Source organism: Zootoca vivipara, chromosome 1, assembly GCF_963506605.1.
Source record: "Zootoca vivipara chromosome 1, rZooViv1.1, whole genome shotgun sequence".
NCBI classification, from domain to species: Eukaryota; Metazoa; Chordata; class Lepidosauria; order Squamata; family Lacertidae; genus Zootoca; species Zootoca vivipara.
In genome coordinates this window covers 124,144,278-124,288,456 of record NC_083276.1, presented here as the reverse complement: position 1 = coordinate 124,288,456, position 144,179 = coordinate 124,144,278, and the positions used below count along the sequence as shown (strand labels likewise).

Sequence of the window (144,179 nt, the reverse complement as noted above, 5' to 3'; positions counted from 1 at the left end):
AACCCTCCTGACTTCAGAGATGAACTACAGTAATGTGATTGCAACATGCACTAAGCAGATACTGGGGATTCAGATGTAAAATAGTCCTCTGCTCAATCCAGCAATCCTACAGATAGAAAGGTTTCATTGTGCTGCACAAAGCTTCCCAGCCTGCCAGGGATTATGCATTTGCTTCAAAGGATTAGTAGTAGTAGTAGTATTTATACATACATGCAGTACATAGGACCCAGGTGGCGCTGTGGGTTAAACCACTGAGCCTAGGGCTTGCTGATCAGAAGGTCGGCGGTTCGAATCCCTGCAATGGGGTGAGCTCCCGTTGCTCGGTCCCAGCTCCTGCCCACCTAGCAGTTCGAAAGCACGTCAAAGTGCAAGTAGATAAATAGGTACCGCTCCAGTGGGAAGGTAAACGGCGTTTCTGTGTGCTGCTCTGGTTCGCCAGAAGCGGCTTTGTCATGCTGGCCACATGACCTGGAAGCTATACGCCGGCTCCCTCGGCCAATAATGCGAGATGAGCGCGCAACCCCAGAGTCGGTCACGACTGGACCTAATGGTCAGGGGTCCCTTTACCTTTTACATACATACCGTACATACATACATACCCCGCCCATCTGGCTGGGTTTCCCCAGCCACTCTGGGTGGCTCCCAACAGAACATTAAAAACACAATAAAACATCAAACATTAAAAACTTCCCTAAATAGGGCTGCCTTCAGATGTCTTCTAAAAGACAGATACGGTAGTTGGTTATTTCTTTGACATCTGATGGGAGGGTGTTCCACAGGGTGGGTGCCACTACCGAGAAGGCCCTCTGCCTGGTTCCCTGCAACCTCACTTCTTGCAGTGAGGGAACTGCCCAAAGGCCATAGGCACTGGGCCTCAGTGTTCAGGCTGAACAATGGGGGTGGAGACGCTCCTTCGCGTATACTGGGCCAAGGCCATTTAGGGCTTTAAAGGTCAGCACCAACCCTTTGAACTGTGCTCAAAAACGTACTGGGAGCCAATGTAGGTCTTCTCATCTGAGGGCATCAAGCTAGCTTAGCAGACACAGAGCAAGCCTAGCACATACTATACTTCCAACATCTTGCCACTGTTTATACCACTGTTTATTACCACCCCTATATCTGCTGCTTGAGGCAGCTACCTCACTTTTATTAAAAAGCTCTGCACATCTGGGGTAAAGGTTCTCACCCAGTATGTCAGCTGCAGGAAATTTTGTAGACAAAAGAGGATTCAAACCATGAAGCCCCACACTCACACACTCGCCCGGGGCTGCACAGAAGGTGGGGAGGGAAACCGGTGGTGTACAAAGCACATTCAACTCCCTAACAGTGTTCGTGTCACCCAGGAGATCACAGCTGTAGAGATAAGAAAAGAAGAGCCATTCCGTTCCCTGGAAAGGTCACTTCCTGGTTTGCAAGGAGAAGCTGTTTTCAACGGAAGTGCACAGCTATATTGAGGGAGCACTGGGTGTTAAAATGATGCGTATCCTAACAATTTTGAACCCAGGGCAACTGCCCTGTGGGCCTGCTTCCACGCTACACCACTGCTCTTAAGTGTAGCTGCTATGAACTTTGTAGGTTGACCGTTGTGGTTGCTTTTTTAAAATATCTGGTAATGAATCATAGAATTGCAGAGTTGGAAAGGACCCCATGGGTCATCTAGTCCAACCACCTGCAATGCAGGAAACTCAGCTAAGAGTTGGCGTAATGATATAACACCAATGTTATATGGACAGAGTGTGTGTGCCTATGTCTTTGGCATCCATGCCTGGTATTTAGGCCAGGCACCCCCAACCTGCGGCCCTTCATATGTTTGGGACTACAACTCCCATGATCCCTAGCTAACAGGACCAGTGGTCAGGGATGATGGGAATTGTAGTCCAAAACATCTGGAGGGCCGAAGGTTGGGGTGCCTGATTTAGGCCCATTTCATGATTTAAAACAGGCATGGTGAGACTGCAACCCTCCAGAAGTTGTTGGACTCCAAATCCCATCAGCCTCAGCTGGCATAGCCAACTATCAAGGATGATGGAAGTTGAAGTCCAACAACATCTAGAGCCACAATGGGGCTCTAGGCATCCCCATTAGGCCCAAACCATGCCCAACTGCCCACTGCCCGTGTCATGTGACTTCAGGTGAAGGTAAACCAGAAGAGGCCTGGAAAGGAAGGTTCTGCAGTACACTCTTAAGGGTACTGCTAGTTCTTCCTTTCCAGCACTTTTTTATTCCCCCCCCCCCATCGCCCTGCGGTGATGGAAAAGGGCACCGGATTCAAAAAGCACCAGATTAAAGTGGGAAAGGAAGAATGAGGAGAGCACTTTGCAAGCCACAAGTTCACGGATGTCATGGGATGCCAAGTGAGTGGCAGGTGGACAACACTGCCCACTTATCAAAGGGTGTGGTTCTGGATCTGCACATCCCTGATGGTGAGTTAAAACGGGTAGATAGTGTATTGCAAACAGGTTTCTTTCACTGATCAAAGGAAACTAACACCGGACAGAAGTCACCCACTCAGAAAGATGGGGGGGGGGTCTTCCCCGACCCCCACCAGTTTAAGGAACCTGATTTCATTAAAAATCGGTAGCAGCATGTTTGGGGACCAAAATTTGGGGCAATAAGCTGTATGCTCAGAAGCCACCTGGGAGCTCAAGATCAGACTGGCCTTCGCAGCATCTGTGCCAAAGGAGCCGATTGGAGACTTCTTTTGCCGTCCCTTGATATTGCAGGTGCCTTGTTGTTTAGAGAATCTGATGCACGAAAGCCAGCGAGGCGGACGCTGCGAGTCCCAGCCCGTCCCGATCCACGGAAGGGGGGAGATAGAGAGCGGGGGTAAGAGAGAGGGGGAGAGAGAAGCGCCTTTAAGCCGCTCTAAGAGCCCGCGCGTCTCTTTGACGCGACCGTCTGAAGCCGCCCCGGCGAACGGGTGTCCAAAAATTTGGCTCGCCCAAGTGAGGCCGGATCCAAACCACGGCCCTCCTCCTGCGTAGCGTAGCGATTTCAAGCCCAGCTGAGCGAGCCACTGAGATCTGGGGCTTGCAGAAAGCTGCAGCCTTGCCAAGAAGGCTCAGTCCTCCTGCCCATGTGAACTTTCCTCCCGGGTCGCAACACTGTGTGCCAAACTCGGTTAAAATGCGGGAATGGAAGTTTCCCTTCCCTTCTAAAGGGACTTGTTTGGATGACGTGGAGGGGGACTCCCGGCACACCCACCGCTCCAAGATTTGATTTCCAGGTATTTGTGCTTAAGGACCGAAGCTTAAAGCGTGACTCCGAGGCCGGTGACAGTTCGACCATTCCCAAGCCAAAAGGCGCACGCACTCTGCGCTCCTGCGCTCTACGGGGCTGCAAATCAGAATCCCGCAAACTTTTGCGCTTGAGAATGGACTGGTTTCCCCGCCTCCGAGTCCCACGAAGAAATCCGGCGGCTAAAATGGCAGCACTGAAGAGAGAATCCTGTCGCTGATGGAAAGGCCGGCAAGGAGACTCGACCGAACCGCCCGAAAACAATATGCGAAGCCTCGACGATCGTGACGAGGGATCTGCTGAACTGAGACGAAGTCTGCCAAACGGGGTTAGTAGAAGAGGTCGTGAAAATGGTCGGGTCCGTTACTGGCAGTCGCTACAATTGCGATCGAAATCGAGTTTGGAAGGGAAAGAGGGACGGACGGGACTCCCTGATCTAGCCTTGCTGGTGTTGAAAGCAGGAGACACTGAGCAGCTCACAAACCGGCGGTCACTTCTTGATCGTTTTATCCAAGTTAAGAGCCCGGTTGGCCGTACCAGGCAGTCCTCCCTCCCGCCCTCTCTCACACACGTGTCTCTTCCTTTCTCGGTTTGGAAGGAGCCACGCAGCCACAAGCAAGCAAGCAATTCATCCAGGAAGAGGCGGCGATGCAGTTTAAAGGACCTGGCTAGGGCATCTTTAGAGAAACCAACCGAGGACTCTGGGCTTGCAGATTTTGTTCACATCTGATCCAAAACAGGGAGGTAGCCCCAACGAGCCCTGTGCAACCTACTTCTAGGAAAAGCCGTGCTTCGCCAGGGAGCCTTTTTCAGGGATGCTTCCAAGCAAGTCCAAATAGCTCTGCTTATTAGCATCTTCTGCCCAGACTTTCAAACTGTTTCTCTGTGATGCACACACCGCACAGTCCATTAAAAGCACTTAGACCTGGAGAAGTCCAGCTAACTACCAAGGAAGGGCCCGATCCAGCCCAAGGGCCAAGCAGGCGATTCCATGCCCCCTTCGCTTCGAGGCTCAACCCACTGGCGTTTACTTTGGAATAGCGGCTTCTGCGATATTATGGGTAGTAAATCAGGATCAGTCCTCTTGAGCTCAGTGGGGACTTCTAAGTAAGCGTGGACAGGATCTGTACGTAGGCCCCATCCGGATCCTGACCATGCGGGGAGAATGGCAGCGGGTGCTGGATTATTCTAAGTGAATCTACGGGGAGTCAGGCTGCAATCCCATAAGCACATGCCTCGTTGAACTCCATGCGACTAATTTCCGAGTCTGCGCTGTGAAAGTGCTTCATATTGGCTGGATTGTGCCCACTCAGGCAGATTGAGCGCCCTTCTCCTTTCAGATAAGGACTCCTGAGTTTCTCTTCCTATTTCCCACAGGGCATCGACCCTTTAAATTTTGTCCATCTTTTCCTCAGAAAGCCCTATTAGTAGATGGCAGACATGGGCAGCAGCTGACCCTCCCTAAATAAATAAAAAAAACTTAACTAAAAGCATAAACAATCAGAATATTAGAAATCGAAGTGACAGATTTTTCTGACCACTTGGTGTCAAAAGAAAGCAAATTAAATCAAGTGTTGTTGAGACGTTTCATTCCGAATCTGCTAGGCGGAGCCAGACAGAAGATGATGACAGGTGGGTGTCCTGCCCCCCCCCGCCGCCCCCCCAACATAAATCCTGGCAATGCCCATGATGACAGACCCGAAGTCCTAAGACTTAAGAGAAGTTTACCCATCTTTCTTGCTCGCTGAAGTTGGCTACGTTCCCAAACTAAAACGAAAACAAGTGCGCTGCGCCCAGGACCCAGGAGAAGGCGCGCGCGCGCAGAACTAACGCGCGCGGCCCAAAGCAGAGCACTTGCAACTCGTTGGAGATGTCAGGTTTCCCCGCGTGCTGACGAAGCGCAGATGCCTCTCTAGCCGAGAGGAAAGAGGCGCGAGGCTGTGTGGGCCGCCTGCAGGGGGGGCACAGCCTGGGCAAATGGTGGGGAAGGAGGTGGCATCTCTGACACGCAGCCCTTTGGGAACCCTCAGCGAGGGCGGGGAGAGAGGGATTTCTGAGCAAGGGTTTCCTGGAATCGGAGCAAGTCACGCCGCCCTCCACCCTCTTAATTCAGGGTCTGGGAGGTCTCCCAATTCGGTGTGATCGCTGGGAGGAGGAGCTGGAGCAGACGAAAGGTAGGCCTACCGGTGGCTGGAAACCGCAGGTGGTGAGAGTTGCTCTTGCGCTCTTGGCCCTGCTCGCGGGCTTCCCACAGGTTGGCCACGGTGAGAACCGATGCTCGACTAGATGGCCCATTGGCCTGAATCTGATCTAGGGCTCTTCTTCTGGGCTTCTTCACACGCTTGCAGAATATGATGGTGGCCCCTGGATGTGGGTGACCTTTAGCAATTTTTAATTTTATTTTAAATAATTCCTAGAAAAATTGGTCTCTAGCTCAAGGGCCCATGGGTCAGAACAATTTGAAAGAACCTCCTTGGACAGGGGCAGCGTACCCCCTGAAAACCACATGGCGGGGAAGGCTGTGCTGGGTCGGAGACCCCCCACCTGATCCTGGAGGGCAATGCTTAAGAAGGGAGTAAACTGCTGATACGGAGGTGAACTCAGCAGCCCACACCAAGCATGTTCTGGAGAGAGAACGATCCTCCTGCTCATTAAGTGGCTGTCTCGGGAGAAAACACGCTGACCTGTTAAATCTCAGCGCCCCGCTAGGCAAATTAACGTGGCTCGTCCTGCTGGTCTCCTAATTTATTCTCCGTCGCTTCCGTGGGTCCCTATGAACATGATTCCACTCAATCCAAACAGACTTTCCCCCTCCAAGTCACACCCCGACCCCATTTTCTCCGCTTGACGGGATTTCACTTATTCAAAAAACAAATGAAAGCGCCGAAGCCCAGTGGCAAAATGACCTGACCCCATAATGTTAGTGATGGGTTGTAATACAAACGTGTAGATATTCGCCACACTGACATACTGTTGCGTTAGGGCTTCGGCTTATTCCCGTGAAACCTATGGATTGCGCGCCGGCGGGATCTTGCAGCTGGATCGGCAACGTTTACAGGCGCCGGATCCTATTCAGCCAAAAGCAAGCGTTTCGTCGACCCTGTTGGTTTCAATGGGAGAACGTTGGAGCCTCTCCTTGAATTTAATGTGATTTTTAAAAGTGCTTTAACTTCCTTTGACTGAATCGTGCTCGAGGGACTAGCTGTTTCAAAATTAAAGTTTCCTGGGTGTTAAAAAGCGGGTGGGCGGGGAGTGGACAAGAGAGAAAGGCTTGCGCGGCTTCTGCACCGCGCCCGCGCGCAAAGAGCAAGCAAGCGCTTGGTGCCCAGTAAGGGCAAGCGGCTCTCTGCCGTCTCAGCAGTGAGCGCCACACTCCCTGCTAAGCAGGCAGCCAATCTGAGGCCAGCAGAGGCGCCTCTCGCGTCCGACCTGGTCTTTGCAGCCGGTAGAGAAGCGTGCGGCGACGCGACCGCTGGCAGATCAAAGTCACCTCTCCGCTCTGTCGCGTCTCCGGGGAGCAAGCAAGCGCGAACATGCATGGCACTTGGCTCGGCTCCGCGCAGCCGCTGCCCACCCTCCAGTCGCAGCTCTCGTCAGAGGGACGCAGGCTGCAGCGCGATGGGATCCAGCTGTTGGTGGCTGACTGGTTGCTTGCCTTCCCAGAAAGGACCCGAGGGAGGTCGTACACCAGAGAGAGGGCGCAGAAAGCGGGCAGGGTGCCCGGGGCGCGGTGGCAAAGCTGTCCTAGGAATGCCATGGCTAGACACCGTCCCGGCTGGCTTCACCCAGTCAGCTTCACAATCTCTCTCTCTCTCTCTCTCTCTCTCTCTCTCTCTCTCTCTCTCTCTCTCTCTCTCTCTCTCTCTCTCTCTCTCTCTCTCTGCCTTCTCGATTCCCCGCTTCAGTCCGCAGTATGGGCACAATCAAAGGCGCACGCCTTGCCCGCTCTAAAGGGGGAATAAGGCACGTGGAAGAGGCGTGCACGGTGCCGGCTCTTTGGACACTCGATGGAAGAGGTGTGCTGTGCAGGCGCAGCTCGATCCTCCGTCTGCTGGTGCCTAAGTCAAATCAAGTCCCCTTGCGTTCCGCAGGACCTGCGTGCGGATAACTACTGGGGCCTTAAGCACCTGCAATCCTTACAGTGGCGTAAATCCCTCGAAACCCGAATGGGGCTTAACAGCTGAGCAATTTCGGCTTTGAGGTTTTGTGACGATCGAGCGGTGTAAGAACGTGAGATGAAATCAAGCGTCTCGCGGGGAGCCTCCTGCTCTGGTGCTCCCGCCGAAAGCAATGGGTCGGCCCAACGTTGTTTAGAGGCTTCATGGAAATTATTCAAACTCCTAGCGACTTTTAACGAAGCTAACGGATGCTTTTCACCCTTCTGTCTCAGAGGTGTGGCATAGTATTAATTTATATCAACGCTAATTAATATTATAGCACGAATGCTGATAACAGTACAGTAATGGTACAAATAATGCCAGGGTACTGATACTGATCGCGACCTTCCCTCAGCCACTAAGCCCTCTGCTCACCTTGAGCCAATCACAACCTCTTACCCTACCTCGCAGGGTTGTTGGGATAAAAGGAGACTTGCTACGTAACCACTTAAGCCGCCTTGAGCTCCTTTGGAGGAAATGGGGGATATGAATAAAGAAGTACAATTTAAAAATCCAATACCGTGAATAATTGTAATAAGCATTTATATAGCGCTTTCATGCTTCAGGCGCAGGTATCAAGTTCCAACGAAGACCTTGTGACTTGATGTGACTGATAGATAAATATACAGGGAAACTGAGGCAAGGAGAGAAAGAGAAGCTTTTCTCCAGCCACACGGCGATTTAATGGTAGAAATAGGAGGATCGAGTCCCTTGTAGTTAACAGTCCTATTATTCTGTGCATGTTGCCGCAGCGCTTTACTCTCAGAATTGCAGCTACCACACCAAATCTTGCTACTACACACCTATCAAGTCCCGCCCCGGGCCCTTCCTTTCTCCTGCTGTCGCCTTTTCCCGTTGCTTAGCGCGGCGCGGCGCCTCCATTTCCCCAAGTCGCATCTCTGTTTGCACCCGAACCCACAAAACGCCCAGCGAAGCCGATAGAAACCCGGGTCGAACTACCCAGCAAGGGACACAGCCTGGGAAACAGCAAACAAATTGTGCATCCGTTTTCTTTTTTTCTTCACCATAATATTGACTTTTTAATATACGGCTATAGTTTTCCATTATTGTAAGCCGCCTTGGACGGGCTTCTCCAGGAAAAGCGGCATACACATATTTATTTATTTATTTAAAAAAATCCACGTCATTTACTTCAATGAATTTAAAGACCTTTGGCGGCAATCGTGCACCCACTTAATCTGAGGGTGAACTCAACGGAGCTTCTTTTCTAGTAGACATACATAGGCTTGCAGTGCTGGAAGTAAATCCTATAGCAGGTGGAGCGCTGGTACTGTCTCGCGTGGGATACTAGGTTCACACGTGCATGTTCATTACTTTATGACTTCGACATCCATTCAACATGACACGTGTTTGCGTTTCACTTTAGGACGGTCTTTGCGCCTGCACCAAAAGCGTAAGCAACCATCAAATGCACACACCCTCTTCTGCTTTTAACTAATTCCCAGAGTGGGGTAGCCGTTTAAAATAAATCCTGGCACTCCGGATTAACTGGTTATGTTTAATGCAACCCCTTGACCCTCAGCCCACCTACTGAGGAAAAAAAGACGCCTCCGTGGTCATTTCAGCAGGCAAGGGCTGCGCTCGGCCTTTCCATGAATCCAGAGTAGTTCCTCCGGTTTACTCCCCTTTCTCAGCCAGATTGCTGTCCCCAGCACCGTTTTCTATCTATTTCAATAATACAATTCCATTTCTTCTTGCGATCCTACCTGAACTCAATAGGACCGACTTCGGAGCAGTCTCCTACAGTACAGTATAGGATTGCTTGGTGAGGCGACGCGCGGCCTTGGAGGTTAAAAAGCCCCACAGGAACTTGGGTCCCAGTAATGTGATGATAGATGATAGATAGATAGATGATAGATAGATAGATAGATAGATAGATAGATAGATAGATAGATAGATAGATAGATTAGGATCGGGCTTGTCAATAGACGTTCCCTCTTCTTTCCCGTCCCCTTCTCTCCAGCCGCCGTCACGTGGCCCTGATGGCAAAGCGGGTGGGAAATACCTGCTCGTCGCCTAAGCAAGCCTGCGCTGCCCGTCCGATAGATCCCTGGAAAAAGTGGGAGCAGCGAAAAGGTAAGAGAGAAGAGAAATTTGCCGAACTTGGCTTCCTTGCTCAAAGGCGTCGCTTCTGGATCAGGATCCAAAGCAGGTGGCTTTGCCCGGAACGGACCAGAAGCAGGTTTTCTTGGGAGTAAAAGGCCACGCAGGTCAATGGAGCTTACTCCCAAGAAAGGCCACCTTGAAGCAAGTCTCACTAGCAAGATAGGAAGGCGACTTCCTAGCAAAGGTGTCGGAGATGGCAGGCGCAGCTTTATCCCAGGTGTGTGGGGAGGTGTGATGACCCGTTTTGTTGCACATTTCACACGTGCTGGGTCCGGAGCATAGCTGCCAAGTTATCCCTTTTTTTTAGGGATTTTTCCTTATGCTGAATAGGCTTCCTCGCGAGAAAAGGGAAAACATGGCAGCTATGGTCCGGAGCCTCTTAAGAGACAGGCTTACGAACTCGGCAATGTCTTTCCCGGAGCCCAGTTGATTTAAACGGGACTCCCGGCCTTCATTCCGGCGCTCTGCCTCCATGGGGGTCTACCGACTTGAACGGGTAAGACTTTGCCAGGATATGAGCAAACCCCGCGCACGCCCAACCACCACAGACCCCCTTGGCCCCGCGACCACAACACAAGCACGTTTACTTGGTGATAAGCGTCCTTGGCTTCAACGAGACCCTGCTGGGGTGTTTCTGGGGTGTAAACTCCGCCAGGCTGGGTTCTCGGCAAATTCCTGCCGAAGGATCGGGACGGTCTTTTGCGCAGGAGACGCAGCGAAAGCATTGGCAGAGCAATCCTGACTCTGCTTTCTCAGAAGTAGGTCCCACTGAGTTCAAATCCGGGTAGAATTTTGCAACTTCTCAGAGCAAGCCTAACCATGTCTACTCGGGAGTAAGCCCTGTGGAGTTCAATGGAGAGTTTGCTCCCTTCGATTGCAACCGAACTTTCTTCCAGGTATGGGAGGGGTGTGTGCGTGTGTCGGAGTTGGGGGTGCCGCTACCCTAAACCGACTTCCCTCCGAAACGTTCCGGCTTAAACCAGGCCGCCTCTCTCACCTGTCTATCAGGTCTCTTTCTTCAATCAGAGGCAATAAAGGTGTCGCTGGGGGAGGGTGGGGGCTGGTCTCTTTAGCGGTGTGGCATTAAAAGGCAGAATAATTGCCGACGAAGGAAAGACAGCCAAGGAAAAAGAAGGAAGGAGGGAAAAGGTGGTGGGGGAGAGAGGGAGAGGTTGAGGGAAGAAAGCCGAGGAGCAGGAGAAGAAAAGCAGCAGACGAGCCCCGCCGCGAGATGGGGACACCGGAGTAGCTCTCTCGCCTCGCTGCTTCCCGGGAGAGAAGCGAAGGGGGAAGGAGGCGGGCGCTTCGTGGACTAGCGGCGGGCGGCCGTGGCCTGACCTGGTCCCGCGTGGGTTCCTGGAGAGCGCGCCCGCCCGCGAGGAGGAGGCCCTGCAACCGGTGAGCCCCCAAAGGCGAGTGGGTGGGTGGAAGGCGCCGTCCGGGGGAGGCTCCGTCGCCTCCCTCTGCTAGCCAAGTGCACAGAGGGCGCTGGGGGGGGGGGGGTTCCTCGGGAGGAGGCGCCCGAGCTCCTCGGCTTTTCGCCACCATTGGGAGCCCCTCGGGGCAGGGAGCCGGAGAAAGAAGATTCAGAAAGTAGGCTCGAGAGCAGGGAATCCGCGCGCGCACTCTTCTCGACACGCAAGGGCTTTCCTGAAGACTCCCGCATAACAGGGTCCGGCATTTGTGTGTGTGTGTGGGGGGGGTGTTTCCGGAGTCCGGAATCCGGACCCCCTCCCCCGCTTGGCAAAACCCGGCCCTGTCATTCTCCCTGGTCACTGCCCCCTCCCCACCCTGGTCGCTGCCCCGTCAGCCCCTCCTCACCCTTGGAGATACTCGCGTGTCTTCCAGTGGGGAGGGGGGGAGGTGGATTGAGGAAGGCTGAAATGGAGGTGGGGGGAGTGAGGATCTAAGCAGACTTTGCACCGCACCTGTGGACCTTTGAACTTCATTCTTGGAACTGCTCGGTTTCCTTTAACATCCAGGGTTAAGAGAGAGTGTTAAAAGGTCTTTTTCGCACTCTCTCTTAGCGGGTGGGGGTCAATTTGCCTGGCACCACCCCATATATTTGGGCCGTAAAAAAATTCAGGAGGGATGCTCGCAGAGGTCCCAAACTTTGCCCAGCCGCCTCTCCAAACTCTTCCCTGTAAAGTCCCTTGAGATTAGGTGTAAGCTTTGAGGCGATCCGATAGCTCGACTTTTGCTTTTCGCGTTTCCTTTGAGATGTTTTCGCCCACCGTCGCACAGATTTATTTGTTTTTAAGCCTAACGTTATCTTTGTGAAGTGCCTGGGAGAAAATGAAGCACGTGCGGCGGGGGCGGGAGGTTGAATCAAGATGTTGCTGTTTTTGTTGTTTTACTGTTCATCATGCTGTTTCTGAAACTTATTTGATTGATTTGCGTATGTGGCAAGGGGCATTAATGAGCGATCGGAGATAATTATTGGTGCAAATCGAATTAAGAAAATAACATATTTGCAAGGTCATATGTTGAGTTCCGTCATCGGGCTGGCGAAGGGGACCCCCCCCTCCCAGTTCAGGGAATCCGCTATGTGGGTTCAGATAAGGAATCAACACGTGTTTGGGTGTATAGCGTCCTGTATAAAACGAGGGTGCGTTCAACATCCCCCGCCCCTAATGTAAATCCATGTAGTGGTCGTTTCGACCTGTTAATTTTCCTTTAAAAAATAAGAAGCGAGGGTGGCTGAGACGCGATTTTGAAATGAAATAGAGGCGCAAAACAAAACAAAACCCCTTTCCCTCTCTGCTTTCTTTCACCCCTGCAGATAATTAAGAGTGTGATACTTTACTGAAAATCTATAATTAAAATGAACCATGGGGTTAAAAAAATTCGCGGCCAGAAATCCCTGGGAGCAAACGGAGCCAAAGGACTTTTTAAAGGTTTGCGCGCGACCTACTAATAATGTCCATAATATTTCCAGCCCTGAAATCCCCCTTGGTGTAAATGCGCGGACGGCGTGAAAACAAATTCAGGATCTCGCCTTTTTGTCTCCTGGCGATGCAATTGCGGCGTGAATTTCTTAGCTTCCCGTGTTGTGCTTCCAGGGTCATTTGAGGGAGAGCAGAGTCTGTGCGTCATCAAGGCTCGGCTACGACCTCAAGGTCTGAGAGCCAACTGTTGAATTGGAGTTTAATTTGAATGGAACTAGGGTCGACATACTTTTTAAAATCGAAGGCGTCTGCTTTATCGGTCACGAGGGCGTCTATTAAACAGTGAGAGTTGGAACAAACGAAATGACACCCCCCCCCCAATTTTTTTAAAAAATAAAAAACCATTTAGATCTCTAGCGCCACACCCTTGTTGAGACATTAATTGTGTGCAGTCACGGAGAGGATGCAGTGATGTGTTTATAACATTTGTATCCCATCTTTCACATTTAAAAGCATAATCGCTTACCTGCATCATAGCAATGTTTAAAAATATTTGTGGGACTTACAACACCAGTTAGGGCAAACTGAATGATCTTCAAAACTGGTCGACAGGGAACAATTAATTTAAAACCAATTGGCGTGTAAATAAAACAATACGAGCTGCCAAATTGTTAACATCCAAGTCTGAATTAAATAGATTGGTTTCATTATAAAGCGTAAAAATAAAAACCTTGATATTCCCCGGCCTAGACACACTTGTTTATCTGCGCGTGAACCACCATAGATATGTGGTTCACGCGCAGATAAACAAGTGTGATTAGGCCGGGGATATCAAGTTTTTATTTTTACGCTTTATAATGAAACCAGTGGAAATTACTTAACAAGCTAATGGATGGACACGCAGGATTTCGGGGCAAGTGTTATTAAACAGCTGGGTGGTGATAATTAACATTAACAACAACTTTTCCCAGGCTCAGGTTAATTATGTGATGGGTTTGGGGATCTTCCTCGCTATTCAGATCGGATTACGCGACTTCCCTTTCCAAAATTCCCTAGCGCTGGAATGTTTTGATAGATCGAGTCTGGGTGCGGGATGCGTGTGTATTTCAAATTCTCCGAAACGCCGAAATCGCACACGCAGTTGCCGCGTGACTGATAAACAGCCCGATCCTGTGCTTACCTGGAAGTAATCCATAGAACACAAAGGGATTAACTGATCTGCAAGTGGGATTTCATCCCACGGTGTAGCAGAGGTATTCCTTTAAGAATGATCTAAAAGCAGAATTTAATAAAATTCTGATAATGAAAACAGGCTCCTGCAGAATCCCCCGGTTAATGTTTACCATTCTTTTCTCCTCCTCCTCTCTATTCTGTTATAGTTAAGGCCTCGCGATCCATAACACACTAGGATGGAAACAGTTTTGATTTTTATGGGCTGTTTGTTGAAACGATGTAAGCCGCCTTGGGCGTCTCTTCGGAGACAAAGAGGTGTGTAAAATACGCCAAATACCGGTAAATAAATAAAAGTATTTGAGAATCTCTGCCCAAATTTGTGATTAATAAGAGATTGCCCATTCGTACTCAGTTAAATCAGAATCTTCCTTCCTTATCACCTCCGCTAATCCCCTTTTAAACGACCTCCTTTGCAGATCAGAGGCAGGCAGTACTTGGCACACTTCTCTAGAAGCTCGTTCCATACCTTTTTTTTTATCTTGTAGGAGGGGGGTCAATAGGCTTCCCTTCTTCCTTTAATAGGGTTCTAGCACATCTTAACAAACGCGATTCAGTTCGGGATGTAAGCGAAGGCAGTTCAGGGGGAGGCTGCAACTCAGATTATACAGTACAGTACTAACAAGAGCAGAAGAGGGCAGGCCAGCAGGAGAATTTGTCTCCAGGCTTGCTGTTCTCCTTGCTCTGCTCTTAGAAGTTTCTCAAGAGGTTGCGCGCGACTCCCCTAACCCTTTTAGTCTTCTCCAGCAAGGAGTGCTCCCTTTTGCCTCCCTGAATGGGTGTTATGCGTGCGTGTGAGTGAGGCCAAGCTGTGTTAATTGTGTTCATGCCTTGAAATTCGCGTTTAACGCACAACTCAGCTCAATGCTGGCATTTGGCATTGTGTAATCTCACTGTATACAAGTTGCACAAGTGACAAAGTATTTCAATTTCAATTTCAATTTGGCCTTTAAAGTGGAGGCGTCCACGGCCTCTTTTATACGCCAGCTGCCACAAGCCATTCTTCGTGCCCTCTTGCAGAAATGTTAAGGATGCGGCGGGGAGAGGACTAATAATCCTACACTCCTTTAAGTTCCGGGGGGCTCGGTGGGATTGTAATAGTTTTTTTATTGGGAGATCAGTGCAATGCATTTCAGCTGAGTTTTATTTCGAAATAATAGAGACAGATAAAATCCCAAACGAATCCCGAGTCTCTTTATTATCTATTATACCTATTATATTTCAAGGGGTGGGGTGGCGGCTTCTGCGTCACACCCGTTTCCTAAGCACATCCAGGAGGCGAAAGCCGTCTTGAGAACTTTAGCAATAAGAGGGAGACGCGATGAAAGATGGGCATTTTCGCTTGCTGTGTGCAGACTGACTGCGTTAGGCGCGTGAGACTTCTACCTTGCCGAAGCTAAGCCCGTCTGGTCAGTGCCTGGGAACCCACATGTAAGCCGCCTTGCGTTCCCTGGTAGAAAAAGAAAGGCGGGCTACAAATGTAAGAAAATGAAATTAAACGCAATTTTAATATTTGGGATTAGCTCCCATTAGGGACTAATGGAAAACGCGCCCAATGTAGGGTGTGAATCAAAGTGTTCCCAGTAATCCGATTTGACAGCATGAGACTGGAGATTTGCTCCTTCTGGAATGTAACTATGGGCGGAGCAAACCGGGTTCCTTTCCACTAAGGGCGAACCCAACCTTTCGGCCTGTTTCGACCATTGAAAGGTTATACAGCTTGGTGGGCTCAACTTCCGAGAGAAAGCGCAGAACAGGATGACATTCCAAATCCGACGAATGAGACTTATATAGCGCTTGCATCTGCCCAAAGCGCTTCGCGTCCATACTACTACTACTGCTTAATCGCCGCCTTTAACACGGGCTGGTATTTATAACTGTGTTGCTTGAAGCAAGTTAGTGATGGAATAGCAGGGGGGGAATATTTGAGCCCGGGGTTTGTTGACAGGGAAAGGGCCCCAGCTCAGCGGTGGAGCCCGCTGCTTTGCATGCAGGCGGTCCACTCGGTACAAGACCGATGTTCCGATAATTCCCAGCTCAGGATGTGCACTCCTCCCCACCCACCCAGCACTTTAGTCTCCTAACCTTAAACAAGTACCTTTTAAGCAGACAGGGATTCTGAATATGTACAGGTCCCATTGGGCTGATGTAAGGAAGAAGTATAACGCCCCGCGCTGCTTCATCTGAGCTCGAGGAAGACGAGGAATTCATCTGCACATCTTTCGTACAGAGATGGGGAAGCTGTGAGCCTGCGGCCCTCCAAATGTTGTCGGACTACTACAGCTCCCCTCACCTCTGACCACTGGTTACCTTCAGCTTTAAATGCAGCCCCCATCCCTCCCTGCAACAGAGCACGTGAGAATTTGCAGGTTTTACACAACCGCCTCCCGGTGAGTGAGAATGCGGTCGCGGCGAGGCAGGTGAGCGTGCTCGGTAAGCAGCACCAGGGAAACTTTATCCTTCGGGCTCTGGAGCTGAGCGCAGATAGGCGAGAAGGAGGTTACTACTACAGCGGGCAACCCTAGCGACGCTCCCTAGTCCTTCGGCGCGCGTTACCCGGCCTGAACGCGCGGGGGCGCTGCTCGAAGGCGAAGCCTTTGGAAAGCCGCGCAAGAGCCTGGTCGCCTTCTCCGACTTGCAGCGCCGAGTCTTTCCCTCCGGATTATTGCTTTGTTCAAAGGCAGGTTCGGGACCAGGACGACCAAGCCCCGTTTGCTCTGAACGGGAAAGCGCGGGGATCCAGTCCAGTTAAGCTGGGGACAGCGCGGGGAAAGGAAGCCCCGTTTGCGCCGCTATGACGCCGCGATCCAAAGGAACCTCGTGTGCAAAGAACAAGCCTCCTTTTCCCGCTGTCCTTGCCAGCCCGCTGCGCATCCCCGCGGAGGAGCAACAATTGTTGGCTGGGTTCAAGGGCGGAAAAGGGCCGAGCCAACAAGAGTTCACACGGTGTGTGTGTGTTGACTTGATCCTTGTTTCCAGTTCAGGAGGGGCGCCTCCCGCTTGGCCACAGGGAGGTAGAGAAGGAGGAGGAAGGCCTGCAAAAACTCACAGCCTTCCTCTCTGGAAGCAAGAGCGGGACTGGCCCGCGTTATCTCCTCCTCGTCTCCTATGCTTCAGTCCAGCAGGCATTTATTTCCCACAGCCCTCTCTGGCCCATTTAAAAGCAGGGTCTTTTTAAGGGCGCACTCTTACAGACACTTCCTTGGGAGTTAAGTCCCATGGAATTTAGAGGGAGTGGCATTTCCGAGACAGTGAAAATGCAAATTAAATGTGCATAGGATCTATGTTTAGGATCGGCGGGTCCATCTCTCTCCGGAGGCGTTCCTCCGCTTCTCACCTTCGGGAAAGTTCATTCAGTAGGCTTTGTTGGCAACTGGGAAGTGTTTCCCCCCCCTCTATCTCAAGAGGTGACGTTCGGGCCCTTTCTCACGTTACACCGAGCCAAATTTAGTGTATGCCCGTAACGGGGAGTTGCGGCCAGTCTCAGGTGCCTGAGGCGCACGCGTCTCTATGATGCGGGCACTTTCCACATTCGAAACGGACATTTTTGTACACACACACACACACACACGGTGTACATATATATATATAATGTGTATATTATAAAAGGTGTATATTTCAAGCATCTTAAGTGAAACGTGTGAATTGGGTAAAACACAGACACACTGCCTTTCTCGCACGCAGCCCTTCACTTTTAAATATGTCCTCCAATCACATGAGCACATAGCCTCCCTCTTCCATAGACTGTCCATCCCCCCCCTGCACTTTCCCTGTATGACTTTGACACATACACACGCAAATTCTAATGAAAACCTAAGGTCTTTCCCAGGAATGCATTCAGATACACCCACACTCACGCCCCAGCTCCCCGCAGACCCTTCTTTGCTAAATGCATCCCCAGGTTGCGATTCACAGCCTATTTACTCCCAGAAAGTTATGTAGCCACAGCTTCTAACCCTCAGCCAGTGTCGCTGCCCTGCCAGTGTCGTCACTGCGGGACTTCTTCGAGAGGTCTCCCGGTGCAATGATAGCCATCCTGACTCGGAAGCAAGCCCCACTTGGGTCAGTGGGCCTTTCTCCCAGGCATGGGTTGCAGCTGAAGGCGCAGGGCCCGGCCAGCTACATATATTCTCTTGCTCTCCATAGAAGTCAAATGGCCTCTCCTCTCCCACTGTGCGGGGTTCCCGGGGGTTTTTCCTCGGAGGCCGCTGCGGCTGCCTGGACGGTATTATTCTTGGGCCCATTCCGCAGAGCCGGTGGCTTGAGGCTGCGGGTCTCCGCCCGTTCATTGGAACGATGTTAATTCACTTCCATCGTGGTTTTCTTCGCCTCCCCTAAGAAAGACACTGGAATTCCCTCTCGCAAAGAGGGGCTTTCCCCGACGCCTCTGCTGATTTTTTTAAAAAAATATATGTATAAATAGACTGTAAGCCCTTTGGGCGAACTATTATCCTCTCCCCGGGCAGATAAAGAGACTATTTTAGCCAGACAGAGGCGCCTCAAGGCGCAATTTGTCAGCCAGGGCGCTGGAAGCCGAAGCCAGCGAATAATTTGGAGGGTTTGCGTGACCTTGGCTCGAGAGCTTGTTGCTTCTGCAGACCTCCGAAGTATGAGCGCTTGGCTCTCGAAAGGAGATGGAGAGAAAGACGGACTCTGTAAGACAAGAGTTCGGATGTCAAAAGAAAGCATCAGAGAGGCTCTCCTTTGGGTTATTAAACCCATATCGGAAAGGGGGTGCAGAAAAAGGGACCCCCGCGATTCTTACGGAAGGAACGATGCTGCAAAAGTACTTTCAAGAATGGCAAATGCTGTGAGTGGTTTGACTGCCAAGGGAGACCCCCGACAACCAAAAAGGGTCCTAGTTGGTTCAAATCAAGCTACAAGACGTTTTGACCCGAAATGTATTTAGAACTCTTTTAAAAGACAATCTCAACTTTCTGCCACTGGATTTGCCCTGCATTAAAGAATCCTCTGTCTTGGTTTTCCTTTTCAACTACTCAGATATTCCAAAGAATGAATGCCTCCTCGAGTTGGATTTTATTTTTTAAAAATGCTGAAAAAGTAACGTTGTTAGACAATGCAAATTGATTTTATATTTAGCAGGAGAGGGGGAAAGTTTCCCCTCCTGTTCAAATAAAGACAATATGTGAAAACGATCAACTAAGAAACCATACATAATTTGAAACAGAAAACGCCTTTATTGAGCGGGGAGGATTTGTAAATTTATTAAAAACTCTTGTGCCCATCCATTTATTCCACCCTATGCAAATGTGCTTATTTCCGCAACGGAAGCATACGATATTATTATTATTATTATTATTATTATTATTATTATTATTATATTAAAAACACTTCGTAAGAGCCACTTGGTAGACGTTAAAAGGCAGTAAATTCAGTTTCATGCCGTTTTACAGTAATCCGAGTTTAGGAATAACAACGCTTAAAACCTTTTGGCGCTCGGACAGTCACAAGGGTTTACTTTGCATAAGGGGTTTCGGGCGGGGGGGGAGTTTAAATACGTCAAAAGAAATCCAAACTGAACGAGGAAGGAAATGGCGAAAGAATAGAAGCTAGATTCGAAAACCGTTGCGACCAATTTTATGCACGTATTTAATTGTATGCATTATTCAAAATGATCCCAGGAGCAGCTGAATAATTTAAAATCAATAGTTTCCCTAAAATCTTTATAAAATATTAACACTTTATAAAATATGAATAAGTTAACAATCCGGTTGTATTCGCTGCAAGGAGGTTGAACTTGACCGTCCTGTGATCAGGCTGTTCACACAGAGCAGCGGCGTGAAACGCGATCAGGGACCAAATGGCAGTCAGGTTCTTCAGCTCGTGGGCTACATGAAATCGCTCATTTAAGGAGCTTGGGCTGACTCTCTCCAGCCATCGGTGAGAAGAAGAGTGACGAACCAACCGGGGAAAGGGGAAGATCCTGCCTTTAAACCTAATCCTACCATTAGAACGACTCCAGCCCTAAAAACCGCGCGTTCTTCCAACTTTGGCCACCAGTCCGGATGCTAAAGGTAAGAGGACCATTGCCATTCTTCTGCTACCCTCTGGCTTGTCAGATAACGCCTCCTGGCAAATTAAAATCCTACTAGAAAATATCCTACTAGATTTAACTTCTTTTTTTAAGTTCTCACACATTAAGATCTTTTCCAAATCCGCACAATTTACTTCCGCTAGTTTGGGCATGGTTTTGCCAATGCTTCAACTTCCAGTTGTTTGCAAAGAACACTACAGACACCAAACAACATGTCCAGGACCAGGGCAAGAAGATAGAGACATCCCCTCACCATCAGTCGTCGGAAGCTTACACCCGTGCCCCCAAAGTTCAACTGCGCACGCGACCTTCGCCCCTGCCTACCCCCCCCCTTCTTGCTGCCAAAGCAAGATGAAGACGTCTGGACGAAGGTCTTCAAGAAAAGATCTCTTAAGATCAAGAAAGAAAGAAAGAAAGAAAGAAAGAAAGAAAGAAAGAAAGAAAGAAAGAAAGAAAGAAAGAAAGAAAGAGAAAGTTCATCCTCAACCGCTGCCTTTCCCGGGATGGTGGGTGGGGCCCTCTTGCTACCTACTCCGATTTCAAGTGGAAACGATCTGGAGTTAATCTCTTACCCGGATCAGGGGCTTCTCCGTGGTTCCCAGACTGTCAGCCAGCAGCACTTCCTAGTGCGGGCCGAAGCCCGGAAGAGAGAGGAAAAGAGAGTCGCGAGCCCTCCGCAGTCTATAATGATTACCATCCTTTGGAGACGCGAGAAGCGAGAGAGCAACAGCCGCCGCCGCTCCGCTTGCAGCGCCAGGCTCCAAGCTCCAGCAGAGCCCAAACCCCAAGAAACAACAAGCGCCCTTGACCGAAGCCCAGGCATCGGCGGGCGGCTGTTACTATGTTTCTTTTTCTTTACGGTTGTGCGCGCCGGCGCGTGGCAGCGGGGAGCTGCTCTAGCTTTGTTTCCAAGCCGGTGAAGGCAGGCAGGCCTCGGCCCAGATTGTCACGGCTCTTCTCGACTCTCTCCAGGGCGAAGCTCGCGGGTCAACTTGACCTTCGGAGCAGCACGCACCTAAGCGCAAAGGAAAACATCAAACAAAACAAAACCCACCCACACCGCTTTGCTTTTGCTGCAGAGATGGAAGGAGTCGACGCCTGCTCTGGGTTCCGATTGCCCCAAGTGTCAGTGGAGGTCTTGCGGGACAAAAGCCGGGCGCGTCGGCTTCTCTCAACTTTCTGAACTTCGGATATAGGAGGGCCAAGTTAGGCTCTGCGAATGCAGCGCCTAGCTCTGCATAGGGTCCCTGCGTACTTATTTCGGAGCGACTGAACTATAGGGAAAGACTGAAGTTTACAAAACTTCTCTCCCCCCCGCCTTCCTCTGCGAGGATGTTCTGGAGACTGTTCCACAACAATCGATTTTTATCATTTTTTACTTTTGTATAATAAACTGATAGTGCAACCCCAACAGAGTGGCTGGGGCAACCCAATCAGATGGGCGGGGTACAAATATAATAACATAATAATAAAACAATAACAATAACAAAATCAAGCAAGCAAGCCCCTGGGTTGTAATCTAAACTGTCTCGTATGAGCTGCAGGATCCCGAATCGGAGGTTCCGTCACTATTACTGCCATGCCCCGCTCCCCCCCCCCCCAGCGCCACCATTTATAACAAATATAAATTAAAAGTTGTAGTGCAAAAGGTCGGACTAAACCGCTCCCTTCGCAAGATTGAAACGCGTCCTTCTTTGGCCGCAACCCCTCCCCCCAACCCCACGCATGCTTCCGAAGAGGGTGGGTGGGTTTATTTTGACCCTCTAGCGCCACCGTAAAACAAACAAGCCGGGCTCTCTTAAGGTGGGCGCGCCAAGTTCCAGAGTTGCGGTGCTTCCCCGGCAAAAGCAGAGCTTTTTGGGTTTTGTGTAGCCGCGGTGCAGGGGGACGACTGGAGGATGTGGGGAGAGGAGGAGGGGCCGGGGTGAGCGGCGACCCGCCAACACAAGAAGGTGCGGGAAGAGAAGAGGAAGTTTTAAAAAAAGGGGGAGGGATCCCTTCCGCGCCACCTTAAATGCTGCGCGGGTGCCGCTTCAATTCTGAGCCAGAAGCAGGTCCCCGTGGCCTGGCCCGGGTGGGGCGGAAGAGGCGAAGGGAGCGGCGCCCCCCCCCCCCAGGAAAAGGAGGGTGTAGAGCGGCTTCTTTTCCCCCTTCAGTCTATTAAATACCCCCCAAAGGGGCTGGGGTGGGGGCAACGGCTCCCGCGCCCCTTCACGGGGCACCGCAGCCGCTTCCGTCCCTCAAGGATGACAGTTTCGAGCGGGAGAAGCGTCGTCTCAGCTCTCTAACCACCGAGCGACACCACCATAATCTCTCCTCACGGCCGCCCCTGCTCGTTCCCGAAACAACAACAACAAAAGACCAACCCTCCCCCCCCCAACAAAGCGGCTCCCCAACCCCGGAGGTTTTCGGCCGCCTCACGAGCCGAGCCTCCCTCCCCCCACCCCACGCGACCCCTCACTCCACCCGCCGGACTCCTGGAACGCGCGCGCCGAAAAGAGGCACGCGGCGGCACGCGCGAACGCCGCTGCAGCCGCGAGATAGACCGTTATCAGGCTAAGGAGAAGGGGGGGGGGTGGTTGGTGGGAAGAACAGAAGGAGCGGGCGGCAGCGAATGTTTGTGTGTGTGTGGTTATTCCCTCGCGCGCTTTCTCCTCAGAACTGAGGCGGCGGTTGAGGCGGCTCCCGCAGCCCGCTCTCTCTCTCCCCCACCCCCTCATATACTCGGGGCGGTGGGGGGGGGCACACGCGGCTCCCTCTCCCTCTCGTGTGAGGGGTGGGGGCGCTTGTTTTGAGGCCTCGGGTCGCTGCGGGCCGGGGAAGGAGGCGCCCGGAATGGATCCTCCCGCCGGCCTCGTTTCCCTTCCGCCTCCTCGGGTGTCCCGGGCGCCCTCCCGCTCGGCGGTGGCGGCGGCTGCTGCTGCTGCTCTTCTCTCCTCGCTCGCTCGCTCCCTTCTGCCGACCCACCAGCCAACCTCTCTCTCCCGCCCCCCCCCGCCCCACCATTTCACACGCCTCTCCCTCCAACCCGGCCCCCTTCGCGTTACTTCTCTCGCTCCTTCTTTTCTCCTCCCCACCATTCCCGCCTCTCCCCGCCCGTCACTCCCCGCCCGGCGCCTTAAGTTTGCTGCTCTTCTGCCTCGCCCGCCTGTGTGCTTGCGTGAACCGCCGCGTGTCTTAAATTTATTATATATTTATTGGGCTTTAATTTCCTGCCAGGCGAGCGCCTCTCTCTCTCTCTCTCTCCCCTCTGCCTGCCTGCCTGCATGCAAACGGCAGTGCTGGCCGGAGCAGCAGCAACCGCAATTTGCGACCCCCCCCTTTTTTTGCAAAGAGGAAGGGCTCTATCCTGCCCCTAAGCTAACGTAGGGAGACTATTTTAAGGGAAGAGAGGAGGAGGAAGAAGAGGAGGAGGGGAAAAAAAGAAAAGAAAAGTAGGAGGGGAAGCAGAAGAAGAAGAAGAAGAAGAAGAAGGGAGGAAGCTGAGCTGTTATTTTGGATTCCAAGAGGAGGGAAGGAGGAAGCGAGCGAGGGAGGGGAAGGCATCACCACCAGAACCACACCAACCCTAAAGCGGGGTGGGGGGTGGGGAGGAAAACAAAAAACAAACAAACCCCAAAGCGAGGAAGGACAACCCCAGAAAAGGACTCACTTTGCTTGATGACTCAACGCAACTAATAATCATTTGTCTCCTCTCTGGCGAATCCCTCGTGTTGCTGCTTCTGCTGCTGCTGCTCTCACTGCCTGGCTGAGGGAGAGATTGAAAGTGACACATCGGGCGCTGCTTGCTTGCTCGGCGGCCACCAGAGCACCGGCTCCTGCTGCCTCTTCTCCTCGTTCGGGATAGCTTCTCTCTCTCCCCTCTTTAGAGGCAGCCTCTCCACCCCCTTCCCCCCTCCCCTCTTTGATTTCTCTCCCCCCACCACCTTTTTTTTTTGCTGAAGGTGAGAGAAATTAGTGTTTCCCTCCCTCTCTTCCTCGTCGATCCCACGGCTCTCTCGCGTCTTCTTTCGCATTCACTTCAACCTCGGGTGCCCTTTCGGGAAGAGCTCTTTCCTCAAAGCACCCAAGCCGACTCTGGCGCAAGACGGCGAGGCATCCTGACCTGGGAGCGCAAGCCTCTCCCCAAAAACCGTCGGGACTTGAGGTGGCGGTGGGTTGGGGGAGGCGAAATAGACGAGAAGAGAATAATAACGTGCAGAGAGGAACCAAGAAAACTTTCCACCCTGGATTCTCTACTTTTGATCCATGGACAGAGCCCAACTCAGCCAAGTTACGGACAGACTATAAGCAGTAAGTACTCCAGGAAAGCTCTCCGATATTCGCGGTGGTTGTCCTGAAAGATTTCTCTTAAGCAGCTAGGTCAAAGCAAACAAAATAATTTACGGATGTCTCTCGCTGTGACTGAGGTGCTTTTGGCTGAAATGTTGCTATTCTACATTACACTCCCATTTGTTTGTTTCTGTGTGACTCCGCAAACTGTTCCAGCCGTGGCTTTTCTCTTTTTTGGTTTTTGCTGCGCTACGTTGTGTAATCAAGCTTGAAAACTCAATCTGCTTGAGATAGCAGTTCGGCACAAAATATCGAACCGACCTGCCAATGCACATTCTAGCAAAGGGGAAATCCCGGAGGATGCAGGGATTTGCTCCTTGCCGAGCAAATTTGTACTTTCATGTTCCTTTGCCTAAGAATAAACAAAACAAAGCGGGAAAGAAGCAGCAAATAATAGACTTAAGGCATCGATTTCTAAGTGTGTTTAAAAGCAGAGAGGAAGATGCCTGGCACAACGCAGTATTTTTTTTAAAAAAAATGCTTTTTAAAAATTAAGTTTGGAAGTGGGGTTACATTTTTAAGTGTCCTTAGGTGTCAAAATAGGTCTGCCTGCTATTCCTTCCTAGTTCTCCCGGTACAGGACCCATTTTTAAATGTATTATTAGGTACCTAATTGAACCTCTTTACTGGTTCACACACCATCTGAAATGCATTAGTCTATTGAATACAGTACTGCGTACTCGCTTCTAAATAGATTTGTTTGCCCAAGCCCCTTGCTTTTCTAAATTGCACTCAACCCCAAAGACCGTAGCCTGTAAATAGCTTCGGTACTAGCAATAGCTTGGTTTATAAAGCTGAAGTTGAATGAATGATCAACTTCCGTGACCCTTACTTGTTAGCTGCCGGCTTGCAAGCAGCAGCATCGGAAGCGTGTTCACAAGTCAGGTGCAAAAGCGAAGCCTTCTGGCTAAGGTCCTCCATGCTTATGCAGATCGTTTTAATTCTGGCTTGAAGTACTCTTCCTTTTTTAATGTATATGTGATTAATTGATACATTCAGTTTGCATACTTATGAAGTAGTACTGCTCATTTCTTTTCTCCCTCTTCTTCTCTCTTTCTAGGTCCTTGCTCATTTTATTGTGATCTGCCTGTGGGAACATTGTCTCCAACTCAAAGTAGTATGGACCGGAGAAGTGAGAGTCCCTGTCTAAGGGACAGCCCAGACAGAGGGAGCGGCAGCCCTGATGTCAAAGGTCCTCCCCCTGTGAAGGTGGCCAGACTTGAACAGAATGGCAGCCCTATGGGAGCCCGAGGGAGGCCCAATGGCTCTGTCACCAAATCAGTGGGAGGTAACAAACCTAGTAGAACTAATGTATACATAACAGGCTGACGGCTGTGTTACAATGGCACAGGGTGTCAGGGTTCAGGTTGGTGAAGCTTGAGTGTCTCTTGGTGTAGGGTTACAGGAAGAAAGTCAGTGGCAGACTGCTAATGTCCCTCTTGCTTCTTTCATCAGTAACCAACAGCCTCATTATGGTTAAACAGGAAAGTGGTTTATACAGAAGGTGGCATATTTTGGGCATGTTGCCACTGTGTATGAGGTGTTAGCTGGTTATGTCACTGTTAGAGTTCTTAGCTTTTCCTGGAAAGCTTAAAGGTGTTCCGTTCTCAGCCCCTGTGTTAGAAGGACATATAAAATGTTTTGGGGTTTTTGTTTTTTGTTTTGCTTTTGTTCTGGGTTGCTTTCTAAATACTGTAGTGGCTTTTTTGCATTGTTACTGTATTTGGATCATGGGACAAAGATATTAGTTCTTTAACTCAATTAAAAAGGATCTTAATTATATCCCCAGTATTTTACAGTATAACTGGAAGCTAATTTATAATATTTTATAGAAGTTTTGGAATTGTAAAGTTAAACTTATCTTAGTTGTATCTCAGAAAGCGGTTTTTTTTTTAGTCTTGTAACGGGGAAAATCTAGTCATTTTCGTAGCTAAGAATGCATGGAGAAAAAGAATTCGTTCTTCAATAGTTTATGAATGGCGCGTTTCCAAATAGGAGTAAATTGCTGTACTATACACCTTATGAGTCTAGTTTATTTGCCGTACTGTTACAGTACCTATTACTAGTCTAGCTTATTTGAGGTTTATGGAATCTAGCTGAGTAGCTTAATGATGTTCTAGGGTTGTGATCCCAACATGCTTACTTGGAAGAAAACTTTACATAGCAATCAGTAAAATATAATACCAAGTAAATGTACAAGATAATAACTTTAAAGAATACTCTCCGAAACAAAATGATATATTTTTTTCCTTTTATGGACGGTTGCTAGAGTGATTTTTTAAATGCACTGATAGAATTGTTGGACAGTGTATATATCATTTTTTTCTAGATACTCTTTCTTCCTTTTTCTGTGGTGTGATTTCAGTGTCTCAAGTAGATGACTTAAAATCCCAAACATGCAGCTGCTTAAAGATCTTTAGTTCTAAATGTCATGATTTCTCACTTCTTTTACCTTATCTTTGGACCCAGATATAAGTGCAGGATCTAATATTTCTGCACAGTTTCTAAAGAAGAAGAAATGCATATAAAACAGGTTGTTCTGCAAAATATGTTAACATATTATAATGCTTATGGTCAAAAATCTTATTGCATAGGAAGAAATGCAAGAAAACAGAGCATAATACCATCACACTGCTTTTAACTAAACATTTCTTGCCCAGTGGGATTAGTAATCGCCAAAGATTGTTAAGAAGCTGTAGCTTGAGGTTATCTTCTTCCCCTAAGTTAGTTATCTGTACATTCTAAGATAATCTTGAGTAAAGACAGCTAATAGTGGATACAAAAGTTTAGACAATGCTTAGAGAGTTGGTGAATGAATCTTTTTCTCACTGTTGCTCTTATCAATTTGTGTTTAATTAAATATTATGTTAGAAAGAAAGTTTAAAAAGTAATAATGGAGTACTTGTGGATTTACTGCTGACTAAATCTTTCTGTAAATCTTTCGAGATATGCCCTGCAATAGCAGGGGGCTATTTGAAGCATTATTGCTTTTTAAGAAATGGTTTGCGGGTTTGCGTTAATGTCTTTTGGGCTTCTAATTTACCCTGAGGTGTGTGGGGGAGGCTTATTTTTAAATTTTGGCCTATGTATGTTTCCAAATTGTTTCAGTGCTTTGCCACAAGAAGGTTACAACAGTTTGTGATATCAAACTGTTCAAACTGTAGACGTTCAGTCTTGTGATGTTGGATAGGGGATTTTATTCAGTTTTACATGAAGACTTTCATTACTCAAGGCCAGCTCCTAAGGGGTTATCTTTTTATGAACTGCTGATACATTTTTTCTGTTAACTTCTTATTTCATAAAGTTTCTTGTAGTCCTTGTTGGCTAGTGTTCCATTTTTATGTAAGAATGAATTTTTTTTTATTTCTCAACTCAGCAATACATATTTTTTAAAGTAATTTTAAGTCCTACATCTTGGTAGGGCAATGTTTGTTTTATATTGATCATCATTTTATATTAAACTCTTCTAGGATAACTAGCTTAACTGTCTCATGAAAGGCTTTTTGCTACAGCCCTTTATAAAACTATTTTAGAAAAAAGTGACCACACTTTTCAGTACAAATCACAACATGGCTTTAAAAGATGTATTGCAATGGTATGAAAGTTGTACCTTTACTGTAACTGTAACACTCAAATATGATTTTTATAGAGGTGAAAATAGTTATACCAAAAAGGAAAACTAAGGCCATATGTAAAAATCTCTGGCCTATGAAAGTTAGTTAACAAGATAATATCTAGTTATGTTAATATTCAACATGTAGTATAGTTAAAAGACTTTCCAAGATTTTTCATCTATGGTGGGTTTGATATTTAATGAAAAGCTGAGGAAAGTTCCCGAATTTCACATTAAAAATAGCATGACTATAGAATCTTAGTTCTCTTGTGTCTCTTTGGGGGGAAAGTAGATAACACATGGATTATCACTATGTTCTATTTGATTAATGAGTTAAATGATCTGAAGACACAGCCAAGTGATGAACTTATATTGCTAGACTTATTATTTTTAGAATTCCTTATTCTTTATAATGATATCTCTAAGCAAAGGCAAAAACTGGTAAGGATATGCAATTGTACTTCACTGTTTTTTTGGGAGGGGAAGGCATGGTAAATGAGATTTTACGGGAAGTTGTTCTGAAACTAGTGGCATAATAGCTGTTCTAGAGTGAAACATTTTTTGACATTGGGAAGAGAGATAAAAGTCTTGAAAAATCCTAAACAAATGTTAAGCAGGGTGTGGTAGAAGTAAGTTTTCCTGGGGGCTTAAAAACCTTTTACTATTTACAGTGTTAATTTTAGTTGAAGTAGTCAGGGTTAACTTTTTTTGCCTTAGGTATTCTAGCACGTCCCGCAGTTACCTAAGTAGTATGTTTTAAACATCTATGTAATAAAACAGAAGTGCTGTGATACTCATGATTGGCAGTTTTTATAGTGAGACTGTGGGAGAAAAAGGCGAATATCTCTTTAAAACACATATGACGCCTGGGAGAGAGGTTAAAGCAAGCAAGAGCTCTGTGGTGTTGACAGCTTTATATCCCTGCTGGGTAACATTCACTTACTAGAATTGGCGTCCCCTCTCAGTTAGTAATTCGCTCCATAAGGATTTTGAAAAAGGATGATTAATGGCCAGGAAACTCAGATTTGTAAAAATCCTGATTAAAATGTATCTGTGTTCACGATTCTTCAATTCTCATGTGTATTTACATTTTATTAGTCTTTAAGAGATGGAAAATCAGTCTGAAGAACTGAAGTAAAAACTGTGCTTAATAATTAAGGCTATGATCCTAACTTTACTGATTTAGAAGTGAGTTCTGTTAAAATCAGTGGGGGTTACTTAAGACAAATCTTCTATTTTGTCCTTTGGTGAAATAAACTGAAATATAGAATCCACTAGCGCCAAATGCTGATAGTATATAGTATATAATAGTAGGATATTTCACCTGTATCAATTGATTCCTATAGTGGTGGTAGAAGCTTGAAGTGCATCTTTTTTACAATGTTAATACTGATTAAAAAACTATTAGAAATTTACCTAAATAGAAGTCGAGGGGCGGTGGTGGCGTGTTTAACAAAGTTATATTTTAATATTTTATTGGAAGACCAACCTTTTGTGATTTCTCAGTGGGCTATATAAAATAAATGATATCCTTTACAGTTTAAATGCTAAGAGAAATACTGTACACCTATTTTGATACAGCTGTTTTGATTCAGTTCCTGTCTTTTGGAAGTTAAATATAGGTACACTTCTTAATCTGGTTCAGTGTTTATCAGATAATTATGTTTTAAAAAGCTAGCAGAATAATTCATAGCTAGGCCTTATTGGTGTTAACTCAGAATAAAAGTCCCAGTGCATTCAGTGGGAGTTACTTCAAGAGAAGGTTGAACATGGTTGCAGTGTTAGATACCAAACATGAAGCCCAGTCTTATGAATATTTCCTTAAGTGTCATTGAAGCCAGTGTTTCTTACATCCAAGTAGAATTACATCCTTTGTTTTCAGGCCTAGCATACTACTGTTGACAGCAGTAACATATAAGTAATTACTACTACTAGTAGAACCAGGTGTAGGGGTAGGTTGTGACCCTTTATTACTGTTGACAAATATAATGATGGGGAAATCAAGGTTAATGTTTGAAGCATTCATATAGAACACATTGATCAGAGCATTGATATAACTTGTGTGACAACTGTTAATGTGATTTACTGGTAGAGAATAATACTTTGTATTTCATTACTGTTCCTTCTATTCATTGTAACTGTGTGAGAGGTATATTGCATTTCCTTATATTTCTAAAGGTTGAATATACCTTGATAATGAAAGCTAGTTCAAATGACAAAGACAGATTTACTCTTGCAGAAATCTGGATTACATGAATTTTATATAACGTGTTGGGTAATACACATTTTTTTAAAAAATAGTGCATGTTAACATTTTAAAAAGTATTGATTCACACACACACACACACACACACACACACACACACACACACACACACATATATGTTACAAAACTAAACCCTCTAAAGGGTATTGCTCTTTGGATAGTATAATGTGTTCTATACTTTTTTACATCCGTCTTTCTTTTAAACATGAACATTGCATACACTTGGAGTCACCTAGTATGCCATCTTCTTTCTCCCAGTGAGAGAATAGTTTTCTGTGATTTCTGTACTAATAGCAAATCTGTAGTTGATTTGGTTTCAAAATATTTGCAGCTCAACATCCACAAAAATATAAAATATCATCCAATGAGGAGTCATCTAGGATCATTTTGGAACATTTTACTTGCAATGTTCTTCATAAAGTTGTAACCATAAGAGATTTGAAACATTAGTATGTTTGCTTATACTTTGGGAAAATTGGATCAGATACTTACTTGGAAGTAAATCCCAGTGATTTCAATAGAATGTATGACTGTTAATGTTTTGAGAAACACAGTCATGTTTTGGATTTAGGTGCAGAGTAAATTGTCTAGTCAGGCTTTACATTGCTTGTCTATCTGCATGTGCATTAAATTCACGTGATTAGAAGTGTAGCTGAGTTGACTGGGAGAAGCATGCTTAGGATCAAGACCAATATAATATTTTTCCAAACTTCTCTGTTAATCAGAGCCCATTAACTCCTTTATTTCCCTAGAAAGTGAGCAGATCTGTAGGGTTTTTTTGTATGGATAGCTGTAGGAAGAGGAGTAAGGAGTCCAAGTCTACTGTACATGCATTCTGGTGCTAACATCTATTTTAAGTTTAAATGATTTCTTAGTACATAGCACTGGGGCTCTAGTGTCAGCAGAAGTACATGGAGTAGACTAACTCTGTGCCTTCCACTCTTGCACTAAAAAATTAAATCTATTAGTAGCTTATCTGCTGAAAAGTGGTCAATGTAGCCTATCTGTGTATACAATAAAGTATACAAAGGGTAACATTTTCTCCAATGCACATTAACGTGATAGTGGAATGCATTGTATCACCTGTGCAAGAAATGTATTTTAATAATGCTTTATAAATCTTGATGTTAATTTTTTACGCTGAAACTGTGCACTTAGAAGTTGGAGAAAAAAAGTGGTGCTTTGTAAAAGGTATACTGTATAATATTTTGACAGACCTATATTCTGTAGGACTTCAGAGCTGGGCAAAGTGCGACAGTAATGGCAATATAATGTAGAATGTATGCTGTTATAATTCTGAGCTAATTTATTGTTACCAAAGCAAGCCACAGAAAAAACCCCTTACGGTAGTATAGTAATCATGAAAGTGCAACAATGAAACAATGCATCATCATTATTGTTAATGAAATTCATTTTCTCTTTGGGAATAACTGAAAATTATGTGGAATAAGTGAAAATTATTAGGAAAGCATTAGGCCATTATAACCGAAGACATTAAGTAGACTAATCTAGTTCCATATCATATGACGTTGGGTTACTCCTACGGATTATTTACCGGGTGCTTTTCAGTAACGGTCAACAGCATTTTAAGATTAAAATACCATCTTTTAGGGTACTAGGGCTCAGCTCTTGCCTGTCTAATGGTGCTTTACAATCCAAGATAGTGCTCAGCTGACACAACGTGTGTACAGTATGTGACAGCACCCTCTGAAAGAGAAAGTGCTCATTTGGCAACACAGAATATTAACTTTGAACTATAGTGTGTGCTTAGCTGCCCCCCCCCGATAAATGATGAATCAATCCTATGTTAATTGATTCCTACTGTATAAACTCCTCAGAAACAGATGCACTTTCATATGAAGACATTCTATAAGTGAAACTGTTTTAAGAGTTAAAGCCGCAGCTGACAAACATTTGAGAAACTAAAGATTTCAGAGAAATGTACTTAATTATCTCTCCCGTGCTGCATTTTCCCACCATATTTAAGTTGAGCATTCATCAGGGAGTATTAAGCATTGATCTTGTGTTTGTGAAGAATAAGTTTCAGTTAATTTGGAATGCAGAAAAAGAGGATCCGCATTGTGCAAGGCTTCCTCTATTATCATATCTTTTTAAAGATTAGCACTAATATTTTCTTTTAGGGCCTTCATTATGTCAAATGTATTAACAGTATCAATTATAAAATTAGTATATTTATGTCAATTTTGCAACAGTATTGGGGAAATAAGTTCAGTAGGCTTTCTATTCTCTAAACTTACTTTGATTGCTTTGAACGTATTGTCTCTGCTTGTTCATAGCAATGCATGAGTTGTCCAACAAATTGATTCCCCAAGTGATATAATATTTACTTTGTACCAAATAATTCCCCCCCCTCTATAACTTTTAATTTTTACAAGTGTTTGATGCAAAAATATTTAAGATTAAAAATTAATTTTGCTAATGAGACAAGTAGAGGATATTTTTAGAGGTGTTCTGCTCTTTAGGGATTTAACACAACTGTCTTACAGTAATGTCAATAATTTAATGAAAATCTGTGCAATCTTAGACACAAAAGCCGTAGAATATAAGTTACAGGTAGGTAGCCGTGTTGGTCTGGCGTAGTCGAAACAAAATAAAAAAATTCCTTCCAGTAGCACCTTAGAGACCAACTAAGTTCGTCATTGGTATGAGCTTTCGTGTGTCTGAAGAAGTGTGCATGCACATGAAAGCTCATCATACCAATGACAAACTTAGTTGGTCTCTAAGGTGCTACAGGAAGGAATTTTTTTTTATTTTGTTTACAATATAAGGACTGTTTTACATGTAATGGGTTAGGGAAATGAATGAGTTTACCACATGTTTTAGTGAGTAAAAAGTAAAGTGCAAGGCAGCTGTGTGTGTATACACATGTGCATGTTCTGTGCAGAGCTACAGTTAGCATTGTGTGTTAGTGGTAGTGAAACTAATGTAGGCATTTTTCAAGTTATGGCATTCACTGGAAAAATGCAGTAAACTGGTTTGTGTACTGCTTTGAGATACAAACCATTTATTGGTGGATGTTTGATGCAGTTAGAATTGTTTACATGTCTCAATAAAAAATGAATTGGACCGTTTCCCCAGGTTTTAGGTTGTTAAAGATTGCTGTGCTGTTAGAAATTGATAATTCTATGTGTGTTCAGTAGGACTAGAAATATACTTGCTATCATATGACTTGCTTCTTTGCAGTTTATGAGCAGTCATTCATGCCTTTCAGTAGTTATTACTGAAACTGTGGTCAAATGTTCCTATGTTGTATCTAGAGATAGCAGGATTATGCATAATATAATATAATATTTACAACTGCACAAAATAGAATTTCAGTTAAAGATGAAACATACAAAAGGAGTCTTAGGGTGGTATCCAATAATGCACTTCCATTAGTACAATATTTCCCACTCATGCAGCACAACTTCCCCTCCCTCTCCACTACCCATGCACCCTTCCTAAATTTGGTACAAATTTAGGGAGTGCATAGAGCGGGGGAGTTTTGTTGAATAGACGAAAATCTATTTGCTAACAGAAGCACATTGATGCATTCTACTCCTTAAACAATAGCTGGTTGACATAATACATCACCCCCAATGATTCCAGATGTGAATCAGGTAGATATGGATATGGAAGACATTTGTTTTCCAGCAGTTTTTCTAACTGGTTTACTGCCCTGTTCCCATATTAGCCTGGTTTGCGTATAATGCTAAACCATGGTTTAGAGCAGGCATCCCCAAACTTCGGCACTCCAGATGTTTTGGACTACAATTCCCATCATCCCTGACCACTGGTCCTGTTAGCTAGGGATCATGGGAGTTGTAGGCCCAAACATCTGGAGGGCCGCAATTTGGGGATGCCTGGTTTAGAGTTATATATGCATAAGCAGGAAGGAACCTTGCTCTTGCATAGTTCCTCACTTCCTGCCTCCTGTGCAACTGCAAGAAGGACTTAACAGGTATTTAGTTTCAATTTTCAATTTATCCTGACTTGTGTCATATGTACCAGAGATAGTGGTTTAAAACAAACTCTACTTAGTTAAACAAGCCAGCTTCAAAACCCATAGTTCCAAGTTGGTTTGTTTTGATGCTGACCAGAATTTGTTTTAAACCATGAACGTTGGTTCCTCTGATATGACAAGCTAGGATTAGTGGAAAGTGAAACTAAACTCTGTTAAAGTCTTCTCCCAAGCTCAAGGGAGAAAGAAGGAAGAAAGCATTTGAGCCTGAGACTTTCCTTAGGTTCCTTCCTGATTGTGCAAGTGGTGCCAAGCTGTGGTCATTATGTTGATCCATGCAAATGTGCACCCATGGGCAGTCTGTGTACATGGAGAACAAATGTATTGTGTGAGCTAACTCTTAGTATCCACACCCATATTTTATATAATCATTCTGCATAGTAAAATTGGAGATGTATGGAGACTTCGATGAAAAGAAACTTGAGTCCTAGGAAATATGTTTAAGATCATAACCTACAACCGTATAGCTGGAAGTTAGTTACATTTAAAACAATGGAAATAGGTTCCCACATCACATTTTTAAAGATACAAGGTGTCATTGTTATCTGGCTAATATTTACTTGATACATGACACTGTTTCTTTGGTAAACAAATAAACTTGTTTTCAATAACTTGATTTGCAGTTTTTCATAACATGTAAGTGTTGGGCCTAGAAGCTACTTAGTTTAGCTCTAAGATATGTGGTTTAGGCTGCAAACCTATTCACATTTACGTAGGTGTAAGACACATTGAAATTAGTGTGGCATTAGTTCTGAGTTTATGTGGGCAGGATTGCACTGTTAGTTGGACTAATATTAGACAATATAATAAAAGTATTGTGAGAAAATTTTCTTTGTTGTTTAGCATATTTATTTGTCAATAGGTTTCTGGGTTTTTATTTCATTCCATGTAAAGGTATTTAGGATTATGTTTAGGATCTTCCTTTTAAAAGATAAATATTGCTGATGCAGTCATACTACAAATGAAGCATGCCCTTTGAATAACCTATATTTTAAAAAGGAAAATAAAATCATATTTTTATGTGATGTGCCTTTCCATTATTTATATGTTTCAACTGAATATGCATCTCTCTTAGATTTGCTATTTTGTATTTTATTGGCTATTAAGGAATAAAATTCTCACTTATGAGTTATGCATTACTTTGCAGTAAAAGGTGCCTTTCATAATGTCTTTTCCCAACTTACAAATAACTTTTTTGCCATAATACTCACATGCTAGCAGAGCAACATGATAGATGTCTCCTTAAGTGTCGTAGTAAAAGAAAATGACTTGAATTTTGAGGCTGTGGATAGTTTATGTTGTTTTGGACCAATTTCCCAAGCAGTGATCGAAAACAGATTACAATAACAATTATACAGTCAGAAGATGCAATATCCATTTCTGTTTTAATTGGGTGAAAGAATAATAAAAACATCATTAAGAAAAATGAGATGGACCTGTCACATAGTCTACCAATTTTTAGACTTTGAGAAAATACAGAGTAACTGAACTGATGTTTAGTTTACTTCATCTTGTTAGCTAAAATCTGTATTTATGGTAGAAAATATGTGACGTGCTCACAGACATGGACAAGTTTTTAGTAACTGCTGTTATTAAGATTTTAAAGTAGAGGTGAAATAATTGGGCTTATGCCTTTCACATTCAGTGAGAGGAAGCACTTCCTGTTGCCAGTTTAATTCCCCCTCCCCTTTGTTCATTACAACTTGATCCATTTGTTATCTGCCAGCTTTATGAAATGGAAGGAATATCTGAGTGGTGGAGACAGTGAAGTTTTCTTCCCAAAATGTTTGGATCCTAACTTTTGTTCCATGAATAGAAAATAATTCAAATTCATGGGACAGGGCTATTCTGCCTTACCCATCCCTCTGCAGACTCCAGGTCCCTGAAAATATGCTCCTGGTTGTTGGATGGTGCAGGATTTGGTGCAGCAAGCTACAGATGGATGGAGAGTTCATAAAAACGTATCCTTATTACACAAACAGAGGAGCAACTAGGATGTAAACTATTGTACACTATTCTTAGCTCTTTGTACTAATTCATGCAGGTACTTTTTGTGCTCCATCTCTCCACCCCACCACTGCAACCTTTCTCTCCACAAATGTACAGTGTGAAAGCTGTTGTCTGAGTGGACTCAGTTCCCAGTTTAGTGGGCTCAGTTCCCAGTTTAGTATGGTATTGCAAACTGTTGAAGTACTGAAGCTGCGCCTGCCTGTGGTGTAGCATTCAGCTGACCTCTTGACCAGTGACTACCTGCATTTTTCCTCTGTGGGGATAGAAGAAAAGCTCTCAAAGTGGTGGCTATAAACAAGTCCTGCATCTAGATCAACTGAATTAATAATAATTAGGCATAAAGTAAGTTCCCTGGCAAACTGTAAGCTTTGTTATGATGAAGTTATTTGCAAACTTCCCAGTAAAGTGGGTGTGCTTGCTTATTTCAGAGATTTCCAAACTTTTTATGTTGGTGAAACATTTTTAGACATGCATCATTTCATGACACAGTAATTCAGTTTTACTAGCAAATCGGAGGTTAAACTTACCCTTTTCCAGCCCCAGGAGGAGCATGGGGAGCATTCGCGCGACACACCTACACACTGCAGCCGACAGACAAACGTGTCTCGACAGACTGTTTGGAAAGCTTTGGCTTATTTGTTGGTTGAACTCTGTAAGCCCTTAAAACTGACATGATCCTCCCCAATCTCTTAAAAATAGTATTTGCCAAACTGTACACCAGAAAATTGTAATACGTGCAATATTCAGTTATGATGCAATAATTTACCAGTATCATACAGCATAACAAAAGTGTTGTGCTGGAAATAAAGGGTGATTATTTCTCATAAAATAGGGAAAATGAAAGATATTAAAGCTATCTTATTACTAACAGATTCTATTAATACCACATAAGGATGTAGTACATCTTGTACTTTATTGTACTTCATTATTCTAATACAAAATAAAAAGGCTCAGTTTCTCTATAAAGGTACAACTTGCTGCCTGCTTTCTCTGACTTTTGCTGTGTTTTAGTTTGGACATGCACACTGTATCCCAAATTCTTATAAACTATTAATCAATATCAGATCAATAGGGTTTGCTTTTCTCCTAACTAAGAGATTGCCATACATGTTGCTTTTGAGAGATGAGTCTTTTATATACCAATTCTATCCCTTTTGAGATTACAAGAGGATCATTTGGAATGTTATATCTAGTAGTATTTTGGATTTCTGTTATTTCCAAATTTCGATGTATTAGTCTAGGAGTATGTCCAAAAATGTAAAACATTGCCCTCAAAGCCCTAGAGTGTCAACATTTATCACTGACATTTGGGAATATTGTACTTAATTGTGTTGGTGTAAATACTAACTAAATAACAATGTGTAGAAATTCCCCTTAAAGTTTATAAGCATTTTCCCAAATCCATTTTCAGATTTCCTGTTGCATTTCTTTTGCAAGATCCCTTTTGTTTGATCTGAATTTATAGTTGGTTCCAAATTAGCTTGAATTTTATCCATACAACCTAATGCATTGTTTGATTGCCCAGAATTATTATTTCAAGTTCCGTGCAGTATCACAATAAACCCATATATTACTAATGATTGTATAATTATGTATTTGACTTGATATTGAAAGGTGAGGTATGTGTTGATTTCTTCCTGAATTGACTTTTAAGTGTTCCTGCCACTTAGAAAAATGGTGCCATGAGAGGGCAAGATTAGGAAGAAAGGAGCCTTCCCATTGGGGTGTTTAGACTGCAGAATATATGGTGGCTCAGAATATGATTTAGTGTAGCGTTCCTTGGTTCCTAGGCTGGCAAAGTATAGAACCATATTTTACTTGTGATCTAAAATGAGGCCTTTCAGAATACCAATTTCCTTGTACAGTAATCCAAGATCTTTATAGCACAGTTCAGGTGGAGACTAGGCAGAGATAAAAGCAGGTTGTATAGTATGAAGGTGATCTCATGGAACATTTATCCTTACATTTCAGGCTAGGAGCTTTTGGAGTCTAGAAACAGAATTGTTTAGTGTATTGTGCAGATGATTCAGATCATAATGGCAGTACTTTGTGAGCAAACTCGTCACAGTTAATTTGAGGATATTTCTACAAGCAACAGCATTATGCACATACCAGCAAACTGATTTTCTGAATGTTCATATACATATCGTAGTTCAGAATATGTATGTTGCTGTTCATTCAGCTTGCATAGAACTGAACGATAATAATACTTTGAATCCTTTGATGAAAAGTTAACTAATAAACTTTTGTTTGCAAATTCAAGGACACTCACAAGTTAAATGAACAAGGTGTGAAATGAATGTTATTAACATCTGTTGCTGCAAGACCATTACCTATAGGGAAAATAGGGTAATAGTCTTCGAAATTGATTATAGTAGCTGCCATATAATGTCTGGCTTTTTTATTTTTCATTTTGGGGAAGTAGACATAGAACATAGTGACTGATAGGCAAATACATGTATGTTTGGAGTAAAAAAACTTTTAAAATATAAATTCTTCAGGATCATGCTTGGCACCATAAATATGCAGAGCTAAGACTCACCTTGGTAAAGTATACAAGAGTGCCCCTGAGGATTTATTTTTTATATGCATTGGACTCAATAAACCTCTGTGCACCTGGAGGCTTTCTCCCTTCTTTTCCTGTTCTTGATATCTTCCCATGTTTTCCTTTTTCTCTGTTAGGTAAATATAACCTAGTTTACATATGTATAACTGAATTGTGCCAAGGCAGCCATAAGCTTGGGAGCAATGGTGAGAGGAGAGTAGGAAGAGATAAAGAATTACTGCCCAACCTAGGGCCAGACCCTGGTAACCATGCAGTTCAGATGGCTTAGAAGCAACTCAAGGGACAAAGCAAAATAATTAGTATTTGGAATATATTAATTGGGTTGGTTTATATGTAATGACAAAAGCACTTTGAGATTTTTTTCTTTAAAATATGAAGCGGTACTGTATAGAAATGAAATGGGGGGGGATTGTAGTATGGCATTAAGTGATCAAGCTCTATGCTTATGTGCTTCTTTCTTCCCTTGGATAGGTTGCCCAACTTTGGATGTAATGACAGACTCTGGTTTGACACTAAATTGGAAGGGAGGAGGGAGGGAGAGGGAGAAAATTGGAGTATGTGAAGAGAGAAGGGGACACATGTGCTAAGGCCAACGATGTGGGTTTTCTTGAAATTTTTGGATAGAAAAAAATGCCAGAAAACCTTTCTTTTCAAATTAACATAATTAATGTAATTTGCACCATAAGTTTTTTAGTTTGCATCAGAAATTTTTCTGATGCCCTAGAGCATGAACTAATTTAGCATGTTTATTTTACTTGTATTCAGTAAACAAAGCTAAAAACTTTGAAACTCGTTAAAGTTAAGAACATTGCTACTAACAATATACCACAGTTTCTATAGCCTACATATAGTAGGGGTATTTAAAATGAGAGCCATCATAGCAATCCACAGTTAAATGTAGAAGTTTGTAAATATGTCCTCTTTTTTCAAAGTATAGCAACCCTAACACTGGAAAATCTTCCACTCCACATTGCTGACTATAGCCTAATGATAAAGCTCTGTAGCCATCATGCTATGACTGTACCAACATGCTCCAAATCATGCTTTATTGTTGCATTTAAAATGGCCCACAGTGCTCTAAATTAATAGTGCTTCCCTTCATCACTTCACTTACCGGTACATTTCCTTCTCATGAGCCATATGCCTTCATTAGGTTCTATTTTACTGCTGGGTGCTATGTAGTCATTGGTCAAATACAATCAGGTATTTAAAGCAGGAGTGTTTTTAGAAGTCCTTAATTGTTTTTAAATATGTTTTTATTTTATTGTTACTTGTACTGTTTTACCACCATGTTTTGCCGTTGTGTGCTCTTTTGGAAAGAAAGACAGGATAGAAGTTTAATAAAAATAAAATAAAATACCCTTGGTTTTGGAGCCTGAACAAGCCCCCTCAGCTAAATTTTCTGCCTCCCACCCCAATTTTTGTGATAGTGGGAAAAGTTATATTTAAAAGTAGACATATTGGTAGGGTGTGCTAATCTCAGGGCCCCAATGCAGTTGTAAATCTCTCTTTCCCTCAGATTGATTGAGTAGAAAGGGGGCAATAGCCCCCTCAGCTGATTTGCACAGGATTGTGTCTCTGTGTGTATGTTTACCTGTGTATGTGTTTGTGTGTGACCATACCCACCCCTGGCATGTGGCACCCAGAGGGTTGGTCAAAGACTAATGTTGTTCTTAGACTAAAAAGGGTTAGCCACCACTGAGTTAAATCACCATTTAAAAATAATTATGACAAAGGATATGAGTTGCAAAACCAAATGAAGTTGATTGTTTTGGAACAATGAAATCAAATTTCTGTACTTTTGTAATCAACCATTATTTACATTTTTTGTAGCAAATAGAGCTTGGTTTTTATTAGAATGGTAGGAGATACTTAAACAGCTGCAATTTTATTTCAACTGAAATTCAGCTAACAAAGCACACAACATCCATAAAAGGCTTCAGTTTTTAAATGTGATGGTGTCTTAAGGCATAGAGCAGAGGGTGCCTGCTCCTAAACAAAGTGTGTATACATGTATACATACCCAGATTCCTGCAGGTATGGAAAGCAAGGGACCCTTAATCTTGCCTTTGTTGAGGTCATATCATGTTAAAAATAAATAATTAGACACCAATGATATGAGAGCATTATGACTAAGATAAAATACCACCAAACTACAGTACATCATGAGCAACACAATGCTCTTGGACTTGGGGTAGCAGGCCCACATGGAAGACAAGGATGAAAAGAATGTGTGGGGGGTGTTGTGTGTGAATTATGGGTTGGTGAAGAGGGGGATTTCCATTTCAATTGCTTTGGAAGGAGGAGCAGGGATGCTGGCTCTCCCTCTGACCTTGCTGCGGAGTTGAGAGGGCTTTGATCAGTGGAGTGGGGAAGCTGTTGCAGTCCTGTTGCCTGGAACCAGGTGCCACGTTTGCAGATGGGAGCAGACCCACCCACCCACTTGAAAACTCGACATTCCCACAAGGCAAGAGAGCCTCATGAGTGAACGTGTCATACCTTGTCTTTAAAAGCTTGGCAGGAGGGATGGGGAAACTTGGTGGGCCATCTTTGTCATTTCCCTTCAGTTTGGAACTTTCTGCCCTGCTCCTGAGTGCACTGTGTCTGCTGCTGAGCTTGTGCCATCACTTGCCTGAATAAAGATCTATTTGTTTTGCTCTTTCAGGTAAAACACCTGTGTCTGGATTTGTTGGGTGGGAGCCAGGACCTAGTATTTGTCTGGGGAGTTTGGTAGTTCAGTCCCCCAGATTCTCTACTTGTTGTTGGACTACAGCTCCTATCCTCCCTGACCATTGGCCATGCAGGCTGGAGATGTTGGGAATTTTAGTCCAACAATACATGGAGTGCCAAAGGTTTTTTTCCCAACCCTGCAATATAATATATTGTATAGTAGAAAAATCTGCTAATAATAATAATTCACTAAACTTGCTTTTTAAAATCAACAGGGTATTCTAGTCTCTTAAGATGTGGATAGTTTCTTCACTTTTCTTTCTTTCGGAAAAAGCTTTTACTGTAAACTTACATATGATGACATCCTAATATTTCAGTACAAGGTCTATTTGTAGTTGCACTTTTAAGACATTGTAACATGACCATTAAAATTAATTGTGGGTAGAATCTGGCATAGAAATTGGCATTTAAAAATTATAGCTGTGCAGGGAATTCTCTTTAATTCTCTCACCCTGAACCATTTTTTTAAATGCCATGGGCATCAAAAGCACTAGTATATATTAAATAGGAGGTTTTATAAAAACATCTAAGGTACGGTACTAGTTCTAAAATGGCGTCACTCTTTTGAAGTGAAATATTAGTATATTTTCCATTAGTTCATGTTATTATATATAGTAGTGTGGGATATTTGTAAAACAACAAATGAAATGGCTAAGTTGTATTAAGAAATAACTAATGTTATGTTATGTTATGTTATGTTATGTTATGTTATGTTATGTTTTTAACATGCATTTTTTCAGGGCCATAGCCTGCCTTTGCATGTGGAGACCCTCTATCCCAGGCCTAGAAATAAATTCAGACATGACTCGTATTTTTGGTTTGGTTTTTGGCAGAATTTAGGCCACAACTTTATTGATTACAAATCAAATGAGTGGTTGCATAGGCTCTGGTTCGACTAGCTACCTAGGGTAGCACTGACTCAGGGCACACCTGGAGTCAGCAGCCAGGTACACACCTGGGGCGGGGTTAACCAATTGGCGTGCGCCAGCCGGACCCTGATTCCCCCACGTGTGCCCAGAACACTGGATTAGGGCACCCCTGCTTGGGGGGATACCAACCATCGGTCCATGGATTCCCTTAAGAGGAATACCTGAATATATAATTATAGGATGGTAAGGGATCATACCGCCCTATCAGCATGAACCAGAGCCTATCTGCCAACCTTACAAGTTGTGACAATTTGCTATGCGGCAGGTGAAACCCAAATGGCAACAGCCAATCAGCCAAGTGGGGAAAATTCTTGTCGTGCCCCTGCAGCAATGGCAGACGACACACGACGGCATAGCAAGGTCAAGCGAAAGCCCTAAAATTAGGGAGCGGTGGTCGGGTGTTCTCAACCGGAGAAGGAGGGTCTCTACGGTGAGCTCAGCATTTAAGTACTGGTCCATCTGACTCTTTGATTGGCAAGCCCTCAGCCCAATTGCACCCTGTCAGATGGACCACCAATAGGGTGTTGTGGCTGCTCCAATTGTCCCGCCCCAACACCTAGACCTGGGACCCACCGCAACACGTGCCCTCTCTTGCAGGGAGGACCTGATTTAACATAAATGGAGAAGTTGGGTTTGACAGGGTTTTTTTTTTCCTGGTAAGGAATTACATTTTCAGAGGAAAATAAAGATAGTAGCAATATGTATGCTATTTTTTCTTTAAAATGATGTTTTTTATCCAAAGTTGTAGCACAGTTGATTGTAAGGCTTCTGTTAGCAGAATGGGGTGGCATGCAATTTTTAGCAATTTCCTCTGTCCCCAGATTCTGTTTTACAGCATCTTGCAACCCTCTGGAGTTGGTGAGGGAAGTGTGGAGGGCTGCAGGTGGGAGACATATTGCTGAATATTGCTTCCATCTCTGTTCCGCTGATGGAAGTCATAATATCAATTGAGTGGAAACATTGGATATACAGTATTTTCCTGTGTGTGTGTGTGTGTGTGAGAGAGAGAGAGAGAGAGAGAGAGAGAGGGAGAATGAATGGGTGAGGGGAAGGAAGAGAGTGAGCTAGTAAGATTTTTTGCACTAGTCATATGGAAAAAATCATGAGTGTGTGTTTTCTCAGATACTAAAGTACCAGTATGTGTTGGACAGTACAGTATCTTAAAGAGCAGCAACTTTTCAGTTTGTGAACCATTTGTCTATGAACTTGCTTTTTTAAAAGAGCTATGGCTTGCCTCTGAGGCTGATTAGCTTGAAACAGCTGAACATTGCCTTGCTTTTGATCAGGGATGAAATAATTAGGAAAACTGAGACTATCATTTATAGTGTTGTCACTTTCTTAGTATGCAGTGCTATGCATGACTGTCTACTTGTGTGTGGACAATGCAACTGTGACCTTGAGGCAATACCTCTTCTCCATTTGGCTCTTACAGGTTCTTTGCTTTTATCTTTTATCTTTGTGGTAGAAAATATGTGAATCTTAATAATAATAGAAGATAAGTTAATCATTTGACACTGAATTTTCTCTTTATACAGTACTAGGAAATAGTGTTTTTTCTCTAACAAGTGCCATCCTGTTGTCTTACCTTTTTTGTCCATTTTTTTGGGTACTTACTGAGTTGTTTTTGGTTTTTATTTGCTTTTGCAGGGGAAAAAAACAAAGGGGGAAAAAGCAAATCCCATCGGATAAATGAGCTTTACTTCCAGGTTTATAGGTCTGCAATATCAGGCTACTGGACAAAATGAATTATTACTTGCCTTGGATTTTGGCTGCTTCTCATAACTACGCATACACTAAAGATACTAGAAAGAAAAATATTCCCCCCATTTCAGTTATATTAAAGTTACAATTGTAGACTCACTTATTAACAAGTCCCACTAAATGAATTGTGGCTTAATTCTGAGTAAACATGTACAGAATTGCACTGAAAGTGTATTTTTTTTTAAAAAAGAGTAAAACCTGAATATAGCCAGCTACATTAATGTCTATATTTCTCATCTCTTCCAACTAAAGCCATGACCTCTCTGTCAAACCCATTGGACTCTATGGATACAACACCTAGACACATAGACACATTGCTCAATCATTTCTCCATCTCCACCTTTGACCTATATGTATGCAGTGAGAATGACAGGCTCTAAGGGTGTATTGAGAAGTTTCTATATGCCCTCTATTGCCCCCTCCAGCCCTCTTATCTACTTAGTGCATGTTATTCAGTTCTTTATCCTCTTTTACCCTCTCTGATTCTGGCTTAGACACCAGATGACTACCGTATATACTTTTTCAGAAGTAAACAGGAATATCAGTATTTCCTGAGATACGGAGCCTGTTGTATCCCCTTTATTCCTATGCTCTCCCAATCTACCTTTGACTTGTTGATTATGTTTTTGTGTTGGCTTTTATAGACAGAAGAGTCTTTAGAAAACACATAGCATTTGTTTCAACTTGAAACTTGTTCAAATAATATGACAACCATATTAATTTGCCAATTGATAAATAACTTGTTCATATTACAGATGATTGACCCAAATAATTTTGTAATATATGGCTGTTGTGTAGTGCAGTCCTATCCATGACTACTCAGAAGTATGCTATGTTGAGTTCAGTGGGCCTAATGTGGGATGGTACCCCTAATGTCATGTGTCAAAAGTGGACCAGCATTGCAGTGGACTGCTAGTATAATCTCTGGCTGTTGTATTTCTAGAGTGTTATTGGCTGAGGGAGCCGGTGTACAGCTTCCAGGTCATGTGGCCAGCATGAGAAAGCCGCTTCTGGCGAACCAGAGCAGCAAACGGAAATGCCGTTTACCTTCCCGCTTGGAGCAGTACCTATTTATCTACTTGCATTTTGATGTGCTTTCAAGCTGCTAGGTTGGCAGGAGCTGGGACCAAGCAATGGGAGCTCCCCCCGTCACAAGGATTCGAACTGCCAACCTTCTGATCAGCAAGCCCTAGGCTCTGTGGTTTAACCCACAGCACCACCTGCGTCCCTAGAGAAAAGGGTAGCTGTGATTTAATGGAAAACACATGATTTTGACCTTCATAATTCCTATGAGAAAAATGATAAGGAATGATAACTTAATAGATCACAGGAGTGGGTGCCCGGCCCCTTCATGGGAAATTTTGTTGGTGCTCAGGCACTCAGGCACTCAGGGCTCCTGGGAGTTGGAAAGCTTTTGGGCAATCATTTAAGGAAGCCACACTGGTGGTGGTGGTGGTGGTGTTAGTTGAGGCATGTTCAGGTTCTGCTTCTATTCCAAACTGAGACCCTGTTACAAATTCTTGTTGTTAACATCTCCTCTCTTTAGGCAAACATTTGCACTGCTGTATTTGTCTTAAATTTATCATACATTGGTATTAAACATAATTTTAGAATTGGGTACAAGTGTGTGTGTGTGTGTGCGCGCGCGCACGCACGCATTGCCTAATTAGTTGCTCTGCTTGTGAGGTTCTCAAATCAGCATTGTGAGCATCTCCATTCCAATTGAAGGTAGCATCTCATGGATCAATACTTTTCACTGGCCATTTTAATAGCATGAAGCTATATCTTCATGCAACAGAAGTAAGGGAGCCATTGACCAAACTTCATAACACATGGCTGAAAATTTCTGAAACTGACCAGTGTTTGTGATAAACCACAGCAAGTTCATGTAGCTCATAGTTATTCTGTTCTGGGGACTTCTATAAGCTTGGCCTTGTGTACTTGAAAAACCACCTGGTTCCATATAAGCCTACTTGACTGTTCAGATCCTCTTGGAAGGTGCTCCTCAGAGTGTCTCTGTCTTTTTGAAGGTGGCAATGTAGTCTTCTCAGTTGTTGTACCTTCTTATCTTTGTAACTTCCCACCCCTGTTGGTTTGTTAAGTGCCCACCCTAGCTGCTTCTAACCAACAGTTTAAAACATTTCTATTCTTTCTAGATTTTAATGGAATTTGATCTTATGGCTGTTTGAACTGATTTCTTGTTTATTGTTCTTCTTTAGTATAATTTTAATAGATATGTATAAAATGTTTTATCTGCCTTGGGAGTCCTTGACTGAGAGGTGGGATAAGACTATTTCAGTTTGGTGATGAACACTAGCTTAGATTGCTTTTTTAAATGGTTAGAGAAAATCCATAGATATTATGTCTGCTAGCGAAATGGAAACTCCAATGTTAAGAGGCAGTGCACTTCTGAAACCTCAGTGCTTCTGGGTGTACAGCAAGGGAGGGCTGTTTCTTTAGGACTTGCTTGTAGGCCTCCCAAAGGCATCTAGGATCCTGGATTACCTGGAGCTTTGGTCTGATACAATAGCTATGGTCTCTAATTGTGGATTCAACCATCTTTCCCCCTCCAGGTTTGATGATTCCTGTCTTTTGTGTGGTGGAGCAGCTGGACACTTCTCTCGAATATGATAATCGAGAAGAACATGCAGAGTTTGTTCTGGTTCGCAAAGATGTGCTTTTTAGTCAGCTGGTGGAGACAGCACTCCTGGCTCTTGGATATTCTCACAGCTCTGCTGCTCAGGCACAAGGTACTGCATAAAAGTATTTGATTGTTTGGTCACTAGCATGCAGTAAGTTCTTCCATAGTCTCAGAATGTATTCTAAAGGCAAATAAGGAAGCTAATAGTAAACCTAAAAACCTGCTTAAACGGAGGAAATCCCACTGAACAAAAGCCACTTTTCTCCTTTTTGCTGCTGTGCAAAACTGAGCAATGCCAGCTTTTAGTTTAGTTTGTCATCTGAACCCAGGCTCATGCTTAAGCTCCCTGCATTCTAACCATGAACTGTTAACCAACGTTTGTTCTTGGTTACAACATGTGGTTAGTTTGGAGAGGGCATAACCATGGGCCCAGGCTAAGTCAAATCTTGGCTTAGCTGGTGGTGGCAGCAAAAAGGACTGGAATGAATAAAGTCACTGTGAGCATCTCTTCAGGAGTCCACACATGCACTCTAAGCCAAAGTTTGGCTTTACAGTATATGATATGTAGACCAAGCCATTAGCAGATGTTCGTGATAAATATAAAGACTTTATAATAACATAAATTTATTCCTTCAATAGAAACGTTATAGCTAATTGTTTCCTAACAATTAGTGAGACAAATTAGTGAGGCAAAGGAAATCTACTTCAGTTGACTGGTTAGATTTAGATTATAAAAATACTAGATTTGAGCGACCTTTCTATGAAGGAAAAAATGAGTAAGAAACAAAGCCAAACTTTGAAACTTACAGTCCAGAACTGAATATATTAATTGTTGTAACAGATGAATGTTTTGAACCTTATGTGTTATGCAGATTGACGTGCCTTTTGTTTTCAGCGTATGCATTTACCTGGAGAGAAGCTGAACATTCCCTTACAATTTTAGATGTCTTTCTTTCTTTCTTTCTTTCTTTCTTTCTTTCTTTCTTTCTTTCTTTCTTTCTTTCTCTCTCTCTCTCTCTCTCTCTCTCTCTCTCTCTCTCTCTCTCTCTCTCTCTCATCTGTCACCCAGTTAAACAAATCTTGGTTGTTCACAACTGATTAAATTTTCATAAATTGAATGAGTGAAAACAATTACAAGAAGCATACTTAGTTTTTAGATGATGTATAGATGTATATGTGTATTATAGCCGGCATCCTATTAGAAAAGGCATTGCCTTCCATGAGTGAGAAAAGTGAGAAAAGTGAGAAAATGTTTATTTTAATCCGTAGCTTTAGAAATACTTTAATATATATGGTATTTTTAAAGTCTGCTACCCAATTTATTCACAGTACCTTTTTTGTAGACCATAGGTACTGTTTATTCATCCCTGTTTAGGGAAGCTTTTAATGTTTGATGGATTTCTGTATTTTAATATTTTGTTGGAAGCCGCCCAGAGTGGCTGGGGGAACCTGGCCAGATGGGCGGGGTATAAATAATAAATTACTATTATTATTATTATTATTATTATTATTATTATTAATTTATTATTATTTATTTACTTACTTACTTATTTATTATTATTATTATAAATGATTAATCATTTAACAGTATAATCCTTTACATCTTTATTTGGCGGTAAGTCCCATTTTGTCCAATGGGACTTACTCTACTTTTTAGGATTGAAGCTCTAACCAGCATCACCCCACCCTAAAAAGAAGTTGCTGAAATAATTTATCTCTGCATTTTAGTAGATTATTTATAAAGGAGTGGAATGATACTTCTTGAGTCAAGAAAAATCATTGGTCTTTGCTTTTTTTGATAAATAATTTGGATGGTTTGCACAGTTATACTAATTTAAGGCTGTGATTCTAAGCATGTTTACTTGCAAATTAATTTCACTTAATTCAGTAGGAATTGCTGCTTAGCAAAGCTGGTTAGACTTGGACTACAAGTGGTTTATAAATAGTTTTGGGGCACAAACTAGTATTTTCATTATTTACTTTAAAAATGCACCTGAGAAATTTGGATATATTCTGTAAGAGTTTTGGTTGCCAATAAAATCTAGCTATTCTGGAAAATGGACTACTAATAAAACAGAATTTGAATGATTTTATAAAAATCAAAGCAGTGTGATAAAGAATATGAATCATCACCAGCTTTATGAGCGAGCTTAAGGGTCTAACTGGAAATAAAGCATATGTGTAGTAATAGTCTAGCAATGTTGCACTCAGTTACCAAACATGAAAAAGCAAGGAAAGTGTTTTAAAAGAACCACTTCATGCCATTTTAAGGACATTTCTTTTTGAATATAAAGGTCACTATATCCCACTGCTTCTGTCATGCTGAACCAGCTTCCTCTTTGACAGCACTATCCATCTTGGTTAACACAGTTGCTTAACATGTTGTGAGCTAACATGTGGAACATTCTGAATTAAGCAGCCAAGGCATCATTCTTGGCATCTACAAAGGGAAGGAGATCCCAGGAAAGGGTGCTTTATGGAGGCATGCAGCTTCATTCACTGACCCACACACTTGCTGAGCATTTCACTAGGGGAAGTATATGGGAACTCATGTGGAGGAAGAGAGATTGACTCAAATAGGCTACTGCCTGTTTCATCCTTAGGAAACAGTAGCTAGGCCAACAGGTTAAACATTTATTTTCTTGGCTTGCATATTTTGTATCTGTCATGGTCCAGAGACTGCTCTGTGTTAATCCAGATGCTTCTACGCACATTGGAGTTACTTAAAAAAAATACTTGGAGGTAAGGCTAAGTGCTACATTTTATTCTGGGGCCTAACATTAGTAGTTGCCACCACATCACACTTTTAAAAGCACTTTACTTCTAGGCATCCTCTGTGAAGCAGCTGCTTTGAGTTTCTGCAGAATTTGCTTACCATATAAGCTGACTTTCCAATTCACCATTTATCTGTAAATGGACTGTATGCTATTTTTTCCATGGATAAATGCCTTTCAAAATTTCAGTACCTTTTTTTGAATGAGGTGTGGAGTTGAGAGAATAGAAACTCAGGTGATATGACTGAGCTGCTGGGTTAAGAAGGGAAGATATTTCAGTTTTGATACTTGGTTTGTGGTCATAGGCAAACTGCTTGTCTCAATCTTTCCCAGAAGGCAGTTTCTGGTAGGCCAGTGCCAAACACCTCTCTGGGAAGTTTACAAGCAGTCTCAATAGACAGGGGAGAGGATCCAATAGTTAGCTTGGCAGTGTGAGTGAGACTGGCACCTTCACCTCTTGGAGGGGTGTCCTGATTTCCCCCCCCCCTTACTTGCCTGCAGGTAAAGGATAATAATAGCTATTCAGACAGTACTAATGGGAATGTTTAAGGTCAGGTGTCTGATGTTTCTATCTAGATAGAAATTAAAATGTGGATTAAAATGACTCAATGAAGAGTTTTTGCTGTCCCAAGCAATTGCGTCTATCTCTGTAGGGAAGTCTGCTTCACATATTATGAAATTCCTGGATGGAAGACACATCTGAATAGGAATTATCATTACATTCATGCAGGCTGTCACATACAAAGGTCATACAGGGTGAGTCCTTTAAAAGAAGCCCCATGCATACAGAGTACACTTGTTCCATGGGGCCTCTTTTAAAAGATTAACCCTGTATATGCGAGTAGTACATACAGCTGTTGAGAACGTCTTGCAGGGTACACACTGAATACATAATAAATCCCCTGCTTCTCCCCTGAGAAGAGGGGCTGCAGTGGTTGTCCATGGAGCTGTGTACTCTGGTCCACGAAGCTTTGCATGTAGAATCAGGCTTTCAAGGACATGGGTGGATCAGAAGTGAGAGGGCATAAACTGGATAATAATAATAATAATAATAATAATAATAATAATAATAATAATAATAATATATTATTTATACCCCGCCCATCTGGCTGGGTTTCCCCAGCCACTCTGGGCGTCTTCCAACCGAATATTAAAAACAGTACAGCATCAAACATTAAAAACTTCACCCCAATACACACCCCAATGTGCATTTGAGTGCTGATGCTCTCTAATCACATTACAGTTTTTTCAATGGATAGACATCTCTGCTTGGATGCATATTTAGATATGCATCCAGTTTTAGCCTGTTCCTGATCCAGCTAAAGAGATCAGCACTTGGATGTCCATTTCCAATGCAGATCTCCTTCGTTGGACTGGAGGGAGGTGTGGGGTAAAGAAGGAAGCTGAAAGGGGATTAATGCATCTTCCTTGTGACCTGGCTTACTTTTCCCTAATTGTGTGGGTTTTTTTATGTGTTCACATTTATAAATAGAAAGGCAATATTTTAAAATTAAAATTAAGAAACAGAAGGAAACATTGTATTTTGATATACCAGATTTTCCATTCATTTGCCGCATTTTAATAGTTAGGGGGTAGGGAGATAGGTTGTAATGTAATAATATAAGAAGATATGAGCAAAATAAACCATGAAATGTTTTCATCGGGCTACATTTGTATATTTTATTTTTTCGATTATTTTGTATGTCTTTGTTATATTCTCCTTCCTCCCAGTGTTAGGGTGAAGGGTTAAACTTCACACAATCTTCCTTTGCATCCTCTTATAGCTGCTTAGGAAAAATGCCCTGAACTGGCATGGGAACCACAGTTTGTTACAATCCAGCCCAGGAATGGGGAGCCTGTGTCCCTCCAAGATGTTCTTGGACTACAGCTTCTATATACCTGATAATTGGCCATGCTGTCTAGGGCTGTTGGAGTTCTACAACAGCTGGAGAGCCACAGTTCCCCCACCCCACCCCAATCTAGCGATAGCAAAGACCTCAATGTTTTTGGATAATTGTTCATGTACAGCAAAGAGAATCTGAGAGACTGAGAATTAGTCTGAAAAAAAATGTATGAGTGCTTCGGCATACTGCAGTCATTTTTATTTACACAATAACACTACGACCGGAGTGTGGATAATGAAATTGTATCTCAAGTGGCATCTGAAAGACTAATCCACGAAAGCCTATGACATTATAACTTTGTTAGAGTTCACTTCATCAAATGCAAATGAAGTCTAGTCTATGAAAGCTCTTGCCATAATAAACTTTGCTCTCTGGAAATTATATCTCAAGCGTCAACCATGTAATGCAAGCAGTTGATAGAGCAGGGATTCCCCCCCCCAATCAACAAGGGTACTGTTGTTAAATCCCTTTATTTTTGTTTATACTGTTTTCATTTTAGTATCAAATGAACACTGATTGAAAAGTCACCTTTATTAACACCCTGTCTAGTCAAGTAATGGTTTAAAAACACTATCACTCTTCAATAGCAAAAAAAAAATTCCTTCCAGTAGCACCTTAGAGACCAACTAAGTTTGTCATTGGTATGAGCACGGCAGATCAACACGGCTACCTATCTGTAACTCTTCAATAGCACATACACCCATTTCTATTTTCCAGCACAACCAGAGTTGCTGATGGTCAAACAAAGGTAGAAAATTATTTCAGGAAAAAAATCATAGAGCCATTTATAAACAATCTCATAAGTTCCCAATCAGCCTCATTGAATGTTGCAGGTGTCCTTGTATCTATTTTACTGCGAGATTATACTTGACACCTATGTATTTGTTGGTACGGAAGAGAAAATTTTTAGTTGTGACTTTTTCTTTATCATAAAATCAGTTTGTAATGTTAAAACAAATTCTTGTTGAAGTAACTTTGATTATTCATGTGCTGTTTACAAGATCCTTGTTATAGCCCCAACCATTGGCCAGCTACTTCAGGAGCTTGTGTCCCTCTTCCTTCCCCATTCCCTTTCCTTTTGGATTGCATGTTTATTAGACTATGACCCTGCTGGTAGGAACTATCTTATCTTCTAATATATGTACACTGCTTAGACAATTTTGGGCCTTTTTATAAACATAGTAATAGACGATACTTAAGTTAAATTTATTATTTAATAATTATAAAGTTTTCTCAACTAAGAAATTTCCCCCCCTATCCTGCATACACCTGAGTAGTATAAGTAATTCACACTGCAATCTTATTTAGAAGCGAGCTGCATTGACCTCAGTGGGACTTGATCCCAGCCAGATAAGTATGGTATGTATAGGATTATAGTCTCACAATAAACCTGCAATTTATGTGTGATTGACTTACATGATTGTAGCTTTGTACGGGTGGTGAATGAATGAATGAATGAATAAATAAATAAATAAATGGAGAGCTGAGGGAAACAGTTGGAGGGGGCTGTCAAAGATCTTGTGTGAACTTCCCAGAGTTCAGTAAGGAAGGTGGAGGGCTTAAAAAGTTCTTTATGCACTAGCTTTTCCTACTGCAGAGTTTTTAAATTCTCCTCCACCTTGCTTACAGGGCACTGGGAAGGTCACATAAGCTTCTTGAAGGCTGTGGGATGCTCCTGTGGGTCTTCCAGAGGCCTTCTGCAACCTTCCCAGAGCTCAGCAAAAAGAGGGATAGCCATGTGGGGGTGGTTCCAGGGGTCCTTCTGACTGCAATTTTGCCTTTGCACATGCCCATGGAACCCCTGTGTAGGTTGCGGGGCTCTTGTATTTGTGTTTGAGCAGCTTAAAGCAGAGCAACTGACAGGCAATCAACCCATGCTTTTCTTTTCCACTTGGCTTCTCTGCTGTAGCAAAACAGTATATAGTTCACTCACTATATATTTATGTTGGGTAGGTTCTTACTATAAACTTAAACACAATTTTTGTGAAGTCTGCTCAACTGATTCATATGAAATTTATTGACAAGCATGTTTTAAAAAACACTTACCACTACCCACTACCTCTGCAAACGGATGCATTAATTGACATTGGTAATAATGCACCCTGGATGGAAGGTGTCAAGTGGGTAATTGGTTTAAAATTACAATACTAATACTAATAAATTTCTGATATAATCCATGAAATGAACCTTGTGTATTTGATCTTAACAATAGGCACTATAGCTTTTTTGGGGGGGGGGAATGAGAGATTTTCATGCTGATCTTGTGCTGAACACCAGATTAGTATATTAAATACATACATATTTAAAATGCATTTCCCTGACAGAATGCTTAAAAATAGTTGGATGGCTTAGAATTTTAAGATAAACTTAAGGCTTACTACTTTAAATATATTTGTACACTTGGAAAAAGGTTGGTCTCGCACTGGGGAAAATAATGTTTTAATACTGTTCAGCCACCATATTTTCTACTCATTATGTTTTCATGTTAATTGTACATTATTCTTACTCAAATGAGTTCAGAGAAGTTTTAACATAGTAGTTTGGCCAGGGCCAGCATGTTGCTATATAATTTTAAGCTCTAAAGTTTTGTAAGTGTACTATAATTTTAAGTGATGGTGTGTGTTAGTTTTGTCAGTTATCTCTAACCATTTTTTTGTACGTGTGAGGTTGAAAGAGAATGTGGGTGCCATTCATGACTCTATGTTTCCCCTATTTTAAGACACCGTCTTATATTTATTTTACTCAAAAAAATAAGCCTATGGCCTATGGCTTATTTTCGGGGGGTGTCTTTTTTATTATTATTAAGCAATCTACATTTGGACCTCTTGGTGTGAGATTGACAGCCCCGGCGTTGAGGGTGGTGGTGTGGAAGCGGAGGCACCTTATTCCCTAAATGTATGGATTTGACAAGCTCTGGCCTTTTGAACATAAGCTTTTTTTTGTGTGTGTACATAACCCTCTGGAAAGTGGGGCTTCTGCTGCCTCTTCCTCCTAGATGCAGAGATATCCCGGGGACTTGAAAGGAAGCTGGTGGACTCAGGGGAGGGAGAGGAAGGGCGAGCGCCGCGGGAACGGACAGGGAGGGGTCACGTGTGTCGCATACCTTTTCACTGGCTACGTGCCCGGCAAGCGCGGCCAGAGCCAGGAGTGCACACAGCGCCACCTGTGCTCCTCCCGGGGCCACCATGCCCAACTCCCGTGCCCAGCCAACCCAGAGACCCTCCCCTTATCGCCGCCGACACCGCGGGGCATTCCTTTCCCGAAAAGGAATGCTGCAGCAGCCGCCGCCGCCAGTTCCGGGCGCCTGCCTCCTCCTGCCGTGCCTGGCATTGCTGCTGCTGGGTCCCACTGGCTCGGGGCGCTCGGCGCTCTCTTCCGCACGGCACTGCTGGGTGCTTTGTCGGCCCCGAGCCAGCAGGACCCAGCAGCAGCAACGCCAGCCACGGCAGGAGGAGGCAGGTGCCTGGAACTGGCTGCTGCAATGCCAACAAAGCGCCCAGCAATGCCGCGCGGAAGAGAGTGCCGAGTGTCCCGAGCCAGTGGGACTCAGCCACTGCAGCAGCAGCCGCCATTTCTGGCTGCCTGCCTTCTCCTGCCGCGGCCGGCCTTGCTGCTGCTGGGTCCCGCTGGCTCCTACTCGTGCGCCTATCACTATGTCTTATTTTTGGGGTATGGCTTATATTGCACGAATGCTTAAAAACCCTGCTATGGCTTATTTTATGACTATGCCTTAAAATAAGGGAAACACGGTAGCTTTGTCCCCCCCCCTTGCATATTTTGTTTTTGTAATATATTAACTGCATAAACATGGTTGGCAGAGTTCTCCTTCAGCTCCAGATAAAAATCATTAGTGGACTAAGTAGTAGATACTTCCTACTTACATTCCTAATGGAAACCCATGCTAAAAATGTTGTTCATCCCAACAACCGTTAACAGGGTGTTGTCTTTCCAAGTCTGTAGCTTTTCAGCACCCTGAATTGTGTGAATTGTGTGAAATACTTGTGAGAGAAACGGTGAGGGAAAATGTTTATTTTAAACACTATCTGGCAGAGATCAAATTCTGGGCAAAGAGGGCTTGCCAAGTAGCAAACTGAGTACCATAACAGGGAAAATCTTAAATTTTTACTATTACTTAAATTTTTTAATACTTGAAATAAATTATTAATCTATACACTGTTTAGTGAAAGTAAAATTGTTGTTTTAGCAAGCAGTTTCAATTCAACAGCCCCCCTCGCATGCAAGTCATGTGCTTTTAGTGTTTCATCCTTATAAATAAATAGGTAATTTGGCAGTAACTTGTAATGTCGTTACAGTAAGAGTGGCATTTAAAAACATTATTTGTGAAGCATTTTGAGATTCTGGTTAAAAAACAACAACATGCATCTGGTGAAGTGGACTCTAGTCCACAAAAGTTTATGCCATAATAAAAGTTGTTCCAATTTAGAGCTAAAGATAAGGTTTTCCCTGGGAAGGGAGCGGGGCAGGGGGAAAACCACCCAGACTGTCCCTAGAAAGCATGGGTCAAGTGGAAAACCACTTGGACCAGCACTTTCTAAGCATGGGATAAGTAGAAGTGTAGGTGAGCCCCAATCCTGCAATCCAAACCCCTTTGCTCCGGGATGGGTGTGTGTTGGATTGGGTGGCAATTAGCCTGTGGAAAACCCCTAAATGGGGTGTTCTGGGAGAGAATCTGAGCCAGTCCAGGGTCCACTGGATGCTCAGCAGGCCCCACTGTCATCACTAGATAGTACTAGGCCTGAAATAGGAGCATGCTCCACCCATGCCTTTTGCCCCATTCTGTATTGGTGATGGGGCTACAGATGTGATTATTTGGCTCCTTATTTATTGACATGTATCTATAGAACACAACTTATTAAAACATGCTTTCTGTTTTCAGCTTTGTATTCTTTAGGTGTACACTTATAAGTGTGGTGTGTAATGTAGTCTTGTGATTGTCCTTTTGTACAGACTCCCCACCCCTCACAATCCCCAGAGAACTGAATTATTGTGTGGGTCTAAAGGACCATGTTCAGCAAAACAAGTAGAGTAGTATCTTGGACGTTTAAAAAATGCAAGTATTTAGCAGAAGACTTTCAAATGGTTCATAAATAGGCAGCTTTGATTCACTTTGTTTAATTTCTTAACAAGATGATTATAGGGAAAAGTCACTATGGACTTGAAAAGTCATGTGACTTTATGATGCTATATGATGTCAGTACACCGGAATGCCTGGCTTTCTAAAATTTGAGGGAGACCACCTCTGTAACTCTCATATGAAGAATAGAGCATTTATTCATGTATTCTAAACAGCAGCACAAAATATTCCACAATCCTTAAAATGGGACCACATGATTGCTTATGGATAAGCAGCGCAAAGCATCACCAAGGCAGATATAGCGGTTTATAGAATCACATTTATTTTGCTTATGATACATTTTTAGGATACAAGTATTAGGGTGGGTTTTTTTTTGCTAACTCTTTCTGTAGGGAGTGACTGAAGATAAGTGTGAAGAACTTGTTGCAACAACAAATGCAATATGTAATTTCTTTCACCCTGAAACTCCATTGTAGATAAGGAGTAGCTTCACAATTGGGTTTGCAGGATTTTTGTGAATGACTGAAGAGAAGCCAAACAGTGCTTTGTTTATAAAGCTCAAATAGTTGACTTCATCAATACTGGGCTATTTGAATGATGGGAGGGAGGAGGAAAAAGCAAACTGAGACACTAGTTCTTGTAATGACCAGCTGGAATGAAAAGAGTTCAAGGAGAAGAGGAGCAAAAAGGTCCTGGTCTCTCAGCACAGCTGATGGAGAGGCTCTGCAGTCACATCTCTCCCTTTGCTATAGCCAGATGGATATGCTCATTCATATCTCCAGAATTCTCCCCCCCCCCCACCTTTTGTTATTACTCCAAATATGTTGTTAATGGATGCATTGCCCATTTCATCCATTCTTCATTGCATGGGGACATTTCTCATCAACTAAATGGTCATGATTTCAAATAAAATGCCTTGGATTGATTGTATTAACATCTGAGTTCAGATGCATATGAGCAAAAGAAAAAAAATGTCCTTCGGGATTTTGGAGCAATGAAGTCTCCTTCTTTAGTATTTTTCTACAACATATGCCTTCCTGTTAGAAGTGATTACTTGGAGGGTAAGGTGTGTGTGTGTGTATGTTTAATTTATATGTCATGAAGTTGTAGTTTGCGGAGGAGAAAAGCATTTTAAAGAAGTACTTTTTTTGAATGGCAGCCAATTCAATTTGGAATATTGCTTATTACAATTAACCAGACAGATTCTGCTTGTTTCTTTGTCACTGAATCTTGCCCCTCCCAGAGTTGGAATTTTGGTGTTCTCTGTTTAAGCTAGATGCAGACCAGATCCATATGTGAGTTAGAGCAAAGATCTCCCTCTTTATACCAGAGCTTAAAATTTTCCTTTCCGCGGCCCATCCCCCAGGGGCATCCATATCCATCTCTTACTTTCCTAGCAATTTTCAACCATTATTTAGAAAAGATTGATTTCAATGATACATTTTAATGAAATTTACCATTTGTACTTCAAATGCTTGCTTGCTTCCCACAAGCATCTGGTTGGCTATTGTGAGCACTGGATGCTGCAGTAGATGAGTCATTGACCTGATCCAGCAGGCCCCTTCTTATGTTCTTACATATTCCTGACCAAATGTGCATATGAATTGCTAATGTTTTTAGTTTAAATTAAATGCACATTTTAACAATAGTTTTTGTTTAATTAATTAATTGTATATATTTTACCCTGCCATTTTGAAAAAGAATGTTTTTGAGGTGGCTTAAAAATAGTAAAAGTAAATATTAACAGACTAATCCTAACTGGGGCCAGTGACAATCATAGCAGTGGAGTCATCACTGCATCCAAATCCCTGTCATCCTCCTGCCAGTAGAGCAGAAGTTAGAGGGATAGTTTTACGTCAGTTTTTGTGGCGCCAGCTCCAGGATGGGCACAGCTGAAGCCCTACAGATCCAAAGCCTCTGGCACCCTGTCCCCAAATAACCGACTATGGGGCTTTGCATAGGTTATTGCTGGTGGGAGGACTACCAACAGTAGCTTGCTACCCACTTGTGTAGAGTTTTGACTTTCACCTCAGTGGACTGCACCCCCCCACCAATGGAGGCTGGTAAGGAGGCAACTGTGCTCAGTGGCGGAGCTTCATGCGTGGTGCGTGTCCTGGGGTGGGAGGCACGTTCTGGAGGTGGGGTGCCCAGCATGGGCGGGTGGGGCAGCCGTGATGGAACCCCACTCGGATTGCGCTGCCGGGGCGGTGCACTTCCCCCGCACTCCTCTTCCTCCGCCAGTGACTGTGCTGTTTTCTAATCTTCCTCCGCTGTCTCTAGCATCATCAATATTAGTGGAGTAGGATTTCAGCCTAAAACATCCAATAAACCACTGCAAAATAAAACACCAGGAAGGCATTAAAAATTGCAACAAGGCATTTAAACTTGGAGTATACAATTTAAAAGAGATAAAATCAATCTGCCAAATCTCAAATTCTAAAGTGGCAACCAATAAAATTAAAGATACATTATGAATTTTTAAAACCAGCTTGAATAATATAATTTATATTTGCATGGACTCAGGAGTAGGAAATATTATTTATATTTGCATGGACTCAGGAGTAGGAAATGGGTGTATGGAACAATATGGAGCCTTCCAAAGATGGGGTGCCACTATGGAGAAGGCTTGCTTTACTGTCATTGTCTGGCTAACCTCCACAGGTAGTGGTACCTTGCATAATGGGTGGGGTCATATTGGAAAAAGGGACCTTGAGGTGTCTTGGTTTCAGATTGTGTACAGCTTTATAGTCAAATACCAACATTTTGAATTGTGCCCAGAAATGCATGGGAAACCAGTGTGATTCTTGTAAAAGTGGTGAGATTGCTCTATGTAACCCAAGTCTCAAAATAGAGTCTGAAATATTATTTGTGTTGTCTCTATATCTTGGCCAATATTTTGACTATTCTTTGGGGACAAAACCTTTGAAATTAAATAACTGCTCCTAAAATAAACAGCTTCAGAAAGCTTTATTTAATTCTTGGACTAATTGTGTTCTCTTCATAGAGTATTTATTAATTCAGTCTAGTTACTTAGATTAGATTAATTTAATATAATCTCTGAGTTAGGGCTCTGTCATAATATTTCCCAAATGTGAAGCGGCATCTATTACATGAGACTAATCTTCATGCAACAAAATGCAAAACTTCTATATAAAGTTACATGGCACTGAACTGAGACTGATAGTATACATTGGTTGAAGGGGATGGTGGAAAAGAATGCAATCTTCTATACATGCCTACTCAGGAGTAAGCACCATTGAGTTTACTATTGGCTAAATGCATATTTGATTGCAATGTAAGCCATATATCAGTGCAACTGTGAAAGATAAAAGCAGCAATGTTAAGCACTTCCCATTCCTATGTGGAGATTTCAAGAATTGAGTGGAAGACCTTCTGTATGATCTGTGGTCCTACGTGTTATATATGTTCACATAATATTAACATGAGTAGGCTACTCTGTTCTCTTCAGCTTTGTGTTACTGTCAAATGAGCATTTTCTTTAAATAAAGGAAATACAGCTATGTGGGAACTACATGCAAACCAGAACTCAGCTTTCTTACTGCTTCAGAACTAGTTATACCACAGCAGAACTGTGTTGGGTTCCTCAGCAGGCTGTTCATTCAGCTCATGGGTCAATTTGTGTGGGATTGTGGGAATATTCCACTCTGTTAATGACTTGGAGACATTGCAGCTTGCATAGCTGAGCCAGTTTTTCTGTAGCTTTCTTCTACCTAGGGGTAACAGCTATATTAGGACATTTCTTTGAAGTGGAAAGTCAGTGAGACCACAATCAGACTATTCCTCAGAACTTACAACAGAACCTCTCTTGCATGGACTGACAAAGTTGTCTAGGATGAGAAGGTTTTGGTTCTGCTCAAGGCTCATTGTTTACAATAGGAAGGGAGGAGGTGTCAAAGGAGAATCACATGCCTATGCCTGCACACACCCCTCTGCAGTATTACAATCATGATAAACATCATCTTAACATTTGCTGCTTTGATTATGATCCACAAATGTGTCTGTAATACTCCCCTTTAGCACATCAGCTGCCTGCTGGCCTGTATCTATGTGTGTCATTATTTAAATTGTGATCCATTAATAAAAGAGAAAAGACAGAGAAGGAAACTATTTTGTAGTTGCGCTGACCAGTTTGAGCAATATGGCAAGCCCTTTGCTTATTGTTTGCATTTAAATCTCTTCTAAAGTTTATAACATGATAACTTGACATGCCGACATATCTTGGCAATCTTTAGCCAGTTTGGCAGCAATTCTATCTTTTATTGAAATTTTGATCAGAAATGAACTCCGACAGGATTCTTTTAGAAGACAAAAAACAAATGTTAAGTTTGGGATGCTTAACCAAGTGAAGGGCCTAGTTTATTGATTCATAATAAAACTGATGGTTCTAGCTGGAGAATGACCTGTTTTTAATCCTTAGAATTTAAGTTCTACTCAATAATATTGAGCCTAGATATATAAAAGTATACTTTAGAACAGCGATTTAGTGATTGGAAGAGAACCAAAGTTCCCAGTCCAACAAAGCTAAAAGTATCCAGGAAATGAATGCTAAATACTTATCCTGTAACTGAAGGTCACCCTTCTGTTCTGTTCATAAATTGAAGCCTCTGAGTCAAGCACATTGGTTAAAGTGTAATTCACTATGTGTGGTTTTCCAGGTGATTTGTAGGTGCATATGTCACTGTTATCACATTGTTTATTCCTGTTTGTACACTAAATTATTTATTATAGTAGACCTGAGGCTTATGTGGTGAATGTGGGGTGGGGACGGCTCCTTTTGTATTGACATTATCATAGTAATTTGCAGCACACAATAAACATAATCATAAATCAATGCATTGGTGAGCATAATGCTTTCCTTGGAGAGAAATTATGAGGTTTAATTAATTAATGTTGGTAAAGTGTTTTGAGATCCTCTGTTCCAAAGCAGTCTGGAACAGCAAAGCGTTGTTGAAGTAAAACCCTATAATCTATTCTTACCTTATCATCAGGGCCGGCCCTATGATAAGACAAAGTGAGGCAGCTGCCTCTGGTGGCAGATGCTGAGGTGCAGAGAGGGGACAGAGCTATGAGTGCCATGTAGCCTGCCTGGTACCTCCTGCTCCCCTTAAGTACAGTAGAAGATACTGTCCTACTTTCACCAGTATTGCAGTAAGATTTCAACAGTGAAATTGGCTTTTGTACATGCTGGGGGAGGCTGCCATCTTGTCCTTTGCCTCAGGTAGCAAAATATATTGAGCTGGCCCTGCTTATCATGCAGACAGTGCCATATGCAGAATTATAAAGTGCAGATACTTCGTAGCATTCATTCAGTTGCTACACAAGTGCTAAACTCTATCGGGTGCCTTGCTGAGAAATAGTGGCACTTTAAGTGCAGCGAGAACCTTTGTGGCAGTTCATGAGTGTAGGGGAAGGAAGTTGATACTAACCCTTGCTTTCCTGATCAGCAACACTGAGCCAGGTAGTATAGATTTATTATTTGCTATGCATTTTATAGTATGCAATCAACCTGCTAGAACTGTGAGCCCCTTAACTGATATAATGAACATTAGATAGTTTTTGTACCATTTGGTGTAGTACTGCCATGTAGTGGCTGCTGGTTATATTGTTGATATTGTTGACATGTGATTCTATTAGAATCAGAGGTGCCATCTTGCACCTAAGATTGGGGGGCCCTGGCATGTGATGTTGCATCATTGGGAGGAGGCTGAGCACGGAGCTCAGCGTGGAGTGGCTTCCTCTCTCATGCTCGGGAGAAGCTGGCATAAGAGTATTATCTTAAAGATGTCAAAATAAAACATTACAAAGGCGATCAACTACAGAGTATCCTATCTACATTATCTATAGAAGCAACAACACTTTTTGGGGTGTTCAGGTTATTACAGAAAGCATAATCTTCTTTTGTAGCATATCTAAAGTAAGAGCCATGTAATTGAATGCTGCACTTACTGAACCACATTTATTTTATGTTATTTATGTATTTATTTATGGATTCCATTTTACAGCAAACACATTCAAAACTTAGTTCCCCAAAGAGAATTTAATATTAATCTTAAGAACTTTCACAGGTATGGTACTTTTGCAAGGGAAACATAACAACATAATCAATGGGAACACTTAAAATGAAGTGTACTACTATGACTTAAGCAAATGTTTAAAACAGAGTAGACTACCCTAAACTTGTACAACTGTAGGATACAATCTGCTTATCTTTCAAATTTGAAATGGAAAGAGGTGCTAAAATATCGTTTGTACATTCTTCTGCTATGATAAAGTCTTAGACTGAGGACATGCAATCGTCTGCTATTTTATGAGAATCATTTGCAGTAATGAGTGGCCTGTGATGATTAAGAAGTATTTGAAATTCATTGATAAACTTGTATCTGTTGCTTGAGTATGCTGATACTACTATTCAAATTTCAGACCTGTTCTTCACATAGGTCAGGAAAGCAGGTATTTTATTTGTATTTATTTAATTAAAATATTTGTACCCTGTCTTTCAATTCCATAAGAAACCCTAAAGGCAGCTAGCCACAAAATTTGAAAAATAATGTGTCAGCAAAATAAATCCAGAATGGAGAATCACCATTACAGTATACTGTTCATCAATCAGATCTACAGAGAATGGCAGAAAATGAATTCGATCAAAAGGCTTGCAAAACAAAAAGCTATTTACAGCATGCTGGAATCTCAGTAAAGATGAGGCAAATCAGGTCTCATGAGGAAGGGAGCTACACAATCTGGGTATCTCAACTGAAACAGCGTATAGCAGAAAGGCTGAAAACCAGCTTTAAGGCTAGCTTAATTTCGTAATTCTTACAGGTTTAGTATGATTTGGACCAAAATATGCAAACATGCACACATACCATATCACATGTTGTGATAGGAGTAAAGTTTGAATGACGGGAGTTTGGAAAATGAACATCTCAAGAAACGGCCCCTCTCCATTGCAAGTTGTGCCTGGTCACTTGGAGTTTGTCGTCCTTGCAATGGAGTTTGCTGCTGTTCTTCTTGCCAGTCCCTTGCCCACTTCATAAGTACTAAAAAGTCTTACATTGGAGAGGTGGAGGGGTTCCCTAGTAAGAAGGAGGGCAAAGCCTTCACAGCTCTCTGCTTAACTGGAGATCCCCATGTCCAGGAACATGATTTCCTGCCAGAGAGCATGCATTTGTACTTTCCTTAGCCTTCCAGGGCCAAGTAAACTATTGTCCCATGATACAGGAAACCTATGATGGGTGGTTTTAGAAGCATCACTTCTAGTAAAGAAGAGGGCTAGCAAATCCTTTTCTGACTCAAGCAGGTGATGCCTCCTGTTGATGACTGCCTCTTTCTTCTCAAAAGCAAGGGTATTTTTGTGCCTGAAAAGGTTATAGGGTGGGGGAAAACATTCCTAACCCTCATATTTTTTTCTCGCTCTTCTTGTGAGCACTTGAAAGGTCTGTCAGATACTTAAAAAGATCTGCAAGGAAAGCCTGTAAACCATAACTGAAAATCAGTGAGCTAATCACATAGCACTGGCTGAAGGAATAGTATGCATTTTCAGTACAGTAACAAAGAGAGAGGACTTGGAGCAGGTGTTAATGTGCAAAAAGCACTGAGCGTTATGGTAACACCTGTGTTTCTGTACTGTTAGCCAATACAATTTCTTCTTCATTTGTAAGGAAGAAGAGGAAATTCTGTCTTAAAGCACTGGTAGCAACAGAAACTAGCATTATGTCTTCTGCATTGCTTTTGTGCTAATTTCATAAAACAGTTCTTAGTTCTGAAACGTTCACTGTTTGTTTCCTCCCCAGTGTTGTTGCTTTAAACTTTATGGATAATATTGCCACAGAAATTTCTTTTATTGACTTAAGAGAAAAGCCCATTGAGTCATATAACCACAGAGGCTCTACATACTGTATTATTATCCACATGCACTATGTATTTTAAATATAGGAAGTCAGGTGTCTTCCAGCACTACACAGTTTTATGATTCTTTGTAGAACTTTTTAAAAGATTGTGTTGCTTACTCTAGCAAACATAAAAAGTAAAACAGCTCGAATAATTAGGAAGTCAATTAGTTGGCATACGGTATATAATGTAGCAAGTGCATAGATATGTCACTCTCTTGGTTCTATCTTATTTTAAATGTAGTGTACTCTTTTATTACAGAATATGTTATTGTTTCTTCTGTCCTGTTAAAAGTCAAGATCAAACCTATATTTTACCCAGTAAAGTATATGGATTTATTTCAAGCTGAACTTTATAATTCCAATAAGAAATTGAAACCTTCAATTTATCTATGCACTTGTCTTATCCTATTTTTTAATTTGGTTGTATAGGCTATGTCCCATATTCTTTTTTAAAATGATTTTTTGTTAAAAGTTTTCAAAATAAAGTACAATAAAAGACAAACTAATCTGGAGAAAATAAGAAAGAAGCAAGAATAAGAAAAAAGAAGAAAATAAAAAGAAGTAATAAAATAAAATAAAATAAATACAAGGCCCTCTATCACAATTATATCTTAACCCTTATTCTACACACAGAAGAGTGAACCCTCCCAGCTCTTACCTGGGAGCTTCCCCCTCTTCCCCCAGCATCCCATTCTAGAGATCCTCTCTCCCCTGCTCCTTATGCAGGGCCCTTCATCTACTATGCTCCATATTCTTATTGGCCATGCACCAGTTGAGGGTGGGTACATCTTTAAGACATCTTTACTAGGTAATATTCCCTTCAGATATCCAAGTGTATTGCTAAGGGATCGTTAGATAGGTGGCAGACAATACCATAAGTTCTTGATCTTTGGTCAGGTCCATTTCCCTCCCCCCCAAACATTCATCTTTATTAACATATATTCATCTTGCTTGATTATTACCTACTAGAATAAGAAAGTACTCTGTAATCTATCCTTAGGATAATATTTTATTCTTTGCTAATTATGCTATTTTAAATGTGCATTTTATATTTGACTTTCTTTAGTAATGTTTTCTTTTGAAATCTTTAAGATGATTTTTTTTGTTAACTTTGCTGCACTCTGTAGTTGACCTCTTTAGTAATGCTTTACAGTATTTTGAAATCTTTAAGATAATATTTTAGCTCCCTGTTAATTATGTTGCTTTGAACATATACTTTGTATTTGCCTTTCTTCAGTAACATTTTATTCTGGGTTGTTTTATTTGATGTTTTAATGTAGGTTGTGAACCACGTTGAGATTTTTTTCTTAAAAATTTAAAGTGGTATAGAAATGAAATGACCTGATGATGATGATGATGATGATAATAATAATAATAATAATTAGTATAGACCCTTAGCAGTCATAAATGAAGCATATACGCATATTACGTTATTACAGTTGTGCTTTATGTATTTCTTACTGCCCTAACAAGATACAAAGGACTTTCTTCCACAGTCATATTGAGTTATGAAAATGCTATAGTTGTCTGTAGTCCAGACCTTTAACATGTACAGAGCAGACCACATGTCAATACTCACCAAGATGGCTTTCTTATTTACTTGGCAGATCTTCCTCAGTCTCATAGTGTAAACAATGTACTTGGGAAAATTAGGTATGAAAACACTGGAGGGTCCTCAGTGACAAGTGTTTCATCTAAGTAGAAAGGGCTCTTGTATCACTTTTTTTTTTTGGTCCTCAAAGTAGGTCAATATGGAACATTTGCAAGTGGCACTGTGCTGGCTGTTTTTTGGGTGCTGGGTAGGAAGAGAAGCTAAAAGCCAGTTTGAGGATTCTTTCACCTGTATGTGAATAAGTGATGCGCTAGGAAATTGTGCCCTTTAAGAAAAGCAGGCTTTATGTTGGCAAATGGAATATGGTATAAAGAGCCAGCTCAGAAGACATACGGTATTGTGAATGAGTTTTGTGTGTTATTGTGCAGGATCAGAGTCTAGGCACTATTTATACTATAGCATATTCAGCACCAGATTGTGAAACCTTAGTACTGTACTGGAACAGTGGCATGATTTTAATGTTTTTGTTCCCTTTATGCCTGTTTTAAACACTTTATGTCAAGCAAGATACTTGTTTTTCTTCTCCTTGGCAGTCCTTCCAGGAGTGTTTTGACCCTCAAATACCAAGGAGTTTATTCCAAAGCATTTTGTTATGAGGTGTCTGTTAATTTAGCCTTCTATGTCAATGGAATGTGCTGAACTAAATCCCAGTTTTGTTCTTCTTAATTTTGTTGTTTCTGAAATGTCATAATTAGCAACCTTTTGTTCCAGTTTTATACAGGAGCGAGTAAAAACATTCCTGAACTATTAACATTTTACTGATCTCTCCCCAGAATCTTAGTGCTGGCCATCGCAACTGGGATGCTTTTAGTTTTTTTTCTGGTTGTGAGGCAGATTGACTACTATTGGGTTGAATAAGGAGGGCTACTGCTCCCTGCTTGCACTAGTCTGTCTCTGATTAACAGAGGCATGAAGCAGAATTGGTACTGGAGCAACAGGGACCAGTATTTGAGTTTGTGGCTGTTTCTGATGGCATTGTTATACACACATTTTTCTTTTTTTCTTTTACCCACTTAAGTCTACAGAGTCTAACATGTCTAAAGTGATATCCCGATTTCTTGAGGAGGAAAAATCAGGATATCACTTTAGACATGGTCCAGACCTAAGTGGGTAAGTGAGATGTGTGGGGTAAGGTCTGTAATTAATTGGGAGAAGGAAACTTTATGTGTATGAGCTAGAACTAGTGTAATCAAAATCTTGGGCTCATGTATTTTCCATTCCCTCTTTGTCCCACATGGCTGGGGAAGAAAGACTTCTGCAGCATTTACTTTCAGTTTCGAAGTATCTTGGCTTAGCATTGCATATGAACTAGAGCAGGGGTCAGCAAACTTTTTCAGCAGGGGGCCGGTCCAATGTCCCTCAGACCTTGTGGGGGACCGGACTATAGTTTGGAAAAAAATGAACGAATTCCTTTGCCCCACAAATAACCTGATATGCATTCTAAATAAAAGGACACATTCTACTCATGTAAAAAAACACCAGACAGGCCCCACAAATAACCCAGAGATGCATTTTAAATAAAAGGACACATTCTACTCATGTAAAAACATGCTGATTCCCGGACCGTCCGCGGGCCAGATTTAGGTGATTGGACCGCATCTGGCCCCCGGGCCTTAGTTTGGGGACCCCTGAACTAGAGACTGTGGTTTAACATAAACTTTGGCCAGTTTCTAAACAGGCCATCTACAAACCATGGCTTTTGAAATTTGTTTAACTAGCCAGATTTTGTTTGAATCTTTAATCTTTGGTTTGTTTGTAATGACAGGCCAGGATACTTTGAAAATGGAAGTGAACATTGCAGGGATATATGGATCTACACATGAAGATAGATCTACAGATTAACTAACTAACTTTCTGCTGACCAGGCAGGAGAGGGGGAAGCTAGTGCACGAGCCCAGGGCTTCACTCTGGCTTGTTCTAGCTTAGGCATCCCCAGACTTCGGCCCTCCAGATGTTTTGGACTACAATTCCCATCATCCCTGACCACTGGTCCTGTTAGCTAGGGATCATGGGAGTTGTAGGCCAAAACATCTGGAGGGCCGCAGTTTGGGGATGCCTCATGCATAGTTAGCATTATATGCAAACCAGCCCGATATAGTAATAAGCCTCAACTCCCAGAACAAATAATTGGATGACTTGGTAAACTGCAAATATACATTCATTTGTGTGTTCCATTCTTTCATTTCAGGTATAATCAAACTCGGGAAGTGGAATCCTCTTCCGCTCAGTTATGTAACAGATACACCTGATGCTACAGTTGCTGACATGTTACAAGATGTCTATCATGTTGTGACATTGAAAATTCAATTACAAAGGTGGGTATTTCTGAGCATCTGCCTTCCTCTGAGCTGCTCTGCCGATCACAGCATTACTACTGAGATTAGCACATCCTGTCTTCATTAATTTCTGGGCTTTTGTTGAAATGCAAAACAAAATGCAGGAAGAGTGGCTCACCTGGCAGCTTTTCCTGGCCAATGTTCTAACTGTTTTGATATGATATTGGAGTACAGACAAGCTCAGTCAATCATTTAAAGAGCTTTTCCTCTAAACAGTTCCCAGTTTAATAGTTCCTCAAGGCCTGGTCAAATACTTAGCACATTATATTAGTCAAATAAATCCTTTTGCTGTTTCTTAGACTTATTCAGAAATTCAGAGTTCGAATTTGGACTGTAAGACTTGAGTCATGTTGTCTTTTGCTGAAAGCACAATGGCAGAGAGCTAGCAATCAGAGGTAGGGAATGTGATAAGTAATTGTTCCAAGTTCAGGCTACAGTCCTGCATTCAGTTATCTTTGCTTAATCCTATTCAGTTCAGAATGTAGCAGGAGGAAATAGCTACACCATGGGAGGGAATGCTCACATTAAAAGCCTGAAAGACACAAGCATGGGATTCTAACTTGTGTCTTGCGTCACAGAGCTTTATAGCTCTTGCATGTAAAGAGCAGCGATCCTTGCAGGTGATGTTTTCCATCTGTTTTAGTCTTTTGTTCTCTGTTTTCACAGTTGTTCAAAGCTGGAAGACTTGCCAGCAGAGCAGTGGAACCATGCCACAGTCCGCAATGCCTTAAAGGAGTTGCTCAAAGAGATGAATCAGAGCACGTTAGCCAAAGAATGCCCTCTCTCTCAGGTCAGTGCTTCTATCAGTGGCAGAGGTACTCATCTTTATGAAATCCTAAATTTGTATCACAACACACACAGATACATTTCAGGGGGAGGGGATATTGCATCCTAAAAACAGAGGAGAATCTAAGTTGCAGGGATTGTTAAGGACAGGACCATAGCCAGGTGTGGTGGTGGAGTGAAAAGAGTATAAGCTGGAAGATAATTGCTCTCATCACTGTTATTTGGACTCCATCCCATGTTTGGATTTGAAGCATGTGTTGCCTGTTTTGCCTTTAACCTTTCTTCCTGCTTGTTGTGTTCTTAACCTCATCCCAAGCAGCCAGCATGTGCCTAGTTATCTTTGATATCGACATTATGGTCTAAGATATGCGATATAAAACTTCAAATAAAATGTGTAAGTTAGCATTGTCAGTGTTTATAAATTAAAATCAAATCACAAATATATTGTCTCTCATACACTATGCACTGATTCAGCAAGATTAAAAACATTCCAGTTTGGATTGTAAACAATGTATATGTGGCAATAGTTGTAGACAGGATTAGTAAAATAGAGGCTTTTGTGATTTTGCGGCTGCCAAGGGGGGAGGGAAAGGGAAAGGCAGTAGGGTACAAATGCACTGGAAGGAGCACCAGATTGGCTTCTCCAGCTCATTAGCCTTGTCCTACTAGGACTAATCTTGGAAACAAAGTTGGGTCAAGCAAAGGCTACATTCTAACAGGTAAGATCAGGCAAATCCGAAGGTCAAAGTTCGCAAGGCAAACAAGTAGGGTGGGTAGCACACTAGATAATTGAGTAGAGCCCAGGCTGGAAGTTAGACAAAGCAGGGTTGAATGTGGCTTCTGTGTATAGCAAACCCCGACTGAACCTCAAATAGGACCGTGGTTCCTCTGAGCAGCTAAGCTCCACTCCTGATAAGCAGATCTAGTCTACAGTGGTACCTTGGGTTACAGATGATTCAGGTTACAGACGCTTCAGGTTACAGACTCCACTACCCCAGAAATAGTACCTCGGGTTAAGAACTTTACTTCAGGATGAGAACAGAAATCGTGCGGTGGCAGCGGGAGGCCTGATTAGCTAAAGTGGTACCTTAGGTTAAGAACAGTTTCAGGTTAAGAACGGACCTCCAGAACGAATTAAGTTCTGAGGGTATGACTGTTCTGAGGACAAATTATTTCCTGGTCCAACATGTCCTCAGTATCCATGAGGATTAAGGGCCAGGGCCCTGAGTCATGATACAAGGTATGACACGATCCACTTAGCGCCTCTGAAGTAGAATTCAGTGTTGTGTTTATGAGAATCACCTTTTTGTTCACAGTTGAATCTGAATTCTTTAACAATGCAGAATGAAACACAGTTCCCAGATGTTATCACTAAAGACAAGGTAGATCAGCTGCATATTGTATCAATTCAGCACAAAATAGAGTAAACAAGTAAAGTAGTGTAGATTATTTTTTTTCTTCAAATGTTTTTATTGCTTTTATGAAAACAAATATATAAACAACAAATAACACACACACAAAAAGAAAACACAACATTACAAACAAAAACAAGAACATATAAAAGAAAATATACGTTTCACAATTTTCCATCCTTTCTAATCATTTTGGGGTGACTTCCTCATATCCCCCCATACTGCGCTTCACTGTATTTCAACTTTAGCAATTTCTATTTCCTAACTTTTAAAACATATTATATATTTATCTATACTTATTTTACTCTGGTTTCTCTTCAGATCATATAAATCTTTCGCCTTTTAACAAGTACAGTAGTGCAGATTAGCCCTGTCCCATCCTGTGGAACTAAGCATACACTGTGAAGGATTTATATACAGTTTGTAACAATGGCCCTGATGAAGGCACTCTTTTTGTTTTACAATGTTAGTTTCCCCTTCCCACTTCTTTGTTGTGACTCATGTAGTGCAAAAATTGGGATGTTTTTGATAAGCTGTCTGTTGCCATCATTTGACTCTGCCTCTAACACAATCCCTTCTCCCAAATCAGTTTTAAGAAAATATTGTGCCAAATGTGAAATGTCATTACAAACCCCTTGTGATTAATATATTATTGACAGCAGCAAATTACAGAGCTGTCTCCTAGGAGTGAAACTGCAGAGTAAATGCTGCTGTTTATTAATGTGCTCACAATGCATCAAGTATTCCTCTGTAGAGAAGTGAAAGGAGGCAGCACAGGGAGTCCCTTTCCCACTGGTGACAGTTTTCTATCTCTTGTTCTAGTGCATGAGCTTTACTTCCAGTTCAGATGGGGATTCAGATTACCATTAAAGGGGAAAAAAAGTGAACTCTTGGTTTGCTTTTTTTAATAAACCCTCTCCATTAGATGTATTTTGTATCTGTAGCTTGGCTGTTCTTAGTTTTAGGCTGTTAATAGAGCCACAGGAAATCACCTTAACCAAGGATGGAATTGTATTATCCAGCCGTGTCCTGCTTACTAAAAACTGTGTAAATTACTTCAAACTTGTTCACATGGTTTGCTTTCCTCCAAAGAGTTAATTCTTTTGAAGAGCAGGGTATAAATACCTAACTACATTTTAAACAATTAAAAAATACCCTGTTTCTCATATTTTAAGACATACCCATAAAATAAGCCATAGCAGGATTTTTAAGCATTCAAGGAATATAAGCCATACTCCGAAAATAAGACATAGTGATAGGCGCAGCAGCAATGCCGGCCACGGCAGGAGGAGGAGGAAAAAAATAAGACATCCCTTGAAAATAAGCCATAGTGTGTTTTTTTGAGGAAAAAATAAATATAAGACATGTCTTATAATATGAGAAACACGGTAAATAAAGCTTGCAGCTTTTGTTCTAAGGAACTCTGACTGAGGATTCAGCTAGATGTAATGGCTAATTTTTAGCTCCAATGACTGCCTTGTTCATGTATAAAGGGGAAGGTGTGTATGTACAGTAGATATAGTTTTACAGCAATAGGGGTGTGTGCCTTAATTTCTTGTGGTTCATCAGCCAAACTCATATTTTGCCCATCCTGGTAAATGAGCGAGGCTGTGATGCCTATGGTGATGGACCAGAAAGAAGTGGGGATGGAAAACATTCAGTTGCCACCACCCACATCTGCATTTGCATGATAAAATAAAACAGCTACTCATATATTTGTAGATATGTATACAAAGTAAACTTTGTGCCTTGTTGACACTAAGATCAGGCTGTATATTACAAATTTACCACTATTATAGTAGGTAGTGGCTTGGAAATTATGTAATGTGTGGGACTGGCTAAGAGCTTTGAAGCAGCTTACTGATAAATACTGATTCAGTTAATTAATAGTCAGATGTCATACCTGTGATCTCTGGAACCTAGGGCTAGCCTTCCCACGAGATAATGTGAAACAAAGCAATTATTGAGAGGAGACATCACTTTTCTCCCTCAAATCTTCATTTAATATCACCACAAAGTAGCATGTCTAAAGGGAGTAGGGTGTTCTTTTTCTAACTTTTGCTTCAGGTGTGAACATTTCTTAGATGATAATGGCAGAACCCCAACTTTCATCATTCAGAGAAATCATTTTTCAAAAGATACTCCACTTTGTGAGGGAGATAAAACATCCACAGCCTTGATTCAGATAATATAACCATGATTTAGAATGGCAGTGAAAAAGCCACAGTGAGTTTTTCCAGTTATACTTATCTATATCTTATGTGTGAGAGGATGGGGGTAAAGCTTCTGCTTTCACTTTAGAACAAGCTACAGTTTTATGTTACGTTCTTGTATAAACATCGTTTTCTCTAACTAAAGGTAACTCTTTACAATGTCAGACCACAATATGACACAACTTCTTTTAAATAACTGGTTGAAACAAATCACAGTTCCCTGAGTGTTCACTTAATGTAGAATTGTGATTTGTCAGTGTAGCTACAGGCTTCATCTAGTTCACATGTGATCACATGTGATCAGCTCGACTGAACCGTAGTATTCACAAGTTACTATCTGAACTCCTGAGCTTGAACACTTAGACCTGCTACTTCTCTGGCATTTCAGTTCCAGTGTAGAGTTCTCCCAAAATCCTCTAATAGAAGAAGCTTGAACCTGTCTACAGCTTTGTATCTACATGGATTTGTGGTCAAACAGGCCACTGAGTGGCATCTCTTCTCTCTTGTGTAATCTTATCTTATTTCTTTTAAAATATCAAGCTAAATTCACTAGTCTTAATATATTGTGTTTTTGTGTGCATGTTTTTCAAGTTCTGCTATCACAGCAACTGCACACGTTGGCTCTCCTTATTACTTGTCCTAGAAGCTTATCAAGGCTTCTCTGTAAATAATAACAATAACTATGGGCCTCTAAATACTGTTGTAAACAAGTTACAGCTATTTAATTTCAGCTCTGCTAAGTATACAAATGATACTAAGATTCTGTCCTCAAATGGTACTAGAGTGGTTTAACCCTCTTGCCAGGGAACTCTGGGAACTGTATCTCTCTGAGGTGAATAGGGGTTTCCTAAAACTCAGCACCCTTACAAGCTACACTTCGCAGCAGTCTCTGGGGGAAGCTATGATGCTGCTTTAAATGTATAGCACAGGTGTGGCCTTAGATTACCCCATCCTGAGGTTTGTAGTCACAGCAAGTGCAAATACAGGTTTATCATGTTCCTGTGGGCTGCCATGTGTAGCTGGTGGCCCGTATTTCCCTTAGTCAGGGCATGCATTGTGCTGGCCTGTTGTGCAGAATATTTAACTTAATAAAAACTTATGTTTTCCATAAAGAGCCTCTTTTCCTTAGTTGTCTGGGGGTGGGGTTATAACCTGCTGTCCTAATCCTTGCCTGCCTTGTGGAAACTTATGCACAGCACATTGTAAGGACAGCAGACATAAGACAACTTCCCCTCATCATTCATTGTCTATGCCTTTTTTGTTCTTCACTCCCACTCCCATACATAGAAGCACCACCTCTCTTTGTGTGTGCGTTACACTAGATGACCTGCTAGATAAACCTAAGTGTGTGCCTATGACTAACCATGTTGTCTGAATGTTGGGAATATGTCCATGCTAAGAAAGGTTTCATTTTAAGAGCTGGAGAAGAGATTAGCAGGGCTGGTCCCCATTCTGTGGCTGTGGAAGTGCTGCCTGGGAGGTGGAGTTGGTGGTGGCAGTGCTAAAGATGCCTTTATGAAGATTAGAGGGTAAGCAGGGGAAAGTGTTTGCAGCTGAGCCGAATCAAAAATTTCAGAGACAACTGCTACATTTAAAGTAGTGAATTAACATCTGCTCACATACTGACACTCTCTGAGAGGCCAAAAACTTTCTGAGGGTGCTGTTGTGGCTAGTCCGAAAATTTCAAACTGGATATTTTACTGGAACACCCTCCCTGGGGTGAGGGTGATCTGGATTGGAACCTTGAGTTTAAATACCCCACTTTCCCAAGCTGTTTTTCCCAGATCTATTTATCTTCATTGGGGGGGGGGGAACTACAGATCCATAGGACTGAGAATCGTAATGTTGAATATATTGGATTTCTTGCTTTGATAATCCTTTTGAATATGGTTCTTACTTTTGTACTGTAAAGCACAATTATGCCAGAATCTAGACTTTGGAAATTAGGAACAATTAATAAGGAGTGAGGTAGATCCTTTTGAATATGGTGCTTACTTTTGTACTGTAAATCACAATTATGCCAGAATCTTGACTTTGGAAATTAGGAACAGTTCATAAGGAGTGAGGTAGGTCCATGGTAGATATATGAAGAACCCATTGTGTTGTGTTAAGAAGTGAAATCAATTACGTTGAAAAGACACAAAATAACACAAGCAAAAAAAGCAGAGACATCACCTTGCCGACAAAGGTCCGTATAGTTAAAGCTATGGTTTTCCCAGTAGTGATGTATGGAAGTGAGAGCTGGACCATAAAGAAGGCTGATCGCCGAAGAATTGATGCTTTTGAATTATGGTGCTGGAGGAGACTCTTGAGAGTCCCATGGACTGCAAGAAGATCAAACCTATCCATTCTTAAGGAAATCAGCCCTGAGTGCTCCCTGGAAGGACAGATCGTGAAGCTGAGGCTCCAATACTTTGGCCACCTCATGAGAAGAGAAGAATCCTCGGAAAATACCCTGATGTTGGGAAAGATTGAGGGCACAAGGAGAAGGGGACGACAGAGGACGAGATGGTTGGACAGTGTTCTCGAAGCTACGAACATGAGTCTGACCAAACTGCGGGACGCAGTGCAAGACAGGAGTGCCTGGCGTGCTATGGTCCATGGGGCTACGAAGAGTCGGACACGACTAAACGACTAAACAACAACAAACACAAGCAAATCTAATTTTTCCAAAACTACCCCTCATGGTTTAAGACCAACATTTCCTGATCACTCAGAATCTATAGACAGCTATTAACACAGGTTAATTCTGTGTCCAGGGCGGCTGTCTACCAGCTCCACCTGGTACGCAGGCTGAGACCCTACCTGCCCGCAGACTGTCTCACCAGAGTGGTGCATACTCTAGTTATCTCCTGCTTGGACTACTGCAATGTGCTCTACATGGGGCTACCTTTGAAGGTGACCCGGAAACTGCAATTAATCCAGAATGCGGCAGCTAGACTGGTGACTGGGAGCGGCCGCTGAGACCGCCTACATTGGCTCCCAGTACGTTTCTGAGCACAATTCAAAGTGTTGGTGCTGACCTTTAAAGCCCTAAACAGCCTCGGTCTTATATACCTGAAGGAGCGTCTCCACCCCCATTGTTCAGCCCGGACACTGAGATCCAGCGCCGAGGGCCTTCTGGCGGTTCCCTCACTGCGAGAAGCAAAGCTACAGGGAACCAGGCAGAGGGCCTTCTTGGTAGTGGCGTCCGCCCTGTGGAACGCCCTTCCATCGGAGGTCAATGAGATAAACAACTACCTGACATTTAGAAAACACCTAAAGGCAGCCCTGTTTATGGAAGTTTTTAATCTGTGATATTTTAATGTACTTTGGTATCTGTTGGAAGCCGCCCAGAGTGGCGGGGGAAACCCAGCCAGATGGGTGGGGTATAAATAAAATAATAATAATAATTAATAATAATAATACCACGTTATCATTTTAGGGATTGTGCCATAGCATTTCAATACATTTTATATATTTAGGGGAAATGGTAATAAATTGTGTTTTTTATGTGAGCTGGGTAGAATTTTGATGATTGGAAGATATAATATGTTCTGAAATAAATAAAATGAATAAAAATATACTCCATAAAAGCAGAAGAGCAACAGAAGAGCAGAGCCTGTTTATCACCCTCTGTTCTGTGCGATCAGATGCAAACTAGTGGTGTGTACTGAAATGGTAAAAAGATCTAGCACCTAGTGTCAGTTTCAAGTGGTCCAAAAGTACCCTTTGTTTCAAATCCATATGCTTGTTTGATATTCTACTATTTTTAGTTTCATCTATTCACAGTAGCACTGTAATTTGTCTCCTGTGTGGATTTTCATACAAGGATTAATGGCACGTTTCTATAAATTATATTAATTTAACTTATTTGCCTAACTGTTGTTCTGTAGCAAGTAGCACGAATGTTCCCAGATTCTTGGCTGTGTGGTCTTTGTTGCAGTTGGAAGCAGAAGAGAAACATCTGAAAAGCATTATTTGGATTATGCATGCTGGAGCACTAATCTTACCTTTAGGATCCGGTTCCTAAATCACAACTCATCTTACCCTTTGTATTCCCTATTGTGACAGTGCTTCTAGTTATGCTTTTAGTAAGAGGATTCTTTTTATAATACCCAGTATAAATTAAAGTGACAAGTGGATCTAAACTGGAGACATAAGTCTTAAGTCATACGGGATCTTTCCCCCATAATTAATAATGAAGGTAATTACATCTAGTGATACAAAATAGAAGATAAAGCCAATTTTGAGAGCTATGAAGTAGGTTTTATGGAGTGCCGTTCAGTTTAAGAATTAGGATTTGATGGGTTGAGTCTGCACTTATATATCATTTTCTTTTGAAAGGATTTTGATTGTTTTCTTTGTGGAAACACTTTTTCTTTCTCTCTCTGCTTCCAGAGTATGATATCATCCATTGTAAATAGCACATACTATGCCAATGTGTCAGCAACCAAGTGCCAGGAATTTGGGAGATGGTATAAAAAGTACAAGAAGATTAAAGGTAAAAAAATTATAGCTACCATTCATTGCCATACTTCTGAACAGGTTTCAAATGCTTGAAATTTATTGTGAAATGATGAAGTGACCCAAAGGTGGGTTTGTATACAATATTATCAATATTTTTAAGATACAAAGACTTTCTTTGGTTTAAGCAGACAGTGTATGAATTTGAACAAATTCTTTAAATGTTTTGTCTCAAGGTAAAAAAAAAAGAATACTTGAATATATATATGCAATTAACTAAAAAAGAATCAAAGGAACTGCACAGCTTCAAGGCCGTTTAGTGAATCTCTTTCTCTTATAAGAGAAAAGGGGATGGTTTTCCCATTCCATTGGACTGTTGTGTAACAGCATCTTCAATCATGCTGGAAAGCCTTCCCATATGGAATTCTCAGACTTTCCACTACAACCACTAAGTGGGCTTCCACTTTCTTAGCATTCAGTTTTTTAAAGCACTATCTCTCTCTCTCTCTTTCTTTTTAGTTAGTAAGTGTACAGTTAAATTGTTGAGTGCAGTGAAAGCAGAATGAGACCTTGATTTCATTCAAAAGGTCAAGGATGTAAGCCCGAATAATTTTCTGGATAATTGTGTGTGCGCGCTGTTCAAGAGATTCAGCCTGTTTATAGTTGCTCAGAAGTGTGTGTCTGTATGTGTATGCTTGAGGAGGAAGGGAAGGTGAAGGTATGTGTGAAATAAACAAAAGCTGCTCTAAAATGGCTCAAGTGGTGTTGATGCATCAGCTAAACGTGGGAGGTAAAACAACAATAAAAAATCACAGGTATAGTGTACATAAAAAATAGACAAATACAGAACTTTATTATGGTCATCTAAAACCATCTCAAAGGATGATTTTGGCATTTAAAAATTTCACATTTCTCAATTTCTTATGATTTTAATTTCCCCTTCATAACCAAATGTTTAGAAATAAGAATTTATTTCATGTGTGAGATTAGTGATTGTTTATAAACTTCAATCTCAACACATTCCTTGAAATTTAAAAAAGGGGGCCTAGGGATTTTGAATCTGGTCAACAAGATTACCAAGTTTTCAGGGTCAATCCAGTTGAGGCAGCAAAAAAGCAATTCTAATTTACTATTGTAAATGGGAAGTAGAAGAGGGTTTCAAAATTATTTTATTGGCATTGCAGTTGAACATGATCTGCTGTGTGAAATGTGTTTCTTATTTATGTACTAATGTCTCTTTTAATAAAGCAGTGGGAACTAACTGGTTCCTTCTTAATCAAAACCATGATTTCCTAAACATAAGCTATGTGATTCTGTTACAAGTTGCCACATATAGATCTCTTTGGTCAACCTTTCCCCCTCCCACTCCATCGAAATAAACAAACAGTAAAATAATTATACATACTGGAAGATCAAAGTAAATATGACTAATGCACAGCAAAAAATTTAAAAACTCTCTGAAAGAAGAAAAGCATTAGGTTGCAGAACATATACTTAACATTTAAACAAATATAAGAAACCGAACAATCAATAATTTGATATCATTAGCAACAGATGGAAAAGCTTTATGCAAAGAGAACTTGAAATAAACATGCTCGCTGTATAGTTTGTGAAACCCATTACAAATGCAGCAGAACTATTTAGGCTTGAAATATTTTAAGGTTTTCACACAGCTCATGGCTATGTGTCTTTACGCCATGTATATTTGATTTTTGGAGTTTGATTAGCTGCATCTGCATCTTCATGTAAAGTTCTAAAAAGAAGCTTGGGTACAGTTGTCTATGAAAAAGCCATGGGTTTTTGTGTGTTTGGAATTACTTGCTGTGCAAGATGCACAGGAGAAATTGAATGTACACAATCTTGCCACTTTCAGTTGTAAGCCTCTTTCCTTTTTTACCTTTCTTCCTTTCCTCTCTGTCATATTTTTACCTTTTAGGTTGTGAGTCTGCAAGATGAGCTTGTGGTTGTTGGTGTTGTTCTTATTGTTACTATTATTGTACCTATAATAGTATTATGCTAACAACAGTCATTGAATTCCTTTTGGACTATGTGTGCCATGTAATTATGAGAATTTGTATAACCTTCCTCATGTATGCTTTTCTGTTCAGATGAAAAAAAGAAGCCAATTGAAGCCTCACTTGTAAATAAATCTTAAGTCAACAGTCGGCATAAACAACAGCTTTGGAAATAGTGTGATAGATACCCTTGTTCTTTTTCTGCCTTCTAATGTAATTCACCATTTATGACTGATCTCCATGACAAAATAGGATGGGTGCAGTTTAGAAAGAGTACTCTTTTATTTAGCTGTATGCTGCTCAATTTCAAAATACAGTTGATGACCATTCTTGCGGAGGTTCCTTTTCCAGTTCCTGTGTGTGTCGGTGGAGTGCATATAAGCGTTCGCCACCCAGTTATGCGCCACTATGCCCCTGTCACACCCTTTTCATGACATGTTGAGTGGCGTTTTTGGGTCCCTTCCAGATTTGGTACATGTTTGTGTGTGCACGATCACCTTTTAGACACGTGTTAATCAGTCTTTTCCTGTGTAAATAACGAGACAGCATTCCGCCCCCCGTACACAGTGCCCTGGACAGTTTTGATAGGCAGTTAAATGGCTAAATATGTAAAGTGCAATTGTTAAACCAGCCTGAACAAATTAATATTAATATGAATATTTTCTGTACCTCTCCAGTACAGGGGAGATACTTTAGCATGCCTCAGAGACATTACAAAGACATATCTTAAGTTTATAAATCAGAAGTCCATGGTCAATTTTGGAGTAAGCATATAATAAAGGAGAGGCCAACCCAAGCTGTTTCAGATGTGTGGAGAAAGTGAAGACACACACTCTCTCTGTGTGTGTCTGTCTGTCTGTCTGTCTGTCTGTCTGTCTGTCTGTCTGTCTGTCTGTCTGTCTGTCTGTCTCTCTCATACCTGTGGGCACCCAAGGAAGCTGAATGTTGGACGATTCAGGAGAGACAAAAGAAAGTACTTCTTCACACTGTGCATAGCTCTCTAAATCTGTTAAAGGAAATACAGGGTGAGTCCTTTAAAAGATCCCCGTGAATACAGAGTACACATGTTCCACGGGGCTAAAAGACTCACCCTGTATAATCTGTCTCTCTGACTCAGTCTCTCTGCTGATCTTTGACTGTTCGACTGCCCTCAACTTTTCAGTAGTTTTGCACATGTATCTGAATGTATTATTCAACCTTGAAAATGTATTTCCTAAAAGTAATGTGCCCAAGTATTGCCTGCAGAATTGGGCATAGGTTCCTTGATATATCTGCTAACATTTTTGCAGCTGCTTCTCAAATATCATAAATTATTTTCAAATGTTATCTTTTTTATTGATCTTGAACTTTGATACTCATCACTGCCCACCAACTTAGCTCAGTATTATGACATACCTTGTGTTGTGCTCACCTTTTTTCAAATAGTATACTTTGAGGGAAAAATCTGTGTCTTTAAGCTGTAGAAAGTTATTTCAATCCCAAATACTTTGGTGACCAGCAGTTTCTCTGGCCATCATCTTGCAGACGCAGGAAGGCTTCTAGATTAATTCATGTTCCATGTGCTACTGGAGTAGTCCATCAATGCAACTTGCCTGTAGAAGCTCCTGTGAACTACAGCTTGGCTCTGGATAATAAGATTTCTTGGATCATTAGCATGCATAGTGTTGTGATGACCTATTTTGTGCTACATTTTTCACTTGTCTGTAGTAGTCACAGGAGATCACTCCGGGAGTCACCCCGTGGCTGCCAAATGTTATGGTGGAACTATCCCTTTGGCCTTATCCGTCACAGATGTGCAAATACAGTTCTGTTGGCCTGAGAGAGTAAATAGCATTGATGGAAGGTTGGGGTAAACATTAAGATAAATGTTGACTGGAAATGAGATTTTGAAATTACCCCCTTGCTCATAATTGGGTTAAGTGGGTTGTGATGAAAAGAAATAAGTAATTAAGATAATCACAGTTTTTAAATAAGTTACCACATGAAATGCACCTCCCAGGCTATAGAGTAATTCTGTGAAGTAGAGCCTAGTAATTATGTAGTTTGTGTAGCAGCATACCCCAGACTGCAGCAAAACTGCCTCCTTGAGGCTGGTAGTGGTATTGTGACCTCGTAAACCCATTATACCAGTGGCCAAACACATATGGGTTCAAAACCTATAACCTGGACAGAACCCTAAGGTATTGCCTTTTTCTATACCTATGTTATGTGAAACTTACAGCTTTATAAATGCTGCTATGTGGCCACCTTTTATGTGGTTGATCAGTGGACAAGTATTTCTTTGATAAAACATTCAATTGCAGATGTGGCAATCTCACTTCCTGTTTAGTATGGCTCTGTTAAACCTTGGTGGGTTGACTGTCCGAAGTCCACAGTTTTAAATACATATATGCCATTGTAACAATGTAGAATATGATCTGGGCTATTAGAAAGTGACATAGTCTGCCAACAGGTTGGAAAACCTATTGGTAATGACATTTTCCATGCATTGGGGAAAGCTTTAAAAGGCTGGAAGTGTGTTTCTGGTGTGGGGGTGCAAAAATGGCCCTGATAATGAGGGAAATGTATAGTACTGAATACTAGCCGGATAATGTGTGTACTACCGGTATTGCTTTAAGAGTTGGCAATGAAAAGGTTAATGGCCTAGCAACATTTCCATTTCAAAACGTTATTTTTATAGGGGTATATAACTTGGCTCAAAAAACTGGGTCTGTGTGGAAACTTGGCAAGAATAGCATCAACCAAGAAATGTATTTTCAGTTTTGCAAACTTTGAAATATATTTGGCTGCATTAATTAACAGATTTAGGTCTCTATTTTTAAGATTCTTAAATACTAATTAGTAAAGAAGGCCAATCTTTACATTGGGGCAAACTTTTCTTGATTTTACAACTGTATCAATGCAGGCATAATTTTGCTCTCCATATACTTTTTTGAAATAAAACAAAATATCAGGTGTTTAATTTTATAGTAGTTTTGATAGAACTAAAAAAATGAAACAAAATAACCCTCTAAAGAAAATACCTCACTGTTCACAAGTACCCTGTCAAATCTGGCTATAATTCAGTAGAGGGCTTGAAAGTTTCTTAGAGCTAATTCAGATGTTACACATTAGCAGGGATTAAGATGCGAGAACGACTTGCACTTTTGAATTCTTACTTAAAATGTTTTATCTAAAGTACTGAGACGACAGGGTGTACGTTCCACATTTCACTTTGAGTTGCCTAACTCTGTGCTGTGTGGTTGGATTCATCTGTGTATTATAGAATACGGAACTACTCAAATATTTCTGCATGGGAGATAGAATGATCTAGCTAAAAAATCATTTCCCCCATGAAGAAGATACTACTGAATATTTGAAGTGGTCTGATTTTTATTGGTGTATTGATTTTATTCATATTTTGTGTTGTAAATTGTTCTAATACTATGAATTGCTTCAAGAGTTTATTGAGGAGTGTTAGGCTAGTTGAAGAAATAATAAAGCAACAGCAAGAAGTGGGAAGATAGGAGAGCAGAAGATTGCCATACTTTTCCTTCCCATGTGATGCTGCTATGCATAGCTAATCTAACAGACATGTATGGGGATGACTGCATGTGACCGGATGTATATGCCCATGCAAATATGCATGGAAGTCATCTTGTGTGCTTCTGATTGTCTCTGCACCATGCAGCTAGAGATGTGCATCCCTCCCCCTCTTCCTGAAAACAGGGCTTGAGGGTGCACATTGCACTCTGGGGCACTGCATGTGATTTTTCCTGGTGTGTATGTCTTTCCTAGCTGTGTCCCAATCTTGCAGGAATATAGCACAAACAAACTGAAGCAGGCAGTGACTCTAGTTATGGAATTCAATATTTTGTTGCTTGTATCCTTTTCCTATAGTGTTTACTGCATGTAAAAGTTATGGAGGTAGACATTACTAATTTTATTCCAGCATAGAATATTGTGTCATTAGCTGATTTGGCATTAAACTGGTTGGAATTGCTGGTTGTGTTCCTATGTGTTCCACTCAACATATGACATAATTATGTTATTTTATTTTTTGAACAGTGGAACGAGTTGAAAGAGACAACCTCTCAGAATATTGTGTTCTTGGCCAGCGTCCCATGCACTTACCAAATATCAACCAGCTGGCAACCTTGGGCAAAACAAATGAACAGTCTCCTCACGGTCAAATTCACCACAGCACTCCGATCAGAAACCAAGTGCCAACTTTGCAGCCAATCATGAGCCCTGGTCTTCTTACACCTCAACTCAGTCCACAACTTGTCAGGCAACAGATAGCAATGGCCCACTTGATAAACCAGCAGATTGCAGTAAGCCGGCTATTGGCTCATCAACACCCGCAGGCTATTAACCAACAGTTTCTAAACCATCCGCCCATCCCTAGAACAGTCAAACCAGAGCCAACAAATTCATCAGTGGAAGTCTCTCCAGATATCTACCAGCAAGTCAGGGATGAGTTGAAGAGGGCCAGTGTATCCCAAGCTGTCTTTGCAAGAGTGGCTTTCAATCGCACCCAGGTATCACATTTTTATTTCATTTTCTTATTCCAGTCCAAAATTGGGACATGGTTACATTTTAACAAGGATTGGTTGCATGTCATTATAAGAAGCTCATCTAGGAAATAATGTGTTCCCTTACAACAGTTGTTACACATAGGCTTTCAAAATTATCATTTTTTTATTGAAAGGTTTTCATGGAATACAAGGGTATATTTAACATCTCTAATTTCAATTCATAGAGTCCTTTCTACAGGTCAGTTACATTTGGGGTGAGACACTGCTGTCATTGGCCTTGTGAGGTTGCGGGGGGGAGAGAAAGAAGTGGGGGGAAATGATCTTTTATTCTTTTGCACAGTGTATTTGTGGAGCATTTGTGTCAGTATCACGAGGCTAGGTTCTTGAATGTTTACTTAAAGCCTGATCTAGATGATTATGGGAGTGTAGGAAGAGAACCTCCAGATTTCCTACATCCTTTCTCTCCAGCATGGCAGTTATCCCAAAAGAATCTATCTGTGTACTTCTGTCCTTGTCTGTTTGGTTCTTAGTACAGACAACAAGAACTCAAGGACAGTTCTGATCTTCAACCAATACCTCCTCAGGCTGCAATAGTTTGCTTGCCTGCTTACTCTTTAAAATTGTTAGATGTTTTGAGATACGTTAATTTTTCAGTACAGTACTTCACTTTCAAGTAAACATGCTGTTATAGAATATTATGGCCAGGGTATGAGTAAATAAAGGGTGGACGAAGTGAAACTGCTTGATCCTTTCCCCTCTGGCCCATTTCAGCTGAAAAATGTCCTTCCCAAACTGCTTTTTAAAGATGCATCGTTCCCATATATTTCCACTCGGCAATTTGAGGGAGGTGATTTGGAGCTCGGAGTGGGGAGCATAGCTGCCAAGTTATCCCTTTTTTAAAGGGATTTTCCCTTATGCTGAATAGGCTTCCTCGCGAGAAAAGGGAAAACTTGGCAGCTATGGTGGGGAGCAGGGAAAACAATTAAAAAGCCTGTTTTCATGTGCCCTTCTTCTGCTCATACCCAACCTACCTAGTCTGCTAAAGAAAACAAAAGGTAAAAAAAAAAATCACGGAGGAGGAAATCACAGAATTTTAGGGTTGAACTATATGTGACATGCATATGTGTGTTTAAAAGTGACAGTTTTGTGAGGTGGCAATTTGCAATAGAGAACTGAAGAGGAAGGGAGGCACAACTCTTTCTGCTGCCTACTATTTCTCCATTCCAGATCATTATGCTCCTCCTTACCATGGGCTTCTTTGTATGCCTGTGAGAGATGAAATGTGTCTGGAGCTATTTGTTTATTTGGAGATCTTCGGGTCAATCCAGAATAAAAGTGGCAGACAGGGAAGTGTAAGCATGTATATTAGGGATGGCTAACCTATGGGGCAGATCTGTGCCCCCCACCTACACAAAGTTTTTTCTAACCTCCCAAGGTCGCCCTGCCAACAATTTGCTGCTCATAATTTTTTTTCATTGACTGATCCATGGTTCTGTGTTCACACATTGCCCAAAGGTGGCAAAAAGTTGTTGTCAGTGGTAGTAGCACCACATCATGTAAGCTGCCTGCCACTTTCTTAAACATGAATGCTTCCGTAGTGTAGTGCTCGAAAAAACTTCATTTTCAGCACTTCCTGTTGCTTTGTTTATGAGAACAATATTTATTGCCTCTTCTTTGTGGGCCACGTCCCATTGCAGTGCTGTACAAACTTTTTTGAAAGAGAGCCAGATTTTTTGAAGTGAAGGGCCGTGAGGGCCGTCCAAAGGGCCAACCGAGCTTTTTTTAGGTTGAAGTTGTTGAGGTTTTTTTTTAGGATTTTACCCCAGGAAATAAACTGCCACAGGGGCCGGATTAAACTGATCGGCAGGCCGGATTAGACGCCTGAAACGGACTTTGGACATGCCTGGCCTTACCTTGGCCAATAAAGTAAATGTGGCTGGAGAGGGTGCAGCATTGAGATGGGAAGAAGCCTATCTAGAGAGGCTGTTGCTGTTTGCCAGTACAGTGGTGCCTCACTAGACGAATTTAATTCGTTCCACGGGTCTATTCTTATAACGAAAAATTTGTCTAGCGAATCCCATAGGAATGCATTGAATATTTTTTTTAAAAAAATTGCCCATAGGAACGCATTAATTGAATTTCAATGCATTCCTATGGGAAACCGCGATTCGCTAGACGAATTTTTCGTAAAACGAATTTGTCTAGCAAGGCAACCTCTGCTAGAAAAATCCTTTCTTTAAGCGAAAATTTTGTCTTACGGGGCGTTTGTTAAGCGAGGCACCACTGTACTTCTGAGTGAAAGAAAGACAGTGGTGGCCCAACACCATGAAAACCAGTGGGTTAAAAGTGGGGTGTGGGAATGGCAGGTGACAGTGGAGTCAGCCAAGATGATGATGTTGAACTACAACTCCCATTAGACTCCAGCTAGCATGACCAGTGGTCAGGGATGATGTGATTTGGTTACTTCTGATGTAATAATATATACTTCTGTTCTAAGGCAATGTACATGAAACATGTCCCAGCCTTGCAGTGCACTATATAAATGCTGTTATTTCATGGTGAAATAGCAATCTTATTCCAAAATACTTTATCCCTGAATAAATTGTGTGTGTGTCCAACATTTATGTCTATATTTGTGTGTATGCATAAAAATGGCTGCAGTTCCAGGCAGTCATATAGAACAGCATATCTCAGCTCCATCCTTGCACCTTAGAGCATTGCAAGTGTAGGCCAGGAGTAGTAGCAAAGATGGCAATACTGTCTACTTTTAAGAATCTCCTGGAGGTCTGCTCCACACACAGTACAGACCAGTTGTCTGTTCTAGTGGATTAATGATTTTTTTGGCACTACCATGCTGAAAATGCCATGTTATGTGGGAACTAATTAACGTTCGCAGCATACTTTTATTACTTCCTTTCTGCTATTAAATTTATAAGATGGCTACAGCCAGCAGAAACATTCACTTTGAATCAAAATGACTGAATTTTTAAGGTTAGCCTTGAGGATATCAAATAAAAATTATAGTGGAATGCATGAGTATTTCCTTTTTAAAATGCTGCTTTTAATTTGGAAAAGGATTTCATCCCTCTGGGACTCTAACCTGTTTTGTTTGTATATGTATATGTATATGTATGCTCAGTATAATAAACATAGACAGTATTGACACAGTAACATATTTTGAACTTGAGGAAGAGGTCAACCGTAATATTGGCTTTGTAGTTTTTCTACTAGTGTTAATGAATAAAACACTATATTTTAGCAAATTTGTTAAATTTGTAATGATAGTACCCAAGCCTACAGTGAAACAAACAAAAGCTATTCCCAGGGTCAAAAGCTTCTGGGTGAAATTTATTTATTTACAGTACTGTATTCATTTTATATCCCATCCTGCCTCCCGAAGGACACCAGGCAAATTTCACTAGATAGTATGTGGAGTGTAGAATTGGAATTAGTGAAACAGTGAAATGTCAAATATTCAGAAGAGTGGTAAAATAAGCATTGCTACAATTTCCCCAAGAAAGTATGTATGCACTGTGCTGATCTATAATATTTAAAGTGGGTATCACTCTTCTTGCTACGTGACTGAACTCTGTAACTATTAAATACTCCACCAGCGCATTAACATTAAGTGTTCAGTGACAGCTCAACATTTTTGAATCTTATTTCAGGTATAACTTTGGTCCACTTACTTGAGTGCTGTTTCTCTTCCTTATTGTTTGGGTTCTTATTCCCTCTGTATTTATCTCATGAAATAACCTGAGGTGCAGGGGTTGACCTTTATTTGAGAGTTTACATGAGCTGGAAGGGCAATGACTTTCTAAATTTAGTTAATGAGCATGTGTATTATATATGCAAGGCCCCAGTTTCAATCATTGTTATTTCCAGATAAAAGCTTTCAGATGGCTGCCACTAACAAATTTGCTCACAGTGGGCTAGGTTCAGATGATCATTTCTCATCAGCCACTTTGATCCTCCCTTTGTGAAAATGAAAAATCGGGAAATCTTCCCAATAACTATGGTGAATGGCTTCAGAACAAGTCAGAATATGAAGCCATGCTTTGAAGTTGGCTTCATATCTTGGCTTGTTCTGAAGCTATTCAACATAATTTTTAAAAGCAAGGAACAATAGTTAATGCAGCCTTCCTAGTTTGTTCACTTGCTCAAAGGTGCTTTGTGTGCAGCCAAAAGCTTGTTCAGAGCTCTACTTCTTAAGCCAGTTTATTTATTTCATAAAATTTATATACCACTTGGCTGGGGGTGAGGGGTGGAAAGAGCCCCTCAAAGTGGTTTACAAAGAGAAGAGAGAAAAAAGAGCCAAAAGAATGATAACCTAAACAGCTGATATTTGTTTCAATGTGGGTAGCGTGCCTAGAAGATGGGAACTTGAGTTAACAGTATATCTGGCAGAGTAGCAGAGAACTCCATATATGACATATTCAGTTTGAGACCTTGATAGGCTGTTAGAATATGATGTTTGCAGATGCAGTATTAAACGGGATGAGAGGAATTGTGATAGAAATATGGGTTGGGGAATAAATATGGCCACTGGAGCCATGGGAATTAACAATCATATCTAGAGAGAAGGATGAAAAGTAAGGAGCAAAGGCTAATTTGCAAACTCACCCTACTTATATCTCTATCAAGTATATATTAAGTACTAAATTTTACCTTCAAAATACATATTTATTCATTTTTTTTAAAAAAAACCCTTTCAGTAAACTAGCTAATAGAATTTATTAATCCCTAAATGATAGGCTAGTATTTAATCCTTATATAGTGAGTGGTGTGTTGTACATTAACCTGCAATTAAGTCCAGCTTCATAAAATATGTACTGTGGGGCTTGTTTAATAGATAAACTATTCTCTAATTTATTTTAAAGTCCAATGACCTACATACTTGGAGGCTGAAAAACCCCTTTTACTAACATTATTTCTCCCTTGAGATCTTCCATCCAAGTAAATCTGTTAAATGAAGTAGAGGAAGCTTTGATCCAAACTAGGCTAAATCCATTGGAACAAATTGCTGACACACATGTGTATTGGGGAAAGGGAGAAATCTCAAAATGAATCTTGAAATGTGGTTAGATCTCACCCTAGATGCAGTGCAGGGACCTGTTATGTACCCTTTTGTCCATGGTGTTTCCCCCTTCCCCTTGATCACAGACAATATAAGGAGGCATGTAGCCAGTTTCTGGATACTTTGGTATTGTAACTATATCAGAAGGACCTGCCCATTTCCTCATGAACCTGCCCAAATACTAGACGACTGGAGAAAAGGTCATCACAGTTGTAGTACTCTAGAGAGGCTTGTTGGATGCCAAATCTCCTTTTTTTGGCATCTGGGGATGGCATTAAAAACAACAATGGCTCTGTTATACATTAGATCTGTTTTTAATGCTGCTGTTTTATCTTGCCCTGCTGCTTTTAGTAATATTCTCTACTGTTGGTATGCATTGATTCTTGTTCGTAAACTGTTCAGGGAGTTGTACAATGGGATTTTTTTTCTAAATAAGTCCACCGAGCATACAAACTAAATAGTTCTTTGTATTAATCTAATGCAAATTGCCTTGGGGGATCATTTGAAGGCAGAGTTTTAATTTTATGAATGAATGAATGAATGAATGAATGAATAAATAAATAAAATTTGGGGGGAGCTCTGCTCTCATTACTTATTAATGGAATTTCAGAGAACTGATAAAATTACTACTACTCAAAATTACTTTCTGTTGCTTCCCCATTTCAGCTTTCTATTGAACTCACTATGTTTTTCAACAGTGGTTGGATTTCTCAGCTCCAGGTGGCACTTAACATTTCCCACCTCAAAAGGCTATACTAATGCTGTGATGGAGACATGGAGACAGAGGAACAAGGTCCAGCCACTTTTGATTGACGGAATTTGTGTGGAGAGGGTAACAACATTTAGATTTCTAGGCAATTGAGTTACAGGAGGATCTGTCCTGGAGTGTTAATACAAGAGGGCTTGTGAAGAAGGCGCAGCAGAGACTGTATTTTTTTTGAGAATTTTAAGGAAAAACCATCTTCCACAAAAGCTGCTGCTTGCCTTCTATCACTGTGCCATACAGAGTGTGCTCACGTACGGTTTATGTGTGTGGTACGGAAGCTGTACTTCTCAGGATAGAGCAGGGCTGTGCAGAATTATTAAAACAGCAGAAAGCATTATTGGCTGCTCACTCTCCACCTTAGAACAAATCTACACCACCAGGTGCCATAGAAAAGCACTAGACATATCAAGAGATCCAACGCACCCTGGTCACCATTTCTTTGAGCTCCTGCCATCGGGACGGAGATATAGAACAATGCAGGCAAGAACGAGTCGTCTCAGGGACAGTTTCTTCTCTAGAGCGATTTTGGCCTTAAATGGAAAGCCTGGACTTTGAAGTCATCTTATTTTACTTGTTCTTTTGTATTATATTTACTGTTTTTAACTAGATTTTGTAATTTTGGATTATGCGGAATGCTTTGTCTGAGTGGATGTAGCAACCGAGTAATTTCGTTGTTCCCGCAAGGGGACAATGACAATAAAGATATCTTACCTTATCTAGGAACTGGGCTCACATTGCATCCGGAACAAAATGTTCCCTTAGTTTAATGAGCAGGGAAACCCCACACACTGTAAGTGATAAGTATCCTGAAATGCCCACCCAATTAAGAAACGTGTGTGTACAAGATAAGCTTTCCACCTCATGGCCAATGGCAGCACCCACTATGGGGAGGCAGCTGCTGCTGACAGCCCAGTATTGGGGGTGGGGGACTTGTTCTTAAGCAGGACTGACACTTGCTCCCCAGCTTGGATTTATCACATGGCAGCAGCAGTCAATGTTCTGTTGTGAGGAAATGGTACCCTGGACAGCTCCAGAGAAGGTTGAGGCTTCATGAGAGTGGAGCTCAAGTGTTGCTTCAGCAGGAGTCGGCCTCAGGCTGAGCCTTAAATAGGAGCTGCAGCTTTGTCTCAATAGCTAGATCACTGAGAGGAGCCTCTTCACATAAAGGGAGTGGCAGCTTGTTCTAGCAGTTGTTTACTCAATGTCAGAGGAGGACAGCATCACATACTTGGGCTGGAGGGGTACTGGCACCACAGGGTTTTCTTGCAGACATGAGTGTGTTTTTAGTTGTATCTGTTTAACCCCAAGCTGTGAGCTGTCTTGGGTCCTGCACAGGGAGAAACACAGGATATAAACAAATAAAGAAGTGATTCTGGTTGGCCAGGTGCCCTGTGGGCACTTTCCTCTCCCAATCTGAATCCCCAGCCTTATCCCCTGAAGAAAGGGAGTGTGAACTTAAGGTCATGATAGGCGGAAAGCTGCTATGTTGATGTTCCCTGGAGTGACATGATGTCGGTTTATTGTGGGAGTGTGTAAATATCATAATTATCCTTACTCCTACTTCCTTTATTTAAGCACTATAACATCTTGTTGTTACATTGTGAAATAATTGGGAGCCAGGAATCCTAGATGTCCTGGGTGATCTACCCAGAGATCTACCAGTAGGTCACAATTGGAGTGTGCCAGAAATGGCTATATCAGGTTAAAAAATGCTTGTTTAGAAAATCATCATACCACAAGTAAAATTTATGTGTGAGCGAATCCTTATAATGGATTACCAGGGATACTGGTAATTTATCAAGCCTCTATATATTTGTGTGTGAGAGTGTTTTTTTTAAAAGAGTGCCCTTTTTGTGAAATTGGGCCCGGTAGCCAGATTTGCTTAGCTAGTTGGATGATTAGACAATGCTGTAGGCTGGTTTCTGTTTGTGGGCTCTAAATCACTTGTTAGGTGCTCTTGTATGCCTATCATCTCTTTTCAAAAGAATCACAACAATGGCAGCAAAGAGAAGATTAGAAATATGAGGGCAAAGTATAAAATAACTGGAAGCAAGAAATATTGCAAAAAGAGATTTTTTAAAATATTGTGAATATATATATATATATTTCAAATGAAAGGTCACTTTCTATACATTTTCAGAATAAGAATGTATGAATATGAATCTCATGCTAAAGTTGAAGTGATATAGTGGATTCATACTGTATACAAAGGGAAGATGCCATTGGGCAAAACGGGCAAAAAGACTAGTGACTTGATCAGAAATGTCTTTTTTTTTTTTAGCTCATTGGAAGCCAAATATTATCTGACCTTTGTCTTGTCTGCTTGAAGAAGGGCAAGATAATATTTTATTTTTTTCTGTATTTTTTAGGGGTCTGAATCTGCTCTGTATGAACTCATGAGCAGAGGGGGAGGGGATCTGTGCCTTGTCAGAGTGGAGTAGAGCTCCCATGAGGTCTGACAGCGCAGATCAGAGACCACACAGCACATCTCATTGCACTTTGTGACTCAGGCATAAAACAACAAGACTGCATAAAGTGCATACAGTATTGTGCTTTACCACAGGAAATTTTGGGCTCATTCTCTAACTATAAGGAAAATGCAAGGATGGGGTGGATGAAGGGTATAGCTTTGCAGAAGCAAAACTCAGAGTGCATAAAAGAAACATCGGAGTGGGGACAAAAAAACCTCTTTTGTGACTGACACATCTTGTTTTCAATCAAAGGAAAAAATTTCCCATGGAATCACAGTGATTGGGGAGTGGGATAAATAAATATAAACAAAAGCACATGCAAGAAAGCAAATCTCTTTTTTTATTATAACCCCCCCTCCTCAACTAAAAATCAGTTTTAAAGCTGCATAGCAAAAAGTCTGTGGACCCGTGCGCAGTTTGCCAAGTTTGCTACACAGGGGCACCACTCTCTTGTCTGAAAATTTCAGACCAATTTCCCACAAAATACTAAGTGAGCTTAAGTGATTCTTTTTTTATATTCCCCCAACTGCAACAGCTGTTTTTGTAGGAAAACTACTGTGGCCATGCTTCTGAAATTTGGTAGGGTTCAAGCCTTCAGAAAGGGTGATTATTACTGCACCCCCCAAAAAATCTCTTTCCTCAAGGTAAAATTAAAAATACATATTTTCCTAAAATATTCAAGGGATTCAACATTGTGCTGTAATGAATGTCCCATCAGCTCAAGCACTTCAGCTTGCCAGGTCGAATGAGCCCCTTTTCTTCCCTGTCACACCCTGTTCTGGGGGTTCTCCGTACCTGCTGAACCAATTTGGAGGGTGTGCAGGGGGAGGAACGGCGGAGGAGCCCCATTGCACAACCTGAAGCTCTCATGCAGGACACGGGCTGATTGGACTCATTAGGTGAATCTTGTGAAAGGTGTCAGGTCCACTACCCTCTGGCTGTATTTGCCTGTAATTTGGTGGGCTTAATCCAATTTGGAGGGACTGCCATGCCTGCAAAGTCCATCCATTTCTAAATTTACAACCATTATTTTTATTCCCTGTAACAGTGATTGTTAGGAAACAGAGCTTTGTTTTTAACAAAGCTGCTTCAGACTCAAAACATGAATTGAATCAAACAGACTACAGAGTGGCTCGGAACAGATTGGACTGCTTCCTAAAGTGACAGATATAAACCCAGTTTGTAGCTGCTTTATACCTCTAGTACTTTTAAAAATAAAATAAAATAAAATAAAATATACACTATACAGTAGTTATTGTACAATATGTCTCTTAACATTAGTTACAAAAGCCATTTTCTGTAGCTAATTTTGCGCAATTTTCTGATTGCCTGGAACTTTTTTCATGCTGAGTTCTTTGTGGCACAAGGGTGGGTGGGAAGGGTGTATGAATTCCATAGGACTTATTCTCAGGAAATTGGAGATAGGATAGCAGCCTTTTAAGTTGTTAGAATTAAAAGACTACAAGTAGTAAAGGTAAAAGGTAACGGGTAAAGGACCCCTGGACAGTTAGGCCTTCTGAACATGGCCTTCTGCTTTCCCCCCAGCTCATAAATGTATTCTGGTTCTTGAAAGCAAATGTGTTGCAAGAATTTTGGATATCAAAATATGTTGCTTCCTTTGTGACATTGTTCAAAATGGCCTACTTTATTAAATACAATACTTAGCAGTTGCATGTGGTTTATTGTGCTCTTTCCTCACAATTCCCCTGAGTTCCACAAGCACACACTGCCCTTCCTAAAAAGAGATACTGTAATAAAAAGAGACTTTATTAAGCTAATGCAATAGCAGCATTTTCTTTGAGGAGTAAAACATTTCATTTTTAATAATAAAAATTGAATTCCCATCATTGCACACTGTATACATTTTATTCAAATCAGCCTGAATGCTGCCGTTCCAAGGCTAAGAAGAGATCTCCTGAGATATATATACGTTAAGCATTAGTTAAATTAGTTTTAAGATTCAGACTCAAACCAATATGTGATAATGAATTAAAGTTTAAAGTAATACCAGTATTGAAAATGAGGACATGTTGTGAGACATAATGGTCATAATAGTAACTCCATAACAGTTACAGAATTATCTATTTTATTATATAAGATCAGAGACTAGTCCTTTAAATATGGGTGTTGTGAAAATGGCAATGAGCTAGACACGAGTGCTTTCTATAGCTAAATGCTAAAAGGGACCCCTGACCATTAGGTCCAGTCACGGACGACTCTGGGGTTGGGGCGCTCATCTCGCTTTACTGGCCAAGGGAGCCAGTGTACAGCTTCCGGGTCATGTGGCCAGCATGACTAAGCCGCTTCTGGCGAACCAGAGCAGTGCACAGAAACGCCATTTACCTTCCCGCTGGAGCGGTACCTATTTATCTACTTGCACTTCATGCTTTCGAACTGCTAGGTTGGCAGGAGCAGGGACTGAGAAACGGGAACTCACCCCCATTGCGGGGATTCAAACCACTGACCTTCTGATCGGCAAGCCCTAGGCTCTGTGGTTTTAACCCACAGTGCCACCCACGTCCCTTAGTTAATGCTAGCAACATCTTAATTGTGTTGAATGTATTGAAATAGCTGAAACCCAGCATTTTTGTCGCATATCCAAACAGACCTGAAAACATAGAAATCCAAAATGGAAAATAAGAGAAATGATCTTACCGAATCCCCCCCTCCATGCACACTGAAATTTCAAATGGTGTTTCTTTATTTGATTCTAAATGATTTTTCAGTAAATCATCTTTGCATTTCCTGTTCACAAGACTAGGAATGTCTTATTTTTGAATGTAATTGAAGTTCTTATCCCTATTTTGATATTAGCCCTGGGACAGTACTGGGGGACTGCAGTTAGCTCTTCACATGTTACAGCAACACCATGAAAGTAGTGGTCAAAGGTCAGCATCCTAAATTATTTGGTGTCATCAGTAAACTTGGCCACCTTGTCGCTTGCCCCCCGCTCTAGATAATTTATGAGCAACTTGAAAATTACTCGTTCTAAATCAGATTCGTTTGAAACCTCACTGATTACATCACCCAGTTGCAAGAGCTGTCAGTTTATTCCTACTCTCTTCTTCTTGTCTTTTAACCAGCTACCAATCTATAAGGGGACTTCTAAGTTCCCATGACTTCTAAGTTCGCTCCTGCGTTTTTAGTGAGGGTCTGTGTCATAAGCTTTTTGAAAGGTCCAGTATACAATGTCTACCAGATCAATCCACATGACACTGTCAAAGAACACTAAACAATTAGTGAGACAGTACTTACTCCTGCAGAAGCCGTGTTGATTCTTTTTCAGCAAGCCTTATCCTTTTGTATGCATGACAATTTTATTGTTGTTACTTTCCACCAATTTCCCTGGAACAGACAGTTTTCTGTCTCCCTTCTCGATCCCTTTAAAAATTCATGGCATATTGGCTGCTTTTCAATCTTCAGGTACAGACTGATTTTAGGGACAAGTTGCATATTTTTATTCCAAAGGCCAGCAATTTCAAGTTCGAAGTGCTTCAAGAACTGTTGAGAGGTTACCAATTGGATCTCATGATTTGTTCATTTTTAATTTGTCAGTAAGACTTAAATCATTATCTCCTGTCACAGCTATTTGCCTCAGTTCTTCACATTCCCTTCTTGAAAATGTTGGTCTCCATGTGGTTGTGAGCAGCTGCTACAACAGTGATGTGGGATGAACCCATGGAAAATCAGCTCCCACAATTCTGCTGTAATGTGTAAATTTATGCCATTAATGGTTCGATTGTGAGAACATTCTGTGTAACAACTGAAAGTGATAATATAAACTTATTACCACTTTTGGTTGTTACAGATTGAACCTCACAATTGAACCATTAATGATTATTTTGAGGTTTTGTTAGCAGGAGCAACTACCGGTAAATTGTTTGTTGTGAATATGTTACATATTGTAAAATGTAAAACCCCAAATACCTGGCATTTTGAAGACTCATTGTAAAAGTTTAGAATTCCAGATTTAAAAAATACGCTTAAATTATAGACTATAATAATAGTTTAAAACAGGCATCCCCAAACTTCGGCCCTCCAGATGTTTTGGACTACAGTGGTACCTCGGTTTATGAACACAATTGGTTCCGGAAGTCTGTTCATAAACTGAAGCGTTCATAAACTGAAGCGAACTTTCCCATTGAAAGTAATGGAAAGTGGATTAATCTGTTCCAGACCGGTCCGCAGAGTACTTAAACTGAAGCGTTCATAAACTGAAGCATGGGTGTAATTGGTTCCGGAAGTCTGTTCATAAATTGAAGCGTTCATAAACTGAAGCGAACTTTCCCATTGAAAGTAATGGAAAATGAATTAATCCGTTCCAGATGGGTCCACAGTGTTCATAAACCGAAAATTCATAAACCGAGGTGTTCATAAACCGAGGTTCCACTGTACAATTCCCATCTTCCCCGACCACTGGTCCTGTTAACTAGGTATCATGGGAGTTGTAGGCCAAAACATCTGGAGGGCCGCAGTTTGGGGATGCCTGGTTTAAAATATATTTGAATTACAGCTGTTTTCTCTCTACTGTTTTTTAAAAGTTCTTTATTGATGGCATGTATAATTTTTGAAGAAAGCGCAGCAATTGGTACAGGTTTCAAATGTAACAAGCTGTTGTGACACCTAATGTTGACTGCACATCTTTGTTTATAAGCAAATCCTATATGTAGCACACTCTTTTTTTAAATTCCCTCACCCTCATTTTTAAAACACTTTTTAAAAAAACAGTCATGTTGAGGTTGGAAGGCGGTTCCTGTCCAGATAGCCATTTTATGAGTTGTCTCCCTGAGACCAGATAAATATTTGAGGGAAAAAATATGGTTACAGGTTTAGGTCTATACAGTAGAATTTGGGGCAGTGATCCTTTGCCCAGTTTTTTATGTCTGATGATCTTAAACTTGCATAACTGCATGCATAATGGGAGCTCTAGAGTTGCATGGCTATTACTGTATAATTTGCGCCCCCCCCCCCTTTTAAGGAAATGCTCTGTTGGTATGAGCTAATTTAGCCAATGGAATTTTATAGCAAATTACAAATGTTGTGGGTTTACTCCTCCTGCTTGTCCTCTGTAGCAGAAACATGCTTTGCAGAAATGAAAACAATCTCCAGCTATCTTCAGGCATTTCTCTAAAATAGCATCACTACAGTTTGTCTGGCTGGGCCAGTTCCCTTACCACACACCTGGTGTATATCACTTTAAAAATAAATTATGCCTCATTAAATTACAATTAAATGAAATCATGATCGTTTGTTTTTCTTGAAGGAAGATGCTTTGCATATTGAAAGCCTAATTTGTTGCAGGTGAGAAAAAGCTGAACAGATTATTTAGCATCACTTTATTCTTTTTTTTGTAATCCCGATTGTTGGTTAGTATTTGTATATACCATTTCAGAACTATATGAACATAAATGATAAGTGCTCTCATGATATTTTGTTTTACTGACTTCATTATCTATTTGCCATGGGTTATCAGCATAGTCTGTCAGTACAATCTATTTTCAACCTTGCAATGAAATAGATTTCATTTTTATGACATTAATTTTGCATGAAAAAAATACTGTAGTCACATTCAACTACATCCTAGTCTGAATCATCTTGGGGTTCTTCTGCATATCTCTCTTACTCTTGAAAATGTAACATGGGAAAGAGTTGAAAATAATAATAATAATAATAATAATAATAATAATAATAATAATAATGGGGAAATGCTTCTTCTGGTTCCACTGGATCCTTTAGGGAACATAGGCCAGCAGCCCTGACCTTTCCTCCAAACACCCCATTTCAGGTGCTTATGCTGGCTAGCTCTGGAAGTACCTCCCACTTGATTGAAGTGTATGACAAGCCTCTACAGCCACAGAACCTTCCTCCATCAACAGCTCCTCTCCACTGGCATAGCCAATGGAGCGGGACTCACTGTTCATCCTATGACACATGTATACACCAAAATTTGGAGGTTTGGATTGCTCCGTAAGCAAACCAATGTGCTAATAAATAATTAAGTTAAAATTTATTTGCCATTTTCTTAAGTACGAAACAAAGTGACCGAGACTAATAAAAATTGAGGGATTTCTGAATGCTCTGGGATTTCTGTTCTGACTCATCACCAGGATGGTTAACTAGGATACTACTCTTCTGCTGGGCTTCATACCTGTGTCCTGGCCTCCAAAATGCTGTGGGCTACTTAGCCCTCTAAGTCCAGAAAGGATGGGTGGGGGTATCATGCGCCTTAACTCTGTATGATGCTGACCTAGCTTGAGAAACATAGAAAAGCATAGTAAAGAAGAGGCTGCAGATATACTTTCTCTTTCCCTATTGGCTTTAAAATACAAAAAATGGTACATAAGCAGTCATTGTTGAAAATATTACTAGAAGAAAAGGGAAGGTGTTGAGGATGGGAGTAGATTGCCCATGGAAGGGAGGATGAGGAACATTAGGAAAGCAGTGATTGGGTGTCTCTTGTCTGATCAATTATTTGTAAAGCTACTGTAGTTTTTAACTAGGTACATTGTGACTTTCTAGGAAGAAACTTTTCATAATTTTGTAGTAAGCTGGTAATCATCTGTTCTCCTATGCAAAGACATAAAGCGTATGGCGGCGTATTGTTTCAAAGCAATATTTGAAATTACTTAGTGATCAGTATTATATCCCAATTATTGTCAGGATGCTGTCCGCCGCTCCCGGCTGGTTGCCCAGGAAAGTATAAAGACAAGGAACAGTTTCTTACCGTCCTTTTTATTTCAATCTTTACAGAGAGGCTATAGAATACAGCCTCTTGGATAATGGCATGGTCCCGAGTGAATACCCACCCCCTGTCTCTCCCATTTCCTTATTCGTCATTCTCATTGTCTCCTCTATGGGTGCTGCTACGTGCCCTCTGTCTTTGAGCTCTTTGCTCTCCTACTTTGAGGGCTTGCCAGGTTTGGGAGATGGAGGGTCTGGAGTACTTTCTATTGACAATGTGTCAGCTGGGTGTTTCTGGCTCTCCCATGATTTTCCCAGCTTTTCCTCTCATCTGCCTCTGAGATGTTACCTCCCTCAAACCCCTATTGTAAATCTATACAGTGGTACCTCTGGTTACGAACTTAATTTATTCCGTAGGTTCCATTCTTAACCTGAAACCGTTCTTAACCGGAGGTACCACTTTAGCTAATGGGGCCTCCTGCTGCCACCGCACCACTGGTGCACAATTTCTGTTCTCATCCTGGGGCAAAGTTCTTAACGCAAGGTACTACTTCCGGGTTAGCGGAGTCTGTAACCTGAAGTGTTTGTAACCCAAGGTGTTTGTAACCCAAGGTACCACTGTACTATATTCTTCTTCCTCTTGCCTGGAAGGGTCAGGATGGGGAGGGGGTCTCCACCATTTCTCCTCTGCCCAGTCCCTGACAACTGCTTAGGACCATCTTATGTTCTATGCCCTTGTTAGCTTTCTGCGGGCCTAACTACATGCTATACGAATAACTGAACCTCTGGCTTCTTTCATGTAAAAAAAAAGCTTGATGTATTTGATGAATATGGACATTGCCATATCTTGGCTTTCTAAATGAGGCAGCAAGCAATTTTCAAATTATTAATTTCTAAGATGAAGTATCTTGAGAATTTCTCATATTTGCAGCATTTTCTCCCATTAGAAAGAATTGACAGGTTTGCAGTGAATGAACTGTAACATCCAAACTCTGCCAAACATTTTTCTTCATAAGTCTCCTGTGCTGTTTAAATGTCTGAACTAAATTTACCAAACTTGGCAGATTCCTGAAGATGAACAGGGCTGCCAAGTGTTTCCAGCCTGAAGCAGTAAGAGTGAGAGCACTAATAGTTCTTAAAATAGTTGCAGGAGACACCTGGCTATAATGGTAGTTTTACATTGACCCACCTGCCTCTTTGGCACCTCTTTGTTCAGGTTGATCTTAACTATATGATAGAATCTGAACAGAAATGCTCCTAAATAAACCACAGTCCCAGGAAAACAAGGTTTGTTTCTACAAAACATTCCCTGTACTTCTAACATCTCATGAAGGGTCTCAGTATTGCAACCTGGCTGGTTACAATAAACACATTTTTAAAAAGACTTGGCCTTTTTTTAATTTTTTGAACCAGGGATTGCTATCAGAGATTCTGCGTAAAGAAGAAGACCCTAGAACAGCTTCCCAGTCCCTCCTGGTAAATCTGAGGGCAATGCAGAATTTCCTCAACCTGCCTGAGACAGAACGAGATCGTATATATCAGGATGAGAGAGAGAGGAGTATGAACCCCAATGTGAGCATGGTGTCTTCAGCTGCCAGCAGTCCAAGTTCCTCCAGAACCCCCCAGGTAAGGTGCAACCCTATTCTAATTGCTTTCACAATTGTCCCATTATCCAGAAACAGACGGGCAGGCATCATTTGAGATGACCTGTTAGGATTTTCCCATCTGGTATTCAGTGCACTTGAGTGCTTCTTGGAACCTTGATTTTTTTAGGGTTTGGAGTTGAGCTAACAGGATCGTGTTATCTTCTGGCAATACTTTGTAGACGAAACTAGTTAGTATTTAATGCTGCAAATATAAAGAATGAGCATTCAATGAACTACATGAAAGAATTCAAATACGGGGCAGGTTGTGCACATCAACTGTGATTGAAAGCATGACAACACTGAAGTGCATGTGGAGGCCCATGGAAATGAGGGTAACTCCAGTCTCTTCAGTGATAGAAAATGCTCCTCATACACTTCCCCCCTGTATGCCTGAAGGAGAACTAGGCAGTCACTGCATCCTCTGAACTGTGCTGTAGCCTGTGAGCATCATAGCTTTTCCATTAAGTGTCTATGATTTTACTCCATGATTGCCATACTGATTGGAATGTCATCCAGTTCTTCTTCTAACTAATGACAAGCCAGGATTTAAGCAGCCAGCAGAGGCCCTTTTTTGAGATATAATGAAGGATTTGTTGAGGTGATTGCAACCAGTTGGTAGCAAAATGCATTTAGAAAATACAGCTCATCCAGAACACAACAACTGTTTGCTGTGATTTGCCATAGCTTTTGAGAGCTTTCACTGGGCTTTAGCTGTTTCCTGGGCATAATTCAAAGTGAAGGTGCTTTAATACCCTAAATGGTTTGTGTCCAGGGTTCCTAAAGGACTGTGTACACTTACACGAACCTGACAATGTGCTGAGATCATCACCAGAGCTGAGGTCGAACAACTACCAGTAGGTCTTAATGCAGTAGTGTAGCTGGAGTGGGGGGGGCACCCCTGGTGGCACTTAACTTTGGGCGGCACCGGTGCATGCTAGAGCCCAAAGTGGTCCGCAAGTCTAGGCACCCCAGAATCTGGTGCAAAGCAGAGGGTGGCTGAGAAGGACTGGCCCAGGTTCCAGTGAATGTTATCTGCATCAGGGAAATAGATTCCATCAATATGCTTGTTGAAGGGATCAGACCTTTTCCTGTGGCCTCGTTGGCCTAATCTCCATGCTACATTGTGACCTCTCTCTCTGCTGGCTTCACAGCAAGAGTGGAAGCATTTTGTTTCCAACAGTCCCTCTGCCAGAGAAAAATCACCCCCCTCCTCAATTCACTGATGCCTTGAGATCCTTATAGTATCTAACAAGAACAAGTTTCACAACTTTCAGGATGGTTTACAATTAAAAGATTATATATGTTCTCAGTGCCTCCCTGCCTCCCACAATCTATGCCGGAGTGAGAGCCAGGTACTAAGACAAACTGTGAGTGAAGCCCATTCGCCCCTGTCCCTGGGGGGAATTTGCAAGGATAATTACCCTCAATCATCATCGTTTTTCCTTCGCCAACGATCTCCCGCTGTTGTGGGTGCTGCCTCCATTAAGGCAGAGTGAAACCGGAAGCCTAACTTCTGAGACCCTTCAATTGATATTGTTATAATGAGGCTATTATTGGATTGTAATTGAAAACTTATAAAAATTATTATATATGTGTGTGTGTGTTTATACAAACCAGTATAATTGCTAAAAAAGCAGAGTGATTCTTTTTTAAAACAATCAGTTGTGTGTGTATATAATTGTAATTGTGAAAGGCCTGTGGCAATAAACAATAAACAAAAAACATTTGCTTGTTGCTGGAATGCCCTAGGATTAGTTCCCAGGCTGCCCTCCTTGGCAGACCATGCCACAGAGAGGGTGCCACACCTGTATTAGCTCTTTCACCTTAACACTGAAAAAGAGGGCACCCTTGAAGGGTCTCAGAAGTTAATCTTAACATCTGAGAATGTTCATGTGCAAGTAAAGAGTAGATTGCATCCAAGGTAGCCAAGTGAAGGAGCTCCTCCTGCTTTATCTGGAGGAGTGTACTCTATATAGAAGATAGCTCACCCAGGAAAAATGTAATTTGTCAGCACTAGTAGTATGCCTTAACTGAAATAGGGGGAAATTCCTAAATTATAAAGTGCTATAAAATGCATATGTGATTTCTACCCAAGACTTGTCACTTAGAAGGGACATATTGATGCTAGGAGACTGCCTTCAAAAACAGCCAAAATGGGTAGACAAGAGAAAATGTATTACAAATTAAAGACAAATTTGTTCTGTGCCAAAGTTAATCCTATATACAAAATGCTGTTTCCATAGATACCAATCTGTGATATGATTTTGCAGTGTGGTGGGTAATCTGAGAATGTATCAAAAAATACAATAAATACTCCCATTGTATTCCCTGTTGTTTTAGTTGTTATCCTTAGTTTGTAGCTTTACATTGATAAACTATTATTTTGAGATGTGTCCTTAATATTACATGGCCAAACTAATCCAGTAAAAGAGTCCAGGGGTATTGAACATGAAAAGATTTGGATGCTGCTTTATTTATTCTGTGGTAGATTTATTTAGTTAATTCCTATATTCTACACATTTATTTAGTTCTGTCATTTTTCTGTTTGAAAAAATGGCAACAAAACTTCATGAAAAGAGCATTTAAAAATTAACAATTATAAAAATACAAATCAAAACTCGTAAAGAAACAAGAAAGTTAAGTAGCAGCCCCAGCAAACTCTTGTTTGCATACTGTGCCAGAATTTTTTTAAACACTAAGCTAAACCATGGCTTAGCACACACAAACTAATGTGCAGATTCTCTCAGAGTGAAGATCATGGCCACTGTGCTCTTTGCCCAGTCCTGCTGCTGATATCCTGACCAGCACTAAGCCATGTTTGCTATCATGTTGCAGCTGAATCTGTTCCCCAGACAAACGACATGCAACATATGAAGAAGACTAGGTTTACAGCTCATGTAATGTAATGCCAAACCAAACCATGGCGCAGTCCTGGGTAGCTGCAGTATTCACTCTGGGAACTCATTCAGGGCATGTGGAAAACTGGGTCGCAGTCTCTATGCCAGAAAGAGAAATAAATAAAACATATTTGTATTGTCTATTGAAAACTGAGCAGAGAATGGAAACCAGGCAGGCATCTTTCAGGAGTTAATCTTAGTGTCACAACAAAGAAGATTTGATCTGTATATCCACCCACTTTACTGCTGATGGTGGAATTACAATTATACTTCCAAAATTGCACGCAACTCCAAATTGAAGGAACACATATTGCATTTTTGTAGGCAATATAGGTCTACCTCTGTTGAGACCTTTCCCCTCTGCTTTGATCTTGCAGAGGAAGGAACTGCAGCTGAAAGGTGGACGAAGACCCAGAGGACTGGATAAAATCTGGCTGTGTACTACATGTGGGCTGAGGGGAGCACCTCTGGGTTAAACATACCCAGGCTGTTTTAAGGTGCCAGCCTGGGAGAAATGACATCACAGTCTTTTTCTATATACACGTTAGCTTAATTTAATGTTTCAGTTCCATAAAAAGCTTGCTAGATCAGTGTCCTAGATTGCTGCTGTGTGATAACTGCTGTTAGATAGAATAGCCTGTGCAATATAATCATTACTAGATACATAGGTTACTGGGCAGTTTCAGTGATGTACTTGTACTGTTGAAACTATCAGCCAGTCTGAACAAGTTTTCAGCTGGTTTCTGGTTTTGGGGTAATGACCTTTCCCCCTCCAATCCTAACCTCTACCGGTAGTTCTCTCTCTGATGGCTTAGTAAGTGGAAGTGCCAATATTCTCTGTTTATTGTCCTTCATTTGTCACAGAAGTTGATTGGAAGTCATTCAATTAAAAGGAGTGCACTGGAATATGCAGAACTGCAATATGAGTTTAGGAGACCAAGGGCAGCACACCACACATACTGTGAAGCTTGGTGTTATGAATTTTTGTTCATTCTCACTGATTTCCTAGGTGAAATTAGGTGACTATCTGGGCAGCATAATGATGGGAAACCATACATACTCAAATGACATACATATAGCTTTAATAAAGGATGAGAGAGACTTGAGGGAGTGCATTAAATTGAGTAATAATTTATTATTTAGAGACCTCTATGCATTTACTCATTTTTTCTGGAAGAATTGGCTCTTCCTCCAAGGTATGCAGTTTTATGGGGAGAAAAATCAAAAGTCCAAATACTCATGTATGTATTATATTGTATTTTCTGGCTAGCCCTATCAAGTGACTGTTTGGGATTTAATTCTTCTGTTTTGTAACCTTTCAGTTTTTCGGTATATGTGCTTCTGTGTGTGTTGAGTGCGAGAGAGAGAGAGCTCTGTGTGTGAAGAGAGGGGGGAAGGGAGGGAGAAGGAGAGAGGACTGTGAACGTCCTATAGGAATGCACTGCAATTATTTCCAATCACAATTAACCTGATTAGAATAATGGACAGGAAGTGTCCCTCTGTAGCTAATGCAGTTTGGCATCAGCTGACTGAAATCCTTTGATAATTTCTGCACAGATGGCTGGGCTGAAAGCAGCACTTTTTTAATTATTATTTTCATGGTCTCTCGGTAGGCCAAAACCTCGACTCCGACAACAGACCTCCCCATTAAGGTGGACGGAGCCAACATCAACATCACAGCTGCCATTTATGACGAGATCCAACAGGAGATGAAAAGGGCCAAGGTGTCTCAGGCTCTGTTTGCCAAAGTAGCTGCCAATAAAAGTCAGGTGAGTAGAGGGTTCTTTTTGAAAGAGCGGAGAAAGGTTCAAGGTTGAAATTGGACCCATCCCTCCCCCTATCATTAAAGTATATCTGTTGCAGCAGTAGTAACAACATTAATGATCCCTGGAGAATCCATTGCACTTTGTCTTTTTGCTCCTAAATAATTTCTTTCTGCCTCTTTAAAGTGAATGGATAGCAAAGACAAATCAAATTTTCTTCCTTTAACTGAAAAGTAAAAAACAGAAACGGCACCATAAACTGCTTCCCTGCCCTCCACCTGGTGCAGTAAATCAAGAACCCCTGAAATTATAGTGTTGTACACATTTAACAGATTTGATTCCTTAACAATTGTTTGATTCCTTACAATTGTCTTATGGGCAGCCAACAGAAACCCACAGATTGATTGATCACTGTACTGTATTCCTTGTAGTGTAAAAAAATATGAAATGAAACCATTATAAAATGTTGAAAGTAATTCTGTTACCATCATTCATAGAGATATTGAATTTATTCTCATGTGTTACATGGATTTGTATATGAGGAGGATCCAAATCTTTCTCATGTTCATTTTCTTCCTCCTCTTCTAAATCATCATGTCTCCTGTTGCACCACTTGTTTTCAGTGGAGCCTGTGGGCTAATGCTCACAGAAAAGGCAAGAGCCCAGGCACAATATGAAATACATAAAAGGAAAATGCCATGGAGCCCTACACTGTTAAATGAATAAAAATCTCATGTACCACATGGCAAAATATAATGAGACTGGAGCTGTTAAACGAATAAAGCTGTTAAAAGCATAATGCCACTTGGCACAACTACTGTGCATTTAACGGTTTTCCACTGTGTAATAAATGACATATGTGGTAAAAGTGCAGTAAATATAAAAACTGCACACAATTGATTTTGCAAACGTGCCCTTCGTCCTTGCCTGCATACAAATACCAAATACCAAAGATGTGTGTGCACTGCGGCCAAGGCTGGATAGTCCTTAATCAGGACCCTTTTTAGTACAAACCGAATTACCAGGCTCTTTCTGAGGTTTGGCTCCAAAATGCCTGAAAGCTTCCTGTCATTTTACACAGAAGAGTCTTGAAATAGAAAGACTGTGAGCCACCCAAAATAATTTGGGTGGCTCACTAGCTTCCGTCTGTGCCAATTCGAATGTAGAAATTCCAAAGGAGCCGGCCACCATCTACTCTCTAGAGCTAGAATGCATTAAACGTTCTTGCTGTGAGCTCATATAGAAACTCCAGAGAGGTTTTCTGGGAAAAAAAGAAAAAAGAAAAAGCAGGAAGGGTTTAAAATGTGTGAAAGTGACATTTGCTGTGGCTGTGCCTAGTAATACTTCATGCATAAGCATTTTTGAGCATGTGCTACTTTTGTTTCACAGGTCTAGTGGGTAGCACTGATTACTCTGTGATGCCTTAATATTAACAGTTATATTGAAGGTACTTGGACTTTCTGTTTACAGTAGGTATAGGAAATTTGTTCAGCCCTGGTAACCACATCAAAAAATATACTATGAGTTTGAAGTTGCTGTTTAGTATAATTTGCATATCATGTACATTTTCATGAACATTTTCAAACCATAGCTGGTTGCCATGGTGCCTTTATTGTACAACTTGAGTTCTGGGGAGGCTAAGACGGAGTTTGAGAACCAGTGGCACTTCCACTTTCTTATAGGGTCATCTTCAGCATCCATCTGTTAATATAAAGTTTGTAACAACCATACAGGTATATGGGTGAGAGAAATATTAATCTCTGGAAAATTGATAAGATCCAACATAACGCAGAAGCATGTCTAAAAGTACCTAGTAAGCCTCTAAATAAATTCCTACTGAGAGCCAGAACTCATAAGTACATAAGAACATAGCAGTTTGAAAGCATACCAGTCTGAGCAGATAAATAGGTACCACTGAGACGGGAAGGTAAATGGCGTTTCTGTGTGCTCTGGCACGGTATTCCATTGCACCAGAAGCAGTTTAGTCATGCTGGCCACATGGCCTGAAGCGAGATGAGCGCTGCACCCCATAGAGGCCTTAACTGGACTTAACCTTCCAGGAGTCCTTTACCTTCCAGGCGTCCTTTACCTTTACCTTACCTCGTATCTGAAGAAGTGTGCATGCACACGAAAGCTCATACCAAAATAAAAACTTAGTTGGTCTTTAAGGTGCTACTGAAGGAATTTTTTTATTTTACTTTACCTTACCTAGTTATCTATCTTCTCCACCATCTGTAGGCATGGCTGCCCACTGTCTATCACATTATATCACATGACTTGTTCCTTCCCACATGTTTTGAAATTAAACTTTGCAGGGTGTATGGTACTTTGAAGCCCAGATAATAAGCTGATTGTCTGGGCTTCACAGCACCACACAGGGTTCTATGAAAGCACTGATGATCAGCTCTACATGTATTCATTTCTTTCTCATTTTTGCCAGACATGCAGGGACATGTGCATATGGAAGGCCATGAGATAGGACTGAAATGCACAGCCTGCTTCCCCTCTGGGTTATAACAGGATAACAATAAAGGTCTACCATCAGATTGGGTGTGACCACCATATGTTGCTGGGTGCAGAGCACATTGGGGGCTGATGCAAGGGAAGTAGGGGTCCAAGTGCGTGGCTGGAGGTGGATGCATAGCCTTCCCTTCTGGCCACGTATTTCCTGGCAGGAAGCTAGGCACTCTCCTGGCCAGTCAGGAGGTGCCTGTGGGCCGGGCAGGGGGCAAGACCTGGGCAGGTACTGGGACTGTCACCTTCCTTTGAAGGGGTGCGGCGCCCAGTGCCCAGCCTCTTGTCCTGCGTGGATCTGATCATCACTGGATCACCTGCCCTCCTGCCCCTTTTATATTTGTATGTGTGCTTCAGCCTGATGGTGAGCAAGCTGAACTGTGTATGGGCATTGCTATGGATTACTCAGTTCCTGTATTTGGGGCCAGGGGGGGAGTTTTTTCCTGCAGACAGACTTGACACATCTACAGATTTTTGCCTGCTTCATAGCAAACACCACAACTTGGGCAGTTAAGGCATTGGGTAGTATCCTTTTAACACCAGGGTACCCCGTTAAAGTGGCAGAGCTGTCTGGGAGCCCAAACAGGGGGCCATAGTACCCCTTCCGTGAGGAGGCACTGGCAGGAAAGTCACACTTGACCCATGTCCAGGGGCAGCCTTCATGTCAGGGCCAATCCATCCCAAGTTCAACCTGCAGGTGGTCTGGTTGAAGGTGGATGCTTACCCAGTGCCTTTTGCCATTGGCTTACATATGTAATCAACAAATCTGTGGCCTAATTTAACCCAGCCAATGGTCTCCTGTCTTGTTTCTATTGTCAATCCCCATTGGCACACAGTGTTCCATATGTGCCTGGGTCATGCAAATAGTTTGTTCCTTTCTAATTCAGGACATAGCTGGATTTTAGCTGCACTATATGCATATTTCATGTACGGAAGATCAAGCAGGGAGGGGGAGCCACAGCTGACTTTCAAAAATTGTGCTATAGCTTCAGAGGATTCTCATAACTTGCCATATTTCAAAAAGTGAAAATCTGGACACAACGGTTTTGAGCTTGTGTGTGTGTGTGTGCGCGCACGCGCAAAATCTCAAAAAAATAAAGGAAGGGTGGGGAAAGAGTTTTTGAGCTATTTTTAATGACATTTGCCAAAATCTATACTTCCGACATGGACTGCCATGCATATGGATTTTCCTGGACATTTCAGCGATTTTCCCCTGGAAGCTTTTTAAGAGGGCCAAATACCAGCTATGTCTGGGAAATTCCAGATGTATGGCAACCCTACTCATTCACATGAGTCTCATCAGGTGGGCAGTTCCTTCTCAATGTCAGTTACTGCTCTTGCCCTCAAAGAGTATATCCACTAAATCACAGTGTGATGAGAACTTAAAATGGGCAGTCTCTCATGATGATTCATATCATATGGCTATGGCTGTCATCTACATCCTTAACTAGAACAAGAAGATAAAGTAAAGAATTCAAGGATTAGTTTGGCAGAACTGGTGATTAAACTCCCACAAACATTACAGTAGAGAATGTTGCAGTTCAAAGGTAATAGGAATAATAGAGCAAAGCCAGCTTGTCAAGGTTTCATTAAGCTTCATGGCAAAACTTGCCATTATAGCCAGTTTTCTAGCCATTCAGGTTTCTTCACTGGGTTATTTTAAATAATAACGAGCTTTATTTTAATCAAGATTATTTTAATCAAGAAAAGAACAAGTTCAGAAACCTGACTCATTTTCTACTGCTGTAGATTCCCAATCACATGAAGAGAGTTAATCACTACTGAACATTTGTTTTAAAGACCTTTGCATGGGTACAATTAGAAAGTAATCTTTATGTGGTTAATAGCATGATTTTAGTCTCTTTAAAAACATACATCACACATTGCCTTTTTTGTCACAGATGCTGACATTTTCTGCACTGAAGATGTGGGTGAGGAAATATCCTTTTACATATATTTGAGTAGAGATTTTTTTGAATCATTTTCACTAAAATCTCTTCATTTGCCTACTCACGTATTTGCTGGTATCCCTGCAAAATGTCAGTGCAGATACATTCAATTCCTTAAAAAAAATAAGAATATGAAATGAACCAAGCTGCTGCTCAAGGCCAGTTAATTGACTTAGGTTGCAATCCTAACTCCACTTATTTCTTTTTAAAATTATACCCTGCTTTTCACCATATAGGTCTCAGAGTGCCTTGTAACAATAAAATATACAATATACAAAATTTAAAACATTAATTAAATCTCTTAAATTTAACATCTCATTAATGTAAAATCTCATTTTTATTTTTATTTTTAAATGTAGAACAACTGAAAAGCTTTCAGGGGGCAAAAGCCTCCTGCACTAAAAGTTTTGACCAGGCCTTTGAAACTCAGTAGGAATGTTGCCTAACTTTCTGTGAGAGGGAGTTCTATAGCAGGGGTCAGCAAGGTTTACCTCACCTGGGCCAGTTTACTCCAGTGGAGATCCCTCTGTGGGTTGGATCGCACGTGCGCGCCTGCAATTTCCAGCGTCTGTGCAGACGTAATTTCCAGTGCTGCGGAAGCGAGTCCCCATGCTGCACCGCGCCGGTTTAGCACAGCACGCAGGGACTCGCCAAGCGGGCGGCTTGGTTTGGTGGTGGCTCGTGAGCCGCTTAAACGACCCCCGTGGGCCACTTGTGGCCTATGGGCCTTAGGTTGCCGACCCCTGTTCTATAGAGTTGGGCCCATATCACTGAAAGCACAACTCCTTGTTGACATGCGCTGTGCTTCTGGCCCATAGGGAACCACTATTATTGCTCCCCTGACAATCTCACTGATTGATTTGGGGTGTACAGGGTAAATTGGTTGTTAAGGTATCCTGGGCCCAAGCGATTCAGGGCTCTGTACACTAGCACAAGAACCTTAAACCTGCCTTGGTAGCAGACAGGAAGCCAGTGCACGCCTTCTGTCACTAGTGTCATGTGTTGGAGTTTGGTTGCTCTCTGGAAGTAAGCTCCATTAAATTTATTAGGAGTGACTTTTGAGTAGACATGGTTAGGGTTAAGACACTTTCTTCCATGCAGATGTCAGTGCTTGAGTGGTGGTAAGTATAATTTCAATATACATTACCCTGGGCAGCTTATTCCCTGCTTCCATTATGAACATTAGTACATGGATAGAACATTGTCAGTGGTCTTAAAATCAATGCCCTTCAGCATTCTAAATAACACAGCAGTTACTGTAATAAAATCTAGCTTTCTTCTGCCAATAATTCTAGTCTCAGTGTGTTTGAACATACAAAGTTCAAATCATTTCTGTATCTCTCTTGTGCTACTTACATTAATATGTGAAATATATATTTTTATCTAGAGGCATTTGTGATTCATATGAGCATCCTGATCAATGTCTTTCAAACACCTCCTCTGCTGTCTGCTCCACTTGGTCAAAATTTGGTTTCTTGTGTGAAAAAGCTGTCAACCTAGCAGAGCACTTTTAGGATGCATGTGTTGAACAGGGTCCTTGAACCACCCGTCCTTTTTGTCTCAATCTTTTTGGCATCACTGGCAAAGTTTTGTGTTTTATCTCTTTGATGCTCCCCACAGATGCAGGAAGAGATACCTTTTATTGCTCCTCTTTACTGAGTTCAGCTGAAAGACTTGGGTGGGGAGTTCTGTGTCAATGCTCACTGCACTACCTTTCCAAGCCCTGGATACTGGATCAAAGCAGGCATGACTTGTAGTCCTCAGAAGCATTTGGAGCAATGCCGTCACCTCCACCAGCTCTTTGGCAACCTCTGTTTTGTGTTATTGAGGACCCTTCTGACTCACTACACTTTAGCTGAAAGCAATGCACTGAGTTTCATCTACACCCACCCACAAAAATTTACCTTCCTTGGCTGATGCTTCAGGGCATAGCAGTGTACCCTCGCATCACAACCCAACAAGCTTAAGGAAGAAAAGATGGTACTTCTCACAAAGAAGTACCCACACAAGGAGAAGCAAAAGGAAACCTGTTCTTATTGTGCTTTCGCACCATGCGTTTAATTCAAAAAGCAGGAAATCCGCATAAGCTAATATTGGGACTGTGATTTCCAGGACACAGAAAATGAATGTTTGGATATGCCCTAATACATAATGAATAAACCTACAAGGCAAGAGTACCTGATCCTGTTCTGTTCACATGGAATATTTTGTTGAGTTTCTTTATGTATGAATCCTTTTAACAGCTGTTTTGATAGATTTTTTTGGTTGACCGCTACTGCTGGACTAAATATGACCATAGCTGCCAAGTTTTCCCTTTTCTCACGAGGAAGCCTATTCAGCATAAGGGAATTTCCCTTAAAAAAGGGATAACTTGGCAGCTATGAATATGACAAAAGTAAAAAGGTCAGCTGGCTAAACAGGATCAATGATAAGTATGGGAATGAGCTTCATTTCTTTCTTCATCTACCTCCCTTTTCCTCTAAGGAGTTCCTTGTACATCATGCCTGAAATGCTTTTGTTTATTGAGCAGCCAAAAGTTTAGTTACCCTGAGACTCCAGTAACTAGTTGGAATCCAGGAGTATACCCAGACTACCATCCTGTTCCTTCACGGGGAGGCAACCTCTCCCAGGACGGGTTGTGCACCTAATTCCTGGACTCAGGAACCATCAATCTGCAGCACTTATGTCTAATCAGGATACAGCCCAGTTTATTAGCCCCCACATGATAGACACATGGCAATAGAGCACACCCTTTACAGCAATCTTGAAGTTTTTTACTGGACTTATTTGCATAGGAGAGATGCTGAGTGATGGAACTGGGCCACTAAGGGATCAAGTATGTTTAAGAGTGGGATGTCTAATAACAGCCTAATTCTACATACAGTAACCTGTCTTCCCTAAAACAATGTCACCAGGAACATAAGCCAAAAGCCTGAAATCAACATGAATGCCTCCATTCCAGAGAAATTCTGTACCAGCATTTCTTGCATGAAAACAATTCTCTTGGAATGCTCAATAAAACACACATGGACTCCCTCTGCTATCACCTCCCTGAATAAAAAAAAACCCACAACTTGAGGGTTTAAACAAAAAGAAAAAAGAAAAGGGAGATTTATTTATTAATAATTCATGAGTTCTCATCGAACATGCACGAAGCAACGGTGCTATTCAATAGAGAATACTGTCATCTGTCACTGTTTTATTTGACATTTACACACTTTTTTTTTGCTTGGTACTGCAAAACTTTCTTGGATGGCATGCTAAGATTATTTAAATAGAAAACAACAGCAGCAGCAGAGTGCACACACTTTCTTACCTGGTGGTTTCTGTTTGTTTGGGCATTATGTATGCTGATTAGATGGGACTTGTGGTAGCATAGGGTTCTCTCAAATATTAGCCACATTGAAACTTAAAATCTGTTGTTCAGTGGAGCTAAATATATAGTCCTGAATGGATGAGTGAAAGACAGTTTGGGTAAATAGATGGAGGGCGAGGACAACAGTGACTAAAAGATTTGTTGTAGATAAGTGTACAAGTAGGCTGTGAAACAGAGAGAAAACAAGTAATAGCTGTTGTGAAAGAAACTGACACAAATGAATTGCCAATGCTGATGCCAAATAAATATTTATAAATGGCATCAGAGGGAGGCCCAGTAGTATAAAATTGCAAGCATGAAGAGGGCATTTAGCACAATGACATTACTGAGTTAGGAAGGCTTAGCAATTTCTTGCTAATATTAGACTCATGAAAATCTTTCTGCTCTGTAGGTTAGTTATTATTTATAAAAATCGCAGAACCAGCTGATACATTCATAAGCTAATTATTGTAGCAGCTGGGTATACATGGTGCAATATGTCTGAGGCTGTGAAGTATCACAGATTTCTTGGGACCTGCTGTGGTGTGTGTGCCATAGGAGGCTAGATCCCTTAATCTGATCAGCCAAGCAAAGAGTTTCTGGGGAAACTGGATTAATATTTCCCTAAATAACAGGAATGTGATTCACCTTCAGAACTGAGCTCTGCTAAACATGCCATTAGCTTACGTCCACTGGGGAATTGAGACGTTCTCAGGTGTCCTAAGGATGGGATCTTTGCCTGATAGCTTCCCTTGCCAGAAATTAATTTGGTTTGCTCATATCTGCACACATGGTCACACTGCAGTCTAGTTTTCTCCTTAATAGCTCCACGGTCAAGACCTTGCAAGTTGCTTGGCAAATTGAGCACTATGCTTCCTAAAGACTAATGGCAGAGAGCACATAGTCCATAATGAGGCCTATAGTGTCAGGCTAAGTGACTGTAATGAGTGCAGATTATAGCAGTGCTTATCAATCAAATGCAGCTGACTGTTGTGTGAGACATTCCAAGATCACAAGCAAAAATGGTAGCAGTAAGTTGTCACGGGTCTCTTTTCAAACGGAACCTTCTCTTACTATAACTGCCTGCTCTGACAGATCAGTAGGTTTTTGGGTTTGGATCACTCAGAACCATAGCTGCCAAGTTTTCCCTTTTCTCGCGAGGAAGCCTATTCAGCATAAGGGAAAATCCCTTTAAAAAAGGGGGTAACTTGGCAGCTATGCTCAGAACGTTGACTTTGAACAGGTGTGAGATTTTACTTACCCTTTAAAAGTTTCTTTAAGGTTGTAAGTCTCTCTTACAGTTTCCCTTGGGAAGTTTTAACCATACCTGCTTTAAACATATGAAAGTGTGCAGTTGGAGACTTACTCTGATCAGTAAAATGGATGGAGAAATAGCAGCTTATCCCCCCACCACAGATGGTTTATTTTACATTTCAAAAATTATTTCCTTCGTACTGCAGAACCCGAGAAAACACTTTAGAGCCGAGAGTTTTGTTCTTGTTTGTTTGTTTGTTTTAAATTATTATTAAAGAGGGACACAGGTTTTGGGGGTGTGGGCAAGAGAATATTTGTGGAAAATCAGCCACCACCTGATTCTATGGTTAGCAACATACCAACTAAAATACCAAATGCAGATATTTATTCCAAGCAAATAATTAGATATCTCCTTTTCATACCCCCCCCCCAGCAGCTTATTGCAAGAAAAGATCGGGTCTGCACAAATGTGGCCTCTCACTTGTAAAAACAAGGCAGTGTTGTGTTACAGATTAGTTTATAAATCCCCAGTGGCTTCACAGTTCAGTGCCTACAGCTGCTGCAGATGGGCCTGGGTTTTTGTCTCTTCGCTGTGCTGCAGCCGGCAGTTGAAGGAGAAAATGGAATGATCAGGTTATTAACATGTAGGCCGTGAGGAAGAGGCTGCACAATGAGAACAGCTGGTGTTGCTGTCTTGGCTGATGCAGCGGAGATAATCAAATCTTGCCTCCCCCCCTTTCCTTTTCCTTTTTTTTGGGGGGGGGGGTAAAGGCAGAAGATACAAACAACGATGTGATATCATATGAGGTCTTTTTAATAGCACCTTGCATCAGGTTGTTACACCAAATCTTTCAATTCCTTTTCTGGCTTGTGAAAAGCCTTTCTATTCAGGTCCCTTCATACACAGTTTTGAAGAAATACATATTTAATCTTAAGAAAACAAGATCTAGCTTGAAATATTAAATTGACACAACCCCATTGAAATTGCTCAGGCCCCATGGATTTCAACAGGATGGAGATATGGTTAGTTCAGTGTTTAGACAATCCAGACAATCACTTGCGATGATGAGCTATAGAACTGTCAAAATATTTTACTTAATGAAAGGTAGGAAATGCATGTATTGTATGTTGCTTCATTATTACATTGATTTTACTCTCATAAAGCCACAAGAAAGGGATGATTCAGTCATTGCTATGCAAGGTTGCCTACAGGTGTTAACAAAGATTTTTTTGCACCAAAGTTTACAGATGTTCTGTGTATTTAAAACCATTCAATATAATTGCACTTTCTCTATACATGTAAGTGGATAAAGGTGAGAAAGTTTGTCACCTATTAACAAGTACTGTCTTTCTGCCCTATGGGTTACATTAATAATTTCTTATAATGGTATTGGTATTTTGTCTATCTTGAGAGACAATGGAGTGCAGCTCCGGGGTCAAACTGACTCGATGGGTCACATGCTTAGGCAGTGTGTATGGAGGTCCTAGGCTGCCCAGAAAACAATACCCCCCTCAACTTCACTGATGTGGTCAAAAAGAAAACAGAGCAATACATTTGACACCAGCTTGGCTGAAGGAGCTGCAGGAGCTTCTGGAAGGAGGCATACAAGGTGCCATCCAACCATCTTAGGGACTCTACTCCTTAGCCTTTTCTTCTGTCGAAGATATCTCACAAGACAGCGGAGGTTTAGAATCAAAACTTTCCTTCTCCTAGATGGGCTACCTTCCCAGATTGATGAACCCCACCTGCCCCTCTACAGCAGGCATAGGCAAACTCAGCCTTCCAGATGTTTTGGGACTACAACTCCCATCATCCCTAGCTAACAGGACCAGTGGTCAGGGATGATGGGAATTGTAGTCTCAAAGCATCTGGAGGGCTGAATTTGCCTATGCCTGCTCTACAGCATATGCAGGAACTGCCTTCTTGACTGTTAGACCCTTAGTTGGTCTTGTCCTCTCAATCCACCAGAGCCCGTCTTCGCATGCAGAGGAAGTCTCTAACGCACTGAAGAAGAGTTTGGATTTGATATCCTGCTTTATCATTACCCGAAGGAGTCTCAAAGTGGCTAACAATCTCCTCCCCCCCCCCACAACAGACACCCTGTGAGGTGGGTGGGCTGAGAGACTTCAGAGAAGTGTGACTAGACCAAGGTCATTCAGCAGCTGCATGCGGAGACGCGAACCCGGTTCCCCAGATTACAAGTCTACCGCTCTTAACCACTACACCACACTGGCACTGAGGCTTTGAGACCCATCAGCTACTCTCACTTGGTTTAGCCTGCCAGTCGAAGCCATTCCCAGGGTGTGGCCGCTGTCTCATGTTGACAGTTTCTAGGAGCCACAGGTGAAAGCTGAGTGCTGAGTGGGGACCAAAGGTGGACAAACTACCCCAAAAGGAGCCAGACGTGTCCTCCACCAGAGGTACTACCCCTCTCCTACACCCCATATAAGGGCATAGACAGTAATCAAACTGTTGGTTATTATAGTGAAGTTCTGTTCATGATTTCCCAATAAAATACATGTAAATCCATCAAAAATTGCAGTGGGTGAATCTGAGGTAGAGGTGGGAGAAGATTGCACCAGTAATCAGTTGTTTGGTTCAGTGTCTTCTAAGCTTTTTCTTCACTTAGCTGAGTAGGGGTTCCCAAGGAACTCTGCAAAATATCGTAGCAATCATAGTTCTAGGCAACTTCCTAGATTCTTTAAAGAATTTGAATGTAGGGTCCACTGCTTTCCAGGTCTACTTCTTTTTTTTTCTAGTTATTGCCTGTAACGCAGGCATACTCTCCCTATATGTCTCCTTTGCGTTTTTCCAAATTGTTTGCATGGCAGTGGGAGAAATTAGTTTGGTTCACTTTTGAATGCAACTTCATCACATTTGCCCTTCCTGAATCAATATGCAAGCAAAACACACCTCTCCTTGGAAATTTGTACATTAATGAAATTTGCAATGCAGTTATCTGACAATAGAGTGCACATTGAAGGCAGTAATACATTCAGAGATGTTTATTAGGAGAAATGCATATCATTTAAAAATAAAGAATAAGAAATCACAAACTGATACAGAAATGGAGTGAACTTTAGATTGAAAAATGATAAAATGAGAAACCAAAATTGACAGATTTGTTCATTCTTAGCTGTCTGGTAATGATCAGTACTGCATAGAGTGCAGGTTTCACCTCAGATTGTTTTAGGACTTTCTCTCAATGAGTCTCCCTTCTTGGATCCTTCTTGGGTGCCAAGTTCCTTTATATCAGTACATGAAACCACAGATGCATGCAGACACACTCATAACTGGTGTAGTAAATATAATGTTGTTTCTCCCTCATCTAGCACAATGAAGATTTGTGTGAATGAGATTTCACACTGGGTGATTCCGTATCAGACATGCATGGAAATGCCACAAGCTGCATCTGTTGTCCAGTAGAGCAAGAATAAGGGCACCCATCTGGGTCAAAACTGAAATGTCCTGAACTATTAGAAAAAGGTCAAAAATTGCCATTTGAGAACATATCACAAGTGCACTATATGTATGTTCTTGGTAACTTGGAGGATGTTATGCAGCAGGATTATCATTACCAAACTGGTGAATCAGTTTGTAATGATTCTGAGCACTACAATATAAGCTATGCTAAATAGGTAGCAAGTATTGGAGGTGTCACCTGTGATAAATCATAGTAGCACAATAAAATAAAAAGTCCCTTCAACCATTATGTTGTTCACCAGTTTACTAGTACTTAAAACGTCAGTTATTTTGACTTTCCACTGCAGGGTTGGCTGTGTGAGCTGCTCCGTTGGAAGGAAAACCCAAGTCCAGAGAACCGTACACTTTGGGAAAATCTGTGCACCATCCGGCGCTTCCTGAATCTTCCGCAGCATGAGAGGGATGTGATCTATGAAGAGGAATCCAGGCATCATCACAGTGAACGTATGCAGCATGTAGTCCAACTTACCCCTGAGCCTGTGCAGGTCAGTGCTATGTCCATTTTAAAATGATTCTTTGTCCCATGCCAACTAGTAAAAGAATGAAAACACAAATGGTTCCAAGCATCTTCCAGATCTAGAAGCACAAAACTTCCAGGGTCTTTTTCAGTGAAGAGATTCCTGGATTGCCTTAGGGATCAAGATAGTGATATAAGAAGCAGGTGTGTGTGTTCTATTTCAAAGAGAACTAGCTTGAGAGTACAATATTTAGAGTGATGTCTTTGCATTGCTACCTGGGTCGCTGTCCAGTCTCTTTTTTATGTATTCTTCTGGCACAATCATTAGTCTAATGATTAGAAAGTGGCACTGTTCCCTCTTATATGTTCCAATTCAGTTTCCAAGTTTTGAAATCACCATGCAGTAGGAGCAGGGTAGGTGATGGGATGTGAAGACGTTTGTCTTCCTCCGCTTCCTCCTCCCTTTTCTCTTTAAAGAAATATATAGTTTTATGAAATTCTATGTTTTTCAGACATGTATAGAAAGGGTCGATAAGGTGTCTGTTTCTTTAACCCATATTTAATCACAGATGGCTACTAAATAGAAATTTGATTTCAAATAAAAAATTACCTGTCTTGAAAGTAGGCTCCAGTAACCTATGTAGGTGGTCTTTTGGTGCTAGTGTTTTTTTTAATGGTTGACCTTGATAATTTAGCCTACTTTTGAAACTCTTCAAGCACATTACTTTTCTGCATAGTGTGTGTAGTTTCAAGTGACACGTTACACTGCATTGCAATGTGATGTATTTGTATTTGTCAGCAAGTTACAAAGCCTTGAATTAATTATTTATTACAATCAAAATATGAAAAATGAAGAAAAATAACTGGAACCAGCTGGCAGCTATAAATAGCAAAACTCTGGAGACTCTCCAACACAGTTGAAACATTCGATCTGTGTTTTGGGGATGCTGCACTTAAGGTATTGTTGTGCTTATCTGATAAGCCTCCTGTGTTCTGTTAACCTGATGCTAAATCGCAATATTGGTTTGGCAGTGACAATCTCTATTACACAATTAACCAGAAATAATCGGTGACAACCAGTATCAAATGCACAAAATTGATGCCCATTTAATCCAACTATTTTCTTTGTTCAAGCTAATATTAATTCTTCCCAAATGTTGCTGTGCTTAGATTGTTCTGTCATTGGGATGCATGAATTTTCAGTAACTGCTGTACTGTTAAAGGAGTCCATTAAGCAACATGTCTTATTAATATGCAGAGATGTTTTGTCTTTACCCTTCTTTTCTTCATATACTTGCAGTAATCAAAATTTTAGAAAGTATGTGTAGTTGTTTTATTTTAATTGATATCACAATGCAAGTTGAATAATGAATGCCAAAGATGAGTTTGAAATCCATTTTGATCCCTTACCTGGTAAGGAGGAAGACTGCTGCAATAAATGATAAAGTTAGTATAACAGCAACAATTGCAATCAATGTATGTTTTGTGTCTTTCATCCTCTAATAACGTTTGCCTTTCCTGGTTTCAAGCATCTTAGAACTTTCTTAATTGAGATCATCTAACATTCTAAAGGGATGAATAATATCACGGAGAAGGAGCAACACACCCTTTCCTCTATCATGATTTATTTTCAATCAAATTACATTTTTTAAAGCAGTGTGTAAGATGTCCAGTCTACAAAGCACATAAGGCAGGTGGGCAAAATGTAGTTATGTTGAAAATAATATTTTACTTGGTAATAGCTAACATTAGTCATACAGTGGTACCTCGGGTTAAGAACTTAATTCGTTCTGGTGGTCCGTTCTTAACCTGAAACTGTTCTTAACCTGAGGTACCACTTTAGCTAATGGGGCCTCCCTCTGCCACCATGCTGGCGCCGCACGATTTCTGTTCTCATCCTGAAGCAAAGTTCTTAACCCGAGGTACTATTTCTGGGTTAGTGGAGTCTGTAACCTGAAGCACCTGTAACCTGAGGTACCACTGTACTCAGAATTGACTCGCTGAAGAAAATGGACTTAAGTAACTTAAATCCAGGGACGCAGGTGGCGCTGTGGGTTAAACCACAGAGCCTAGGGCTTGCCGATCAGAAGGTCGGCAGTTTGAATCCATGTGATGGGGTGAGCTCCCGTTCCTCGACCCTGCTCCTGCTAACCTAGCAGTTCGAAAGCACATCAAAATGCAAGTAGATAAATAGGAACCGCTGCAGCGGGAAGGTAAACAGTGTTACCGTGCACTGCTCTGGTTCGCCAGAAGCGGCTTAGTCATGCTGGCCACATGACCCAGAAGCTGTCTGCAGACAAACGCCAGCTCCCTTGGCCAGTAAAGCGAGATGAGCGCTGCAATCCCAGAGTCATCCATGACTGGACCTAATGGTCAGGGGTCCCTTTACCTTTAACTTAAATCCATTTATTTCAATGTGCCTAAGTATGACTTTGTTTATTTGTTTTAAAAACTTTTATCCTGCCATTTATCCAAAGACATGGACAGGTTGCAACAATAAAACAGACAAAAACAATAACTTTTGCTCTTTAGACCTGGAAAGCTACAGAAGTCTCAGCATGTGTTCATTTGTATTAGAATTGTAAAATACTTTTTAAAAGTACAATGCAGGAAACTATTATATAGTTAAAACTTAGATGGAAAGCCTAGGCAACAGATTAAGTTCTAATTAAAGGCAGAGTACATTTAGTTTAATGTTGTCTAATATTTTCCAGTATGTATGACTCATTCTTGAGGGTTAAGGAGATATAAATATCCTTTTCCCCAAAGGACCGTCCTGTTGTAAGTTCCAACTTGCCCAGCATGACCCCTACCTTTAAAAAGTAATTCATTTGCCTTCCCAAATTTTTGTTTGATTAGTAATATGCAACCAAAGTACATTGTCAATATTGGTTACAGTATTCATGCCACTTAATTGAATGGTCCATCTTAAAGCTTTTGAGAGAGGGCATTTGAGGTCTCAAAAAATAAAGCTATTTTAATGAAAGTGTGTGTAAAATTAAGTCAAATGCTTGAAGTGAAATCGTTGCCTCCTGAGTTGTCATCTTTTTGAAAACTGATGCCTCACCACTTGGAGAATGTGTGGCTATGCACTGTGGTTTTAGTTTTAATGAATGTTTGACCACTTTACTTTTTAATAAGCTCTATTTGGACGTTTCATGACAGTTTATAGAAGCTTAGAACCCTAGTTCCTAAAAGCTTTGCACGCATTTTGACAAAAACCAATAAGCTACACACAACAGGCAACGAGGCCTTTTATATTTGAATCTAAAATATCCAGTAGAGTTTCTTATGATAGATAGTTATTACAATTGCAGTGGAAAGCCACTGAAATTTTACTGTTGAGGCCAAACCTACCTATCATGCAATTTCAGCTGTTTTTGTTTAACATTCATGCCTCGTGTGGCTAGAACATGCTTCAGATTTTTATTAAGACTTACATTTGCAGCTCCCATTATAATCATAGTATAACTTATATTGGGAAGAGGAGAAACTTTCTTAGTTATGTATTACACTATATCACTTAATTATTAGAAAGTATCTCAGATTGTTTTGCCAGTTTTGAACTATGGTGCTATGGTCTATGGGGTCACGAAGAGTCGGACGCGACTAAACGACTAAACAACAACAACAACAACAACCATATGCTATTTGCAGCTTACATGGGCAACTACATTTTCAGCCGTTTCAATTTCCAAACAACATAGAAACTAATTTCGGGGGGGGGGGGAATGCCAGAGCTGAAGCTGTCCAGCTCAGATCATATACTCTAATGACTGAATATTAATTGATCAGAATCTTCCATATGAATGGAAACAAGATGAGTAAATCAGAAAACTAACATCAAAAATTATGCATGATTTTTGTTATGCTCCTTAGCACAATGCATAAACACAGAATGAGCTGCTGTCTTTGGGTTGCATGGATCTGCTCTAACAACAAAAAGGAGTAATACACCTGTTAGACACAGTTTCTGGGATGAGGGCGGAAAGTATTGAGCACAGCGGAAGGCACAAAGTAGTATGTTTTCTGGGCCAGATCAACCATTTTGTTGAAAGACACTGTATGTTAATAATAATAATAATAATAATAATAATAATAATAATAATAATAATTCTTTATTATTTATACCCCACCCATCTGGCTGGGCGGCTTACAGCATACCGGTATCTAAAAACATAAAACATGTTGAATCTACTCCATATAGAATCTGTGTTCCTAGTTAGTAGAATGAGTTGACTGAAGTGTAGTAGCTGCTCGGTTGTTAATAATCTGATAAGCATGTTGGAAAGGCTTATTTATATTTGTGGAAGTTTATTACTGTCAGTTCTAGGCCCAGTTCAAAGTGCTAGTTTTAATTTTTAAAACCCTAAAGGGCCTATGACCAAGATATCTCAGGAATCACTTCAACCTGTATCACAAATAATATCCATAGCAGAGTGTGTCATCAGGTGTTCCCTTCCTACCCTGTTTCCCCTTTTTTAATACGTAGTCATAAAGTAAGCCATGGCAGGGTTTCTAAGCATTTGAGAAATATAAGACATACCCCGAAAATAAGCCATACTTCCGCGCCGCGAAAACCAACCCCCACTGTCACCTCCACTCACAGAGTCACTCTATGCGGCCAGCACTGCAGTAGCACAATCAGCTGTGAAGCGGTGCTCCAAGAGTTCCACTTAACAGCTGATCGCGCTCCTGCCTTGTTGGCTGTATCACCGCGCTCTGCCTTCTCATCCACCGCCGTCCCTGCCGCTTCTGTGCTTGCCGCCACCGCTGGGCCAATTGCTTCTTCCTTGCCTGGCCCGGCCCGGCCAAGGAGCTTGGAGCGCCCTGCAGCAGCGGGCAGAGTGCCTGAGCCAGCGGCCTCTGCCTGGCTCAGCCAAGGACGCCTGCCGCCCCGCCTGCTGCAGCGCCGAGCACTCAAGAGAGCCCAGCAGCGCCCTGAGCCAGTGCCCTGAGCCATAAAAACCGTACCGGTAATAAAAAAAATAAGACATCCCACCGAAAGTAAGCCACCCTGTGTTTTTTTGAGGGGAAAAAGTTATAAGACAGTGTATTTAAAAAGGGGAAACACGGTATTGACTCCAATGGGGCACAGCTCAGTGGTGAAGCATCCACTTTGCATGCAGAAGATCTCATGTTTAATCCCTGGCTTCTCCAGGTAGAGCTGGGAGAGTTCCCTGCCTGCACATGGAGAGCGGCTGCCAGTCAGTGTAGACCAGGCATAGGCAACCTTGGCTCTCCAGATGTTTTGGAACTACAACTCCCATGATCCCTGAGCACTGCCCCTGTTAGCTAGGGATCATGGGAGTTGTAGCTCCAAAACATCTGGATAGCCAAGGTTGCCTATGCCTGGTGTAGACCAGTGTTTCTCAACCTTTTTTGGGCCACGGCACACTATGTTCTATGAAAAAAATCACGCGGCACACCAACTCTGTGCCGCCCTATATTTAGTTTGTCTATAGCCCCTGCTTTTTGCCCAAACGGGCCCCATCCACCACCCAGCTGAAGTTCCCAAGCTGCTTGAAACCCACAAACGTTACAATCCGTCCCTAGTCCAACATTTACTCGCAAGTAAACCTCGCGCTCAGTTCGATGGGCCTCAGTCCCCGCCGCCCAAGCAAGCATCGGAATTCAACCTGGCGACGCAAAGCTAGGCATTTCTACTCGGAAGGAAGCACCGCTGAGTTTTAGTGGGGCTTGCTACCTGGCTAGTGGCTGCAACCAGATTGCAGTTTAAATCGGATTTGCGTGTGCAAGCCGGTTCCGCGGAGGCCATTGGGACGTTTCTTCTCAAATAATTGGGATTCGGCACATCTTAGGACACATTTACACGGGAGGAAGAAAATCCCAAGGGAAGCTGGCGCGACCTCAGCCTGTAATTTGCCGCGACGTGCGGCAACGAGAAGGGCAATTTGCATTGTCACGTGCCTGGCGGCCGCCAATATTCCAAGGGTCAGCGACGTGACAATGCAAATCGCCCTTCTCGTCGCGGCACACTAGCCAGCGTCTCGCGGCACACTGGTGTGACGCGGAACAGCGGTTGAGAAACGCTGGTGTAGACAATACTGAGCTAGATGGACCAATGTTACGACTGGTGTAAGGCAGCGTCCTATGTTCCTGTGGAGGGAAATGACTATGCCATCCTCAGCTGAAAGAGTCTTTTTGGGAGTATATTGGGGAAACAAGGGGGCTTAGATCACTGAGAAGGTGCTCCCCCCCCTGCAGTGGCAGAACACCATCCACAGCTGCTGAACTTTCAGTGGACATACAATAAGGTTTCTTCTGATCACTTTAGGATTGCTCTATAACGCTGTAGTCCTATACACATTGGGCATAAGTCCCACTGTACTTCTGAGAAGAAATGTATTGGATTGCATTGCACCAAGAACAGACATGGAGAAATTTCCACATCGCCTTTAAAATATGTGTATAGACAGCCCACCAGCAGTTAAGTGCTAAGTAATTATTACTATTTATTATTTATTTTCCTTCCTACAAGCGGAAATAATTTTGTTTCATTTTGAAAGTGAAAAATGTTTTCCCTGTCACTTTTGAAATTTTAATAGTCCTCAATAAATAAAATCATATCTAATAACATAACTGGTTTCACTTGGCACTGTGATCTAGATGCATTGCAGTTCTGGAAGCATAAATAGTTACAGCCTTCTAAAGCCCAGTTCCTATTTGCTAAATATACTTGGCTTGCTTTAAATTCCTCTGTGTGCAGTCATTAATACAATCCTCTTTGACAGCATTTAATTAAAGTGCTTTTCTCTATTCAATTCATTAAAAGTTTTCTTTATATAATACTTTTTTTAGACACTTGAATGCTAAGGATTTGAAGTCCTCTCTAAATAATTTCTCACTGTTTGTTGTAAATCGTTAATTAAATTTAACTTAGTGTCTGCTTGATGTTGGTAGGGGAAATGAAAAATCAGTGCCTTTTTATTAGACAAACTTTTTATTTGTGAAAGTGATAACAAGTGTGCTCCTGGCATTGAGCAAACGGGACAGATTAGGGATTCCGCTGGTTTACCGCCCGCTTTGCTGCCCAGCAGTCTCCCTGCCTGAGCTGACAGCTGGTCTCAGAGGCAGTGTTGAGGATTCCCAGCCTGCTGGTTTTGGGGGACTTCAGCATCCATGCCGAGGTGACTGGCTCTAGGGTGGCTCAGGACTTCATGGCTGCTGTGATGACCGTGGGGCTGTCCCAACATGTCACCAGCCCAATGCAAGTGGCAGGCTACACTCTGGACCTTGTTTTCTCTACTGGGCAGGAAGAAGGTGATCTGAAAGTGAGGGATATTGACATCCGTTCCTTGTCACGGCATAGCTGCCAAGTTTTCCCTTTTCTCGCGAGGAAGCCTATTCAGCATAAGGGAAAATCCCTGTAAAAAAGGGATAACTTGGCAGCTATGTGTCACGGTCAGATCACTTCCTGCTGAGATTTAGACTTTCAGCACCTTTTCCCCACTCCAGAGGCAGAGGACCTATTAGAATGGTCTGCCCTCGGAGGCTGTTTGATCCAAAGGGTCTACTGATGGCTTTGGGTGATTTTCTGGCCTGACTGCACTAGCTGTCAGTTAGTTTCTGGACCCAATTCAAAGTGCTGGTTTTGACCTATAAACTTTAAATGGTTCAGGACTGCATACCTCAAGGACTGACCCAAACTCTGCAGTCATCGTCTGAGGCCCATTTCTGTGTGCCTCCTCCATGAAAGGTCAGGGTGGCAACACAAGAACAGTCCTTTTCTGTGGTGGCTCCCCACTTGTGTCTTCTCACAGAAGCTCACTTGGCGCCTTAGTTACATATCTTTAGGTGACAGATGAAAACATTTCTCTGTAACCAGGCCTTGGGTTGATTAACATTCTATGTCCATTTAAATGTGCTTGTTTTAAATGTGTTTTTGTAGGGGTTATTGGCTTGTTTTTGTTTTATTATGTATTTTATGTTCTCATTTTGTATTTTTATGTTGTGAACCACCCTGTGATCTTTGGATAAAGGGTGGTGTACAAATTTAGTTGATGATGATGATGGTGGTGATGATGATGATAATAATAATAATAATGATGATGATGTATGCAAGTGTTTGACTTACACAAACCTTTGTCACACTAAAAGAGCTAACAGAGAAAGGTTTGTTTGTTTGTTTATGGGTATATTGATAGCCTGAATCCAAAGAGACTTTTCAGAAATGGAAGCAGGTGTAGCAAGTATGGCAGTGTTATTCAGGATAACTTGAAGTGGTGCAATCTATGTAGCTTCATCCCACTTGTCATTTAACAAAATCCCAGCCTTCCCTAACTGTTCAAAAAGCTGGGTTGAACTAAAGTGGTGGAGCCAGGAGCAGTTTGATGGCAATCAGGATCCAAGCATGTCTCTTCAGTGAAGAATCTGCAGCACAGGGCAGTGGCAATTTATGTGGCAGCACTAGTTTACTAACTGAAGCATCAGCTTACTAAACACACAGTTATGCTATAAGAAGTGTTTGCACAACTTGTTCTCTGATTTGGGGAAAAAACTATTATGAATTCAAATTCCCTACGAACATCTTAAACATATGATTGCTCTTATGCACCTAATACACCAGAGGGGAAACTGTCAGGCTGACAGAAATTATTATAAGCGAAACCTACTTGTTTGTGAATTAAAAATGTCCATGTGCAATGATTTGTGATCTTGAGGACTGCTGGCAGCATTCATATACCAGCAGTTATGGCATTTTGTGTGGTATGTTAGGTATATTGCACACAATGTTCAGTATGTTCAGTTTAGGTGCATTCTGAATAAGTTATCAAAGGTGCTGGATATCATTTTTGGAAATCTACAACATATTTTAAAGGAAAACAATCACAATACCATAATCATATGTTGAGCAAGGTGAATTATTATTCTGCATACTAAATTAGGACAGATATCTAAAGTAAATTTAGGCTTTATGTAAATTATACAAAGATTTTAGGAAATAGTCCTAATCAGATCATTTGGTCTGTGTATTTCAATTTCTGAAGTGTGTTTCACATTGTTCATTATTTTTTCATGTTTTAATAACCCAAAGAACTAATTTACATTAATTGTGAGGATTTTCATAATTTCATCATGGGCCTTAATATGTGAGGATTTGTTGGGCAAATGGGGGGAGGGGGATAGTTCACTATTAATACATTATTGACAGCTTAATGTCTTGGCACCTAGTCAGCCCATAAGGTATAATAAACAGGAAGCTGCCTGATGTGAGAGCAGTCAATAGTATATTCAATCAGAACCTTTCAGTTAATTGCTAGTTGACCTCAGAGATTTCCTTTAGTAAAATACTTTCCTTAGTTTAGACCTAGAAGAATCAGTAGGGAATTTAATACTTTGCTGAGATGTGAGAGAGTAGAGTTTAGTGTTTTGATTCATAGTCATGAAATACATATAGAACAATAATTTCACAAGCTTTGAAAATATTGCACACCTATAGCCTTTTTCAGTGCCTGCTGTTATGTGTCAGGTATTGAGACATGCCAAAAAGGTAGATGGAAAAAGCCACAAATGACCTAAGACTGGAGAGGATTTATGCTGGAAAGGGGAGCTGAAACAGGACTATACTGGGCAGGCAAGGGGACAAGGTAAGATTCAACATCATTCAAGGGAGTAAGACAAAGCAGGCAAGCAATGGAATGAAAAGCAAGGAGCTGAGAAACAATGGGTGCTAAAGGCAGGGCTCTCAATTAAATTGCAATGCAAATCCTTTTCCTGCAGGTTTGAGAGGGGATTCAGAATACTGAGGATATAGTCCAAGGAATTAAGGGAATACAAAATTGTTGAGTCTAGGCACTAAGAAGACTGCATATAGAATAAAGGGCCAGGGCTTTGTTTTGTTTGAGGCAGAAAATATAAATAGCAAACCAAGTAAATAAATGACCATCTGATGCTCATATACAACAAACACCTTATTTTATGGTAATGCATTGGGAATAATTCTGCCAGTTGTGTCTTCTCCAGGCACTCTGGATTGGAATTCTTAAGGGGAGTATTGTGGACCAAAAAGAAGCATGGTGGTGGCAGTGCATATATCGATTTTAATGCCTAGATGATTGTTTGAATTTAAGTTTCTACCTATATGCACAAATGGTGCATGAAACAAATCCCCAAATATATCAGCACCACTTCCCTCCACATTTTGTTAGAGAACCTAATTTGATCCATGGTAGCATTTCAAGCAGAATTTTTGATACAAAATAGGGAGACTCTCAAGGTAAAGTCTGTGTGAATATGTGCACATTCTTATTTTCTGTCAAATTGTTGGCATCAATAGAAATGAGGCAGGCAAATAACTACATTGAAAGGATGGTGGTTGATTCATGTGCATTTTGTGTAGTGGCTCATTTGGCCCAGGGAAGGAGAAGGAATGGGGAAATGATTAAGTACAGGAGGCAGAAAGTGGCTGCATGTAGACAAAGAAGTGTTTGATAACATAAATATGTTGTCCAAGAGCCAGTATTTTTATGTTTAGTTCAGATCTAACTATTCATAAGTTATGAGTTCAGCATGCACAAGAAACAAAGTCTGTGGCTGCCTAGTGTTTTAAGTACTCTACTTAGCTTCTCTAATTTTGGGGGCTGCATATCTTAATATGATCTAGATAATCTACAAAGGCAGGCAGGCAGGAAGCCACAAGGGCAATTCCTGACCCTGACTAACATTAAACCATCTGCTCACTTGGGACAGGGAGGCTGCATGGGGAAATTTGTAAGAAATAAATCTACAATCAGTCTTCTCCTTCCATTCCTTCCCTACCCCCACCCCCCTGGTGTGTGTGTGTGTGTGTGAGAGAGAGAGAGAGAGAGAGAGAGAGAGAGAGAGAGAGGGAGGGAGGGAGATTTTGATCACCAGTACTAGTTCCAAAATGGGTTTCTTTATGAGACTGAGTGATTCAACAACTAGGCTAGCCTCATTTATTCTTCACTCACCTAGGAAATTTCTAACTTGGACGAATATATTTTTGTGATACGTGAGGAACATGGATGCAACACATTCATTATGCTTGACACCTGTAAACCACCCAAGATCTATGCTAATCCCTTTGCTTGTTCAAACCGCATTTGAGGATTAACACCATGGTTTAACAGGGATTCCTACAAATATCTGAAGCACTTTTTATCCTTTTTCTGGTTCTGGTTCCTGTTCTAGGTTTATTTGAAATAGTGCATGAAGACGGTGCTTTCGTACCATCTATATAATCTAGAATAGTGTTAATAAAAATATTAGTGCTATTTTTCCAAGCATCATTTCTTATTATAAAGAACAAGTCATAGTGAAATTACTCAGAACCATAACTCAGAACTCAACTTATATAAACGCAAGAGAACATGTGCTCAAGTCATGGCTTTCCACTTTATTGAGGAACAAATGCATAGTTGTTACTCAGCTGTTGAGGAGATCAGCTCACTCATCTGCAACAAAGAAATGGCATATTCCTAGCATTTAGACTGCAATGTGTGTCCACTGAGAATATAGGGTGATTTTACCAGCAAGCCTGGCTATGGAGGATTAAAATGTTAGATATCCGAAAGTGTATTGAGTAGCTTGGGGAGCCCATGACTAGCACCCCCAACAGAATTTTCTATAAACTGTTTTATAGTTTTACAAAAATGATGAGAGGAAAACACAAGGTTCAGAAAAGGGCAACCAAAATGATCAAGGGAATGGAGTGATATCCTGTGAAGAAAGGTTGCAGTGCTTGGGAATAGAGAAAAGGCAAGTAAGAGGTGACACGATAGAAAAGTTTATAAAATTATACATGGCATGGAGAAATGGTTAGAGAATTTTTTCTCTCCATCTCTGGAGGCAGTCGTGCTTCTGAATGCCTGTTGCCGGAAGCCACAGGAGAGCAGGGTGCTCTTGGGTTCAGATCCTGCTTGCAAGTAGGTTGCCTACTGTGAGAACAGGATGCTGGAGTAGATGGGCCATTGGCTGGATTCAGCAGGCTCTTCTTAAGCATACTGCTTAATTGTAACAAACAATGAGGCAGATAGATAGAGACAAGACAGAACTTTGATCCAGCAGACATTTTAATGTAGCGTAATGAAATCAATCAAGCAGATAAACTAAAGATAAATCTTTGCTCATAAGGTGTTTTGTTTATCTCTATGCATTTGAAAAATGAAGTGATGAAAGTGATACCTTCATTAGAAAATGGCAGAAATTAGTCACATTCCGTCTGAATGTCAATAGTTTCCTGTGGTAGTATCTTAACTGATTCCCTTTTATTTTCTTTCTGGACATATGAAGCTGCCTTTTACCAAGTCAAACCATGTATTCACCCCTACAGGTGTTGTCTACTCTGTTGCCCCTTTCAATACACATTTCAATATAAATACATTGAAACAGATCTCAACTTAAGAAGTTTGTTGAAAGAGGACAACAGAGATAGCACCTGTCTAACACTGAGTGAACAGGAATTCCAGCAAGTTATATGATTTGACTGACAGCGGCTCTCCGAAATCTCAAGCTGTCTATCATTATCTGCTATGTGGCAATTGAATTGGAAATACTGGGGACGTGGGACCATCTCCATACAAAGGATGTGCTCTGCCACTAAGCTAAGACCTTTCTCCTCCAGCCTTTGTAATGCTTTTTAATTCTTTGTAATGCTTTTTAATTCATTTATTATGGTCATTTAGCTAGTGCTCTTAGAAAAATTAATTTAGTGCCTAAAAGTCATGCAGGTACATTTAATACTGTTCCTTATTAAAATTCTCAGAAAAATAGGAACATTTTCAGATAATTGTCATTTTTTAAAAAGGCTCAAAAGAGATATTTCAGCCTTGATGAAATTAAGTTCAATGTATATCAAACCTTGGTAGTTCAATTATCTGTGATACCAGTGTTTACTTCATGAAGCAATTATTAAACCCTTAAAAAAAAGGCAATACATGAAAAATGCCAGTAGCATTTTGGTTACAATATTAAAGGAAGCTAGATGAAAGTGAACATATATATATATCCATGTAAGACTTCCTACCATTTTGCACGCTCATATTGATTTCTTTTGACATGGTCTTCATTTATTGAGTACTATTTTTTTTTAAACTCCCCTGTCCATAACTGTACATGCTGTGAGCAATTGTAAAAGGAAGCCAAAGTATATTAAACCTGCCTGAAGTCAAAATGTAATCTAACACCTGTAGTCTGTTATTTGTCATCACTTCATAGACAGTTTTTTGGGGTGTGTATGTGTGGTTTTTTTTTGTAATAACAGTTTGAATTTTCCTCAGCTTGTAACCTTAGGATACTCTGCAGTCCAAGAAAAGTGATGGAACTAAATCACAGTATTTAATGGAGTTTTATTGCATCAAGGTGCTAAATCACGGCTCCAAACAAACTCAAAGAAAATACTTCTTTTGGAGCTCTGTAATGTAGTGCTGCACTGTTTAGCTAAAGGACACAAATACCTTTCACAGCAAAATAAATTAAAGTCTTAACCACTGTTTTGAAAGGAAAAACAAGCACAGGTGCAAATTGTAACTTCTGCTACAGTTTCTCATGTAGACATTCCTAGCAGCTAGTAAAGGTTCTTGGCAGAAAATTCTATCTAATTAACACTCTTGCCAACAGGACGCCCAGACTAAGATTGTGTTGAAAGGTGCCGTTTATTTACCCAAGCTTTGTTGTTATTGTTGTGCTCTTCTCTATATAAATTGGAGGCTGTAGAACGGTATGGTACAGTTCTCTATGGGTACATTTATTGCATCTGCAAACATCTGCTTCAAAAATGTAACACAGGGCAAGGGCATCCTTCAGCATAAACATACACTTTCAAAGTGCAGCATTTAAAATGAGGTTCTAGAGATTTAATACACTCTACATCTGAGACACCTGAATGAGACATTGAAAAGTAGTGAATATATGAACAGTTGATGGGTATTTGACATTGGGAGATGTCATTTTGTCCAGTGATTTTTAAAGAAACTCAGTGCTGTTAAACCGGTGACAGCTTTAGGCTGAATATTTTCTGCTGTAAGCAAAGTTACTAGGAGTGTATTATGAAACGTTTCTGTAAAACAGTTAAAGGAATGGCAGGATCATTCTTATGTCGCATCAGAAGGGTCATTATTCTCCCTCCCCGAAATGTGCTGGGTTTCTCTTCCCTGACCACTAGGAAAGAGCAAGGCAGAACCACAGTTTCTGCTGCTTCAGGTGAAATGCCACTGTTGGCAAATGAATGGTTCACTCTTGCCACCCTTCTTGGCTGCAGCTGTTAAAACCAAGGGTGGCCCATGCATGAGGCAAGGTGAAGCCATTTGCCTCAGGCAGCAGAGCTGCCTTCCACCCTCTCTTTGTTTTGATTATTGATGTAAACCTCTAATAAATTTTGTATAGTTAAGTTTTTACCTCTGTCTTCAGTACATTGTATTTTATTTTATTGCTATGGCTAGTGGTTGATGCAAAAAATAAATAAATACTTCTGATTCTGATTCTCCCTGCCCCTGCCGTGTTGCTGCCAGCTCAACCGGGGTTTCCCATACCACTGACACAGTGCTGTTGTCCTTGGTGCTGCACCCTTACTGCTGCTGCTGTGTTGTGACAGCAGTGCGGGTGCAGGCAAGGGTACAATTGTGGTTATTGGGCTGGCAGCAGCACGGGCAGAGGCCTAGATCTGGGGTGGGGAGCAGTGGCAGGCTGGGGCATTTTACTTGCAGGGGCAGAGTCAAACGTCTTGGGCCGGCCCTGGTTCAGACTCATTACAAGAATTCCACAAATTGTTAAATCATGGGGGCCACTTCACATGAGACTCTTTCCCTACATCCTGTTTCATGCCCAACACACACAAACAAGGGCTCTTGCATGTTAGTAAAACACCAGGTCTTTATTGAGGCAGACAAAACGTTCAGGAGTCATGATTCAGGAGTTCAGGAATCCTGCAAGACATTCAGAACTGGATGGAAGCAAGAAAGATCTCCAAACAGTTACCATGCCCTGTCCTTCAACTTAAGGGGAAGGTGTGATGTACTCACTCACAAGACGTGCTTGCTCTGTGAGAATGATGGAGTTGCAAATGTGTGCTCCTCTGGGATGGGTCTGCTCCCATCTGTGGAAATGGAGCCTGGTTCTAGAAATTTCTGGATTTCAGTAATTTAAGCCTATTGATTTCTATGAGTTTACTCTGAGTATTGCTAATGTTGGCTTTCACTCTGTGAATAGCTGACTATTGCACCCAGGGCCAAATCCACTAGGGGTGGGGAGCCACCGATTGGTTCTTCTTCACCTAGTGTGGCTTAACCTCATTTAATTTATCTTTATGGAGTTTCCAGTTTTTTAAAAAGCTCAGTGGTCTTCAACTTATCTTCCTCCATCCATACCTTTTAATGCAGAAATGTAGCAGAAGCTTTTACCATCAAAGAGTGATGAGAAAAGGTTTCACCGTTCCACATATCAGGCAGTATAATTAAAACAAAAAACAAAAACACCAGCCCTACACCAAAAACTCTCGGTTGGCTACTGCAAGAAGTGGAAAATCAATAGTGGAAGGCACACTGATGTTCAGAGCAGCTGGTCCACTATTAACTGATATTCTGACTGAGGAGGCTTTGATCAGTTTTCTAGCAACTCCAGAGTTCTCTGGAATACAGTTTGAAACCTCTGTCGTAGCTTATTACAAGTAATACAGATCATTCCCTTAATGATATACTACATTATATATTTTCCTAAACTTAATCATTCCATATCATACTTCCTCCCCTGCAGGCGTGTACTATTATTTTTTACACATGGTTCCCAGCTGGATTTCATTGTGGCCTTCAAAACATATTGCAATGTTGTGTGATTTAATAGGAGTCACTTATCTTTTCAAAGTCAACTTTCATCATATTAGATATCTGTATGTTTTCTATCTGAATAGACTAATACCTCAGAAAAGTGAAAATGTAATACCTATGAAAAGTAGTTTCCTCCCACAAAAAAAACAAAACGGTCTTGTGCTTTAGCTTTCTTATACAAATGTAGATCCATTTTCAACATTAAAGTGAATATGCATTAGAGAAAGCAGAAACATTTGAGACCTGTGGCTAGAGAACAAAACATGTTTCAGTTCTGATTTGCAAGGAGATGGGAACTGATTTGGGGAAGAAATAGGAAGTCAGTTCCAGATGGTCAAAATTGAAGTGAAGACTTGCTTGTGCTAATGGCAAAGTGAAGGGAGGAGTAAAAGCAGAGAACGGGATCACTCAAAGTCAAATTTCTGCTATGATCCTGAGCACAGTTTCTTGGAAGCTAAGACATTTGACTTATTTCTTAGGAACAATGTTTATGACAAGAGACTCTTCACAGAACTCTGCCATTTTCAGTTAAGATGTTGCTTCTACAAGCTGCATGAGATGTGGCTTATTTGTTAACTGACATTAAGCCAGAGTACCCTGACTTGGACATCCCAAGGATCTTTGTCTTATTGCAAGCATGAGAAGATTGCCTAGTTCTGAGGCTCATGGTTTATGAAGGCTGGAGTACTTGTCTGATTTGGGTGTAATCTTATATGCAGTTGGATTAGGGCCCTATACCAATTGGCCACCTGTTCTTCAGATAAAGTTAAAAGGACAGTCTAGGTAACAAAGAATTGGGTTCATTTTCCTGTTTAAAATGTTTTATACCCTCTAGTTGCAACACTGAATATGATTCCATAGAACCGCAGAATGAGCACCTCTTCAACAAACCAGCGTGTTGTTTTGAAACCGATTTCATCTCAAATTAAACATTTTAATGTCTTAGGTGTATTGTTTTACAGATCCCAAGTATTTCATACTTGTCAGCTTGGCTTGATTCTGTTTTTCTTAGTTCCACTTAACTGAAATTAAACAGATAGCCTTTCTTCTCTTAATAATAATAATACCTTTATTGTCATTGTACAACCTGTGTACAATGAAATTAAACGTATTGTGATGTACTGTGGTTGCTGCAGTTCTTTCAACCCCCTCTGGCAAATGCTTTGTACAAGAAGCTTTGTTCAAGAAGCTTTGTACATGCGCCTTTTTAAAGTGCCCGTGTTTTCAGGATGGTTTCCCACATGAAATTTCCCCTCCTGAGAGTTAAATGCAACACCAGAGATTTATCTGGCTGTGAGTATATGAGCCAACAGAGCTATCACTCAAGAGAACACACAAGACAGATATCAGTAGAGCTTTGCCTATTGACACCTGCAAAGGAGCAGCAACTCTGTTGATAGGGGGCTGTTGTATGATTGCATTCTTTCCCTTCTAGTACATATAGTCAGTCGCGGGGTTACTAAACTGACTTGGTAGAGAACCAATGCCAGCTCCTCATCATCATGCAAATAGACTCCAGACCTAATTTACACTGGTTGCTGCTATCTGTTGGGTTGGTGGGAATGGGGTTCATACTGCTCCTCTCCTTTGCTGTGTTGCAGTACCCCTAGGGCTAAATATACAAGCACTTACATCAAGCCGAGAAACTAGTCTGAAAGCAAAGCAAAAACAAAAGAAATATCAAAAAGGAACATCTTGTGGAGGCCTGGAACAATGCTCCTTTTGATAAGAGAAAGAAGTTGATATTTCTCATTTTGACTAGTTGCTCTCGCATTGTGTTTTTTCCCCCTGAGCCAATTTATTTATAGCAAATAATTGCAACATTCCTTTCTGCAGAAGGGCTAGAGTATGTTTGTTTAAGACACGCAGATCACCAGAGCAAACATTGGCCTTTAAGATGAGCAATTGAAGACCTACCGTGTAGCTGCTTAATGAAGTTAGGGAATTGAATGGCTGGACTTCTCACTTCTCTTTTGCCGATGGCAGCATGCTGCGTAGGGCCACGCATCCGTGTCATCATTGAAAAGTTATGCAGCAAGAGTGCCAGTAACATTTATTTCAACTCATTACATTCTCTAGGCCCCACAAGTTTTTTATTGCTTAGGACATCAGCCACCTTCCATCATAACAGAAGAAGAAATATATTTCTTGAATCTTCCTAGGCTGATAATTGAGGATAAGACTTTCACTTCATCTACTCATATTTTCTCCTGGTTCAGGTGTATGCACACACATGTGTACTCTGCCTTACAAATGGTTCCATGTTTCTCCTCTTTAACAGTTCTGGTCTTCCGGGATCTAAAATCCTCATCTAATTTCCTCTGTGAGTTTAAGTTTAAAGAGAATTATGGAAGCTTTAGTAAACCATTATTTGGAGCTACCTGTATTTGCAATGTTTACATAGAAGTTGATTAAACACCCTATACGTATGTAACTTCTGTCTCATGTAGAGATGCAGAGATAAAGAACAAATATTTTAGTGAAATAACTAGGTTCTTCAAATAGTGGGATTTTAGGAGCTTTAGATATGCCATCTTTTAAGTCGGTAATAAATTACTGTACATGTTCCTAATAAAATTTCACCCCATCATCCAAAAATGTATTTCTTTTTTAGTGGTTTTTTAGGAAATAGTTTTGAACTATTTTTGAACAGTTTTTAGTACAGTATTGCTATGCAGATACTGCTATGGAATCCTCATGCAACATGTTGCAAACTTGCATTATACAGAAGAGATTGAGAATAAAAAAAGCTGAAGCACAGATTTATGGACTTTTGGTAGTGTTGTGTATATTTTTTTCTTTGTATTTGGTTTCAAATTATTGACAAGCTGGTTAAATATATTGACAATATATTTAAATAAATGTAATAATCATAATTAGTAATGCATTAATGCTGTTACACAGGCATTTGGTGTCATGGCAGACTTACTTTAAATAGGTATGCTTTTTTCATTTTTCAGGTGCTTCATAGACAGCAATCCCAACCAGCAAAGGAAAATTCACCTCCGAGAGAAGAGGCCCCGCCTCCACCTACAGAGGACACGTGTACCAAAAAAACAAGATCTCGTACTAAAATTTCTTTAGAGGCTTTGGGCATTCTTCAAAGTTTCATCCATGATGTTGGCCTCTATCCAGATCAGGAGGCCATCCACACTTTATCTGCTCAGTTGGATCTGCCTAAACACACCATCATCAAATTCTTCCAGAACCAGCGTTACCATGTAAAGCATCATGGGAAGCTAAAAGAGCACATGGGCACTGTGGTAGATGTGGCAGAATACAAAGACGAGGAGCTACTGACTGAGTCAGAGGAGAATGACAGTGAGGAGGGCTCTGAGGAAATGTACAAAGTGGAAACTGAAGAAGAGAATCCTGAAAAAAACAAGGCAACTGCTTCAGAAACTGACCAGAGATAATGTGAAAACATCACAGGAAAAGCAATACATTGATCCAATTTTTTTTTTTGCTTTTTAAAAAAGTTTTTTTAAGTCCGCATAAAGTTGGTGGTTTTTTTCCAGTGCGCATAGAGTATGTGCAAACCGAACTATTATTTTGCATAGCCCAATCAGACATTCCCTTATAAAAGGCACTTGAGTGTTACACTTTTATGTTTGACTGAGACAATGTTAATTGTAATTCACGTATGATTACATCAGCGTTAACCTTGCACTTATGAAAGGACCTTCTAGCAAGTTACAGGAAGAAATAGACCTATGAAATCAATGAAGGAAATGATAACGGCACATATATATATATATATATATATATATATATATATATATATATATATATATCTCCCCACATATATGAAATTTGCATGGGACATAACTTTACAATCTGAAAGTATAGACTGTGAAATGAGCTCGTTAAAATATGAGTCTTGTTTATGTATTAAAAAAACCACTTCACAATGAGTTGCTTTGGCTTTTAGATAAACTGCTGCCTGCTCTCAGGGTGTGGTTACTATTTTGAAATACCTATTTATTTTCTATGTTTATCCCTGTTATATATATATTTTAAATTCTTACTATGGCTTCCACTTTGGCAGCTTGATGGGGAATTTTTGAGGTATGCATTTAAAAAACCTAGAGCAGCACTGCCAAAAAAATAAAAGTGAAGGAGAGGGAGAGAGAAAAGGGGGGGGGGGACAAAATCAGGGCACCTTAACAAATGAAATCCCAAACCAAGTAGTAACTTTAAAAAAACTTTAGTACCATATATGATGCACATTTGAAGTCACAGAGCATGTTTTGTCCTTTATCATTTCTGTAGCAACCAGATGGATTTTCATGGACTTTTCAGTGGGGAAAAAAATCAGCGACAGTAGACTTTGTCTACTAAAGCAGTCTTCATGAAAAGTTGCTTTTAAGAGATTTAATGTGTGGAATTTTACATTGAGCCACATTTTATAGTGGTGTTATGTGTTTTGGAGGCGCAAACCATCTACACTGTTGCTGTGCAACTTCTGTCAATTTAAGTGGGGCTTGTGCAGCTGTGGTTCTTGTTCCTTTGCTCCTCTAGTGTTCGTCTGATATCAATGTTTGGAAATTTACTCATTATATATATGCTCAAATTGCTTTTCAACAAAGCTTTCACAAATGAAATCATGACTATATCACATCTATCACTCTGGGCAAGTCTGACTGGTTCTTAAATCAGTCAGAGGGTCTGATGGTTCTCTGGTGCTGAATTTCCTTCTGTATTTCCTTTATCCTCTCTCTCCCCCCCCCCATCTAGAGTCTTAAAGCTCATTATCTCAAGGAGACTAAACACTTTCAGCAAACACTCTTCCAAGGTATGGGCTTCATGTGGTGCATGGCAGACTTGGTGGGAACACATTTTCTGAACTTGCTGCAGTTCTAGGCAGTAAGAGTAAACCAAGCAATTTCCGTGTAGTCACTTAACTTGTCATAAACTGAAACCTTTTCCCAGTGACCTAGCATAGCAATTCCATTACATAAAGCAGAACTAATGCTGACTGACTCTTCAATAGTACAAGCATTAAAGCTGCAATTTACTATAGTTTCCGACAGGTTTTTGAAGTCGTGGTTTGGTAGTGACACCAGCAGTGTTGCTGTTCCTCCATATATATATATATATATATATATATATATATATATATATATATATATATATATATTTAAAGGATATTTTGACTTCTGTGTCTGGGTTGCTATTTGGACTCTTAAACCCATTGGTAGGCTTCCTTTTGACATGTGCTTTGTAACTCTTAACAAAGACCTCATGCGATATCACTTGGAAAGCTATTTTATGTTTCTTGCACAGACATTGTAATATATAACTGTTAATACTATTTATATATTTGAAAGGTATAAAAGGCAGGCATTAAAAGAATTCTCTGTATAGGTAGTTACCAAGAATGTAACAACATACAGGGAGAAGACATGTTGCAATACAAGCTAATTCTAGCTACTCAGTAACCTCCAGAGTTTTTAAAGGGACTTTTCCAAAATCAATATTTGACACCCACAACGTATCTGTATGCATTTCATATATCATTGAAAAACAATATTGGCTTGCTAACTTGAACTTTTCCTCCTTTATTTCTGTAGTATGCTGCAGCTTTAATCAGAAATTCAGTAGCCGCTGCTTTACGTTCTCTTTTGAGTTACGATACTCTTTTTAAACTGTTATCAGAAGCTCTTGCTGAAATCACTACGTGTATGTAATACTGGTCTATCTCTCTTAAGGTTATTCATCTCTTTGATGGCATCAGCATTGGTTTCTTTTTAAAAACACTTCAACCTAAATAAATAAATAGTAGGTATTTCCCCCCCAATGCTGAGTCTTGCCTTCCTGCCCCCAACACTGCCAATTTTTGCAGTGGTTCTTCTAAGTGAATCTGTGGGCATTTTCGCCTGTGGTCTTGCCAGATCTTTGCGAATTACAATGCATATATGTCTATTTATTCAATATTCATCATATAATATCTATTTGGAAAAAGATTTTTTTTCTCGTAGTGCCTCTTAACAAAGCACAATTTTCCGCCTTTTTGTGAAATAAGAGAAAAAAGAAAAAAAAAGTGTTATTGCGGTATCAACAATGTGAATGAGGATTAACATATTGTAAATGTCCTTTTTCCATGTAAATCAACTTGATCTTTGTTATCACTAAGTGATAATTAAATTTTAACTTATGTGCATTGTTAGTCTGTTAGAATTTTTTGGTTGTTGAAATAAAACACATTCAGTAAATGACATACCCATTTGCAATGTCATTCTTTGGGGCCCTCTGTTTTCCTTCCCCTTTCCCTGAATTGATATGAAACATAAATCCCTTTCTTGTATTAGAAATGTGATCTAGGCAAGTAGAGTTTTACCCTGCCTGTGTTATCTTGCAAACTGCTTTTAAAGTTTCACATGTTTAAAAAACGGGTTTGAATTTGCAGAGGTGGGCTGGGGGAGTAAGCGTTCCTCTGGACATGCAGAGGCTAAATCCTTTAGGTTAGCTTAACGACTCAAAGTTGAACTCAATAGAAATGAACAGCTTATACAAATGGGAATGTTTTGTTGTGCTTAAATGGTAAATATTTTATTCCCTACCTGAAATGCATGCAATGCAAATGGATATATTTGCTCAGACAAATGTGGGTGAAGGTGGAAAGTAAATTTAGCTGCCTCTTAGCAAATCAGATTGCAGAAAATGCAAAATTTCTGTTTACAGTTTAAAACATACATTCCCCGGACATTAAAAAAAAAAAACATTTCCAGCAGAAATATCTCACTAAAGTATACCCTCTATGGAATGCTAGAAAGAATGAGGTAACTAAAATTTGGAGAGAATATTCCTTTTGCCTCAAAGTCTTAAACACAGACTACTTCTTTAATTTGAGTCCAGTCCTTGGAAGACAAATTATATTATTAATACTCTCAGCCTAGCTGATGTGGTCCAAAGGAAAGCAGCGCATGTGTCGGGTACCAGCTTGGCTGCAGGAGTGGCCAGAAGGAGACATACAAGACACTATCCAACCATTTTAGGGACTTCACACTAGATTTGTGTAGCCTTTTCTTCTACCAAAGATATCCCGCAAGGCAGCAGAAGTTTAAGGTGAGAGTTTTCCTTCTCCTGGAGTTTTCCTTCTCCTTCCCAGGTTGATGAGTCCCACCTGTCCCTCACTTTGCTCTACAGCACGTGCAGAAAACTCCCTCTTCACCATTGGACCCACTATGGATCTCATCTGCTCAATCCCCCGGAGCCTGTCCAGGATGTTTTGCAGTTCAAAAGCACGTAAAAGTGCAAGTAGATAAATAGGTACCGCTCCGGTGGGGAAGTAAACGGCGTTTCCGTGTGCTGCTCTGGTTCGCCAGAAGCGGCTTAGTCATGCTGGCCACATGACCCGGAAGCTGTCTGCGGACAAACGCCAGCTCCCTCAGCCTATAGAGCGAGATGAGCACCACAACCCCAGAGTCGTCCGCGACTCGACCTAGTGGTCAGGGGTACCTTTACCTTTACCTATGACAGTTATACTCGTATATTACTGCTAGCATTACCAAATATCCTAATATCCATAAAGGCAGTTCCTTGTATTCCTTTTCTCTGTTGCACAAAGTGCTCCCAGGGCTAAGATTACAGTCATTCATTTATTTGAAAAACACATTTCTAAGCTGCTTTTCCTCCATCTGGATTCTGGGGCGATAAACAGTCATCATGAATAAAATTAAACATGCCACAAACACAGTAAAATATAAGTAACAAATAATGATAAATACAGTGAAAGGCAATAACAACAACAATCTTAGAACTGGCTAATAGAAGTCTTTTCTGTTCATTCTTGCCTTCTACTAGTCCTGCAAGAAAATCCAAGAAAATTTCCCCCCTCCCTCACTGAGTTCATACCCTCCTACGTTTCTCTGATGGAAGGTAAATGGTGTTTCTCTGTGTTGCTCTGTTCGCCAGAAGTGGCTTAGTCATGCTGGCCACATGCTGGCCACGCCAGCTCCCTTAGTCAGCAAAGCGAGATGAGCAGCGCAACCCCAGAGTCTGGACCTTTGCCTATTCAATAATAAGCATAATAATTTTATTTTTTATACCCCACCCATCTGACTGGCTTCCCCCAGCCACTCTGGGCAGCTTCCAACGTATATAAAAGCATAAAGGTAAAGGGACCCCTGACCATTAGGTCCAGTCGTGACCGACTCTGGGGTTGCGCGCTCATCTCGCATTATTGGCCAAGGGAGCCGACGTACAGCTTCCAGGTCATGTGGCCAGCATGACAAAGCCGCTTCTGGCAAACCAGAGCAGCACATGGAAACGCCGTTTACCTTCCCGCTGTAGCGGTTCCTATTTATCTACTTGCATTTTGATGTGCTTTCGAACTGCTAGGTTGGCAGGAGCTGGGACCAAGCAATGGGAGCTCACCCCGTCACAGGGATTCGAACTGCCGACCTTCTGATCAGCAAGCCCTAGGCTCAGTGGTTTAACCACAGCGCCAATATAAAAGCATTATAAAATATTAAACATTTTAAAACTTCCCAATGCAGGTCTGCCTTCAGATGTCTTCTAAAAATTGTATAGTTACAGTACTTATCTACTTGGCTCGGGGCTCGCATAACTCCATACCCTCCAACATTTCTCCCATGAAAATAGGGCCGTCCTAAGGAAAAGCGGGTGGCGCTGTGGGTTAAACCAGAGAGCCTAGAGGTTGCTAATCAGAAGGTCGGCGGTTCGAATCCCCACGACGGGGTGCGCTCCCTTTGCTCGGTCCCAGCTCCTGCCAACCTAGCAGTTCGAAAGCACGTCAAAGTGCAAGTAGATAAATACGTACCGCTACAGCGGGAAGGTAAACGGCATTTCTGTGTGCTGCTCTGGTTCGCCAGAAGCGGCTTTGTCATGCTGGCCACATGACCTGGAAGCTGTACGCCGAATCCCTCGGCCAATAACACGAGATGAGCACCACAACCCCAGAGTTGGTCATGACTAGACCTAATGGTCAGGGGTCCCTTTACCTTTAAGGAAGAGCGGGACATTCTGGGGTCAAATCAGAAAACAGGATGGCTTCTGTAAATCCAGGGCTGTCCCCGGAAAATAGGGACACTTGGAGGGTCTGTGAGTTCCTTAACAGGGGCAAGAGTTGTCCTGTCGCAAAAGCATTTTCCCTTAGAGCTGAAATGACATTTCCCTTCTCCCACATGGGGATTCTACTCCAAATGGCTGATGATACACATCTTTGCCGCATCAGAACAGGCAAATTTGAATTTAAAATGAGACTCCTAAGGCCTCTTTACGTTTTGCATGTCTCAGGCTTATGTCCGTCTGTCCCCTCAATACATGGATACAGGCTCTTCGGTAAACCACTTGATACAGCTCAAATTTGATTGACATTTGCCCTCCCCCCAGATGCTGTTGGACTCCAACTCCCATCAGTCCCAGTCAGTCCCAGTCATGTCTCAGAGTAGCAGGAGAGAGTATCAGGGAGAGGAGCAGACTCAGAGTATCAGGGAGAGGAGCAGACTCATGACAAAGTTATCCAATTCTCTGCATAGTGAGAAGATGTAGCTGCATTTATTTATACCCTGCCTTTTTCCTTGACAAGGCAACTTACAGATAAAAACAGCAACTGCTACAAACATAGGAAAAACCAACCATTAAAGTACAATAAAACATTGCTAGAATGGAAACTATATGCATATATATATAGTGTGTACACACACACACACACACACACACACACACACACTTATACATATATAAAATCAGCTTAAAACATACCAGCACCAGCCCTTTAATTAAAAGCAGTCGGTTCTCAAAAGCCTTTTGGAACAAGAAAGTCTTCACCTGCCAGACGGAAGAATAGGAAAGAGGGAGCCAGTCTAGCTTCTCAAGGGAGGGAGTTTCACAGTCTGGGAGAAGTTCCAGGTACAACACCAGAATGTTTACTTACTTTCCTTTAAATCAAAGAACAATGAAGACTTAGGCTCCGATCCTAAACACACTTTCCTGGGATGAAGCATCGCTGAATTCATTGGGACTTAGGTCTAAGTGAACACACCTAGGATTGCCTGGTCTGCAACGTTTAGGAAAAGAGAATAGTGGAAGGAAACAAGCACTCTTGCAGCAGAGCCCCCTAACCTTGCATGAATTCCCTAGAGAGCAATTTGCATCGCACCCAAGTTTCAGCAAATTCTAGGCTTCCTGTTTCCGGTGCGCCAGGAATGGAGTCTCTCCCACGGGAGAGAGACGCTGATAATTAGATAATGATGGGGGGATTTTATTATCTGCATTCCTCTTCTCACCTGCAGTTTACCTGGTGGTCTGGCGCTCGCTTCCCCATGGAATATGAGGGCAGGCAAAGGCACTGTGTTCTTTTTTTAATTGTAGTAAACTACAGGCGCGTGCTAGAGATGATAAGAAACTGCGAAAAAGAGCCCAGCTACAAGGATTTAAAAGGTTTAGATTGAGAGGGGATTTCATTCGGTGAAAGAGACGATGGGAAAGGGGAGCCCACAGTTTACTTATATC

At 41.4% G+C, this 144,179-nt stretch overlaps 1 protein-coding gene across 1 annotated transcript; it reads left to right on the top strand.

Moving 5' to 3' along the window:
* The first annotated feature begins 23,655 nt into the window (after positions 1-23,655).
* Positions 23,656-137,434, top strand: SATB2 (SATB homeobox 2). The gene is made up of 11 exons (XM_035136780.2): positions 23,656-23,987; positions 25,087-25,314; positions 46,496-46,672; positions 68,047-68,173; positions 68,861-68,984; positions 76,986-77,088; positions 83,114-83,586; positions 99,992-100,204; positions 104,735-104,890; positions 117,728-117,925; positions 136,661-137,434. Exons 2-11 carry the CDS (start codon positions 25,146-25,148, stop codon positions 137,114-137,116), a joined length of 2,196 nt encoding a protein of 731 aa, XP_034992671.1. The 5' UTR covers positions 23,656-23,987; positions 25,087-25,145; the 3' UTR covers positions 137,117-137,434.
* The last annotated feature ends 6,745 nt before the right edge of the window (positions 137,435-144,179 follow it).

Excerpts from the sequence above, each read along its gene's own strand:
- SATB2 (XM_035136780.2), top strand. The coding sequence starts at position 25,146 with ATGGACCGGAGAAGTGAGAGTCCCTGTCTAAGGGACAGCCCAGACAGA. Across the intron at positions 25,315-46,495 it reads TGTCACCAAATCAGTGGGAG|GTTTGATGATTCCTGTCTTT; the intron begins GTAACAAACCTA and ends TTCCCCCTCCAG. Across the intron at positions 77,089-83,113 it reads AAAGTACAAGAAGATTAAAG|TGGAACGAGTTGAAAGAGAC; the intron begins GTAAAAAAATTA and ends TTTTTTGAACAG.